At 43.8% G+C, this 122693-nt stretch overlaps 3 protein-coding genes across 5 annotated transcripts; 1 reads left to right on the forward strand and 2 right to left on the reverse strand.

Moving 5' to 3' along the window:
- Window positions 1-43549: 43549 nt before the first annotated feature.
- On the reverse strand, window positions 43550-77576 carry PDGFRA (platelet derived growth factor receptor alpha). Of its 3 annotated transcripts, none has more exons than XM_085223145.1 (23): window positions 77314-77576; window positions 70418-70478; window positions 68919-69233; window positions 66356-66619; window positions 65991-66121; window positions 64459-64630; window positions 64166-64355; window positions 63530-63645; window positions 62917-63043; window positions 61735-61928; window positions 61233-61327; window positions 60999-61131; window positions 56887-56991; window positions 56055-56165; window positions 55627-55780; window positions 54144-54310; window positions 52919-53034; window positions 52204-52326; window positions 51502-51613; window positions 49427-49526; window positions 49201-49306; window positions 48305-48540; window positions 43550-46910 (listed from the first exon to the last, which is right to left on the reverse strand). In XM_085223145.1, exons 2-23 carry the CDS (start codon window positions 70464-70466, stop codon window positions 46763-46765), a joined length of 3264 nt encoding a protein of 1087 aa, XP_085079271.1. In that variant the 5' UTR covers window positions 70467-70478; window positions 77314-77576; the 3' UTR covers window positions 43550-46762. The 3 variants fall into 3 exon arrangements, with proteins under 3 accessions (XP_085079271.1, XP_085079270.1, XP_085079269.1); XM_085223144.1 differs by having other exon boundaries at window positions 77307-77575; XM_085223143.1 differs by lacking the exon at window positions 77314-77576 and having other exon boundaries at window positions 52919-53007.
- On the forward strand, window positions 76285-88890 carry LOC146544489 (uncharacterized). Its single transcript, XM_085223424.1, has 3 exons — window positions 76285-76461; window positions 76543-77286; window positions 78673-88890. The coding sequence occupies exons 1-3, from the start codon at window positions 76285-76287 to the stop codon at window positions 78718-78720; spliced, it is 969 nt and encodes a 322-aa protein (XP_085079550.1). The 3' UTR covers window positions 78721-88890.
- Window positions 88891-107415: 18525 nt separating this feature from the next.
- Window positions 107416-108354, reverse strand: GSX2 (GS homeobox 2). Its single transcript, XM_085221918.1, has 2 exons — window positions 107874-108354; window positions 107416-107756 (listed from the first exon to the last, which is right to left on the reverse strand). Exons 1-2 carry the CDS (start codon window positions 108352-108354, stop codon window positions 107416-107418), a joined length of 822 nt encoding a protein of 273 aa, XP_085078044.1.
- Window positions 108355-122693: the final 14339 nt, after the last annotated feature.

A 122693-nucleotide genomic window follows, 5' to 3' on the forward strand; every position in this document is an offset into this window, starting at 1 on the left:
TTCCATAAGATGCTCAGAATCAGCCCTAGTTCAAGGCAAAGTCCCAAAAAGAGTTCCTGCACAGTCTCTCCTACCTTGCCTTTAAAGTGAGAGCATGAGTAACCTTTAAATAGAAGATAGCAAGGAACATAACTTTACTTGTAAGGTACTTGTGGCAGTGAGGCAATAGCTTCAAATCCCCACCTTACTTGGGATGAGAAAGAGACATGAACTCAACTCTCCCACACAAACCAGAAGTAAAGGGTTGCTGAAGCAGGCGTGGCTTATGCAACAAAACAACTATAATTTTGACACAAGCATGTGTAGCCTGTGATAAAGGTGCAACCCACAGCAAGGAAGCCGGCTCAGGTCCTAGACTTAAGAATGCAATAAAGCACCTTTCCTGCAACTGCTCAGGGCTGTGCATGCCAAGATTTGCAGCTGCAACTTACACTTTGCACATACTGCAGCACTGAGATGAGTTCTGGGAGAAGGTTTAGCAGCTCCTGGCCCTCTTGGCTGTAGCACCCACTGAAATGCATTACCAAATTTCTTGGTCCAAGAGGCTGCAGTAACAGTTTAGACTCTTGTTCTGGGTCTCAGAGAGGGCCTAGGATTTGACTAGTCATTGAAAATTGTGGAACTTCATTCTCTGTGGATTTAGCTCCCAGTTCATTCAATATTAAATTTACCACAGGAAATGTGCTTCTGGAGCAAACATAGTGCTCCTCTTGCCAAGCCAACAGCACAACACTGTAAAGAAAACAGAAATCTAACAGTCTTTTCTCAACACGTAGCATAAAATCTTACCTCACGCATGCAACAAAATTTATTATAGCAATTTAAGCAGGAACAACATTAACCCAAACACTTTCCATCCTCTCTCTTATTTATCTGCTTCCATTACATTACCCACACATGCTGCCACAATGCTCATTGCTTCATCTTTGCAAAGCGAAGATTTCCTTTTTATACAGAAAATTTTGCATTTATGGAGACTGAACTCCACCTGCATATTCAATGGGAAGCTGCTCTTGCATCAGCTGGGACTTTGCAGCTTTGTGGAATGGAAGGCAAAAAGAAAGTGATATGAATGGGACAGGCAAAAAAACAGAACCAGAAAGTCGTTGGAAAGAGCTATAGAAAGAGCTAACAAGGAATGGGGGAAAGCAGAATGCAGGAATGGTAGAGGAGATGAAGAGGATGATGAGATACAGGGATCCTATGTCCATTAGACCACATGGCCTTCCTGGCTTGGAAGTGTACAGAGGGCAGAAGCGGCATGACTTTCTTCACCTTAACATAAAAACAAAAGTGCAGATGGTAGACAAAAAGTTCCAACCCTACTACTATGAGTCAAAACAGAGTCACATCACAGAATTAATTTTTTCTGTGGTTTGTCTGGATAATTTTTTGTTTTACCTTTTTTGAAGGAAAATAGAAAATTGGTTTTTTTTCTAAATAGCGCTTTACAAGAAAGTTAAATAAAGAAATTAAGAAATGGTAAATTAAAGAGATCCTGGACAGTCTTCATTTGACTCCCTTTATACATATACTTCATATCTTCATATCTTGGTCTCTACAACACTTTCTTTTTACCCCATGGCATCCATTTCATTATTGGAGATCCTGGAAGGAGGTACTGTGGAGGAGACAGCGTTTTGCAGGAAAAAGGGGCAGACGTATCAGTAGAATGTTGCCCTAGGGGACTGGGACTTGTTCTACGAAGGATGTGAGCCTGTTTTGTGCAGCACTGCGATGTCTGGTTGAGCTGCAGCCTCCTGCCAGGCTCTCAGCTCAGTTGCTGAAGGTGGCAGGATCTGCACTGTAGCCACTGCAAATTTTAGCAAAAGAGTAAAGGCTCAGAAAAACTGTGAAGGATATGTCTTAGAGTGGACATCTCTAATAACTAACATCGCCCATTCGCTCCAGACCTGGTGTTTGTAACGACTTACTCAAGGCCTTGCAGAATATCTCCATGGCCTTGGAGGCAGTGTGAGAACATCCTTCCCTGGCAGAATCTCCTGTTCTGCCAGCACAGATCTCTACCAGCTTCACTGCATGTCATCACCACTCAGACCTCTCTCCCAGTCCCTTCTGCTGGGCTGCAAAGTGGGCTCTTCAGCTCCCTCCTTCCTGCTGATTCTCTGCTGATGAAACACTGCACTCCATCATCTCCAGCTTCCCAGAGGCTCACCTGGCTTTTTAAGTATAAGGCACACTTTGGACTTGGCTTTTAGGACTAATCACGTTAATATCAAAAACAGAGATTCCAGGATCAAATAAAATGTTAAACACGGTGTGTTCTGCGCTTCAGAAGTCTCTGTGACATTTCAGTGTGTCTCACTGACACCGCTCACTGTCCTGGCTGTGAGCAGTGAGTGTTCCCACAGCCATCCATCTCCTATTGTCCCCTCTCCTTGCCCACCTCCTCTCAGCTGAATCAATTATCTATATCCTAGCTTCCATATCATATTATTTCATCTTCCTGCTCCTAATTTGCTTACAGTGCAAATGTAAATGTAACGTCTTGAACTTCATAACCCTTTCTATTAGTATTCCTTTCTAGGATAAGGTGATGTAACACATCCTTTGAAACCTTCATTAATTTACCATAGCATACAGCATGTGGCTGTGAAGAAAATTAATATGTCAAACTTGTTAAGTGTTGATCTTGAAGGTCTTTTGCAGCCTTGGTGACTCTGTGAACTTCTCAGCATGTTAGAGGTCCTGTGCAGCACATCCACACGTGTTCTGCTCATGCTACCTGGTTCCTGTTTTCAGTTCAAGGATTTTGACATCACAGCTACTAGCCTAATTGGGAACCAAGATCTTTTTTTTGTATGGGGAGATGCTGTAAGGTTGTATTCATTAGTATTCACTAATAATTTTCTGTGAGGAAATTAATAATTTTATATTCACTGCAAAGGCTGAAAGGTATACAGTAATTAAAAGAGGGAAAAGTTTGTGTAAGTTTCCAGCCTCCAAAGACTGAATGAGAGATGGGTTTTGCAGGAAAAATTATATGCTCTCATAAGGACTGTGTCCCGATCCATGCTGCAAGAAGCTGTGTCAGACTGCCTAAGGTGACTCTTCTCAGTCATTTTCCAATCTGTATTTGATTATACAATTTTACCATTCCTGTAACTTAGCTGAATGGATTCTAAAACATTTATTTCCAAGAAAGGAACATTTAGAGAGATTCAGGTGCCTAAGAGTAAGAGCTGTCTAATGTCATTGGAGATGCTCTGAGCAGCCCATCTGGTTTGCAGCTGCTGCTCCAGCAGGGCATAGATCCTCCCATAAATCCTGTGTCAGAGCTGCCAACACAGTTAGATGGCTCCAGCAACTGCAGTCATCTACAGAAGCATTATGTTTAGGTACCTATATTTCCCCATTCAAATCATATTTTAGCACTGAAAACAGAGTCATCCAATAAACCGCTGTGTAACTACAGCCAGGGATCCCTAGCCACAGTGATGCAACTCTCATTTCTCTGTTTCAGTCATTCCTGCTTAGTTTCAAGTTTATTGTCTCTTGGGGTCTCAGTCCAATTTTGGGGAAATGGCTGACAAATCAGAAGTGTGTGATCTGAGGAAATGCTTGTGTGCATGCAGAAAGCAGCAGACGCAGCATTTCCAGGCAGCCCAGTCATCTTCGTATAGCAGGGCTTTGAAATCATAAATAGGCAATTTCTGCCTCATACTTTGTGCTGGGTTGGGGATTTTTTGTTTATTTGGGGTAGAAATTCACCCCTGAATAGGCACTTCTTGCAGTGATGGAGAAGAGGAAATATTTCTAGAAGCTTAGAGCAGGAATGGAAACACACAAAAGAGACAAAATGACGATGCCAAAGTTGTACAGGTACTTGCAATTCCATTCCCATCTGGTGAATATGCTCTGTGATGTAATCTCTGAGGGATGAGATTTACTGTCCAAAGAAGACTAGACAGATACTACAAGAATACTGAAAGCTCAAAAGCTCACAGCAGTATGTGCACAGTCAGATGATTTAAGGACTCCCAATGAAATTCCTTAGTATTCTACAATCTTGATTTTAATATTATTTTGAGGTTTTTCGGAAATATGCTTTGGCATGCCTTCCTTAGCTAACATGTGAGAATGTGCTAAGACTTTATCTGGAAAACAATGATGTTCTCATCTAACTTCACTGGACTTAGCTGGACAGCTTTGTGCATTTGGTCTCCAAACCCTGTTAAAATCTGATTATTTCTTTCACATTACTATCTGACGGCATGCTGGCAACACCTCGTAAGCATAGTATAGGCCAAAGTGAGAGGTGAATCTTGCTCAGCACAGTGAAGTGTTAATACCATCAATAGCTACTGGTATGAGAGAAGTATATCCAGTGCTGGAGATATCAGACAAGCTGGTGAGACAGGCCAAGCAATTCCAGATGCTTACCTGGAGGAATATTCACACCACTCTAACCACAGCTACCAGGTTTTCTTATGATATCTCTATGTGAGTGAGACGCCCTATATTTCCAGCCACTTTGAAAAAAAAAATGGTCAAATAAATCCATATATGAGGAAAATAATTTTTTACAATAAAGATGATTGCTCACTGGAACTCTCTGCCTAAAGAGATAGCGGAAGTTCTGTCCTTGGAGACATCCAAGGTCAGACTGGACGGGGCTCTGAGAAACTTGGTCTAGCTGTAGGTGTCCCTGCACATTACAGGAGAGTTTGGCTAGATGGCTGTTAAGGGTTCCTCCCAACTCAAACAATTTGCTGATTCTTTGATTCTATGAAATTCTGAAGCAAGAAATACCATGTTCTGAAATTCAGTGGTTTGGAAATGTGTTCTCCGGAAGCATGCTTATGTGATTTGAGTAATGACAGCACATTCATCCTCCCATGTTGTGGTTGCCTTGTGTGTTTAGACTGTGTGATCCTCAGAGTTGGGCTGGTTTTTCGTTTTATTTTTTGTGCAGTGACCTTTAACTTCAGCTGTAGATATTGCAGCCCAACATAAAGTAAACTGTGGGCAAGAATATCAGTGTAAACAAGAAAGGCAATCTCTTGCAAGTAGGCGCTGTGATCTCCCCCTCCCTATCAAAAAAGTATAGCACATACACCAGCACATACACACAATAAGGCTGAAAAGGGAAAAATATTCAGTTCCTAACCAGTTCTGTTAAAAATCCCTACTTGTGCTTGCCATGGTATTTACACACTGAACAAGGTAAGGTGTAACACGGAAAACTTTGCTGCAGATGAAAAAGGCAGCAGCCCAAAGTCACAGAACATGGAGTCCGGGGATGTCATTGTAAGGATTTAATTCTTTTTAATTTCTCTATTCTGTGATATGTTTTTGAACTACCTTTATAAACTCTCAATCGGCAGTATCATATTGTATTCACTCTCTTTCCTTCGCCTGTCTTTGCAAGGCTGCAGCAGAAGCTCAGAAACCAGGGCAATGCCTTGGGAATCTGCATTAGCCTCATTCCTGGTGAGAGGACTGCTGGAGAGCTCTGCTTTGGCTGCCCTCACAGGGCTCCTGTGACTTCTCAGAAACCCCACTCGGTTGCATAGAGCTTAGATTGTTCTGAGAAATGGTATAAAAATATTATTTTTCAGATCTGCGCATCAGATAGTGTCATTTGTATATCTGCTATCTGGCATGTTTTCCCCTGTTGCTCTGTGTGGGTCATCCACACAACAAAGAGGGGAACTGAAAAGATACCGTAAAGAACTGAAAACATAAAGTCTTGTAATTTAACAGAGGTGAGAAGACAACACACTTGACTATTTTACTTCGTTATTTCTAGCCTTCTTGACATAGGTCTTTAATTAGCTTTGAGTTCAGTTCTGTTCCAAATAAGGGCCCAGGTTTGGTGATCCTGCAGAAGCTGCAGAAACCCATGTGCCTAGTGCAAGGGGAGCAATCTTTCTCTTTGTGTGATCGTGAACTTTACATGTCCTGACCTCAGTATTTACACAATTTTGCCACATTTTCTTATCACATCAATATAGTCTTTCTTTCAAGTCCCAAATTTCAAAGACCACAGCTATATTTTCAAAAAACCCTCGAAGTGAGTACCCTTCTGGACATGCCTGAAAGTGTGGCAAAATAAAATCCTTTCAACAGTAAGTGACCTCTCTTCTGAGTCTTCAGAAGAGAAGCAGCAAGAAGAGAGGTTTGTGGCAGGGCCCACATCTATCCACATAAGATATTTTTTGCTTCGGTCACCCCTCAGTGCAGAAGAACTTGGATTTTGCTTTCTTGTAAGTGCTTGCCAACTGCGTTTCTTGTATCATAATCCTCCTTTACGAACACTGCAAGCTCTTGGGATAACTTTATATCAAATGCTTGCACAGCATCCAGCTTGAGGGCTAGCACACCAATATTGCTATGGAAAAAAATGTCAGAAAGTTAGAGGAAAAGCTTGCTGAAATAAATATGAAAGAGGAGGGAGTAGAATAGCCTCATTTTATACTGAGAACGTGGGGAAGCAAAGCATACCATATCTACATCTGACCTTTAAGTATAAAAGAAAAGAAAATCTGAGCTTGTTTGCATGATGAATCAACAGCAACCTAAAGAAAAACAACATTGAGAAACCAAGGACTGACCTCAGCCTGACATGCAGTGGAGGTATTTGCAACCCTAACAGTCATTTGACTTAAAACACAGCACACAGACAGCCCAGATAACAGAACATTCTAACTCTTCTTCCTTCTTCCCTTTAATTCTTTCCTTTCATCTTACTTTTTGCAGATGTCTCCTTTGCCATGCTTGCATGATGCACTCTAAATGCACTTCCACCTTTAATGAAATGGGAAAGGGAACTGCAAGAAATAGGGAATGACTTGAAAATGCTTTCTCTATTACTCTAATTTAGCCTTGCAGAACTGAATGGAATATTTCTGCATCAATAAACTTCTTAATCTGCATTAATTTTTTCTGTTACACTGTAATGGCTGATACATTGTAGTAATCACTGGTCAAGAGACTTGGTTGGCACAGGCAAACTGAAGCTGTAGCAGAAGAAGAAAAGAAATCTCAAATCCAAGGAAAACAAAACCATAATTCTTGTCTATGCATCAACTGGATGAGCTCTGAGCAAAAGCGTTTCTCTGAACAGGACACATTTGTAAGAATGCAGAGCTTGAGGCAGACAATGGGGAACTGGCTGAGTAATGCTGATAGAATGAAAACTTCCAGAATTCCAAAGATTTCTTAATAATTTGTCCGCAACATTTATCTGTCCAAAATCACCTGTCCACAGACAGAGCAAAGAGCCATATTTGTTGAACTGTAGTTCTCTCACCATCCCAGATCCCCTCCTTCATACAGCTTATCATACTGAAGAGAAGGAAAATTGAGAGCTAAATGAAATGGACTGTATGAAAATGTAAAACAAACAAAGCTCTCTTGTACCCATCATTGCAAATGTTTCTCTTTTGTTAGCTATTGCAGCTGGCTTTGAAAAAGTACCTGTAAAAATGACTTACCATTTTTCACATAAATAAAGCACAGAATTTCCTTAAAACCTCAGGAATCACGCCTTCCAGGTCCCATCAGACTGTCCTAAAATCATGAAGTATGCTTCAAGTAACACATTTTGGAATCTTTTTATTTGCCTTTTAGAACTTCTAGGTGAAATTGCTTCATGTTTTACATTTTAAAAAAGTTGGAAGTGTTACAGAGTCTTTATTCCAAGAGTGTAAGTTCTAAGGAATGCATCAAAAATCATGAAACTTGAAATTAAAACATGAAACTTGGCAGCAGTGGTGAACAGTAACTCACTCTTCCAAGCACTTCCTCACCCTTTCAAATAGAAATTGCTAATCACGAGAAAAAAATTCATAAACGCAAATTTGTAAAGCACAGATCCAGCCAGCAACATATAATTAGTTCCTCACTTTTTTTCTTTTTTTTCTTCTTCCATATTTAAAACCAAATGTAACATTAATTTCACTCGTCTAGCTCCAGTTCCCCAGCACTGGTCTGAAAATATATGTAGAAGAACAAGCCCAGTTTTGCACCATGATTCCCTTGTCTTGTACAAATCTTTGTAAGTGCAGCAGCAATGCATCACCTGGCTTTTTGCATACAAATTGATCCAAATCTATTGACTTCCTCTTCTGTAGTTCTCTCACATGTATTATGCAAAATTCAGAAGGCAGATATTATAATCAACACATTAGTCACTGAGTAGACACCTCCAATTTCCTTGTAGCATCCCAAAATCACACCAAGAACCTTGAGCATTTAGCGAGGTCAGCATTTCATTGCAGGAATAATGAAGCAGGACAAAATGAATGTGCTACGGTACTGCAATGTGCAACACCTGCTGATCCTCAGGTGCACAAACATATGCCAGAGTGCTTGTTTTCACCCTTCACCATTTGCAGCAAGGGTGAAGGACTATGAAATTCTGGTGAAGTTCTAAAACATCTCAATGGAGATAGTGGGAGACAAAGAGAAAGGAAACTCTGTTGTGAGCAGTTGACCAAATAATTTTTTTTAACAGAGAGACCTCCTGTCAAGGCCTGTGCAGTTTAGCCTTTCAGACTGTGCCGAGTAACATCTTTTTCTTACCCATGGACTCCCAGACTTACTGGCAATGAAAGGTCAGCCTCTACCTACAGTTTTCACTGAAGTGCTTCATTCTGACACAGCTTAGGAGCAGCAGTACCTAACGCTCCATCCATTTGCTGCTGCATGAGGAGAGCACAGCACTCTCTCATGGCTTCTCAACCACATTCTGCTTCAGTAATTTCCTAGATTAGCCAGGAGAACTGTATCTGGGGAAAAGCAATGCTACAGAGTCAGAGGTTGAGCCCTCAGAAATTTGGTGAGGTCTCTTCCTGCCTTTTGGCACTGGATGTGAATCCTTCTCCCAGATACAGCAGAAATCTTCCCATCATCTGCTTTCGGTACTCACCCAGGAAATGTCAGGCATCAGACCTACAGCTCGAGGTTTTGGCTGTCAGAAATAAAACATCACTTCAATGTTTGCCCCATTCATTCAACTGCTCTTCTCTTTAACCTCCAGATGTTATTGGAATGCTATTTCCCATCCTTGGAGATGCTCCTTCTGATCTCCAGATGTGAGTTTTCTTGACAAGGAGAGAATAGGAGCTGAGGATTCTCCTCCTGTCTGCTTTAAGAAGCTACCCGGGAAATGGTGCCATATTCCTGATTTTGATGGATTTACATGAAGGATACTAGTAATATGACTGAGACCCTAGGGGTTTCGAGAAGCACCTAGATTGCTGGCACATGGACAGCCACAGCAATATTTCACTTTTCTCATTAGCACACGAATACTATGTTCTGTTTAATCATTTAGAATAATGCATTATCTCAACATTCTTTTATGCAAAAGCAGGGAAATGCTATTAAAATAGCAATAAATGTGCCCTTCATGGTGATTAGAAAAGCTAAGTTGTTTTTCCAACAGCTATTCTCTGATCTAGAGCCCTATCCAAACTAGGTCCAAAAGCTCCATTCAGTCTTAATGGTACAGGTTAGAGAATTTAAACAAACTGAAATATTCATCTTAAGGGTAGTCACACTGATCTGAAAATTCATACTTGAGAAATCTGTCTGGAAATCTCCTACATTCTGACTTTAATTTTATCTAGATTTCTGACACTTCCCCATTTGTTCTGAATAGAAGACCATAAGACCATAAAAGCCACTTCTCTTCCCTTTGAGAATGCCCCTTTCATTGCTACTTGAAACCAGGAAGGTTAGAAATGAAAAAATTGTAGTATCAGACCAGTAAAGACAAAATTGTTCTGAGCATGCTTTGGTCAAAGGCTCAAACCAATTCCCTCATTACTCCAACCAATAGTTTTATTTTTCATAATCATTTTCAAATTTGAAGAACCTTATCCTCAAGAAAACTCAGAATAAAAAAAATGATAATAGTCTTTGTTAAAACGGTCCTTTGTCATCTTTGCTGTAAGCAAGTTGACTTCAAGCATCTTAAGAACTGTGAGCCTTTTTCCAATCTGGTTTTCACTTAGCTGTAATTACTACTAAACATTTTAGATTCTGATAAAAATGTGCATATTTCTTTTGACTTCTGCAATATTTTGATAGCATAGATGGCAAAATGTTTTGCTAGAGATAAACATGACTGTGGGTTTGTGACTTTACTAATGATCATGAGTCAATAAGTCTCATGATACCTACAGTAGCTTTCTAGATAAAGGAATATACTGATGTTCATCTCTCCAGAGACAATAGTTAGAAAAGCTTAGTAATGCTGACTGCCCCTCAGCTGTGCATTGATAAGCTCATGGTAGGTTGGTCCATAGCTAAATGAAAAACTGCCAAAATGTGCAAATTCCTTCCATATTCTCTGATAAAAATTCCTTGTTGAAATGTCCCATGCTACTGTCTCAGCAGACTAAATATTGTCTGCTAGCTTAATCCCAAAGAGGAAAAGGAATGCAAAATTATGGTTTTAAAGAATGTTCCCTTTTGATTTTCACATTTAAGAGGCATATTGTTAGCTCTGGAAATGTGTGAAGATGGACTACATAAGAACTTTGTTTTATGGATCATCTTCAGGAGAATTAGCTTTCACCTGAGATAGTTTTGGAGGAAACTGGGAGAACAAGGTATGGGTCATTAAGTGAATCTAAGCATCTTATCCCACCTTAGTTTTATGTAGACATAGACAGGATTAGTTGTGGGCTAATTAAAGGAGGCTTTTAGAGAGGGAGGCAATGGGAGAATACATGGGCTGAAGGAGAAGTTGCTGCATATCATTGCTCTGACAGAAAGACCGTGTATTTGAAGGCCTGTAGTATGGCATGGAGTTGATGGGGCATTTGAGACCTTTCAGTCACTGGGAATTGGAGTGGAGAGGTTCCTTCATGTGAGCTTCTTTGGGTGTCCCCAAACAGCGTGAGGAGCAAGGCCCTTGAAGGTGGATGGAGACTTGGTGACCTGGAGTGGTACCACCCTAAAATAGTTCACTGGCAACGTACCCCTAAAATATTACATATGTAGCAGTTGCTCAACTCCCTTGTCTGTAATTAGTTCTCAGGGCCGTTGGCTTCTTGCATTTCAGGGATTTGCATACAGTCCGTTTTTCCCACAATAACCATCTCTCCAGCTATGATGCAAATTGAATACCCTGAAGCAAAGATCTCCTCCACAACTGCTGCTTTGGGGTTACAACTACTGTTAGGAGTCGAGGAAAAAGCTGTCAGAAGGCAAGGTTAGCTGATGGCAGCTGAAGGAGAAGATACAGAAGAAAATCGGCTCAATGTGGAGATACCAATGCCCATCTGCAGAGTTAGAGCAGGACAGCTATGCTGCTGAACCAGGTCCCCAGTCTCCCAGGAAATTTGGCATGAGCGCATTGAGAATCGAGACATTTAGAGGTATTACAAGGAGAAAAATAGGATGAAAATTCTGAGCTGGACAGAAAGAAAACTAGCTGGCTCCAAGCAGAAAATTTTAATGAAATTTTACAAGTATTTCTTGGAATCTTCTTATTGTTGGTTCACTCTTGAAAAATGCTGTGTTGTTTATTTAAGCAGCTCTATCTCAACTCTATTCAAAGTGCTCAGACAAGATTGTGGCATGGATTTCTTTTTCCTAAATTGTTTCTATGTGAAGATATACAGTTGAAACATGTCAAACTGCAGAAATGTGACTGGCAGCTGAGCTCTTGCATATTTTTCAGGAATTCTGTTAGTGGCTGTCAAAGAGACATCACCTGTAAGCCAAGGAAATTGCAGAGGGGAACTACCTGCACTTCAGAAAGGATACCTTGGGGCCTGGAGAATAATTTTCTCTTGCATTTTCTCTGGGTTCTGCTATCTATAGGTCAGCCTCGCTTTGGGAAAATAGAGAAAACGGCCTTTGACTTTTTTTCTAGAAGACCAACAGGCACTTTCCTCTTAGAGATCATACCTTCGTGCATTTCTGAGCCATCTCCTACTTACAACACCTTTGGATGTGGCACAGTGCATTTCTGTTGGTGATGTTTTCCATTGGAGGCACAGATGTCTCAACAAGCAGAGCTGCCCAGGTCCATAACCACCTCATATGAGAGACCTGGTCAATTTGGAAATACTTTAGTGATACCCAAGGGTCCATAGACCAGAGCAGAACACCACTGCTCAAGGTGAGCTTCTCTAAGAGAGAAATGATGCAAGGATGGGTTTTCCCATGGCTGCCAGGCGGAACAGGACAGAAAACCAGTGGCATCTCATCTCAAGGTTGAGGGCAGGTTGCAAGGAGCGATTTCCTTCCCAGACACTAGATGGAGCTGGGTAACTGAGGTTCCTTTCCAGACTTTTTCAGGCTGAGGGTGGGTGGGTGAGCGTACATCCCCATCTTGGGAGTTAGGAGTGGCTGCCCAAACAGGGCTTGCTTTTTTTGTCGGCAACAATAGACTCATACAGCAAGGCCAACCTCACCCCGACATTGCATGAAATAGGTCAGTATTTGGATAGACAGATTTATTGTGCAGTTTGCATTTAGGCTCAACGGTTAAAATAAATAGTCCTTTTCTTCCCTTGGGAGCTGATGAGCCAGTCTCACTTTCAAACCACTGAAGACTTCTGTACTTTTTGACAAACACAGTTCTCCAATTAAGAACAGTAAATAGGATTATACAGTCTGAAAAGGCTCTTTATCACTAGAAAGTTTGTATGTGGGAAGTGGGGGTCTCTCTTTAGTGTTCATTGTAATTCTTTTAAAATACTAACTAATGATTTTGTCACATCCAGAGTTAGAAGCTTTCAAAGGCAGAAGCTGCTTAAAGGCAGGCAGCCTTCTGCAGGAAGAGATGTGCATCCATATGATTAGATCTGTATAATATATGCAGAATTAATGTATATTTTTAATCAAAGCATTTTAAATGCAATCTTCGCATTGAACCACATGAAGAAGTAAGTTGTATTTAATTTTCTTTCAGGAAAATACTTTATTATGTGAAGTTGATGTATATATACATGTTTCTCTTTAAATCAGAGTGTAATAAGCAGTGTAAGTCAGCAAAGGCCAAATAGTTTAGCAGTTCAGGAACTTGGTGTGGTGGCTGTCTGCCATCTATTTAGAAGATACTGCAGGCTCATTGCAGAGGAGATATAAAATAACCTGTTAATAACAGAAGTTTGATCCAAACTCCAGCAGTAAGTGCCTGGTTGGTGCCATATGGTGTGAGGGCTTCCATCCTATATCGCATAGCTGCAGATGTTCATGTTACGTATATAATCATCTAATCTCTCCTGACTCTAGAACATCTGTGACATAGATTAATTATGCATTGTGTAAAGACAAAGCATGGTGATTTAATTAGGTTTGTGATTACTGATTTTCAGTTCCATTGGCTCCCTCTCTTTTCCTTGTAATACAAAACAGGATTTACAAGTTTATTTTCCTTATGTTTTTTCTTCCCCTTGCCCAGCTTTCTTATCAGGGCACTTTTCCCTGTTCTCCTCTCATTTTGTCAGTTCCCTATACCCCTTCCATTTCTCCAATATTTCTTCAAGATAAAGTTGCTAGAAGTGTAAATATTCGTCTAGGTGGAGGAAATAACATCTGTTTCCATATTGTTATCCTTGTTTTTTTTTTTCATTCCAGATGCAGAATGGTGACATGAATTGTAATATGCAGAGAATACAGTGATGATGATATTGTAAAACAGACAAATGATGTCCTGAACTTGTTAAGGCATGATTTACACTGCAGTAGATTGCATTTATGTAATTCTCTTGGCATTGGATAGTAGATATTTCTTATTTTGTCTTTTTTTTTTTTTTTTTTTTTTTTAAGAATTCCTTAAAAACCTTAAGAGTGTTTGTAATTTTGTCAGCTAGCTCCAGTTTTGTGAGATTTCTTTTATTCCCCAGACAGCTCAGTTTCCTCCAGGGACAGATACAACTCTAAGAGCCTGCTATTAGTAGGGATTGCAGCCTCCCACACTTCTAATTTAGAGTCAAATTTGGATGGTTTCTTCTGTTTGCAAGGTGCCTCAGGTCTGCTGAGCACTGAGATTGCATGGGTAATTCCTTTGTGTTACTTGCAGCATGATGCTACACTGGTTCATCTGTTCTGTTTTCAATTTCTCCTCTCAGAGTGTATCAACAAGCATCACTCTAGTCAAATGATAAGAAATAAAAAGTGAAAAATAGGAAGAATTAATGTGGATTTTTAAAAATCCATTTTCAGTCTGTTTGATTTTGGTATTTGTACTTCTCTTGGCCTTCTCACCACTTCTGCATTAACTTGGAAGGATCTGATGGGAGTGCTCGTCTCAAAAGTGGGAAACCACAAGTCCTCAACACCAAGCAAAGAATCTGAATATGCTTTAAAAGAGATTACATTTTGCATTTTTACTGTTATTTCCCAATTTGCTCGTACTTGAAATGTGTCCTGTTTCTTTGATGAAGGAGAGCTGACCTGGCCAGGGCAGGAAAGTCAATGTGGAGCAAAGCATGTTGCAGCTGCATCTGTTGGAAATACTCTCATAATGTCCTGGCTTGATGCCCCTGTTTTCATGGTGCTCAAGGCAGTTTCACACATTTCCTAGCAATCCATCTGTGGAAGATGGAAATGAAGCAACAATGCTCCATGCACAAGCATCAGTAAAGGCAGAGGAAGAGCCTTTGCTCTCAATGGCTGAGTCCAGTACGACAATGAGAGATTCATTCAGTTCGGCTGCAGCAAGCTGCAGAGCAAAGGGCCTTTAGGAAAAAAAAAATCTTTACAACGCACTACAAAGCACACAGCTGCTAGTGACTGTAATTGCTAATGTACATCTGCACCAATACAGATGTGTACAAAATTAAGATTTTGAAGGAAGAAAAAGTGGTGATTGACTGCAGGACCGGTTTTTCTTTATAAGGATCTTTTGGGAATAGAAAATTTCAAAATTGAGTTTCCACACTATGGAAACCCATTGCTACTGACTAGGAAGGTGAATTTTCAATAGATATGTCCTCAGTGACTTTCAATTAGAGCATTTCAATTTCACCTAAAGTCTGTGTGGTGAAATATTTATTATCACCCTCAGGGACATGGGATCTTGCTATTTTAAATAAATAAAATATGTGGCATGTTTGCTCAGCACCCAATACTTTCATAGACATATCCTTTTCATCTATAATTAATTCTTCCAGTGCCTTTCAGTTTTTAGTAGAATCATGTGGAGAAGGATGGGATGCTTAGTTTTGCTGGAGTTTTCATGGAAGCGGGAGTTAGACTAACCACTACAGGAATTATTCGAAGCTATATGCATTGCCTACCTACATTTAGAGGACAGCCTTTTGCTTTTTTTTTTTTTTTTTTCCCAATAAATCTTTTGAAAATCTATCTCAAAACCACTCAAAGTACATCAGTCTTTTCAACAGTAGTAGTTATTCATCAAGCATTTGGTGCATTCTAGTAAATGCATACTAAGGCTAAGAAGCTGTGAATGCTTTAGTGGTTTACATCAGGCCTTTATGCCATGTGAAAGATGACACAACAATTGAAACCCATTGTCTTCTCTTGACTGGAAGGGGATTTCCTTGTAACACACCATTATTGTAAGCATCTTGATGGTAAAGCATGCCCTATGAAGTAAGCCACAAAAGAGGTGCCTTCTGGTGAAGCTCAGACAGGAGATAAAACTGAGCTGCTGAAACAACTCTCGCAGTGATTTTCAAAATTCACGAAGATCTCATTCACCTGTTTTAATTAAAACAAAAGTCTATCCGTAAGAGGCATTTTCTGATACAGATAGGAGCTTTGTGCCTAAAAGGCATGGCAAATCAGCCAGGACATTGTAGACACGTGCACAAAAATGTGACCGAGACTTTGGAGCCATAGGTGAGATGTAGTATTAATACTGGTGCATAGAATGCATTTTAATGTTGTTTCACATCAAAGAGCCTTGTTTAGATATTTGCTACTTGACCATGAAGATCCAGAAATGAGCAGAACGTATGAGATTATTAACTCCACTGAACCCTGAAATGAGAAAGTATTACCTGGTTTACAATCACTTTCTGAAACTGCTGCCCTTCTTTACCTTATAAATCTTTCCTTCTCTTTTTGAACTCGCTTTTTTTTCTTTTCCAACCTTGGTGATTCTATGATTCTATGATTCTATGATTCATCACTTTAGATTTTCTTCATTTAAACAATTCCAGCGTACCTGTAATTAAAATTGTTCTTGGCAAATGTATTTACTTACCATTGTGGTGTTACTGATTGTTTTCACTCTTTTTACATTTGTGATGACAGGATGCTATTGAGCAGAAGCAACAAAGTCATTAACATTACCACCTGAAGCTCCTGCAATGTAAATTTGTCCCCCCGTTCAAAAATCCTTCACCCTCTGGGGAAGGGGGAGAAGGGAGGAACTTCTTTTTTCTCATTTTTATTTTTAATGGGCTAGAAAAGCTCAATGGATTTATTATAAATGCAACGCATTTAGGTTTCACAGAATAATGGCTAATGCTACAAGTTGATTTAAATTAGAGCCATATGACTGGGTTTTGTACGCATTTCTGACCAGCAGTGCATGCAGGTACAGAGCACACATCAGAACTGCTAATATTAAATTGCTTCAAATTCAGAATTTATTTGACAGTGAGTAGGAATATTGAACTTTGCAGTGTTCTATGCATCCTGTGAGCCTGCTTCTTACGTCCCTCTGTTAAACATTCTCCTTAGTTTGCCTGTTCCTGGCTATCATTATAGACAAATCTGCCAATGGAGTCAGAGAAGAGTGCCAAACTAACAGCGAACACTGTCATTAACTCGAGCATTTGCTGTGATTTCTTCATTGACAAACATGTTTGTTAGAACACATAGCCGCCAGAGACATCTTAGAAGTGAAGCAAGAATGAGGAAATTAAGACAGTTTGCTTGACATGCAAATTATCATTTCAGCTCTAACTGGCTTCTGAAAAAGATACACTCTGTAAGAATGACACACAGAAGAGAATACGCAATGACTTCGTTCTCAGTCAACTGCTATTCCATTTCATTTTTTTTATTTTTATTTATTTATTTTGTATTTATGGTAAAAATCCTCCTTTGCTAAGTATATTATTCTGGATTCTCTTCAAACACGGAAGCTTTTCTCTCGGCGGCTGCAAGTTCCCATCTTATTCACCTTTCTTCCCTCACGCTTTAATTGAATCTGCAAGGCATTCTTCTTCAGGTACTGTAATCGGGTGTCATGGAAACTTTGGAGCTAGCCTAAAGGAGAGGGATTCAGGGGCTGGCAGTCATTAAACAGCAAGAAGAATATTTTTTGAAAGCGAAGCTTTATAAATTTGGAATTTACACCAAACTATAGGAACAAGTCTATTTTAATTAATTCCCTAGTACATCTATGCACATACTGATATCACCAACAACTTCCCTCCAAGTTTCCCAATGACCTGTACCAAATGTCACCAGCACTGGCAGAAGCACTCCTGTGAACAAAAATTTCTAATTATCTAACACTTAAGCAATCAGGACTATTCAGGGTTAACAAAAATTAATTTGAAAAAATATTTGTTTGGGGCTAAACTCTTCATTACTCAAGAAAAAAAAGCGTGGAAGATGAATTTCTAAAGTAAATCCGTACTTTCTGTGAAATGCAGCTGCAATAACAATGCCATACACGTGTACGAAAGCTATTGTTTCACTAAGAAAGTGATTTGATTTGCATTAATACAATGGATGAGACTATGGCAGAAGAAAAGAGTCACAAATCAATGGCTATGCTTTTCAACAAATTGAATGTTCCATAGCAGCACTTTTCATACATACGTATCGGGTACAGAGACTTTCATACCAGGAAGCAGAACTGAACACAGGCAAGGAAAAACCCTGCATTATTGCACCATAATCTTAGATTTATACTGCTGTGACTGACTTGCACAAGTAAAGCAACAAATAGGTCCCTTGAATAGTAAGAATAAGAAATACCAATTACAGGTATGAAAATTGGTGTGCATATCAAAATAATACATTTTGTGATGGAAAAAAGACACAGGCGGTTAGTGTGTCAAAGCTGTTTTTCTTCTGGGAGATTGCTTTACACTGAATAAAATTTCCATTAAAATCTTTTCTAGCTAAAAAAAGCATTCCCAATTCTTTGTTCCAGAGACCCAAACTTGGACATACCTCCTGTTCCAGTTTTCTGCTGCTGAACCCAAGGCAAGAAGACTATCATCATATCTCACTGTGGTGGCAGAGGACCTGGGGGCAACAAGTCTTATTCTGGAAAGAGCCCATTTTCACCTATGTGGTACCTGAGCCTGATAGCTCAGAACCAATTGGTTGAAGAGGGAGAAGAGGTCCTGGGAAGGAGAGGAGGGAAAGCTCCAATCTGGTCCTACCCTCCCGCATCTTCCAGGTTCTCCGCATATGTCTCTCAGCCAAAACAGAGAAGCCAAGATAAAAGGCTATTGACATTTCTGTATCCATATTTTTAATGAAAATTTAAAAAGCGTGTAGGATCCTCTATCACTTCCATTCAGAAGGATTAGTAAAGGGTAAATCTAATTATTTTGTTTTCTCACTTTGCTTTAAACAAAGACCTGGCATTGAATAACTAAAAAGACATTGCAAATAGATGGAAAGTGAATCTGAACAGCTTGGTAATGCTAAATAAAGGCAACTGGAAAGCTGACATCTACCCTTGTGGATTCTGTTTTTAAAAAATTTTTATTTTGCTCATGAGTAAAATGAAAAGTTTAATTATTCAAACTGATACCCCACTGGCACCCTCATGAAAATACAGGCAGTTCAGCAGGTGAGTAGAGGTTTACCTGGCACTCATTTAACAAGAGTAGAGCTAGCCCTGTCCAGAGCAGGGCTGCATGCCCGCTGGCACCAAGCAGCACGCTCTGCAGCACAGGACTCCAGAGATCACTCCTACAACATTCATATGGCTTTTAGTAGTCTTGAACTGCAGGTTTTGGATCCTGTCCTTTCATTAGTGATCTTGGTATGAGATTTTACTGTATCTCACTGGAAGCAGCAGGTTTTATGTGAAGCTTCTGACAGTAGGTATAGTAGAATCATAGAATGTAGGTTGGAAAGGATCTTAAAGATCACCTAGTTCCAACCCCCTGATGAGTCACTTTGAAGCTTTGGTCAATGTTTGGGTACTTCTCTTTATAGTGTCCTCCTCACAGTGATGATGGTAATGATCCATGTCTGCTGCAAGCAACAAACAGGCACTGATGCAGCATTTTTCACTTGTAACTCTGAAATAGCCATGGCATGGCTACTCACCATCCTTATCTCTACATATCCTTTGCTTTCAGCATTTTAAACACCAAATATAATTTTCACAGCCAGTGCTTATGCCCAGATACAACTGCAATAATGCAACCATCAATCATCTGGTGATACCCACAAAACAAACACTAAAGTGGCTAAATGGAATTAACTCTTCAGCATTTGGTTGCAGGCGTAACATGTATGCCTGCAATCCATTTACCTTCAAATTTTATGCAGTAGGTAGTCTTTCAGACTTGAAGGTCTGGCATTCAGGGTTTCTCTTTCTTAGTGTTTTCTTCTTTCAACTTTCATTTTTGCCATTTCCTGCTCAGATCCTGGACTGTTCTCATAAGGGCACAATGACTTTGCACTCATTACTCATGCCATAATTCCTGTGCTATGTCACATTTGTTTTTGAGTATTACTCACAGGCATAAAGCTTTGCAGGTTTGGGCTCCTTTTCAAGGAAAGAGAAGGCACCAGACGTCAGTCATCTTTTTTTCCAGTGCGTGAAAAAAACCAAGTGCTGTCAGGAAGAATGCATTTACTTTGGAATACGACAAACAACAAAATGAAATGAATAGGCATGAGGCACCCATGAGACAACAGCAGGCAAATGTTTTTTTCCCTCTTTCAAAACATTAAGTTGATGTCCAGGAGAAACAAAATCGTAAGCCAAGTGCTCTCTTAGGCAGCTGTATTTGTCTGAGGCTTTGGCCAGAATGAGGGACAACCTGCAGTAGTAATGCTCTGTTTTTCCACCGGTGTATTATTATAAGATTTTGTGTAGAAAAATTGTTAATAAAAAAAGAAGTTATCTCTCACACCTACACTATTAAAATTATCATTCTCTTTCTACTAAAGAAACAACAGTGTGCTTTATATATTTCATGTGGATTGAATGTAAATATTTTCCCCAAATTAGGACAGCTGCATCGCAGAGATATGCTCAGTGTAGTTACCTGGCTTGTCAGTGGATTCACAGCTTCTTTATTATTCCTTTTCTGCCGTGGCACCATGCAATTCAGTTCTTCCCTTCTCATTTCCCTGGCAAGCAAGGTAGAGCCTCAGGGCTCCCAGGGATAGTCACAGCCTTGCACAGCACTGGCTGCTCACCTGTCCCTGTCTGTGCCATAAAGTCACTCTCACAGTGCTACAGTGCACAGTGTGCACCAGAGCAATGTCACCCTACTACAGCACATGAAAGTAATCCTATCTGTCAAGGGAAGGTTCTGCAACACACAAACTAAAGCGTACTACACTTAATGCACTTTTTCTAATTGCCCTGTGTGTCCAAAATTCAGTCACAGGTGCTGTGAAGTCTGGGTGCGTTCCTGCAGTCCGAATGCAAACTCACTGCTCAGGTGGGAATTAACCATACAAGAGAGTTTGCTGTGTTAATTCCAGCATAAATGGATGATCAGCTTGCAGACTGCTTCCCTGCTTTTGTTGTTGGGCTCTGCACAGGTGTGGAGAAACAACAAAGCAGGACAACAGAAGCAAACTGATGGGACACCTACACATGGCCAACCACCCTCACTGAAGCAGACAGCCTGCTTTCTGGGTAATTAGAAAATCTACAGATTGCCTTCTCTACCGTCTGCCTGAATACACTGCTAAAAGAAATAGTTTCCTATCATATGAAAAGGAAAAAATTCTCAGCAGTGAATAAGGAATACCTAATACATTCGGATTTGCCTTTTGGCCACCTGTGACTTGTCCCTGAGGATAAGAAGTCGCCTGCTTTCCTTAGGCTTCATGCTGCCCACGCCAATTCAATATTATATGGAGTAAAACCCCGCAGAGATAGCTCACAGTTGTCTCTGCTGGATGTGGAAGGGATGCTGGGGACATTGGTGCAGGATTTGTTTGTGTTTTGTGTATGCTTGGAGCAACGGCTGAGAAATAAGTGATGAGCAACAAACCGCCTACTCTGGATGTCAGCCTCTCTGGATGGATCCACCTAGCTTTAAATAATGCAGCGTGGAAAAAAAAGTTTACTCACCAAATACCATTTCCAAGAGAGTCTCTCTGGTATATCTGCTATTTTACACACACGCTAAATCATTCGAGTTTTGTTAGGCAGTATTATTTTTACTAAAATGATATTTTGCTTTCCACAGCTTCCCATTTCCTGTAAAGGAAAATGATCTTAAAATATATGCCTCAACTACCTAAACCACTAATCCACAGGCAGAAAGAAATAAGTCAATTCATGGACTCCACCTATACAAATGAGATTTAAATCAAAACAAAACAACAAACAAGCAAAAAAATCACAAAGCAGGAGCAGACAGCCTCCCTTCAAAGACTTTGCATTTTTTTTCAATTCCGAACTTGAGGAGGCACACAACCTCTGCACAAGCTTTAGAGCTCAATTCTTCTGACCCTCTTACTCCTTCCTGAGATTTTCTGTTCCCAAAGTAATTTCACCTAGAAAAACTGGTGGCTGGCATGAGGGTACAGGGCTGAGGAGACCTGCAAATCACTGGCAGGGGACTGTGACTGCACAGAAATAGAAGACATGCAACAGGTGGTGGTGATGTTCCTGAGCATCTCCTCGCTGTGTCGAACGCAGCATCGCTACACCAGCATCACACTGTTCTGAGTCTGAAAAATCACCTCTCACTTCTGCCATTGCTTGGATTTCTTCACCTCAATTATGAGGTCCTTAGAAGAATGGGTTTAGAGCACCTTTGCAACAATCTGAGACAGCTGAGTACTGTGGTAGGATCTGCGGGTCGCCAGAAGGCATTTTCACTTCTAAGGGGTGGCCACAGGAGCATCCTAATGCAGAACCTATGAAGCTACAAGAAAAAGTACGAACCTGAGGACAAGAGTATTCCAGAACATTTGTGCTCAGTTTTGTCTCATGCCTTCTACTCTGCTGTGTCTTTGGCCTTCAGTGATTACAGATCAGTCTCTTGATTTTTGTGACATTTAGATGATCTTTTCTTTGTTTGCCGCTCCTTGCACATGGTTCTTAGTTCTGAATTTGTCGAACCAGGCATCTCAGAAATCCTTTGTTAACATCAGCTGCAATTCTTATTTTGCTGGCAATTCTCTTCTGGATTTTCTTACTTGAAGCTTCTGCCCATGCTCCGGGATGACAAGAATCTGAGCAGTGTCCTCATTTCCTGTCTTTCAGACATTCATTTATGAAGGCCATCTCTAGTCAGAAACAGCATTGTCCCTGCTTTATAAAAAGGAGATAAAAACATGGCCCAATGTTTTTAGAAAGCAGTGAGAGCAACAAGAATGCTGCCATGTGAGTTGAACATGCAAGTGTGCAGGCCCAGTGAGGTCTCTGGTGGAATGGCAGTCACCTTACAATGGCTGAGTTCCCTGGAAATAATTACACAGAACTCAGAAAGCGATGGGTCCCTTGTGAGCACTGCAGCTACATCTATCCAGTGATCTTCTAAATCAGTCGGAGCTTCTCAGCATCCTGGGGATCAGGCCCTGCTGCCTTCCTGACAGCAAAGGGTGGTTAGAAGCAAAATTCATGTTCGCAGATGGATTTGCGTATGAGAAACAGAGCAGCACACGTATCTGTGTGTGTGTAAGAACTGCTCTGCTGTGGGAAGTTAGCTTAAACTGGCTTTTTTTAACAGAATTTAAAACAGAAGGTTTCTCCAACTTCAAATATTTACATGAACAGGAGTACTGTACTATATCAATCAAACACTCGTGGACTTGAAGATGTGTTGAAATCTATGTACCTGATCGCTCGAAGAGCCTTGTGAGCTGCTTGGAGCTAGTTTATATTTAAAAGCTGTAACCCAAATGACAATACCAGAGCTTGTTAGTTCTGTGTTTACACTGTGTGAACTTAAGTTACCAGCACGACAGGAGAGGATGTATATTTTAGATAACAAAATCTGGTTTCTATCTTTTGTATTTTTAGATTTCACTCCTATGAATCTCTTAGCTAAGCAAATGAGTATTGAGTTTAACGATTGTTTTAAAGAGGGAAAAGCTCAGCTTATCCTAAAAAAAAAAAAAAAAACCAAACCTATTGGTTTGAGTAGAAAAAAATAGTTAAACCTAGTAATTGCACTTAGAAACTGAGTTGCCTTTCTTAAACTCCTTTTTTCAGTTCGTGAACCACGTGACGATATAGTAAAAGGAAATGGATTTGCAGAATTTTTTATTCTATTGCCTGCCTTTTCATCACAGATGAACAGAAATAGACTCTGAGAACTGACTTCTGCAGGCATTATTTCTCAAACTTTTTCATAACATTTCAAGTGAAACATCCACTTTTCCTCTGCCTGCCCTGTAAACACCAACCTGAGAGTCAAGCCAGACTCCTTCAGTGAGCTCTCCAGCTCAGGGGACTGTGGGATCTTCTGGGACAACCTGTGCTAACCAGCACACCTCTGTCATTTGCCACCTCACCTGCTTGCCCTCACCCTTCTACTCTCTAAAATGACATTTTGAACTAAGATGTTGCAAGATCCAAGTTGGGGGTTCTGCAAACGGGTTCTTGCTCTTTGCATGCAGGAGACACATGTTATGGTGATAATTACTTGCGGAAAACCATTTGCACCACATGGCAGTAATTAAACCCTGAAACACCTTGATACTAAGCATGTGGATAATAAGGTATCAATGTGTCAACGGTTTACGGGCTGGTTCGGCCCGGTTCCGTGACTAGAAGGGCGGAGGGATCCGCGGATCCGCGCCCCCGGAAAAAAAAGAAAATAAGGGACCCCGAAATAATTGAAAACAGTGGCAACAATCTGAGGTAAAACAAAGTAATTTACTAAATATGGTATCAACAGAATTTTATAAGGAGAGAGAATGTGAAATTGATGGTGGATCGGCCTTACCACAACGCTGAGATGAGAAGCGCAGGCAGAGAAGCGCAGGCGAGAAGCGCAGGCAGAGAAGCGCAGGCAGAGAAGCGCAAGCGAAGCAGCGCAGGCAAAGAAGAGAGCATCAGGTGACCTTGCCGGGAGTTATATCTCCTCGCTGACCGCAAAGCCCCCTGGGGAAACGTAGCTGCTCTTCTCCTCTGGACAGGCACCCGGAACTTGAGCATCAGCAGTCAAACCCCCAGTGCATTGCATGATGTTATGATGTGGAATATCGATAATGAAAAATCATGAAACCATGACATTCCACCCCTTATTCCACATCACTACATCATGCTTAATATATACAAACAAAATATAAACACACGCACTAGGAATTACTGACTGCACTCCCTCAACATCAAGTTCCCTTGCGGTACACATTGAACATCCCCGTTTTCCTGCATCACCCACCAAGTGGACCCAGGTCCCTGGGCAAAAACAGTTCCACGAAGAGGTTTGTCCTTCTCAGAGGCTGGAATAACCCAAACTGCCTTTCCCAACATATTCTTTACATGTACAACAGGGACTTTATCTCCCTCTACGGTGTGTAGGGAGCTGGACTGGGTTGGACCACCACGATTGATAGATCCTCTGGTATTGACTAACCAGGTGGCTTCTGCCAAATGCTTCTCCCAGTGCTTAAATGTACCGCTTCCCATTGCTTTCAGCATAGTTTTTAACAACCCATTGTATCGTTCAATCTTACCTGAGGCTGGTGCATGGTAGGGAATATGGTAAATCCACTCAATACCATGACCTTTAGCCCAGGTACCTACAAGAGAATTTTTAAAATGAGTCCCATTATCTGACTCAATTCTTTCTGGGGTACCATGTCGCCACAGGACTTGTGTCTCAAGACCTAGTATGGTATTTCGGGCGGTAGCGTGGGGTACTGCATAGGTTTCAAGCCACCCAGTTGTTGCCTCCACCATGGTGAGCACATAACGCTTACCATTACGAGATCGTGGCAAGGTGATATAATCAACCTGCCATGCCTCCCCATATTTGTACTTTTGCCATCGCCCTTCCTCCCAGAGAGGTTTCATTCTCTTGGCTTGTTTAATTGTGGCACACGTGTCACAGTCGTGAATGATTTGCGCAATAGCATCCATAGTTAAATCCACCCCTCGGTCTCTAGCCCACTTATATGTCGCATCTCTCCCTTGATGGCCTGAGGTCTCATGGGCCCATCGGGCTAGAAATAATTCACCCTTGTTCTGCCAGTCCAGATCTATTTGGGCCACCTCAATTCTGGCAGCTCTGTCTACCTGATGGTTATTTTGCTGCTCTTCAGTAGCCCTATTCTTGGGCACATGGGCATCTACGTGACGCACCTTTATAACCATATTCTTTATTCGGGCAGCAATATCTTTCCACAGGTCAGCAGCCCAAATAGGCTTACCCTTTCTTTGCCAGTTGTTTTGCTCCCACTGCTGTAACCACCCCCATAGAGCATTTGCCACCATCCACGAGTCAGTGTAAACATAAAGCATTGGCCACCTCTCCCGTTCAGCAACATCCAAGGCCAGTTGGACAGCCTTTACCTCTGCAAATTGGCTTGATTCTCCTTTTCCTTCAGTGGCCTCTGCAACTTGTTGTGTGGGGCTCCACACAGCGGCTTTCCATCTGCGGTGTTTCCCCACAATACAACACGATCCATCTGTGAATAGGGCGTATGTCTTCTCATTTTCTGGTAGTTCATTATATGGTGGGGCCTCTTTAGCACGTGATATCTCTTCTGCTGCCGGTGTTCCAAACTTTTTGCCTTCAGGCCAGTCCATGATCACCTCTAGGATTCCTGGACGGTTGAGATTCCCCATCCGCGCTCGCTGCGTAATCAGCGCAATCCACTTACTCCAAGTGGCATCAGTAGCATGATGGGTGGAGGGACCCTTTCCCTTGAACATCCAGTTCAGCACTGGCAGTCGAGGTGCCAGAAGGAGCTGTGTTTCTGTACCGATTACTTCGGAAGCAGCCCGAACCCCCTCATACGCGGCTAAGATCTCCTTCTCAGTTGGAGTGTAGCACTCTTCAGACCCTCTGTATGCCCGACTCCAGAATCCCAGGGGTCGGCCTCGGGTCTCTCCTGAGGCTCTCTGCCACAAACTCCAAGTGGGACCTTTCTCTCCAGCAGCAGTGTAGAGGATGTTCTTCGCATCCTGTTCCATCCGTACTGGCCCCAGGGCCATGGCACGGGCTATCTCTTGTTTAATCTGCTCAAAAGCCTGCTGCTGCTCAGGACCCCACATAAAATCATTCTTCTTCCGTGCCCCCTGATAAAGGGGGCTTACAATGAGGCTGTAGTTTGGAACATGCATTCTCCAAAAACGCACTACACCCAGGAACGATTGTGTCTCTTTCTTATTAGTGGGTGGAGACATGGCGCTGATTTTGTTGATCACATCTGTTGGGATGTGACGACGGCCATCTTGCCACTTTATACCTAGGAACTGAATTTCCTGGGCAGGCCCTTTCACTTTGCTTCGCTTAATAGCGAAACCAGCACGCAGAAGGATCTGGATTATTTGCTCTCCTTTCTCAAAAACTTCCTTTGCTGTGTTGCCCCACATGATGATGTCATCAGTATACTGTAAATGCTCAGGAGCACCTCCCTGTTCCAGTGCAGCTTGGATCAACCCATGGCAAATGGTTGGGCTATGTTTCCACCCCTGGGGCAAACGATTCCAGGTATACTGAATGCCCCTCCAGGTGAAAGCAAACTGTGGCCTAGATTCTTTGGTCAAAGGAATGGAGAAAAAGGCATTAGCAATATCAGTGGTGGCGTACCATTTGGCTGCCTTTGACTCCAATTCATATTGGAGTTCTAACATATCTGGCACAGCAGCACTCAATGGGGGTGTGACTTCATTCAGGCCACGGTAGTCCACCGTCAGCCTCCATTCTCCACTGGCTTTACGCACTGGCCATATGGGGCTGTTAAAAGGTGAGTGAGTCTTGCTAATCACTCCCTGATTCTCTAGTTGGTGAATCAGCTTCTGAATGGGGAGCAAGGAATCCCTGTTGGTGCGGTACTGCCGTCTGTGCACCGTTTTTGTAGCAATCGGTACTTGTTGCTCTTTCACTCGTAGCAACCCCACGGCAGATGGATCTTCTGACAGGCCAGGCAAAATAGACAACTGCTGAACACCTTCTGTGTCTACAGCAGCTATTCCAAAGGCCCATCGATACCCTTTGGGATCCTTAAAATACCCCCTTCTGAGGTAATCAATACCAAGCATGCATGGAGCCCCTGGGCCAGTCACAATAGGGTGCTTTTGCCAGTCTTTACCAGTGAGGCTGATTTTGGCCTCCAACATAGTCAGCTCTTGGGAACCTCCAGTCACCCCATGAACATAAATTGATTTTGTCCCTTGGTGACTCGAGGGCATTAGAGTGCACTGTGCACCAGTATCCACCAGGGCCTTATATTTTCGTGATTCTGATGTGCCAGGCCATCTAATCCACACAGTCCAATAAACTCTATTATCCCTTTCCCCCCCCTGGCTGGGGGCAGGGCCCCTCTATTTGTTACCTTCATTGTCTGCAGCAACTGGAGCAATCACCTTTTTGGAGAAGTTCACCTTGGTGGTTGATTTGTCTTGTAACTCTCTTACCCGTGCTTGAAGTACAGGAGTAGGTTGTTTATGCCACTCCTTCATATCTTCTCCATGGTCACGTAAGTAATGCCACAAGGCAAAACGTGATGTGGTCTCACTGTTGTCACTTGCTCGAGCAGGAGAACGTCTTCTTTTGATAGCTGAGACATTAGATGCCACTGGCTGGGAGGAAATCAAGTTGATCAGCCCCTCCAATAGGCTGTTTTGGGAATTCTGGTCCCCATTTGATGTATCCGTTACCACCACGGATTTATCAGCTTCAGGCACGGTTGATAGTTTGTCTATTATATCTTCTTGTTTGTTCTCCATTCTGTCCAGCTTTTCAGCTACTTTTGTAATGGCTGAAACACAAGCTCGCAGAGGGCTTAAATGTAACTCAAAGTCTTGAAGTTTATTAACCAATTCACTTATAAGGGGTCTTCTTTCCCCTCTGCCATACATTGCTGCAAATGTGCTGGCGTACCTTTCTGGTGCGGTCTTTGTGAATGTACGCCACATGTTTGGTGTACACCTGACTCTCTCGGGATCATGCTCTTGGTCTGGCTCGTCAAGAATGAAATCGGGGCTATGTAGCATTTCCACCACAGCATGTTCTCTTAAATAACAGATGCCTTCTTCCATATCAGCCCATTTCTTTTTCTCAGGCATCAGATCATCTTTGAAGGGGTATCTTTCTTTTACAGCTAACAACATCTGCTTCCAGAGGGTAAAGGCCTGGTTCTGGCATGTACTAATACCTCTGTCAATGGCTGAGTCCCTAGCAATGCCACCCAGTTGGCGAGCTTCTCTACTATCCAGCCACACACTGTTGGCCCCATTGTCCCAACATCGAAGTAACCAAGTGGCAATAGGCTCATTTGGGTGACATGAAAAGTCTTTTCTCAGACTTCGAATTTCATTCATTTTCAGAGATCGATCAACAATGGTAACGATATCTTGCTCACCTCTTACTCTTTCGGGACTTCTTGTTGCCCTCATTGGCGTCGGTGACCGTGGTCTTACTGAGGGCCCCTCCCCTGGACTTAGGGGTGCTTCTTGTGGATCTTGGAGCCACCCCTCTGGACCTCTGTCCTCTTCTTTCTTCTCTTCTAATTGAGTCGAGATTCGTTTCATTTTCCGTCCTCTTACAGGGGCAACTGACATCAATTGTGGTGCTTCCTGTAGTTGATCAGGTTGGTCAGTTCCAATGCTCTCATCCTCCAGTTCAGCTTGGAGCCTGTCTCGTTCGATGATGAGAGTATCTAGCTCAGATTGGAGGGTGTCTTGTTGAGATTGAAGACTGTTGAGTTTGGATTGCAGGGAGTCTCTCTCAATTCGGAGGGCATCTCTCTCAGATTGGAGGCTGTTTCTCTCGACCAGGATACTCTCTCGCTCATTTTGCACTGTTTCCCTGAGACTCTCCTTTTCAATTTCACAAACTCTCTCCCTCTCCAGGATAGTATTGAATAAGGCCCGGTAAGCATTAGCCAGGCCCCAAATAATTTGGGCCTCCTCAGATCTTCCCGAGCCGCGACATTCCTGTCTCAAATATCTGTTTAAATTTTCAGGGTCTTTCAGGTGTTCTGGAGTAAAGTTCCATGACACCGAAGATTTCCATCTCTCTAAAGTCTCACCCAGGCCTCTCCACATTCCCTGCCACTCAGTATTTACTGGTTTTGGGGCAGACTTCCTCAAAATATAATAAATACTAATAATAAGTGAAATGGTGAGCAGTACATTCACGGAGATTAATAACGTGATCAGGTGAGCATTGAAAATCCGCATAAAGAATTCAAAGGAGAGGCTGGAAACCTGCTTAAAAATCCCCAACCCTGTAAAATTAGCAGCTCCCTCTGGAATGGTATGCCACGTAATATGCAGATGCCACATAGTTATTTCCATCCATGTTTTCAATTGGCTATATATACCTATTGCTCCATAGAGCAAAGTGGTGAACTTAATTAAGGCCCAGTATGTTTTTAGCATTAAGAAAGAAGAGACAGTGGCATACAGCCCCTTAAAAGGCAGTTTCAGTAGAGAAAGCATTTTTTCTCTTTTTTTTTTTTCTTTTACAGAAACAAGATAGCAAGGCTCAAAGTTTACAAATATCCTAGAGTATTGGCCGTCCGCCTGGACTTTTCAAGGTCACGCTTTCAGACAGTACTGGTGAAACAGATAAACTTTCCCAATGAAGCTGTCTGAGAGCGGAGAGAGAGATTTGTTCAAAAAGCTAAAAAGCAACTGTTGCCCGCATTCTCCACCAAGAATGTCAACGGTTTACGGGCTGGTTCGGCCCGGTTCCGTGACTAGAAGGGCGGAGGGATCCGCGGATCCGCGCCCCCGGAAAAAAAAGAAAATAAGGGACCCCGAAATAATTGAAAACAGTGGCAACAATCTGAGGTAAAACAAAGTAATTTACTAAATATGGTATCAACAGAATTTTATAAGGAGAGAGAATGTGAAATTGATGGTGGATCGGCCTTACCACAACGCTGAGATGAGAAGCGCAGGCAGAGAAGCGCAGGCGAGAAGCGCAGGCAGAGAAGCGCAGGCAGAGAAGCGCAAGCGAAGCAGCGCAGGCAAAGAAGAGAGCATCAGGTGACCTTGCCGGGAGTTATATCTCCTCGCTGACCGCAAAGCCCCCTGGGGAAACGTAGCTGCTCTTCTCCTCTGGACAGGCACCCGGAACTTGAGCATCAGCAGTCAAACCCCCAGTGCATTGCATGATGTTATGATGTGGAATATCGATAATGAAAAATCATGAAACCATGACACAATGAAGTGCAATCAAACTGGCACAAAATGTTTTCCTTGGAAAAGACATATTGCTACATGGTATTATGGCCACTTGAAATCCACCCTGATGTCCCAAGAGAAGAGGAAGTCCCTCAGATGTCTTTACCTGATTGCACCTGAGCTTGTCAGAGTCCTTCCTTCCTGTTGCTACCACATCTGCTGTAATATCAGCTGCCTGGAATGGGTGAGTGAGGATTACTTGTTTAAAGAAGGTTAGTGTTGTACTATAGGTGCACGTTAGGACATTGTGCAAGTTGATTTCCACTGAAGCAAGCAAAACCAGGAAGTGATGGGAGCCAAACTGAAGGAGTGTCTGATTAAAATAAATAGGAATAAGGCTTGTAGCTCAAGCCTTTCGTGCAACCCAAGACTAGAAAATACTTTTGATTTAGCACTAAGCAAGCTATTTTAAAAACGATGTATCTGACCTTGAAGAAATTTGTTATTTATGGTACCATCAGCCAAAAAGGTTTGAATTCCTATGAAGGCTTTGCAGGGTGGTTTCCTGGGAAATTTATAGCAATGGAAGCAAAAAAAAAAAAGCAAAAGCTATTCAGATAAGGAAATAAGTAGATCCAGACCTACATTTTTTTTAAAATGTGTGTCTTTCCCCTCCTCTCCTTCTTCTGTGACTCCACTTCTGCCTGATAGACTGATAGGCAGTTCAGGAAGCTGTGATGAAGGCCAGTTTGTATGGCCCTGGGACTCCTGGCCATGTCAAATAATGTCACCAGATGTCTGAGCCAAATTTAGTTGTGGTGCTGGCAGTGTTTTTCTGCGCATAGTCTGGCTGCATTCATCCCTGTTACTGTGTCTGTGGGGTGATTCATGACCACTGCTCCATTCAACCTGATAAGCATGTCTGATAAAAGGGTAAGGGGAAGGAGTTTTTAAAGAGATTGGTGACTACAGCCAGAGCCCTCTGACAAAAGCCTGAAGAATTTGATGACCACTCTGAGGGCAGTAGTGGGACAGATGTCATACTAGGAACATATTGACCTGGTCAGTTAAAGTTTTGCTGTGAGACAAAATAAGTACCTGACACTTTTCCTCATATAACACTATGAATGTTCATATTCATGTTTCCACAGTTTCATGTATGCCTGTAACCACATATACCTCCTTGGCAATAATAAATACTGTTCTTGTTACATCCACAGTTATGAAGCCTAGGTCTATTTTCCAAGACTGACATCTTGGTTGACCTTCAAACTCCTCCAGGCACTGAGCTGCCTGTGGCTTGCTTCATTTTAGCGTGTCAAATGTAAAGAGAAATCAAGTAGTAGAAGCTAGAAATATCTGAGTGCCTGATTTTCTCCTTTTGGCACTTAAACACTTCCTAGTTTCTGTAGGAGTTTAGTCCTCTCTTTTTGAGACATGAAGATGGCCACCCACAGGGCTGGGAGAGGGCCATGTCCTCAGGAATTGCAGCTCCCCTTTAATGGGGAGCCAAGGAGCTCCTCTTTCGTACTGTTATGAAAAGTTTTTTTTCAGACAGTATTGTGAGGCCTTGGAACAGGCTGCTATGGGAGATGGTGGAGTTGCAGTCCCTGGAGATGTTCAAAACTGTGTGGATGTAGCACTGAGGGGCATGGTGAGAATAGGTCAGTGATGATCATAGTAATCTTTTCCAAACTTAATGATAGAGTACCTGCCAGTTTTTGTGCTCAGCACACACACACACACACACACACACACACCCCAAAATGGGTGCTTCAACCTTTCCATTAAAGACAACGTGGCCCAAAAGCCAGCACAGTCCTGACATGGTGCTCAGGGAAGTGCCCAAAGCCAGCCTGGATGAATTTGAGTGCAGGTGTACCAAGGCACAGCAGGTTGAAATAGGGAAAAAGGAAAGGTTTAGAATAAGAGGAAAGCAAGGGGGATGAATCTTTAGATGAACAGCAATGCACACTCTCTCTTTTCATACCCTGCTTATAAAAGTAGTGATTTTCTGGTGGGAGATCATGGGACAGATCAGAGGCTAGCCAATGAGTGAATTTCATAATAAGCTTGTTCAAGTCTGCAGTGCCAAAACTCCCTGCAATAAGGATACTGCAGAACAGTTTTAACAATATATCCCAAACTTCCTGAGGTTGTTTATATCATACCTCAGACTGATGAAAAGCTTTTTCTTACTTGTAGACTAGTGCAAAATGCCTTGTAGCTAGTGCTAAAAAGAACTGGGGGTAGCACATAGCACATGGTTTCTAAGCTAAGAACAGAAGAATTGGTTATATATCTCAAGAAAAAAAAGCCACTCACATAATTACAAGATTTGAGGCTTTTTCCAAAGCCTTTCCTTCTATAAATTAACATCTCAAACAGGAGATTAACTGATATTTTTAGAGCAGTGTTATGGTGTAGATGTGTTTCTGCAGCTTTTTCTCAGACATTGGAATGGCTCAGAGGATTGACGAAGAGATGTGAAACATCACATGAGAATCATTAGTCTGACCAGAAACAGGGCCACATTCACTTCTGCACCTCAGATGTATGTTCACGCAAGCCCCACTGACGGTACAACACTCACAGAAGTTACAAGGATGAATCACACCCAAAGTCATTACAGATTGAAACTAGTTACTAATGAATGGCTTGTTTGGTGAGCCATATGAAAAAATATGGTGTTTTCAGTACAAATCCCAGAAGACAGATGTCCACATTTCAGAAATTACTTCCAAACTGGCACTACTTGGCACTCGCATAAGGGGGGGGAATGGGGGGGGGGGGGGGGGGGAGGATTTAAAAGAAAACTCTTAATCTAAAAACATATTTGTGTCTGAACTGTACTTACCACTGTGGCCTGTGAACTTTTGAAGGAAGGACCCAATTCTGCAGTTGTTTTGTTGATTGTGGCTATCTCTAGACTTCAGAATTCTTTAGCACTTCTCACCTGAACAGATAAAAGCCACAAAGGCATCTGTTTCTAGATCATCCCTTTCTATTGGGTGTTGCACCCCCTCTACAAAATCATTTCCTTTATTTGTTTCCAGCTTTTTTGATCTACTGAAATCCCCCAAATTTGCCATGTTAGAAACTTGCTACAGAGCTTTTAAGATCTCTGCTGCAGGTGTAGGCTTCTTTTCACCACCCTTTACGTAGCTCAGGGATGGAGAAATCTCTATGCCCAAAGGACAACCTCATAGTGCTGTGGGCTTGGCATGTCTTAAGACCAAAGGAAATGCCAGTTCTGGCCTGCTTTACCCTGTACAAATAGATTTATGCCTGCATCCCTTCCCCGGAAGATTGGCCATAGCCTTGTAAAATATGCGGTACAGGAAGGCTTCTCTAGGCTTTCCTCTTGATCCAGCTTCACTCTGTGTTGCTTTCAAACACAGATTGCTCTAGGGAGAGCATTGCAGCAATCAGGGCTCCCAGGTGGGAGCTGGGACACAGGGGACCATCAGCTGTCATAAGTATTTAATATTTGCATGGAGAGTGTAACAGCTTCAGCACAGGAGGCTCTGCACCTGCCAGAAAATGTGGCTTCAAGCAGACGGCGGTATTCAACATGCCTCTCCCAGACCTTCAGCACATGCTTTAGTCAGTCTGCACATTCAGCCCAATTAATGAGCAGGACCAAACCAGCCACCGCCACTGTGTTCTCACACTACACAACTGATTGAAGCAAAGGCAGCAGTCTCACCAGGCATCACCAGTCTGTCCTGTTGCTCACAGCCCCACAGGCAGCGCCCATGTTTCACAACAGCCGCTGTCTTCTGCTGTCAGCGTGCATCCTTTAGACACCAGCAGGAAATAAAGCACAAAGCTGGAGACAGGAAATTGTCTAATGACAGATATTGGCAAAGACAGGTGTAATCCTCAAGCTACTTTTAACTCATTTCAGGAAATAAGCAGGTATCATTTTGACAGCATCCCTCTAGCATGCAAAGCTGCAGAGCCTCATGGCAAGACGTGGTCTTCCTGGAGGGAGCAAGGAGACCCCATCCCATGCTGTTGCAAAATGGAGAGTTCCAGCTTTATCACAGCTCAGGTGACTATTTTTTGTAAAATCAGTCTAGAAAAGTATGTTTTGAATTCAATTTTCAATGTCATTTAACGTTACTGTTAAATGGCAGTTATGGTGTGGTACAAACTGAAGCAAGTCTATTAGTATCTGCTCTTGGTTTGGCAGCTGATGTTTGGCATCAATTTTGCCATTTCCTTACCTTCAGCTGCTCCTTTACTGCAGACTTTGGGTCAGGCTTGACTTTAGTTCATCTCCAGCATCTTCTCCACCTAGAGATTCATCCCCACTCTTTTCCTACCTCTTCTAATTAGCTTGAGACAGTTCTCTATTTCTCTTTTTATTATTATTTTTTTTTCCAAGAGACAAAGAGTGAAAGCAATCAGAAAAGTGTTATTCCTGGAAGCACCAAATTTAAACCTGGGAGGATCTGTGTCCTGGAAAGAACTTGAGGTCCCACTCAAATGCTGCTTCTCATCCTCTCCCCAGATGTGTGCTCACATACACAGGCATATCCCACTGGGAAATGACAAGGAGCAGCCAGGGGAAATGGACTTCAGAGATACAAAATGCTCCATTCTGCCTCCCAAGGAATGGATAAGGTGGAAGAGGAAGTGCCAAATCCCAAACAAACCCCGCATGTACACCTGTGATTGTGTACACACAGCTCTTTGAACCCGCAGGAGACAAAAAGCAGATGAGAAGCTCAACTCGATGAGGCAGCCTGGGTATTTACATTATTGCATGCTAATGACGGCACATGAGCCAGAGTATAAACCTGGCCTCTGTGAAAATGGGGGAGACCAGTAGGAGTTGTTTCCCTGTTTTATGGATGTGAATGCTTGAAACTGAAGGCAGTGCCTGGATCTCTTTTGCGTATAGCCCTTGGACTTTCCTTCAGTTTTAGTCTAATTATTGATAATTATTGAAGATGATTATCCAGGAATCATAAAATATATGATTGTTTAGCAACATATCTTAAAGAGTTACTTCCAGACTGAAAAAGATGAGAGAAAGGAAATTTTATTCCTGCCAAAGCACATAGCTGCGCACACAATGATACCAAATCATCTGATTGCTGGTATTTTTCCCAGAGAATGAAGTCTTAAAGAAGGAGTTCCTAATCTTCTATGAACTCCTGTGGAACTGCTGTGCTGGCAGAAGAGTTGGACTGCCAGGGCAATGTGCTGCATCACTCTGCTCTGCCACGGTTTTGCAGTGGGTGATACAGCCCACAGCATTTTCATTTCTGTTCAGTGTGTTTCTCACTCTCTTGATTGCAATCGTAACATGAAGCAAACACAACACAAAAAATGACCATGCAGAACTGAAAGAATCCAGCTTGTTCTGTGTTGTTGTTTAGATTATGCCTTGGAGGATCAGTCTATACTGGAAGCTAAGAAGGAAATGGACCCTCGTTTACAAAGAACTGCAGAGTGATGGATTCGGGATCTGAAGATGGTATCAGGGTGCAAGTACATATTGTTTTTATTACGCTGTTTTTTCTGTTTTTTTTTATTTCTCTTCTCCAGTGGGTAGCCTTTATATCAAACACTTCTATTTTAAAGAGGAGACCTACCTGTGTTTCTGCACAATCACTCACTTTGTGTCAATTCAGAATCTGTAGGTTCCAAACCCAAGACCAAACTGTGATTCAAAACATTACAGTGAGCACAGAGCAAAGCCTTGATGTCTTTCAGAGCAATGTGAATGAGTTACAGCACCTGCAGGGGCGGAAGAGGAGTCAGACTGATTTTCCAAAGTACTGACCACTGACATACCATAGGGGTGATGCAGCCTTCAGTGAGGGGAAGGACAAGAGAGGAGAAAGGCACAGCTTTTCATGTCTTCCCTAATTATATGTTTGCAGAGTTAAAAGGGAAGGAAGTAGGGAACATAATTATTTATCAGCTGCCACTTTCAGTTTGTTGCACGCTAGAGGACATTTCTGCCACTCTCTTTACAAAAAAAAAGAAGTGAGCTTGTTGAATCCTAACCTGGAGCGTTATCCTGGGACAGGACACACTGATGGGAGAACACAGACATCACAACCACTGCACAGATAGATCCTGCTCCTCTTGCTCCCCTAGGGCCCTTGTATTACCTCACATCCTTTGCTTTTGCTGCTCCATCCAATGCAATAGCTTCAAATTCCACAAAAATAGAATCGTTTCTCAAGAGAGAAACTGCCCCTTTTGAAAAGACACGAATGGATGTATAGTTACACATATAAGTATTTATCAGAATCTGTCCTACAGAATGACTTACAAAAAAAAAACACATACAAAGGTTGGTATGCTGACACCATATGTCTTTCAGAAATATAAACAATCTAATCTCAGGGCATTGAGAATATAAGAATATAAGAAATAAATATAAGAATGAAATAAAATCATAATTTGTTAGTATTTTAGCTACTGCATGTCTTCTTGACATAAAATTAGCCAAATGGGAGAAGTGTTTTTTTGGGTGTTGATAGGAAGGTAAGTTGTCAGCTGCTCAAATCCAGCCCAGGTTGCCAACAGAAATAATGATAGTAATAGAGTCTCCATTGCCATTGCCACCTGACAGCTATTTGGTTTATGTGTAATGGGGCAGTGGACTAATTTGATATTTTTAGACTATTCATCACTCTTATTTCCAGACAGGACCATAAAATCCCTCAGAGTGCTTCCTAGAAGAGAGATATCAATGCACAAATCCCAACAAGAGTGTCTTTAGACATATCTAGAACTGAGCAACATCAAGACAGAACCTTCTGAGTCCTGTAAGAGCCCCCCTAAGAGCAGGGCTGGGACAAAGTGGGTGCTTTTACAGTTTTCTGAAGTTCTGCTGGTTTCCTCAAGACAAAATGCTCATTTGTCCCTTTGTCCCTCTATGTGTTCCAGGAGTGTCCCTGTTCTGGCAGCCTCTGGGAGCTGTTCCTACCACCAGTCCCTGCAGTGGTATGGGCTCAGTCCTGGCATGAGGTGTCAAAGCAGGCAAGCAGCTCCCAGCAGGAGAAGGGAAAGAGAGATCTGTTCTGGAAAGAGGGGCAAAGAGTAGATTTCTTTGGGAAAAAAAAAAAATCTTTCTGCTTACGTTTTCCATAGTGAGCATGGCATTTTCAGGAGAAAATTTGAATACCAAAGTATTCAAGCCAAAATATGAAGTTTTTAATTTTGGCAGCTTAGGACAGGTTTGGGCTGCTCAGTTTTTGACAGTAAAGCAACATATATTCGCACTATTTTTTTTCTTCTTCTTTTACAGAATGCTGACATTTTCAGACTCATTTTCTTTCAAATACTGTTTCACATTTTCAATAACGCTTTTCATGGTATTTAATTCTGAGTGCTTCTCACTGTGAGAGGAATAGCCAAGGAGCCAGGAAAGGGCTGTGGGAATGCATTAGCTCTGCTGATTCTTGGGAGTGACTTCAAGCAGTGCTTGGAGCCCTGTGCACCCTGCAGAAGAAGTGGAATAAGCCATACCACAGCATCTCCTCAGCCATCTTGCAGCCAGAGAGAGCCTCTCCCAGCCAGTCCAGGGGATGAGAATAGGGGTTTGGTGTAATGAACATCCTCCATCCATTACTCATGCTGGCACAAGCTGCCCAGAGGGGTTGTGGGTGCCCCATCCCTGCAGGTGCTCAAGGTGAGTTGGATGTGACTCTGGGCAGCCTGATCTGGTGGGTGGCAGTCCTATTCATGGCAGGGGATTGGAACTAGTTGGGTTTTGATGTCATTCCAACCCAAGCCATTCTATGATTTTATTATTACTGCATTTGCACATATGAAAGACAAACACCAAGCAGAATCCCTCCTGCTCTGCTCAGTGCAAATGGATGGCACAGCTCAGAAAAGACTCAGGAGCTCTTAAGAAAAAAAGGGAAAACCTTCATGTTTCGCTGAGTTCACTCAGGGTCAAAATGTCATACCATTTTTTTGGCTACAGGCACCTTTCCTCCTCCGCTAACTTTCAACTAGAGGAGCTCCTGTTGTGTATACAGAGCATCAGAGTATTATACACATGTAGCCAAAACTGCCAAAGATAGCAATGAGGAGCTAAACTGAAAGTGATGGCAATGTGTTGATGAAATCCCACTCCCCCGTGCATCCAGCCAGACGCTGAAGGATGGCTAACAGGTTTCTGAGCTCCTCCGAGCAAACAGCATGGAAATGTAAGTCGTGGTTTGGTTTATGCCCAGAGTGTTGAACTAATAGCACTTGTCTCACATGTAAGCAGCTGCAAAACCTGATATTTACACAAGGATTCACAGAGATGAGAAAAGACTGCTTTTATTTTCTAGATGACAGCCTCTGGTTCAAACGGGAATTAATTTGGGAAAACCCTCTGGTCTGTGTCGTAGAGCATGCTAGGTTAAATGATGACAGCAGACTCTTTTTTTATCATGGAAGATTGGCTTTAAATTATCACCATCATTCCCACATCAAGACAGGAGCAATCTTACCTACCAAGGCACCCTTCATTTTGCATGCCAAATAGACTGTGAGCAAAATAAAATTCTACCTTTTAAAGTCATCAATCAAAGAGCTCACCAATGCACTTTGTATAAATACAAACACACCCAAATACACTTACTAGTAGTTGCCACTTTTTCACAGAGCCATTGGCTTACCTTCAGCAAGGTGGCTCTGACTTCAAAGCTTAAAACTTGCTTTCAATTGGCATTTCTGAGATTCAAGCATCAGCTGACACATGCTGTTGCTGGCAACATGATGGCTCTTGTCTCAGACACCCAGAAGTAAGTGTATAGTGTGGTCTTTCAACTCAAAATGTGAAGAGAGAATGTTCTGATGGTCCAGTGATGTCTTTTATTAGATCATGTAGTGTAGCTGGAAAGTACAGTCCAGCTTTAGATACCAAATCTGACCTCAAGTCTCAACGTGAATTACTTCTGACTTTTTTTCAGCTACATCAGCTGGTCTAACAAACCACATCCCTGTTCTTACAAACTTACATCCCTTTCATGGAGAAATGATGGAGCAGGTGAAGCTCCTGCTGGCAGAATGTAGCACTGCTATTGGCAGGCAGGATACTGAAATGTGTGATACATGAGATTGTTGCTGGATTTGGAATAGTTTGTAAACTCAATATGAATTTGAACCTGGACTCCTGTTGGGAGTTTGGAGGCTCTGGCTCCACGCATTAGAATGGTTCCACTAGTGTTTTGGGGTTTTTTTGTTGTTGTTGTTGGGGTTTTTTTGTTTTTTTTTTTTTTTGAGACAAAAGTGAGAGTGCACCACAGAGCCATCAGGGCAATGAGATAGCATGGCTATCTCATTCCATGCTTCCAGCTTTGCTGAGGTTTTTTTGTTGTAACGTGAAATGGATAACTATGGCCAAATATATACCTGGCAATTTCCTTGTCTTCCATGGTGCAGTTCCAGTTTTTCTTGGTACAAATAAACTTGAGCACCTATTTTATTCTTAGACATGAGCATCTTCCACAGGTCTTACGTTATGATTATTGTACACAAATTCAAAGTACTTCCAAGTCAAACATTTGGAGCTGATGGGCAACATATGTATTTCTTTATTGTATTTCTTTACCCCTTATTTCGCTAAAGGCTCCAATTACTCCGTCTCTGCAGCGGAAGCATATCTGTGCTTCTGCTGAAATCAAAAGAGGAAAAAAAGATGAAGAAAATAGGAACTATTAAACAGATTTTTGTCTGATGCTTCCATCTTGTGGCCAACTCAGAAAAGAAAACTGCCTGCTTTTTCAGCTAAGGTGTTAACTAATACAAGCAAACATTAAAGCTTGTAAAGGTGTCCCAAACATTTCCTCTAGTTACATGAAAGGGGATGAACTACAATTGTGTTTTGCATTTTGAAGGAACCAAATGCTGTCAGAGGAAGGTCTGGGTTCCTTCTCCATCACCCGCTGTGTTTTGAACTCAGGAGAGCTGGCAGTGCCAAAGGGCAAAGGGCAGAGTCAGGGCTGGGATGATGAGGCCATGGGTGCCAAGTCTGGCTCTTTTCCTTGCTGTGAAATCGATGCCAGAACTCGCATGATATATAGATTCTCATTCAGCTATCAGCTTCACTAGACAGCCCAGGTCTGCAAGATAGCTTTCCTTCTCCATCATTCTTGAACATATGAAATGCTTGCCTTCCATTTTCTCTGATCTTTCCTAGGGGTTATCCCAACACACAGCTCCCATACCAGAAGGTGATGGGACATAGGCCTCTCACTGGGACAGGTGCAAGGTCCCCATGCCGTAGGAGCCATCAGAAACTTCTCAGAGTAGCTGGATAGCTTAGTTCCACCGGAAAAATTATTCCCTTTGGCATGGCTCATGGCAGGCAAGAATGTTAGCCAAAGGTCTGCTTACCTGTATACACTGAAGTGTCCTGCCTAAGGCCCACATATAACACAATTCATTAATTTTTCCCTTCCCAGCCTAGCCAGAAGCCCACCCCTGTCTGTTGCACAGGGCACAATGCTGCCCTCACCACAGCTCCAGCCTCCTGGGCAAATGCCTCTTCCACAAACCTGCAGGCTCCCTTAGTAGCCAAATATTTGCTGAGGCCTTGAGGAAGGGAGCAGGGTCATAAGCATCTTGGTTGATGTCTCCAATGCAGTGAGGAATGGGGCTATTGTGCAGGATGTGTCTGCTTCAACTCAGGAGGGTACCCTGAGTGGACACACTCACACACATGCAGTCACACCCTATGCAGTGGAGAATGTATTCCTGTTCTGCAAAAAGGAAGAGTGAGAGCTGAACCTGAGCTCTGCATCCAGCTGCAGGTTCTTGTGTAGGGAGGGATTTTGATATTACCCCCTTAATCATGGCTTGAGGATTAATGAATCTGTCACTCCCTTCATGGGTGCTGGCCCTCCAGAAAGCAAGGCTGAGAGGGACAAACATAAGGGCACAACAATGCCGTGATTGCCTCCACAGCGCCTGAAGTGGTGGGAAGGGTTGTATGTCCACATAGCTTTGTGGGAGAAGGAATCCTCTTTGGCAAGAGTGCAAAGGAGAGGAAACCTGCCATAATTCCTTACCTAAGGCAAGAGCCCAGGCTGCTGTACGGTAATTGATGCAAGGAGGAGTACTGCTTTTTGAAGAAGCCATGAAGAAGGAGATGTTAGTTGGAGGTTTCACCCCAAAAATGTTAAAATGGAAGTGACTACTCTCTGGACAGGAGTTCACTAACTTGACCATTCAAAGGATTTTCCCACAGCAAGGATTTCTCATCTTCCTGCTGGCAAAAAGGGACAGTTTTCAGAGCAGAAAATCCATCTGACAACATTTATAGTTTTCAGACTGATACTATTTAATTCTTCTCAAGTTCACATTCAGTTATATAAACTACTGTGGGAGTACAGCATCATAGAGCAAAATCTGGTTTGGTTCATAGAGAAGCTCAGTTCATCTTAAAAAAAAATACCTGCATCTATGACCAGAAGAATCATAGAATCATAGAATCGCAAGGTTGGAAACGACCTACAAGATCATCTAGTCCAACTGTCCTCCCATTACCATTGCTACCTGTCATGGTTTCATGATTTTTGGTTATCAGTATTCCACATCATAACATCATGTAATGCACTGGGGGTTTGACTGCTGATGCTCAAGTTCTGGGTACCTGTCCGGAGGAGAAGAAGAGCTACATTTCCCCAGGGGGCTTTGCGGTCAGCGAGGAGATATAACTCCCGGCAAGGTCACCTGATGTTCTCTTCTTTGCCTGCGCTGCTTCACTTGCGCTTCTCCATCTGCGCTTCTCCATCTGCGCTTCTCTGCCTGCGCTTCTCTGCCTGCACTTCTTCATCGGCTCAACTGGACTGCACTTCTCATCTCAGCGTTGTGGTGAGGCCGATCCACCTTCCAGACACACACTTTCTCTCTCTCATTATATTCTGTTGATACTATATTTAGTAAATTAGTTTGTTTCACCTCAGATTGTTGCCGCTGTTTTCAATTATTTCGGAGTCCCTATTTTCCTTTTCCAGGGGCGCGGATCCGCAGATCCCTCCGCCCTTCTAGTCACGGAACCGGACCGAACCAGCCCGTAAACCGTTGACACTACCACAAGCCTCCAAACCATATCTTGTAACTCCTCATCCAGACACCTCTTGAACACTGCCAGGGACAGAGACTCCACCACCTCCCTAGGCAAGCCATTCCAGTGCCTGACAACTCTCTGAGAGAAAAAATTCTTCCTTATATCTAACCTAAACTTGCAGTCCTGTTTGTTGCCTGGGAGAAGAGGCCAAACCCCTGCTCATCACAACCTCCCTTCAGGAAGTTGTAGAGTGCAATAAGGTCTCCTCTGAGCCTCCTCTTCTCCAGACTAAACATTCCCAGCTCCCTCAGCCGCTCCTCATAAGACCTGTCCTCCAGACCTCTCACCAGTTTTGTTGCCCTACCCTGGACACATTCCAGGGCCTCAATGTCTTTTTTGTAGTGAGGGGCCCAAAACTGAAAACAGTACTCAAGGTGCGGCCTCATGAGTGCTAAGTACAGAAGGATGATTACCTCCCTGTTCCCGCTGGCCACACTATTTCTAATGCAGGCCAGGATGCTGTTGGCCCTCTTGGCCACCTGGGTACACAAGAAGAGAAATCATGGCGATTTGAAGTTGAATTAATCCATTCTCTATGTTCATCAAGAGCTTTAGACTAAAGGCTGACATAAGGCAGCTTTAGTCCCTTGTTAAAAACAACCTTTGCATAAAACTTTTATATACCTGTATCAGAAGAAGCAGAGCATATACAGGAGATACATGACACATGTTGTCTTTTGCATCCCATGAACTCCTTTCCCCAGCACGTGCAGACAGGCAGCACTGAACCTACCAGCACACCTACCAGTGCTGAAACCAGAAGGATTTTATCTTTTGTGGAGAGCTCAGACATCAGTCACCAGAGTACTAAACCTACCACAGTTTGGGGTCAAAGGGGTTTCACATGGACAGAATTCACTGATTAAGTTACCTGCTCACTGGCAGTTCCTCAATGTGCACACCAGAAGGGGTCAGGGAACTGTCCTTGCTGCCTCATGACTTGGCAGAGCACTCTACTAACCCAAAATCTCAGGCAGGAAAAAAAAAAAAAAAAGCAAGCAAGACTGATCTCTTATAACAATCTTTCAATAAGTGAGTATAGACCCCTCACATATCCTTAAATTATATATCATTTATTGAAATATAGAGATCTTAATTTACAGGATTTGATTTTTCAAAGACAAAATATCAACAGGGGCATTTTGTAATACATTTTTTGCCTACCATCACTCAGGCTAGTTTGCCCTTCTTCAAATATTTCACAACAGCCACCATTTTGGAAACACTTCCTTTTTTATTATTCTAAAATATAACTTTTGGACGTTCAAAGTGCAACAGTTAACGTGCCTGTGGAATATATCACAGTAAAAAAAAATATAAACAAAGGCAGTGATATAGCTGTCATAAATGTTTTGGCAGTATTCTAAAAGTCTATATAAAAATACTTATATACATATTGATGTATAACATCACCATATCTCACGTCCTTCTCCATGTATTAGGACCATTTTGTACAAGCTGCAGACCACACTGTAAGGAATTGGTTGGCCATTCCAAATCAAACGCTGTGATAGGCTAACACTGATTGTCATTATACAATTACCCTAGAGTAAGATTTGGGAATATGTTTTCCAGTGGCTTCTCAAAAATTAAGCCGTAAACTAAAATGTTGGTAATACTGAAAATATTGTAAAACTAAAGGAATCATATCCTCCCACTTCTCCCTCTCTAATAAACCCCAATCTGCCTCTGTCTCTCATTCCAGTTTATAGGCAAGTTTATTGGATTCCACCCTGACATGAACTGGGTTTGGCTAGACTCTTGCCACAGGTACACAAACACTCATGAGTGTATAGAAAATTAACTCTACCATTCATCATAAAGTGAGAAGGCTCTGGTTCACATCCACCATTTGGGTCTAACCCCAGTGTATGTTGTGCAATACAGAATGAAATCAGTGAGAGGAAGGGGAGACCATGGGAAAATGTCCTTGTATTCCAGTAACTGGTATGATAAAACATGCCAAGCCTGATTTTCAAACCCCAAAGAACACTGGGCCATGTGCAAAAATGCAGGTGAAATCGCTTGCCTAATTTGAGCATGCAGTTGTAATGACTACACATGCAAATTAAGGCATGTGTGGTCTCAAATGGCCATTCAGATATCTGGGATATCCAATAGACAATTTGTGTTTCCTCAATTTATAGTTCATAACTGGAAGGGGACTTCACACCATCTTGTGTGTCCAGACTATATCAGGAGTCTTTATATTTCACAGTTGTCCCTATACGGAGCTCAGAAAGACACTCGGTATTGGTCTGTTGACTGCAGAGAAAGGAGGACATGTCATTCTCATGGTTTGTTATGATTGTCAAACATCACCAGGGCTGAAAATGCAGGTGCCTCACTTCGGGTCACGTTTCCACATCTGCAGGACATTTGTATGTGGCCACAGCCAGGTGACATTTTTGAAACTCAGAGCCAAAATTAGTTGCCTGTAGAAATGACAATATTGCATTTATTTTTCTTCAATCCACAACCATCCACAAATGAAGTGATGAGGAGTTGTGTAGCTTTCCTTAGCGACATTTCAAGGTAAAGTTTAGTTTGTTATTCAGATCCAGATAGCGTGTGTTGTCAATTGCTGCTGGTCCATCTTTCATACTTCCTTGGAAAAATACTGCAACGCAGGGAGGAGTTTGTACCACATTTGCATTGGTTCTGCAATGCCAGATGCTGAGAGTGTCCTGCTAGGCACTCATCGCACTGAATTAGAGTTAAGTTCGAAAGATGAGCACCAGAAAGGATGGAGCCCTTTGCAGTGATGTACCTTTCTTTCACTTGTAAGTCTTCCAAAACATAAAATATCAATAACTGTGATAGCAGTAATCATAATACTTTGCTCTTGTAAGTGGTGTCAAAAAATAACTATTGCAAGCTGAGAGCAGGTTTGTTTTTGTGCACCTTCATCCAGAAAGCACATTTGAAGGCAATTATTATTTGTAGTTAGAGTTTGCAAAGATAACAGTCAGTTTTCTGCTCCTGTTTAAACTTCAAAACTAAGACAAGGATACTTGTTGCAGAACTGTTTCTGCTTTTTATAATCTGGAGTTCAAGACTGGGAGAGATGTCTTTTTTCCTTGAGCTGTTCAAAAATAAAATAATTTTTCATACCTAATTGTGGAATAAGATTTCTTTTGAGAAACTTTGGAACACTAACAGTGGGATGTTGCTGGCAGTTTATCATAATCTTCCACTCTCCAAAATCCTGGAAATCTGGCATAAGTTTAAATTTAAAAAAAAATTTTGAATGCTTAGAAGTTCATTTAATTGGAGGACAATAATTGCTTCTAGTACATCTGATTAGAAAAGCTGCTCTATTCAAAATAGAAAACTAAACCTTAGTGTATTACAGGATGTAATTTCTTCTCCATATTAAAGTTGTTTTAGCTAGTCAGAGTAATTATCATACTCTATAGGGCCTGATAAAGGTTGTTTCATCAAATTTTCAGGTTGTAATTTTTCTCCTTGTACTTAATAATGTTTCTTGTGACTGTGCTTTTACTGAAGGACAATGAATTATAAAATATAGGCTTAGTGTTACGGAAAACAGTAGTAGTATTATCATGAAAACAGCTATCTTCTATAGTTAATAAAGACTTACTAGGTTTCTAACACCTATTATAGACTGGTTTTTATTATTATTATTATTATTATTATTATTCCCCTTGCATTAATGTTAAAAAGTAACATGTTTTATAGTACCGGTCAGTTTTTTGTGGTTTCAGACCTTTTTGGTCCAAAAGTGGTTTTTGCATGTTCTTCAATTCACATGATAGTTCAACAGCAGCTGACACTGAGATTGAGGGAAGAAGTGCCCAAAATTCATGGGTGATCTCTTCTAAAATCCATGAGTGTGTTCAATGTGCACCTCAAAAGATCCTTGAGCTGATAGTTATTTACATAATTACAATGATGAAGTATTGCTGCAGTAGAAGTTCTATCCATCAAAGTCATAGGAATGCCCTTGAAACACAAAACTAGTCTGTTTATGGCCTTTCCGTTGTCCTCTACCAGTTGGAATGGCAAACAACGCTGAGATGCTCATAAGTACTGCAAGAAGCAACACTAAAAAAATCCATCTTTGACAGTTCTCTCTCTCTCATTCTCAGGCTGATTCCTTTGCCCACTACTGGGCATCTCTCCATACAAATCCATCTTCTCTTCACATCCTTGACATTGCAATGAAGTGGTTTTCTCTGTGTAGCAGAAGTCTGTAGACAGCACGGTAAGCTTCCCCATGTGCAGTTAGAAGGTGTCTGGGATTACAGGAAGCTGTCCTCTACCAGATCCGAGGAGTCAATCCCGATGTCATCCATCATGTCAATGTCCTCAATGGTCTCATCCTCTCTCTTGATAAAAGTAGAGCTACTGGAACCAGTTTCAATGGCACTTTCTTCAGATGTCTGTGAACTGGAAGAGAAAAAGATCTCAGAGCTAAAGTACACATTAAAAGGCACCAGGTAAGTTTCCCAATTTATGAACTGAACTGAACACCACATCTACACTTGCTTTCTGATGCATGACATAATCTTACTCTGACCATGTTTCTTAGGATGCAGTACATCTTGTATCTCAAGGGTAATGAACCACCTTGAAATTCAAAGGAGGAAGTTGTTCATATGTACCTCCAAGCACTTTCTGACTCATTAGAAGAATATCATTATGACAATGCTGGGACAGTGGATTAAGTTGGGTGACAACAGATAACAATAAAAGCAGTAGACAGTAAGATAATGTGAAGAATTACAGATAGAGGTAATAAATCTTAATCTGGTTAGTGTTCCTTAGAAACGTCATTTGTCCCACTATTCAAAATAGTGCAAAAATTTCCAATGTGTGACATGCAAGCTCTAGTTCATTGCTGACAAAAATGCATGCTAATGGTGATAACTATGTTGAAAAACAGTGCTTTGTAGCTGAGAATGTGCTGTATCAAATAGTGATATTTTTCTCTTTGTATCTATTGTAGTTTCTATGGAAATAAATAGGAGGCATTACTTTTGGAGTGACCTATGTATAATGCTGCTGAAAAGGAAGTACTGAATTAAGCCACTGCCATTTACAGTGGAGTTATATGCAGTTATGCTTTGGTGAAATCATTCATATAAGCTGATAAGGAAACAATAAAAATTTCTGGATATACTGTTACGAAAAAAATATTACAGATGATAATGAAAAAAAACTTATCCTGAATTTTAAAGCTGGTGAACTTCAGTCCCTTGAAACTTGAATCATAGAATCACAGAATTGCTCAGATTGGAAAAGACCTTAAAGATCATCAAATCCAGCCGCAACCAAACCATACTACCCTAACTAACAATCCTTTGCTAAATCATGTCCCTGAGCACCACATCCAAACGGTTTTTAAACACATCCAGGGATGGCCACTCAACCACCTCCCCGGGTAGCCTATTTCAGTGCTTAACAACTCTTTCTGTAAATAAGCTTTTCCTGATATCCAACCTAAACTTCTCCCAGTTCAAAGTCATTGAGCTGTAGAGGCAAATGTGATGTAAAATGTGATGTAAAAAGTGCCAACTGAGCCATCAGACAGTCGCTGTGACTTGGCCAAGTTAGCAGTTACCTTCCTCTGGCAGTCACAGAAGAGCCAAAATTAGGTATTTCACATCGGAAACATTATGGCCAGTAACACTGCCATACTGTACAGAACCTTTCTAATGCATAACTCCAACAGAGCCTAGGAAATGAACTGTGCAGTAGGATTCTAAAAAGTATTAATGCATGTCACCAAATGCAACCCAGAAAGGTGACCATGGGCTACCTGATTTGCAAACTGTACTCACCTGTGCCTGTTCCTTTTGCCAAGCTCATCTTCAGAAACAGGGTCAATGTCAGGCAGGGGGATGATGTACCCACTGTCAGCGCTCAGCCTCTGCTCATCAAATCCGCTCTCTCTATCCTTTAACTTGTCTTCATTCTTGTAGGTGACACCAATGTAAGCATTGTCACAGTCCCCTCTCATTCGAGTGACAGCTGGGTGATCACTTTTCAGGAAGTCCAGGTGAATCTTCTCGTAGCTCTGAAAATATTCATTTCAACAACCTCATTAGATGTTATTCACTAAGACCACCTTTCTTCAGCTGAGTAGCTATGGTTCATTAACCTCCCAAACATCTGCTCAATGAGTCTACAACACTGAATGTAAAAGCCCAGCACCACCAAGTTACTGAGAGTTCTAAGTGACAAGTTGGTTTTAGAAGACACAGGAATGAGTGAGGCAGCACAGAGCAGACAAGTAGATGTGACACAGGGGTAGAGAAAGAAGGAAGGGCAGACTGGGAAATGGAATACCAAATGATGTAGCAGGCAATGCTTTTCCAGAAGCAGTAGAAATTTGAATCCAAACTCAAACTTCTGTCGGAAGAGGGAGAGGGAGTAATTCTATATATGGGCAATATATAATCCCTTTTCTGGAATACTTTCAATGCCTAGAAAATTCTGTGAAAATATATTAAAAAAAACATACTTTGCTAGAAACCTGGAGTTGGTAGGATATCACTGAATAAAACTGCAAAACTGTTTTTCTCAATAACCTCAGCTCCCTTTCCCCAGAACATGTAATGCCTCTGTCTGCATCATGTAACTCATACAGGTTAGGATGTGTCAGTCCAGTGTTCACAGCTCTGATGGCTGGAGCAACAGTCACATTTCCCTCTAAAAACATGCACAAAATACAGACCTTTTTGTACTCTCCAGGCAACAAGCTCTCCACGATTTCACTCAAATGGTAAAATGAAGGTCTTTTCTCTGGTTCACTGTTCCAGCACTTTACCATGATCTCATACCTACAGATAAGATGGAAAACAATTTAATCAACTGGGAAGGAAAACAAGCTATCAGGCAAAAACAAAAGGCAAAATTGTCCAGAGGCTGGCCAGACATGGGAAAGCCAAGCACGCACGTACACTTCATTGGTTGCATGATCAGGTTTTGCCATTCGGTAGCCACTCTTTATCTTATTGTAGAAAGTGGAGTCAACCATCATGCCAGGATATGGTGTGCCACCTGCAGATAAAACAGAAGAAAAAAATGCTATATAAAACTAAATTTAAAAATATTATTTTACATTGTGTTAATACTTGCAGCCTTGAAATAAACCACAGCTCATGATAATAAAAATGTTTGCAAATCCACAAATACCAACTAGCTAGTGTTTGCTGAACTATATAAAGATGCTGAGTTGGAGAAAACAGACAATTCAATTGTCTGGTTAATACTCCGCTGGGATATATTTTAAATTTCAGAGAGTTTTGAGGATGCCTATGAGCCTAGAAGGGTAAGATGCAATGGTTTTTAAAATCTTCTTGAGAACTGTTCAGAGGCTCATATAGTTATTCCAGTTATTGATCATTTTATGTTTTGTGGTGTGAGATAAGAACTTTAAAAGCAGTATTAAACAAGCCTGGAAGCAGTTGGCAGGCATGTGTGACTTCATGTATGAAATATTCTTTTCTCTCAGTGAGGGGCTACTTGTACAGAACTGGAGCTTTGCAATTCACTGCTTGCAACGTCAAGTGGCTCTAAAGTGGAACCTGATCATAAAATTGAAATATTGACATTTCACTGGGGAAACTGAATGGTCCCCAGATAGTGTCCCCAAATACTAGCTGCTCAGACCAAAGTTTGACATGACATCAAAATTAATGAAACTAAACCGAAGCTGACAAAAATAACTGAAGTACGTTGTATTGCATCAGCTGCAAGGTATTTCTGGTATGCTCTGAGGTGAAACATTGTCTAGAAAAGGCTGAGGCTGGTACCACTTAAAAAAAAATCCCTTTGCAGTGGTTCTGAAGAGTATTGACTGAGCACAGAGGTTGCATGATACCCAGATCGAGTGGTCAGCCTGCATCTGGCAGACTTGAGGTCATGCTCTGCCACTGTCTTCCCATGCTACTTTGAGCAAGTCACTTGCTTGTATATGTTTCACTTTTCAAGAAAGAGTGGGCTTTCTCAGGTGCAGGCATACATGCTGTAATGTTTACTCCAAAGACCTCCTTTTCAAAAGCAAGGTTTTCACCTAAAAATAGGCTTCAGACCCTACCTTTCAAGTAAGACAATAAGCACAGACTTAGTTGTGCTTCTATTCCCCATCTAAATAGCACTTCTGTGACTCCAGTGATGCTTGTGAATGGATATTTATAGGGTCCTGTGATGCCCAGAGACTGCAGTTATCAATACTATAAATAGCAGTGCAAATGCTGTTTTTGAGAAGCAGCTCTATAACAACTTATTCTAGAAAACAATGTTAGGCTTGGGGTTGCCATGGGGCAGTAGCAGATACATAGAGGCATGATTAATTCTGCTCAAAGTAAATCTGGGCAAAGCACACTTACTGAAGCGGGCCAGCCACCCGCCCAGGAGGCTAATTAATCAGCCTGAGTCGAGAGTCAGGCTGCTCCCAGCTGGGAAATGTATATTGTCTGTAACTGCTAAACACTGTCATAACCACTTTACGCTGCCATAAACCAACTGTGAGAATGGTGCTGACCTGGAAATGAGAAATCAGTGTCCCAGAAGATTGACATTTTGTTTTCATTCTGTAATGGGGCTTAGATGGGATCTTTTAAAACATATACAAAGAGATTGCTTCTAAATAGCCACTCGGCTGAGATGCAGCCAAGGCACCCTGATGCATGAGGAAGTTCATTCCTCCATAGTTTGGCCAGAAATTCCATCCTGGCACCAGTGCTTTTCCACAGAAGCTTTTCATTCTCTGCTTTCAATTTTCTGTCACCAAAAATAAAAAAAAATAAAAAAAAACATACCCTTGCAAAATAAATAAATAAATAAAACCAAATCTTTTGGTGAATAGGGACTTCTTCAAAGTTAATGCTGGGACTTGAAACCTCATGTAGAATAAACTAAAAGTTGATTTTACATCTATATTCCTACTGTAGGATTTGAAACGCTGTATGTAGAATAGCTTGGACTGAAAAAAATTAATTACAACATGTAAGAAAGTGTTCACAGTACATACCAAGAGAAAATATTTCCCACAGCAGAATACCATAAGACCAGACATCACTTAATGTTGTGTACAGATTGTCAAAAATGCTTTCAGGTGCCATCCATTTTACTGGAAGGAAAGTCTGTAGCAGAAAGAAATAAACCCCAAACCACATAGATTAGTCATTAAAGAAATGCTTCCTGTTACAACCATTGTTTGACAGTTGGGATTAGCTTCTCTTTAATAAAAAAAACTTGTGAATGTGGCTAGTACATATTTTTAATTCCATTTCACAAGGAGATATCAGGATTAGAAGCAACGCTACCCTGCTCCCCACAAGAGTTTATTAAACTACAACTGTATTCATTTTCTCACTAGCAAATGAGTAGGCTGATTGGAGGTATAGTGCAAAGGGTGGCACTGATGATCTAGATCTGATATGTCATTGATGGACGTGTTGCTACTCTACATAGTGACAGATCCTTAATTTATCTACTCACAAAACTTGCCAGTTAAAATGTAAGTCTGCGAAGCACTAAGTGAGGGCAAAGAGCTTTCCAGCTTTCAAGCAATCTTAGGAAAGTCACAAGAATTAATGAACTGAAGATAGATTGTTCTCGAGAGTGCTCATCTCAGCAGTTAATTAGTGTAACCAATACTGCTAACCGGCATTTAAGGCTGACACTTCTCATTGCGGTTAAAGCAAAGCTCAGGAGATTAAGAAATACATACGCTGCCCTTGGAGACGTAGTTGGAATCATGCATGATGTCTCTAGCCAACCCAAAGTCACAGATCTTCACGATTTTGCCTTGAGCCAGAAGGACATTACGAGCTGCCAAGTCACGGTGTACACACTGCATGGAGAGACATTAAGTCTTTCAAGGAAGAGCTAATTCCTAGAGGGCTGTTTCACTTCCAAAGCTCTCTGAAAACACCCAGATCATGTTGGCTTTCTGGGCACACTCTAAACTTCTTATACAGTTCTTAACCTTCTTTTACTGCACAGGCACTGATACTGTCCTCTAACAGAATCATGGAGGCATGAGTCCTCCAGAGGGGGGACAAAAAAAAACCAGAAGGGGCTCATGTGCATTTACAACAGTGGGAAGGATGCAAAAGTGATGCCTGTCCCCTCCACCCATGGTGTGCTAATGATAGACTGTGCTTGCACCACACTGGCCTGTGTTTGGATGGATCCTCCACCTAGACCTTGCTGAGATCCACCACTGACCTATGACCCTGACTTTACCAATGACACAGGCTGAAAACGAGGATGTTGCTTTGATTTCTCAAATCATGACAGACTCAGCCTCCAGGTAAGTTAAAAAGCTGGCTAGAACCCCAAAACACGATTATATTGTATTTGTTTTCAGAATCTAAACTGAAACCCATAGTTGAGACATTTGGACACTTCTTGCATTTTTACTTACTGTTTTATTTACTTACATTTTTAGAAGCCAAGAATTCCATTCCCCGTGCAACCTGGTAGGTGAAGCTTAGCAAATCCAGTAGGCTCAGACCCTCTGAACTGTCATCTGAAAGAAGGTTTTTTACTTCTGATTCTATTGAAAAACAGAGAAAAGTATATGTACATTTGTGCTGCAAAGTGTGAAAGCAGCATCCATTTCCTCTACCTGTCATGATTCTGAGCTGATGACTTTAACAGGCTGCCATGACCAAAACAGTCTTCACAATAACTAACCAATGCTGATGTCTGCATCAGTTGCTGACATATACTGCTTTTAGTGTTAAATATAACTTTTGTTTTTTCTCCTGTCTGTATTATTTCCACACAAAATTGCAGGAAAAAAAGAAATTTAAAAGGTCCACTGAAGTGTTACACAGGTTGTTTATAATACTCAGTGTGTGGTTCAAAAACATTTACCAGGTTTTTTTGCATACACATACATTCCTATCCACTTACGCTTTCTGAACACTGCTGTTTCCCAAAGAGTGTTCATTGGAACAGATCCAGTACCAGCAAAAACGATCAGGAATTCTATGGCAAATAATCTTATATTTTTTATGAAAGATGTTGGCAAAAAAACAGTCATGATTCTGTGATTCATTTATCCCTACTGTCCTAGAGCACAATATGAGTACTTTAGTCTGCCATGTAAATCTGGGGCTGGCTATGCTTCAGTTCCTGGGGCCTAGAGCCAGAAGTGACTGTGCCTATTTTTAAGTAAAGCATATTTAGATTCTAAGAAAAGGAACAGGGAATAGGATGTATTCATTATCCTCATTACATAATCCAGGAAAGTATTTGGAATTGTTGTGCATTTGGTGTCAGTTAATGTGAAATGTAAGTGGAAACAGAGCAATATAAATTACCGTTATTGTTGTTCATTCCTACTGCTCAAAATCTTGCAGACTACAAGACTAGTGAAACCACTGCCTCCAAAGAATGTCTGCAGCACCACTGCAGAATATGGCCCCTAAGCACTTCAGTACAGAAGCAAACAAATTGCCCCAGCAGCACGCGGTGCCACCAGAGCACGCTGACAGTCACAGAATCACAGAATCATAAGGCACCAGCTTTCAGCTTATAGTTGATACTGATACGCAGATACAACACAGTTGAGTAGTTTACAGCCGTATCATAAGTGGCAAAAATCAGACACGTTTATTTGTGTTAGGGATGCATGCAAATAGGACAACTCTATGTTACCTGACAAAGATTTCTTCTTATATGAAGCAGGTCGATCATATACAGATCTCTGAATGTCAGAGTATTTAGATCCCTCTTTCCTTTCCAGCATTGGCACGTACTGAGTTGTATCAGCTTGTTTCATGTCCATGTATTCTCCAGTGTTTTCAAATGATAAAATCACATAGCTGAAATTAAAAAAAAAAAAAAAAAAAGCAGCAGTTGTATCAGTTATCAAGGAAGGTGGCTACCCTGCCATCCTATGATCTGACAGTTCTTAGGACACACATTTGCACTGCTAAGAAATACAAGGTTTTAAGAGCTGATTTACTGATAGAGAACACACATAATTGCATTACAACACAGCAATGTACTATCACACACACGTTACCACAGACTACAGTAGTTGAACCTATACAAGTGCTTCAAACTTGTCCTTTTGTCATCAGTCAGGTATATAGACACATCTTATCTAACTTCCAGCAATCTCACTGAACTCAACCATTACTACATAGGGCGTTTAGTTCAATGAGTTAAAAAAGACAGATCAATTTATTCACTCACACAGTTTGCATCAAACCCAGTCAAGCTGAGCAAACCCATGCTTAGAAGAATAGTCCCAGATGGACTTGGCTACTGTCAGTTGGTCTATTTGCCAGTGTGGTTTTTTGAAAGAATTTCTGACCTCTTCTTAATCCTGCCTGATGTTACGACATTGCTTGATTGTTTAATGCATAATGACAAGCTTCCTCCACCGTCATCTGGCAAAAGCTGCTCGAAACAATACACTGAGACTAGCTAGACCATTGGTAGATAAAGGAGAATGCTTGAACACAGATAGCAAGCTCTGCTGCATTATTTGAAGGAAAGGAGTTTTAAACAGGAAAAATTCCCAAATAGGAAACAAGGAAATCAGATAGCTGTGCTCTATCTGTAATACTTGGATGGACAGAGACAACAGAAACAGGACAGAAACAGGAGCAACACTAGGCTGTGCTTTCTTATTGGAAACATGTTTTGGGACCTCAGAGTCAGATAGGGAAGAGGGAATGGAGACAACATTGACCGTGTGCTCCAGAGATGCTGGAACAAGGCAGGTGCAGGGCTACTGTTGTCCGGTAAAGATAATAGTTTTTCCTCTAAATCCATATATCTCTCACACTACTTTGGGCAGAGTGAAATTTGTATAATAGGTCTGCAAATCTGTGTGTTTGTTCTCCCGTGTATCTTATTTAAAAGGAAGGTTGTAAGCAGCTGTGTCTATGGGGAACATAGTCCTGAGGCTGTGGGCATCTGCACAGAGGAAACATGGATCTAGGATGCATGTCAGGCATATTGAACAGAAGCCACTGAAATCTTTTTAGATCTAACAGTACTCGTAAACAAAAGCCCATTGAGATGAATTAGGGAGAGCTCCAAATCAAGGAATGAAAGGAAAGGAATAAGAGTTAGTAATGCTATTCCTTACGTTGTAGGTCATACATTTTTTTCCCCTCTTTCCCACCTTCTTGTGCTTTCATCAGCTGGGTTCATCCCAAAAATATCCAGATCTTTCTTTGGTTTCTCTGGATGTCGGCTGAGGAAGTTGTCCCTGTTCTTGTGCAGATAGTTCACCAAATCACCATAAAAGCAGTATTCAGTGATTATGTAAATAGGACCTGATGAAATAAGGCAAAATAATGCATCTTTCAAAAATGACAGCTCCCAAAGACAACAGAAAATCAAATATAAAACATGAAGATTACTAGGAGTTAATACATTTCAATTTATTAAGTTATGACTGTAACTACTGCCAAATAACAAGTAGGCTTGAGAAATCTTATATTTATCTACATTTAATGTTGAGGTCAAGGTCACACTGGATATTTGTGTGATTGTTAAACAGTGAATGACAGCTCCACAACAAGCTTCCACTTAATCAGCCAAACCCACCTGATTTTGTACAAGCTCCAAGCAGGTTCACAATATTCAGATGGGGCCCAAGATGTGTCATTATCTTCAGTTCAGACATGAGTGCCTGTTTTTCACTGGATCTAGCCGTAGCTGTTGAAAAATTATACCCGCCGCTGAGTAAAAGCAATCACCATCTTCACAATAACAATTGATCTCTCTTTGCTTGCCTCAGAAGAGCATTTCTAAAATGATTTCTAGAAGAAGACTGTGTCCTTTTCTTAACAATAAGACTTCTTAAGACTTGAAGAAGAGTCGTAAGTCATAGAATCATAGAATCATAAAGATTGAAAAAGACCTCTAAGATCATCTAGTCCAACCATACACTAACCATCAATTTTGCCCACTAAACCATATCCCTAAGTACCACACCTCCATGATTCTTGAACACCTAATGAATGACCATCAGCTCTGCTGATGGAGACCTCTTCTATGGAGCAGAAGATACAAAAGGTAGGAGGAGGAAAATAAAATGTCCTGGTTGAGAAGCATTGTAAGTAACAAAAGGGCTCCAGATATCCATCAGGAAAGAGGACTTGTTTGATCTATCTCTAGAGCTGACCCAGTCTGTTTGCCCTTTTCCAGGGGTACATTAGATTGCCTGTGTAGCACAGAGGCACTTTGCAAGCTGCTTTTTTCAGCGCTAGAAAGTTCCTCACGGTTCTTGAGCAACTGGTACAAACCAGCTCCCTCCACACTGCAGGTAGAGTTGAAAATTCAGATATGGAGAAGCTATTTATACACAAGCAGTGCTCAAATAACATAATGGGAACATGCACTAACTAGAATAGAAAATGGAATGTTGATAACTTACGTTTCAGCATTTTCACAGCTACTTTCATCACTGGTTGAGAACGACTCAGTCCATATGCTGTCCCTTCCACCACTTTTCCGAATGCACCAGAACCAAGGATTCGACCTGGACGTGAGAAAGATCATTATTGACTCCAGTGTGTAACAGCAATTAGCCTCGTTTTCTGCTGCTGTTCCTCTTCGGGCTATGAGTTCACTCACTTAGACAGAACACTGATGTTAATAATAATAATAATAATAATAATAATAATAATAGTAATAATAATATGTGATGTTGTTAAACAGAAAACGCAAATATATTTTAAAGAAATTAAGTACAGTTCCTAAATGAAAGCAAGCAAGCAAGCATTAGAAGCACATCTATATGTGGGATCTTATAGGAGAAGAGCTCTGAGAAACAGTGCAGTTCATAGAGATTTGTCCCTTATTCTGCCATTCCACCCTCACCCTCCCTAAGCACTGAACTTCCTATGCCTAAACTTGCCTCAGTCGGTATCTGACTACAGCACAGTTGTGGCCTTCACTTCAGATCTGAACTAGGGTCTCCAGCTGTGGTTTTAGGTTGCTATATTGATGCTGATACAGCTAGCAACAAGACAGGCTGAAGAGAATCAGTAGAACATTTAGAAATAGACAAGCAAGACCATCAGTAATCTGAAGGAAGCTGAAATACATATTGATCACATATGAGGGAAACTCCTCTGAAGTTTAATATACAAGTGTGTTTCATCTGGTCGAATAAATTTTATTGCAAATTTCCAAGTGCTATGATGAAACAGCTAATGTTTATACATATTTATTCTTCCCACAAATCAATTTAGACAAAAAGTTTTGATTATTATATCCTGTCTTCTATTATGGATGCAGCATGGAGAAAAATTGTGTATAGATTGATTAGAATTCTAGAGAAGTATGAAGTGCACAAACATAATCTAAAATACTATAATTCATTCATTCCATATTGGACAGCAAGTTCATTAAGGCAGCGTTTATTCAGTGAACAAACCCCTATATGAGCTCCAGATGCCAGGACGTTTTCATATTCCCAATGAGCAATTTCATTTCTTTTTCTTTTTTTTTTTTTTTAACTTCCAACATGAGGAGACTATATAGGGCTTTTTACAATGGAGATAAATGGCATTTTGTCTATGATGTTCACTTGCAGTTTGAACTTTCTGCCTTTTACACATCTGAAGGTGTTATATGGCATGCAATACCACATGTTTCTGTTATCCTAAGGCTACAGCCCATACTTTTATTGTATACACTCTTTAGGGAATAAGTTTCCATCCAAAAATAAATATCTACATCATTAGCAAGCACAAGAAATGGTGTGCACTTAGATGAGTTACAACTAAGAACTTCTCCAAGATCATGACAGTGTAGTTTGTCATGCACACGAAAACCATGCTGTTTCTTCTCAAGATTCCTGTGCTCCAAGTTATTCTTTCCAGTCAGTCAGGATGTGAGAAATCTTCCCACTAAATTTCAGACTAATTCAAACAACCTGAAATTTGGCCCCTGAAATTTTTCAGCCTGAAAATCTGGGAGCCACATGGCAGGATGCAGCCCTTCAGAAAGTGATCGCGTTTGCTGATGCTTCTTGATCTTCTTGTCTTCACGAGCCAATTCCTCCCCAAACCATGAGACACACATCTCCCTCCCGTCCCTCAGCCCAGCCTGAGCGCATTCAGAGGCAGGGGGAGTACTTCCGGAGTGGCAGGGAGCTATTGCTGCTATTCCCCTTTTCACCCCTCTCAACGCACATCCCATCTGTTCTGCACTTGAAATTCAGAGCCAGGTGGGAGCTGACTGCTTACAAGTTGGAGGCATTTGTAATGCAACCAGCTCCATCACGTTCTGGATGTCAAGGCCTTCAGCAGAGACCAAAATTAAATTGTGCATTTATTATTAGTAGTATAAAGGCATGACTGGGATCTGCCTGCTGGAGGAACAGGACTGCTTCTCTGTGACAGAAGGACTGTGCAGACAGCATCACTTCCAAGCTCCTGAAGCTTCTAGAGGAACTGTACTCAGGGTGAGAGCTAACTTCAGTCCAACCTCTGCCCAGGTCTGTAACGTCTGCTGAGACCAGCACAGAGGTGCCATATTTCTGATCTAGAGGACATGTCCACAAAGATGAAGTCCCAAACACGGTTTTCTTGACCAGACTGTTCTTTGGCTAAAGTTAAACTTGGATTCACCCCATACTGAACCATAACTTTCTTGACTAATACCAAAAGCCAAACAAGCTTTATAATCTATACCCAGCTTCCAGACTCATGAGAAATTAGGTACCACATCCCTAAATGCAATAAACCTTGAACCTTAACTTGCCTTTTGCAAGCTGCAAATGGAGATGGGTCTGATTCTATTAGACCAGCATTTCATGTGACAAAAGGGGGGGTTATTAGGAAGTGATGGGAGCAACTCTGCAGCCTCTACTGACATCCCAAAGCCCTAAGATCCCACAGCACACAGGTCCCTCTCCTCAAAGGGCCCTGGCCCCTGCCTCCCCAGCTGAAGGAGGATGTCCTGCAGGGACCTCACTGCTTCTCAGCAGTGCCAGGGAGAATGGCACACAAGCAGCTCACTGCATTATCCAATTTCTTGTTGTTGTACATCCCCTAGTCCTGTGCTGGCTACTGGGTGTTTTAAATAGCAAAGTATTACACGCATAGTGGAGAGGAGATAGCAAAGGGAAATGTGCCATGTAACTCTAATTTATTAATGGTAACTCCAGCCAGCCAACGTTCAGAGTTGGCATTTAATGCTGCTCTACACTCCAGGCACTACTAGCTGGAAAAAAAAAGAAAGAAGAAAAACCATATACACAAATAGACACCAGCTGGCTTACTCAGCTAGAGTGAGAAGCACTCATATGAATGAGCCAAAATGTTTTTTCATCCTCCTTCAGAGCCTCCTTGAGTTAAAGGTGTGATTCCTTTGCTGCCATCTTCCACCTCAATAAGGGAAAACCCACATAGACCAGAATTACCAGATTTAGAAACAAAACAGGTTCCCATCAGCCTGATAGGAAACATTTAAAAAGGCAAAACTGCCAGCAGAGAAATCTTAACCACGTCAAGAAGAATGTTTGAGCAGTCCTGTTTGCTAGCACGACAAGTAGCAACCAAGTTTAAAGCTCTGACTGTCGTGAATGTACTTGAAAACGGAAAAGCACTGAAGGAGACTGGTGCTCATGAGTCAGAGGTAGACAAAGTCACAGCGGTGGTCTGTTAACTCAGATCTGACAAATCCTATTTAGGCAGATAATTAAAGTCTGAATTGTAATAAAATAATTCCATTAAATATTCACCCTTTCCTAGTTTTCAATTAGCAACATGAATTTAATCAAAGGAAGTCATTCCTGAACCAGAAAAAATTGTGTCTCTTCTTTTGAGAATTAGCATCAATTCTTTCTGTATGGTGGGGCAAGGAGAACGACGCAGGGGAATGCATTCTGTAAACAGCATCGAACAAAAACTCTCCCTTCAGTTCTCTTCTGCATTTTTTTGTATGCAGCTTGATGCACAGGCACCTCTAAGGGAGGGCTGATTTATGCACTTAAAGCACTCTCTGGATAAAACATCAAAATTGTTTATAATCTCTACAGTTTCAACTGATATAAATGACATATCAGGCCAGTTAGCTGAATTCTGTATGAACTCTAATGCAGGGACAACAAAACAAGAAAGCAAAGGCGGAAGGATGAAAGGCACTAACCTCAAAAACACATTATGCAGTTACTCAGCAATTATTCATGCACATCATGGATTAATAATCTAAAAAATATTTCTAATAAAATTATATAACTACTTGCAGGTTTCCCTTGGCTTCTCCACATAAACATAAATGTCTTGCAAATTAAAAATACTGATTCACTTCTTGTGGGTGTCTGTTGGAGCTGGAATTTAACCCTGGCAAGGACCACTTAAGTCATGTTGAGATGGGCACTGCACATCTGGAGCATTGCAGTGCTGGAATGAAGGTGTAGAAAACACTAACATGAGTTGCTCGAGGCTGACACCAGTGCAGAAGGGGATGTGGAAGGAGAACCATGGAAAACAGATAAAGAGAGACTCTGGCCTTCGTGACCATGAGGAAACTTACCAAGCACTAACCCATCTCGAGGAAACTCCCATCTGGAGTCATACGGTAGCTGCATTGGGTCCACATAAATGTATTCATGCCCATCAGGGCTGATAGACTCAATGACTCTCCATCTTATCTCATACCTTGGCTTCTGCAAAGCATATTGAATGTAATCATTAGCCTTATGTCTGACTTGAGATCAAAACCCAACTGGGCTCAGCGTCCAAACTGAAATATTTCTTTTTAGTTTACCTGTTTCCAGATGATGACCAGGACAATCAGTGAAATTATCACAATCACCAACAGTACTAAGACGGCAGCAGCCACCGTCAGTTCTGATCGCAAGGCTGTGGAGTAAAAAGACAGGCCATATTTTCCTCCTGAGCCATGAAAGCATGACACGTATACAAGACACCCATCTCCTACACCTCTGTAGTTCCCATGTCCTACAGATGTGGAAATAGCTCCTGGGCTGGTGACTGTTAAGCCTCTCTGAACCTCTCAGAGCTACAGTCTTCTTTGTTTAGAACAGCCACTCATAATAAAATGATAAAATCAATCAGATATCCCATAAAGACCTGTAAAATGCCTCATTCTCAGATGTTCCTGGGTAGATAAAATCCATTTTCATTTATTTTTATTTGCAGCAGTTTATGTTTTTATCTACTAAACTTTCTTATAGACTAAAATGAGGTGTGTTAATGAGAGGTCAAGCTGGCTGCTGTAATCTTACAGAAGGACAAAGCAAACTCACTGGGAGCCACAAGTTTCAGTTCCCGAGTAACAGCACCAAGGTCGTTTCTTGCTACACATCTCACAGCCAGGGTTTCCTCTACCTTCTGGAAGGTCACCTGGCTTTCTACCATATTCTTCTCATCCAGGTGGGCTTCCATGTGTATATCAGAGATATTGTTAGTCAGAAGAGTCCAGGAAGAGTCATTGCTGCATCTGCAGAGAGTAACAGTGGAAACACGTGTTGGGTGTAGGTGTGGATAAAGAGTCACCACAATAGGAATAATCTTTTCCTATGCCTTTCTTCTATCAATTATAATTTTAAAAACCAGGAGTGCTTAAAACCACCTCTGTGAAAAGCCTGCATCGTTCTCCCATTGGAATTATCAGCCTTCTGGTCCTAGCTATTGCTGACACTTTGAAAATTTGAAAATGTAGCCCAGTGGGTCCAGTAAAGATAGATCTTGGTGATACTAGGTATCCTGTAGAGTTGCAGCAGTAGATGCTTCTCTACTTCTACCTGAATCCTTCATGCCATACAAGGCTTCCTGGGGCAGGGCTAAGAGGACGATTGTCCCAGGTGGCAGGAGGAGATTTTAGTACAGTGGGAGTGCAGCACAGATGGGAGGTCCCAGGGCTCCTAGACTCCTTCCATGTTTAGTCTCCTTCTCCTTGGCATACACAACCTCCCAGAGAGAGCTCAACAGCTCCCAGCAGCTACAGAAGGAAACAGTCCAGACCAGCAAAGCCAGGAATGATTACTACGTATGTCTAGAACACTTAGAAAGTGACAATTATAATCTGGGGGGAAATTGTTCAAGTGAAAATTTAGAAGCATGCAAGAATGTTAATGAGGCATCTGAGCTACCTGTGAAGTAGCAGGAGCCCTCAGAATGGAGGGACGGGTACCTTTAAGATCTACTACATTCAATTAATGAACACAAAGCTTTTATCAAAGTTAAATGGGTGCATTATGTATTCTTCTATTGCACACAATCACTAGGTGGGGTACTGAAAACCTATCGAAATATAAGCAATGTGTCTCTGAAAAGACATTAGAATTATGGCTTACTTTCCTTGATGAGGAAAACTATCACTATGTGATACTGATAACACATTAGTTATCACTATGGTACGATAACTAATAATGTTAAGCTAGCCAAGAACAAAGCAGTCATGTTTTAGATAGAGCTCCTCTTCTTACTTTTTAATGTCCTTGCAAACCAGCCATTCCACATCAGGAAGCGGGGTCCCTTCAGCCAAGCACCTCACTGTCTGCCTGCCAGCAGAGCCTTGGTGGTCATCCATGAGGTCTAAAATCAAGGCTGGAACTGGAAAGGAGTCAGGAATTTGTTAAAACATTCAAAAGAGTCTAAAAAAGCAGCCTGGAATCTCAAACAAAGCAGGGCAGGTATGGTTTGTCTGACAGCTTAGTGGCAGCTAGAGCCACTTGGCCAGGAGGTCCCTGTCTGCTGAGGAACATGGGCTATCCCAGGCTAGAGCCATGAAAAGAAAGTGCTGTGTGTATGCCACGTCCTCATGTCATGCTAAATGAGTTATCGTTCCCGCTGTCAGCTGGAATAACTTAGACGGGAGGATAAAGTTTCTTTCTGGCACAAGGCCAGCGCAGAAGTCAAAGCCAGGATTAGAGTACAAGAGCAGTGAGGACTCAGCACACATGCACTGCTCCAGAAAGCCCAGTTCACACTTCTCTTATCTCCATAGCTCAGGCAATCCAGTACTCATTGTTGAGTAAGTGGATCAAGTTTGTGCTGTGGCCCATCAGTTCTGGTGAGCAAGGCTTTGGGAGACCTTACCTTGAATTAGTAACGAGAAGGTGTATCTCTTAATCTCATCTTCATTTTCAGCAACCAAAGTATAGTACCCACTGTCTTCTTCCTTGGCCCGGATCAATTTTAGTACACTTTGAAACCTGCAGAAATGGGAGTTCTGGTTTGTATTTTTGTATGCTTATATTTTGTTTGTATGTTTAAAGCAGGCATAAAAAATCTACTTCAATGCAACATATAATCTGGATACGTGGATATTATAATGTGCTGACACTCAGCATTTCTGGCATGCCTTCGCACTAAAATCATTGTTCAAACAGTAAATAGTTACCAAAACACAACCAAGAAAGAAGTGGGCATTATTATATTCTGCTTGGCTCCAACGAAGACTGTGATTTTTCTGGAAATAGCAAAAGATTATTGGAGTGAAGATTTTTTGGAGGGACTGAAGAGGGTTAGTACCCAGAATTCAAGATTTGTATGGTTTGGAGATGTTAATGCTATTAAGCATTACCCTTTAGAGCAGAAAACACAGGATTTTTAAATGTTATTGAGGAAGAAGCAACAAACTGCAGTGGAAAGAGAAAGCAGAAGTTCTCAGGTTTCTAGGGGAGAAACTCTCAAGCCAACGTGGCAAAGTAAGATTCATAAGAGAATTTTTACCGTGTTTCCTGGACCCTGTTTGAACTAGTAACAATCTCAGTAAGATTTTCAATCAGAGTCACATTATCCTTCAACCAGTACATTTTTGGAGCGGGGTACGCCTGCACATCGACGACAAAATTTTTGACTTCATGTAGATTGACAGCTTCCAAAGGGCTAAACTGAGGCTCTAGATGAATGAACCCTTTGTCTGTAAATGAAAAAGCCATGCATGAACAATGCTGTGCAGCATTTTTCAAGAAGAGTGTTTTCTAACACATTAATAATTTTTGGACACTGAAATCAGACTATACCATGAACTGTAATGACTACTTTCTTATTTTCCTTAACCTCCTTGGTTGCATGTCGAGCAGTACATTCATAATCCCCTGTGTCTTTCACTGATGCGTCAGGAATGGTCAACGTGTAAACCAACTTCTGCGATGGGACTTTGATATCATCAAGTTTTATCAGACCTTTTTCTTTCTGTAGTTTGGAGAAGGAAAAAAAAAAACCTTACTTAAGTAAATAAGCTGAAAATTGAGGATTTATGATGCCACTGGAGCAAGAGCAACCATCTAAACCTTGTAGGTCAGAAGAATTGTTTATTCAATCAGGGATATATCTTGAAGCCACAGACATAAAAGGTCTGTCTATAAAAACAGTGTCCTTCTGGGGGCAGCCACAGACCAGTGAGGAGATTTAGAGCTCGTATTTTGTTAATATGAAACAAAATGTCATGCAAACTTTGGGTGAGCAGCCTGAAAGTGCATTTCACTGATTCTGCTGCCTTCTCCTCAGATAGAAAAGCTGAAGGACACTTTTTGAATTTTCTTTCTTTTGTTCCCCTAAAGAAGGGTGAAGCTTTATCCCCTCCACCAGACAAAAAGTAACCATTTATTAGATGCTTTGTCCTCCCTGTTCTCAAAACAAGAATAATTTATTGGTAAGAGAAGAATCCTGCAAGAGTAAGGATGGGGAGAATGATCAACCACAAGAAGCTAGAATAAAAAACATTTTGCAGATAGTTTTGAAAGATGGTATATCGCAGAGGCTTTAATGTTTAACATAGAAAACAGAACAAAATCTAAAATCACTTTTTCTTTTGGCATCTTAATTTACTCAAATAAAAGCTGTCATTTGGGATCACGAGTCATTTCTACTGCTCTATGCCCTGAGTTACCAGATTTTTATATGGGATGCTGTGGAATTCTCCACTGACAGGGACACTAACCAAATTTCACTGAATAAAGATGTTAAGCAGGTTTGAAGAGCTCTGAGGTTGTCTCAAAGTTTTAAGACTTTCTTACAACATTTTTCTCATATGCTCTTTTTTTGTTTGAAAGTTCCTGTAGTGAGTAATTGCAGTGACTGTAAGAGTCATTTAATTTACGCTGGCACAAGATGCAACTAAGGCTCTGAACTTGATTCCCCATCGTTCTATATTATGCTGAAGAATCCAGGATTTAAGACAGCTATTTTAGAGATTCACACCCTCAGCAGTAGCACTATGTGCAGATGTCTGACACATTCCTAGATCTTTCTATTTCCACAACATTTCTTTTTCTGAGCCAGCACAAGACCTGAGAGGCAGCATTCCTCCCTCTGCACATGGGCTCCCAGTCACACCTCACCTTCCTCTCGTGCTTTGCATACTTGCTAACAACACTCTAACTTTTGATACTGCTTTCTTCTATGGTACCCTGAAAGTAAAATAAATTACTTTGTTTTTCTTTCCTCAGCTGTCCTCATTCAGAGCAGAGATTATTTCCAACCACACCTTCTTCCTAATAAGTAACTATAAACATCCAAACAAACAAACAAAAAAAATTAGAGAGAGATTTACCACTTTCCCGGGATAATTCCACTGTAAATTAACCACCTCATTGTCAAAGACCACACAAGTTACTACGATGGTCTCGCCTGTTTTGTAGACAGTCTTCAGAGCTTCAATTTCAACCGGCAGCTGTGAAGTAGCTAAGAGAAGAGAGAGAGTGCAAATTTAGTTTAAAGTTATGCAATTGCTGAGCGAGCTACGAACTAAAAGTGACTATCAATATACCTGCAGGAGCAAGGAGTATCAGAGAAGTATATCATATAACCCCATGATGCTAGTGCTAATATAGCTCTTATATATGAGAAAGGAACTGGCCTACGTATTATTTCTCAGGTTCTTATTTCTTTTTTTTCCAAATGAAAATAAATAAATACCTCTTAAAATATAGATGAGGAACTCATCGGACTTGAACTCCATGCCTTTAACCATTGTTTTGCATGTATATGGTCCTGCAAGGAAATTCCCTACGAAGCCCTGTTTGCTGTCATAGAAAGCATAGACAGGCTTGTCTAAACTGTTAACTAAAGTCACTTCAGCGCTTGGGTCACTTGTCCGACAAGGGATAACGGTGGGATCACCTTCTTCTACTAGGATGAACTGGTCTTCTGGTAAGGAAGGAACAAAAGGCATGTCTGGGTCTGTAAGAAATAAGAAGTAAGTTTACATCGCCTTGTTTTTTTAAAGTCCATGTAGAGGAATTGGATGTCAATGACTATGTATAGGACCTAACTGAAATTAGTACAGTAGAAATCAGTGTTGGCGTTGCTTATATGGCTAACACCATTAAAGTCACAACTTCATCAAAAATACTTCAGGGTGCATCTCTTCATGCTTTCCTAACATATCTAACATTGCAGTTATGAGACATAGTTAATTATGGTCACTGCATGTGGTTTTCAGACGCTGGTATCCAACCATAAAAAAGCAAACAAACACCTGGTAATTTTAGTTCTTTTAAAGTCAACAAAATACATGCCAGCTTTCCTATCCGGCCAGTCCAAAGACTGAGTTCAAAACAGAATTGCATAACATATCAAACATAAAAAGCAGAGCCCTCATATTATCTGCGCTTGGCCATTTGGAATAAACAAATAATCCCCACTAGCCTGAAGCTTCTGTGCGAAGCTTTATAATGAAATTTAATAAACAGCAATACAAATCCCTCCAACAATAGTATTTATGCTGCACTGGCAGGCTTTTTGTAACAATAGTCCAAACACAGCCCTCTATCCCAAACACCCTGCCAAATCCATGTATTCATTTTCCCGACTTAATTTGAAACAGAAACAAGATTCACCTAGTTTAGTTTTCTCTGTGCTTTTAGTGAAACTAGGATATTGTGTGAAGTCTCAAAGTAATCTTCCTTGGCCAAAGTGGGTTGCTGCCACCCATTGCCCTCCTAATTCATTGCAGGAAAAACAATTGTAAAGACAGTTTATAGTGGAAACAGAATCATTCTCTGTAATTTGGAGAAAAGGATATGTTTCTGCATTTATGACATCTTCATGTTTGGTGAGTGGAAAAAATTACAGGGCGTCTCTGCCTTGCATATGTGGTAGGCTGAAATCTACACGCTCTTCAAAATCAAACCAAAAAACCTCTTCTTGAGGAAATCTTCCGTCTCTTGCCTCTGTATCCTTTTACTAGGTGAATTACAAGCCCACTTAACAACAAAATCTTTTGATGATATAGGTAGACCTGGTTGGAAATTGAAATGCACGTGCCAAAGCCTGAAACCTCTTACTACCTCAAAAATGAATACAAACGTTTTAAGTTTATTGTGGGAAATGTAGAGAAAGTCTTGGAAGAATCACTGCATTCAAATCACACATCATGAACTGCAAAAACTTCAAAATAGCCTTAAAAAAGCTTCATTATACTTTCCTGCCCTTTTCCCCTTCCACAATTCCCCTTACAGTTTCAGACATCATCTCCTCTAAAACTTAAATAAGTTTTGCAGGATTATCTACAATCCCTTCTTTTCTCCTTCATTTCCTGCTCAAACTATTTACTGCAAACATCATAGCTTGGACTCCTCTGGCCCTGCTCTTCTGCCACTCATCCTCTGCACACCGGGGAAATACTCAGTGCTTTGCCAGGCAGCCAGCTGCAGCTGTCTGCAGTGCCTATCATAATCAATTTAAAAAAATAAAAAAAAATAAAGTAAAAAAATAAAAAATCCTATCATTTTTATTTGGTGGATAGCGTGGAAATCCTTCAAAGGAATTTCTAGCCAGTAGAAGGGAGTGTAAGGACATAGCTGATGACAGGAAATTCGGAAAAGAAAGGATGCCATATCTTCTGTTTCCAACAGATTTTCCACCACTACAGAGAATGGTGGCACAGGGACTAGGAAGGCTGTGGTTGCCATGAAAATTACCAGGTACTGCATGAAATGCTGTGTGGAAATACCATATTTTAATCTTGCCTCAGCTAGATTGCTGGCCAGCAGCAGCATTTCTTGCTTCTACCTCTCTTGAAACAGCCACCGCTAGACAGCTCTGCTGCTTTACGCTTCCTGGGTCCTGTGCATGTGTGAGCTTCTCCTTATTCTCAATTTTAATTAAGTGAAGAACAAGAAATGGCACTCCCCAGCTAGTGACTGCTTCAGTGTCTGGCATGGCACTAATTTGGCCAGCACAAATCCCAAACATCCACCAAAGTCACCCATGAATGGACCAATTATGCTGTATGACTCCAAATTCATCCTTCTTGAGAACTGAAGCTTCAACCAAAAACGTGAAAACCAGTATAAAGAAGGAAGAATGTGTCTTTAGACTCAGAGGTGCTGGTCCCAATTTACATGTTAGAAAGCAGCTCAGAGGTCATTTCCTTTCCCTCACTGGGCAAGCTGCCCCCAGCAATATGCCTCCCACGAATACCTACAGAGCAGCCCTCCCACCCACCCCTGAAGAGGGCTGTGGCACCCCCACTTACCAGGCACATAGATGTAGATGTCCTTCCCCTCAACTTCCCCATCCTCCACTTGCGTGTGGTTATAATAGCAAACGTACATGCCCGTGTGAGCGGCTGAGGCATTTCCGACTTCGAGCACTGTCACGAAGAGGCCACTGTTGTTCTCCTCGTGCCTGATGTCTATCCTGTGGCTTCCCTCAGTCACCGGGTACTGCCAGCTCACTTCGCTGTCTCCAGAGCATTTGAGTGTGAAATTGGAATTCAGCTGTACAACCATCTCATTTCTGTTGGGAACAATAGTCGGCAGAGGAAGCTGGCAAAGTGTTAGGATCGGTCCTGGAAAAAGACACAAATAAAGAACACATGAGCACACAGCCCATCCTCAGCACGAGGATGGGAGAGGAGGCAGTGCGGACCCAGAGCAGGCACCTTTATGGCCATTTCAGACGTACTGACACCCCAGGAAGTATGCCCTTGTTAAAAGCCAGAGCTGTTCCCAGCGCAGGGCAAATGGCCTCCCTTTGAAATGCTAAGCAAGGAGTGTTTGCTTGCAGCGTTCTGTTTGGCACATCCAGAGGTGAAAGACAGAGGGCGAGGTTAGAGAAGGCTCCCAATCCACACCTCGGCTTCCTGCCCAGATGTGGGCGCTGCTTTTTTGCCCTGGCTGCTGGTTCGTGGGCATTGCAGGGCTGGGCTGCAGGGCCGCTCCGTGCAACGCGGTCAGGAAGTCAGCAGTCAGACAATTTTCGAGTAAGCTCGCAACTGAAAGTTAGAAACCGCTTCCCAAAGCCAACACCTGTGTTTTACATCTGGCATCTATTTCTGCAGAGGGCTGGAGCGGGAGCTTGGATCCAAAGTTTGTGCATCAGGTCTACCTCTAGCGAAAGCGTACAGAGGGTTTACAGCCAAATAAAACTGTATTTCGCTGAACTAGATGTTGTAGATGGCACCTCTTTTCAGATGCAATCTATGTTTATGTGATCAGATTTGCAAGCATAGGTAATTTGTAGGTGGGCTGGTGCAGGGCCAAGTCCCAGAAGGAAAATGAGGTCTACACCCACAGTTCCTGAAGGAAAAGAAAGGGGAATTCACCGGGGAAGCAGTGTGAAAGTGAGCTCTGCACAACAAACCAGCGCTGGGAGCCCAGACGTTCTTTGAAACCAGTTTCCCACATCTGCATGTGTTATCTGAGCCTGCAGGGCCCGTTCTATATTTGGCAGCCCTGTGGCAAGCCTTGCCCTCCCCTCCCAGCGCCATGCGTCCTGCAGATGTGGGCAGCTCTGTGGTGGGGACGGGGGTGCCGGGCCCACACAGGCAGCCTGGCCTGTGCCAAGGTACTCCAGCATGGCAGGACTGGCAGCTGGAGCTCTGCTTTCTCTTGGCCTACCAACGGAAAGAGCAGAGAAATAGAAGCTGGAGGCGGCTGGCCAGCCATTTGGTGTGGGTTAATGTAGTGAAGGGGAACTTAAACATGGATTTATGAAGGGGCAGGGATGGCTTAGAGGAGTGAGCAATATTACCTGTGAGAAAACATCCCAGGATCAGGAACGTCCTTGGGGGAGTACCCATAGCTAGCGACAACTGAAACAGAAAGAAGGCAACAGGGAGCCAGTTAATAGCTACAGCAGCTTGCAGGATCCCTCGCTGCTAAAGGCAGGCACGTCCCTGGGACCCCACTTGCACACACAGCTTGGTGTGGTGCATGGGGCTACGTGGAGATGGTGATATGGCCAAGGAACCATGACTGCTGCTCCTCACCCATTCTGGCCCACCCCACTCCTGAATTCTGGAAACGGAGCCCAGAGCTGGCACTCGCAGCAAACAGCCTGCACACAGCCTGCTGCCTGCCACGGCATCCAGCACAGAGCCCAAAGAAACACCCTGCCCTGATGCGGGGTCGAAGCTGGTGAGAGTACGACGGCTGTATGCTGTATGCATCTGAATTTTTGCTGCTTGCAGCTTTTTAGGGGGGAGAAAATGTATATTTAAAACCTACTTTTATTATAAATCTCGCAATTGTAAGTGATATTTTTGTTTTACCATTGTACACATGTATATATATAGCTTACTGAATACAATACAAGACAATAGTGTTTATTGCTTATTTAGCAAGAATTCCCTTGATTGAGAGACATGCTATTTAAAACATATGCCAACATTTCCTGATGGAATAAATACCCAATGGACTGCAGGCCTGCACTGCCATCACTGAGCGGCTCTTCTCCTCAGCAGTGTGAAGAGCCATACATCATACGTGATAATTTCAGCTTTCAAACAAATAGTCATAAAGCATCAGTGGTGAGGAGGCAACAACGACAACAAGCACCACTGTAATTTTTGTGTAGTCTGAACCTATTTCTACTCAAAGCCCTCAAGCAGACTGCTGGATGTTTTGCAAAGAAGCAGCTCCAACTACCCCTGCTCCCATTGAGATCAATGGAGACTTCTGTCGATTTTAATAGTAACTGTATTTGGCCCAAATCCAACATACACTTAAAAAAGACTATACAGAAGAACCCCTAACTTGAAACATGGACCAAGGAGTAAAATAAAGGATGATGAGTCAAAATAGAGGCGACTTTTCAAAGGTCCCAGAGAATTTTAATTCATCCTCTGGTTTTCTGCTCCACAGTTCTGAGACAGGAAAGCACATAGGTGCATTCAGTCATTAAAGCAATGCCAACACCATATGGGAGCAAAATGATTGCAGCATGCCAAGGAGTGTTTCTGAATGAGCCCTTCTTTCCTCCTGTGACGTGTGGTGCAGGCGGTGCTCCTTTGCAAAGCAAAAAGTATCTGACACTGATCAAACTGAAAGGTCTCAGGAGCAGAATTAGAAGACTTACAAAATACCAGTCCCCTAAACACGTAGAAACAACCTCGGAAATTCAGCTGACAACATTCCAACAGAGACAAGCCGTTTTGCCCCATTCTTCAATTAGTAATAATTGCCATGTGCTTATGTATCTGTCTCCCATTGATAGCAGATTCTCCGACATCAAAGAAGTTCCTTCATTCCAGCCTCTTTACTTATTTTTTTATCACATTTACGTCTTGCAGTATTTTTTCTGATAAAGTAACCCACTGTAAATCTTTAAAGAACTCCCATAGTCGGCCTTATTGATATGATTTCTAGGCTCCCAAGCAAGATCCACAAGACAATGTTACCCCACTGTCTGCCAGTTCTCCTTCTGCCCTTTCTGTCAGAAAAGAGCAGATCTCTCTCCCCAAGTTGTAATGTTTTTCCAGGCTATTCGATGCAGAGGAAGTAGTACAGGGAGAGAAAACACAAAGCTAACTCATCTTTGACACACAAACCTGCAGAAGCTCTGCTGAAGCGGACTTACACTGCTGAAAAGCTGTACAAGGACTGCAGCTCTGTGACTAACCCAGTTTAAGCTCAGGTGATGGCATTTCCAATGTGCTACTTGGTATCTAAGGTCTTAGCTGGACTGCCATAGTGTTCAGTAAGAGCTGAGTGCCTCAGTCTACCCTTGCAGCTTAAAATAACACAAGAATTTACTGAATTTGCATTTCTCAGCAGGCTATTCTTTCTGAATCCATAGTTTTGATCTTGCCCCAATGAACCGTTAATCTCAGCAAAACCCAGTGCAATACTTATTCACTGTGAAAGACAGAATAGCCTATTAAGGACTCATCGTCCATACTCAACATTTGTTTTGACCTGGATTAAATTACCTTGTGCATCAGACTCACGCCAAAATCACGGTTTAGCATAGGCACGATTAACACCTCTGTTTTGAGCAAAAGAGAGTTTCCTCATTCCCACTCCAGGCAGAGATGCTTAGCATTTGTTGATATCTACCAATACCTTTTTTATTTTTTTCTGCACTTATTTGGCTTTTTTACCTTCTTCATGGCAGGGAAATCCTCCTTGTTCCAAACTACTCACATCTCAGCTCTGAATAACACACCAGGTTCCGTTTCTAGCATCACCACATCAAACCGCGAGTTGCTGTAATCTTGGTGAAGCCATAGATTTATGGAAGTATTGTCAGTGCCCGTGCAATATAAGTTTGAGCCAACCTTGATTCTGTGCATAGCTTGAGCATGTTAAAATAGAAAACATGGAAGCACACAGTGAAAGCGCGATGATGCCAGAGGGGTTTGCCATGCTCACAGGAGTGGAGGCTGATTGCCCAGGGTAAAGCAATCATCACATCTGCCCTAATCACTGGGCTTCAGAAGGAACTGGCTGTAAAGCTGGTATCTTTGTTGTACGCTTTAACGATAAAAGAAAGTCAGGAAAAGAACATCAGAAGAACTTTTATCAGCAAGGAGTCAATCTTCCGAATTCTCACTGCCAAGTGCTGGCTTTCTGCCAGAAAGGATTTCGCTGACTGCCAAGCAGAAGACAAAGTAAAATCAATATCCAGAAAGCTGATGGAAATATGTGTTTAAAAGATGATGATACTCCTAGGCGATTCTTCTGCATGACCTAGAGGGAAAGCATAATGGTGAAAGAAAAAGACCCAGCAGTGTATATATATATATTTTTTTATACTGCAGTAAATCAAACGAAGAGCTCATTCAGGTCAGAAAGCCATCCCATCTACCAGGAGCCTGGAGACGACAAAACTCATTTCCCGTCCGCTACCGAATCGCTGCAGTTCATCCTCTTCGCCACACGATGGCAATGTTGATCCACGTTGACAAACCAAATCCCCGTCCAGCAGAAGGAGACGCTGGTCTCCAGCTCAGCAGCTGGAACCCAAACCAGGTCTCCTACATCAACTGAAAATAAAATTTCTTTTATCTTAATTTCATGCGAATTTGACGATTTTTCTTCTTTGGGAAAAAAAAAAGTCTCTATTGCTCGTATTTACGTAAATTATACGATGGTAAGTTAGTTTCATGTCTTGGCACATAATGATGTGATTATCCTTGTTGTGAGATGGCCGGATAATTTCAGGGGAGATTTTGTCTGAGTGGCAATCTGTCCTTCTGGGAAATCTTTTCCAGCAGGAGCCACAGCCAGCCCAGGATAAGAGGTGAATGTTTCCTCCCTGTGGCATATACCACTGATTGAATGTAAATATTCAGTCAGGACCTCCTGAAAGTTTTCTTGGTTTGCAGTTCCCAAATTACAAAGTCAGTTCTCTGCAAGAACAGAGAAGCCCTGCAGAGCAAACAGGAGGATCTGAAGGTTTCGCTGGGGAAAGACACAAGCAATGCAAGAACATTTCTTATTTGAAAAATCTGGCATAAATGTTCTCCTCAAACGAGGTTCATTTCACAACCCTCTGCAAATGTTTGCCTCTAGCGTAGCCTGCGCATCTCTTCTGAGCTACTTGGGAACAACCACACACCAAGCTGAACCCCTGTTGGGCTCCTACAGCATCTTAGCGCTCTGCAGGATACCTAGAGAGTGCTGGAACCCTCTGAGCCTCCTGGTCAGCCCCAATCCTTCAGCCTAACCCATGGGCACAGACCCCACTGTATTAGGAAATGACAGTAGAGAGCAATTCACAACATCTGAATTTACAGAAAGGACTTTCTAGTTGGTCCCAGCAGACAGACATGACAGGCACTTCCAAGGAATGCATCTCACTTAGGTTTTCAGGTTCAGAAACTTCAGAGAACCCCTCAGATCACAATGTAGTTGCTCAGAAGCACTGCATGGAAAAGCCAATCGATTTCTGTCCACTGCAGAAGCTGGGAAGACTCACCATTGCAAGCTTTTCCCCTGGGCGTCCATGCAAAGCTTTATTGACATGCAAAAGATGAGTCAAGCAGGAGAGCAAGGCAAGAGGGAGAGACAGGACAGCTTGCTTGCTTGCTTGCTTCTTTGAAATTACCAACAATTTTTGCCAGCACCAGAAAAATGACCTCTCAGAAACTATACTTTAGTCTTTAAAATGGGGGGAACAAACATGTCCAAACAAAATTTGCAGTGTTGATATACAAAAGTGATGCCATGATGACTTCAGGATACAAGAGAGGGAAGGTTACTATAAGGTTATCCATTTCACCCATTTTTAGACCAATTGGTACCACTGAAAATAAGCAATGAGGTCTGAGCTACACAAGCCTTTTTCTATCTACATAAATGGTACTCAAATCCTAGCTTGATGCTGCGGTACCATGGAGATGTATTCGTTTAAAATATTCATTGCTTTCTGCTTTCCTGAAACCTAATATCTACATATTCCTCTCACAGCCACATGAAGGTTTCCAATACACCAACAAATGGCAAAGATGGCCCCGGTGCCACACCACCGGGTGGTGCCTTGGGGCAGCGCTGGGACAAGAGGCTCATTCTGCAACAGGGGAGCCCGCCTGCAGGCTGGGAGAGCCGCTTTGCTTGCCGACTCCTACTTCCCACTGCTTTGTGCAGTCTTGTTTTTTTCAAACTTTTTTTTTTTTTTTTTTTTTTTCATGCGTTGAGGTTGACTAAACTGCTCTTTAGCTGAGGGCTCTACAATGGTCTTTGTTAACTGGAAACAAGAATAGAAGAGTCTTGCTGGGAGATCTTGCTCTATCACTGCTAGATCCGGAGTTAAAAATCAGATCTCCACAGTTGGGGTTTTGATTCACCAATGAGAGAGGGACCACTGATGCTCATCTGCTTGTTTTGATCCCGTCTCCGGCCCCATCCAGGCCATTGCTGGGCTCCACACCAGCACAGAGAGATGCTGAGGGTATCCTCCTTTTTCCGGGGTGCCGCATGGTGTCCCCACTCCCCTGAGCCATATCAGTTGAGGGAGCTATAGCGAGAGGAGGCAACACCAGCGAGACGTGGAATAACTGACCGCCCACCGTCCCCCAGTGGGGAGGCAGCGGGGACACTCAGCCGGCCAGAACGGCGTGGGTTCATACTTTCCAGCCCCCATTCTCGGGGCTTTCCCTCCCTCTGCCCGCAGGAAGCTCGAGTGGTCCCCGAGGGGGCGGGTAGCAGGGTGCCCCCGAGCTTCCTGAGCTCCCCGCTCTCTGCTGAAGAATCAAAGTCTGCCGGGACACCGAGCGGACCTTGCAAATATGGTAACTCCCAGCCACTGTGCTGTTTATGCAGGAAACAATAGGAAAGCCTTTGCCAAGCCGGAGCATTTTTTTTTTTTTCTTTTTCTTTTTCTTTTTAACACGAGGTAACCAGAAAAAAGCAAAGCAGGACGGGAGGGTAAGGAGAGGGGCAAACAGAGCCGTGTTTTCCTGCCCCGAGGTGTGCTGCGCTCCTTCTCCGGCGCGCTCTGTAAGGAGAAGCACGGACCCCCAAGTGCCCCGGGGGACGGGCGTTATACCGTGGCCCGGAGGGACGCGCCCGCGGTCCCGGGACGGCTCCGCCTGTCCCCGCCCGTCCCGAAGATGTGCTCGGGCCGTGCAGCGGCGGGCTCCTGACGCCGGAGCGTTTGCGAGAGTAGCGCCGAAAATGCCGTCGAGGGGCGCTGGAAGGGGGCTGGGGCAGAGGGAACCCCCCGCGGCGGGTGCTATTGCCGCCTCGCTGGGTCTGTCGCTGCTCGCTCCAGAAAAAGCAGTCCGAGTCCTGTTCTCTGGAACGGCTCCTGGGCTCCTGGGTATCCGTCCAAAAATGTTGAGCAACGCCTCAGCCAGCCAAAAAGCCATTTCCTACTCGCTCCCAGGACTTTTCCAGGGGACTCCAGCCTGGCAGCGGCTGGCAGCTCCGTAGCTCCGCGCTCCAAAAATCCAAACGGTGGCCGCAAAGACTTCGAACCCTGGGGTTAGGGGCGATGGGCTCCGGCCGTCCAGCGGGGCGGCGGCGGTTCCGTTGCGAGCGCGGAATGGAAGCTGGAAGGGCTCCAGGTACCCGTCCTGCCCGAATTCAGCATCTTCCCTTCCGCTGAGACGTGTAAAAAAGACGGGGCGCGCGGGAACGGGGCGGCTGGAGCCGTGCGCGTCCCGTCGGGGGAATCGGGGGAACGGGCCGAGGGGTGAGGTGGGGAAAGGGAGATCCGAGGTGGTGAAAAACAAAGGGTGGGGGAAGGGAGCGGGTGAAGGAAGCGAGAGCAGAGGTGCGGATGCGAGAAGCGGGAGAACTCCAGGCGCGCCCCCGCCTCACTTCGAGACGCGTCCCCCTGACCCCCCGAGGCTCGCACGGCCGCTGCCCGCGGAGCCGCGGCGGCAGGAATGCGGCACGGTGGCCCCGCCGCGTGTCCCAATGTGTTTGTCATTAATGCTGCCCGCGCCGATCGCCCCGCCGCAGCCGCCGCCGCGCCCCGACGGCCCGCGGTCCCGGAGCCGGCAGCGCCCGCAGATCCGCGGAAAGCGCCCGGCTCAGCGTCGCTTGGACAAAGCGTCGGGGAAAAATGAAGCACCAACAAATAAATGCGTGGGGAGAAAAAAAAAGAGAGAAGAAAAAAAATATATGTATACCGGAGAAAGGAAAACAAAACAAAACAAGACAAAACAAAAGGTGAGAAAACTGCTCCTCACCTCCTACCTCTTCCTTTATAACGCGCAGATTCCGTCCTGCAGATTGTAAAATATCCAAAATATGTCCACGGCTTTTGTGACTCTCCCCGCTCAGGCGCGCTCCCTCCCGCTCGCCCTCCCTCCGGCTCCGACTGCAATGGTCTCACAACCCGCGTCCCGTAATTGATTCAATGTTATAGTCCATCCTTCCAAAACTAATCATTTGCTTTAAGTAAATAGCTGTCAGGAAATGAAGCCCCCTCCGGCCCCTTCACAATAAGAGCCGCCCCGGCTCGGCCCGCGCCCCCGGCCCCGCGGGCGGGGGCTCTTACGCAGGCAGGGGGACAGCCTCAGCCTCCAGCCTTCCCCGGCCTCGCAGGGGAGGGGGCGGCCGCCATATGGCAGAGGCGAGGGGGAGGGAGGGGGGAATCTGAGCGTTTTGCACTGCGGGGGGAAAAAAAAATCTATAAGAAAAAAAAAAAAATAGTTACATGTAAACTCCGAGTGCTCCCCATGTCATGAATGAGCCTTCCTCCTCGCACCCTCCGGGACGGCGGGGAGGGCCCGGTGGCCGCGGGCACAGTGTGAGGCTGCGGCCGGGCGGTTTGAGCTGGAAACGAATTGGCGGCTTCCTCGTGTCCTTTGTACACGGCAGAGCGAGGGTTCGGGACGGAGCGGGCGGACGGTGCGAGACACGGGAGCATGAGGCACTGACACACGGGGGGCGAGACGGAGCCCTCGTGGGTATGAGTGAGAGCCGCAACGAGAGGTAACCGCCGCCGGGTCGTCCCGAGCCCTGCTGTTCCGACGGGACCGGGACAGCTCTTCTCCTCTCCGTCTTTGGTTCGCTCCTCGCCAACAGAGCCCGTCCCGTCTGCGGCCGCTCGGGGCGAGCTTTGATCCCCGCCGGGTACCGCCGAACCGCTATCTGCGGGCGATAAGCGGGAGCCGCTCCTCCCGCGGGCACCGAGCGCGGCGATGCGGCGGCCGCGGGCAGAGGGCAGTGCTGCCCCGAGCACGGCGCTTCCCGGCCTCCCCGGGGACGGAGGGCATCGGAGCTGAGCCCGGGTCTTCGCCCGCCTCTTGCTCTCCGTCTGACATTTCTTTTTTCCCGTTTAACATAAAACAAAATTTGGTCCTCAATTTCCAGCAACAGGATGCTAGACGGATTTTCTCCGTCCTATCCTAAGGCTCAGCCTCCGAAGCGAAGATGCCCCGAATGTAGCGAGAACAAAACCGAAGCCGCCATCCCCGACGTGTGCGCGGGGCTGGGGCTGAGCACCCTGGTGCGGCTCAAGGGGTGCCGGCCTCGGGCATGCTCCGCTCCGGGGCTTCCCCGGCTTGGGGGAGCTCACGTCCCCACTATTGGTTCCACATGTTTCTGCAGGAAATCATCGGAGTCGGATCTGCGAGCGGCTTCTGCTCGGAATGCTAACAGGATACCGGAATGCTTGTGAATAAACAACGCTGCGATTGAATCAAAAGCATAGGGGGAAAATAAGGAGAAAAACACACCAGTACACCCGGAGATTCTCTGCCTGGGGGCGAACACACGCAGCAGCCCGACCCTGGAATTTGAGTTGGAAAAGTCCCATCTGTGGAGCCGAGGGCTTCGAGCACTGCGAGGATGCGGCCGTGGGCAGCGCCTGGGAGCCCCGCGGAGACCCCGCGGCCGTGCGGGTGGGGCGATCCCCGATAGAGCATCGACGGGATCGGATGCGATGCGAAGGGTGCTCTTGGTAAAGGAAAGAGCAAAAGGAAGGGGAGAAGGCGCCTTCTGGTTGCAATTACCTGCCTCATTTGAATAATACCTTTGTCGTGATCATTATCGAGCATTCGTTAACGGCTTCCATGTGGGATCTCACAAGAGCGAGAAAAAAGAAAAAAAAAAAAAAAGGAATTTGGGTCGGGCAAAGTGGTTCGCGGGGCCGGGCCGGCCCTTTCCCCCGACGGGGCTCCCCCACGTCCACCACCGCAGCGAAAAGGGCGAGGGCCCTGACCGCGAGAGAGACCCTCCACCGCTCGCCTCGGTCCCGTCCGTCTGGCGGCGGTGCCTACGGGTTGGTCCCGCGCAGGAGGGCTATGGCATTATTTAACACAAACCCCCGAGGAAGGCTCCCGAGCGCTGCCTCCCGCCCCGTGAGGCGCAGGGGGGTCCCGTCCAGGAGGCGCGGGGTTACCGAGAGGACAGGCTGGGGGCGGGGGGATTCTCAGCACGGCAGCCCCCTCTGCTTTCCCCTCCTCCCCCGACGTGCTGCCGCATCAGGCATCCCGGAGCGTGTGTTTATGTGGCAACAGATGGGAGCCGCACGTTCCGAACAGCACCGCGGCGCCCGCGCTGGGGCCGCTCCCTTCTGTCTGCGTCCCCGCCCCGCACCCAGGGGCTCGCTCCGGCCTTGCAGCGCCGATGAGCCCCGACGGAGCGGCCCGCTCCGGTCCCGCCCTAACAAAACATTCACCAAAGCGAGAACCCCAGTACTGTGTAGGGCAGCTCCAACCTGGCGCAGAGAGCCGTCAAACCTCCAGAGAGGGAGAAAGCCGAGCGGCCTCTCTTCGCTTGTCACTACCAATCTGTGCTCACATCTATCACGGAGAAAGGAAAACGCAGCCGCCAGGGCTGCCTGGGGCAAACGGGAGCAAGACGCAGGGATGCGCCGGCCCCACGGGGGCTGCTCAGTCCACGGGAGTTTATCGGGAGGTTATTTTTTCACTTTTTCCACAGCTCCCCCATTCTGTTTGTTCGAGCATCATCTGGATCTACATAGTGGAGATTCGGTATCTCCAGGCGGGCAGGAGCCGGAGAAAAGGAGCTGAAGGCAGCTACCCGGCCCCAACCTCCCCTCCCCACCTTTATTTTGATTCACTCCATGGTGTTTAAGGTAGCTCCCTGCGCCCACCGTGCTCCCACTAAGGCCGCTGCTGCCGCCGCGACGTCGAGTTGTTTTGTTTTCGGTGTTACATTTGGCTTTTGACATTAGAAGTTGCCAAAACAACCGGCAAGGCTTTATTCATTGTGGTGAAGAAAAAAAAAAAAAAAAAAAAAAAAAAAAGGAGGAAAAAAAAAAAAAGAAGAGAGAAAGAGAAAAGAAACAGGCTTTGTTTTTCCTTCTGCTCCCGCCCTGGCGTTCAGTCTGGGGCAGAATAAACAGGCTGCTCCGGTCCCAGCCCGGCTCAGGGTGAGGCAATGCGGCGGAGGGGTGCAGCAGGACGCTAGGGGGCACCGCAGCCCGCGAGAGGAGCGGCCCGACCCGGCCGGGAGAGCGGGCACGGGCCGCCCCCCGCCCCCCGCACTGGGGAGGGGGCAGCGCTGGGTGCGCGCCTGTGGCTCGCAGCTGGGGCTGATTATCTCATCTCTTAAATAGCACCCGCTTAGGCGAGTTTAGAGGGGTGGTGTTTGCTTGGTGAGTGCTTGGTTTTGCTGATCTTAGTTACAGGACTAGTGGGTTCGGAAAGCAGCGCGAGGGGTTCATCCCTGCGGGTTCGGCTCTGCGCAGCTCCCAGGCTATTGGGATGCGGCAAGCAAAGCTACAAGAGCGGTCTCTGCCCCACCTCAAATGAGATGTTTTCCCTCAGAAATCAAAGGACATCCTCTGCTCTTTCAGCCCAGGTTTGGTTTTGATCCATAGGTCCCCAGACCATTATTTTTGTCTTTGTTCTTTGGATCTATAGCAATTAAAGGTTTGCAGTAGGACACAGGTACAGCTGGGTCAGGCTGCTCTGTTTCTGGGTCTGGCTCCTATTGGTGTGGGCTTTATGCCTCCGGGGTCCTGTGCTCAGGGCCTTCAGGTGTGCCCAGAGGAGCTGCCTGCTGCAGGGCTGCCTGAGGCAACACTGCCCTTATGCTGGGCACAGCCAGCCTGGGTTTGGGCCCTTGAACGTGCCTGGACTGCCCATATCTACAACGTCTCTCTTGCATGGGCAAGGAAGGACTGAGGCAAATGAGCACTGCCAGGTACCCAGCTCTGGAGGGCACCATTCCATGGTAACTTTTCCTCTGGTACACATCTCTTTGGAACAATCTGCAGTAGCGTAACTGAAGCTAAAGCCACAGTTTCTGAGTAGCAAGAGACTTTCAGAAAGGATCTTTCTGTTCCCTGGACGTTTTCTGCTCTCGAGTACTATGGCAAACAAAGTACCGTGCTTCCTTTTATGTGATATGGAGAAATTCTGAGTATGGGTCTCACCCCTCCTATGGGTGAAGAGGAGGGAAAGCCCTCAGTGCCTCCTAAAAGCTTGCAAAACTGGGATTCCTAAGCTGCAAGTTTCACCCAGTGCTCTTCAAAAATAGTTCAGCCATTTGGGATTGGAATAATAAACATCTGTGCTGACACATGCGGCAAAAGTTCCAGACAGGGAAATGAATTGAGCTGCTCCTTTGCTGCAGCACTGAGTCTGTGCTGGAGGTGCGTCAGCAGGAGAGGCCATTCTTGCAATGCTGTGCTTTTCCTGCTCTCAGACATGACACGGAGGTTATTCTTATAACCCTGATCTGAGACAGAGGAAATCAAGAATTTGTATCTAGAGCAGTTCCAGGAGGTGGTCGGAGGCTTTCTTTAGGTAGGAGGGACCGACGCACTGAAAAGTAGAGGAAAATCCTTTCTCTCTTTACTGTCACTTCGATAAATGAGTAATGAGGCTTTTCCTTTTGTTTGAGGTCAACAGGTTTTAGTCTGTCCCTCATCTCATTCTCCAGGGAGTACTTGCTGCTCCAGTTACGTGTTTATTTGCCTGTCCATTGTTGAGAGTCCTTTAGGGCGCTTAGTTGTTTGCACTTCACTTGAGTGGGGCGGTTGCAGAGGGAGAAATGAGAAAGTGAGATGAGGAAAAGGCAGGCACAGCCCCGCTCCCCCCACCACGGATGGGAAGCGATGGCTCAGGGGGCACTCAAGAATGAGGCAGTGGGAGCATCTAGGTAAGCTTTGACCCTCAAACTGGTGGCTGTTCTGGTCACGTATCTCTGGTTTTAGTCTCAAATATCTTTTGGAAACAAACACAAAGTGTCTAATGGGGAAACTGGGATAGATTCTGCATTGTGTAAATCTGGTGTAACTCCAACTTCAAGGAAAATATTCCAGATTGAATCTGGTATAATTAAGATTAAAAACTGGCTCTGGAAGTCTTTTCTTTGGCAATAAAGTTAGAGAAGTACTGTGAAGAAAAATAATTCAAACCAGAACATTGTTTCAGTGCTCTTTCAAATAACATACGCTATAGGCTCTTTGAAGGCATTTGTTCTCCATGGCAGTAGTATTTTAAAACTTTCACTTTGGTTCCACAATCTGGGTTAACCCTTGAAAACCAAGTGTGACTAAAATGCCTTATGTACACAGACATCATTTTGCAGGACTTTCTCCAAATTATTTCAAAAAATCACTGGAAATGTTGAAATTGTTGCCGTACCAAGCCTCTCTCTGAGGATAAAGCCATGCATTTCACTATCCTACCCAAAGAAATTCAGGCATTGCAATGGCTCTAAATTTATACTTGCTTGTCAATGGGGTTTGTTTTTGTTTTTTTTTCATGGTGAAGACTTTATCTGAATGTTAAACTCCCTACTGAGGTGGAGCAACTTTCAGAAGGCAGTTGTTGAGTATTTCTGGGAAACAAACTCTGAATGAAGTCCCTAAGGGAATGCTGAAAAACTGAAGACCCATAAATTAGTGAGTATTTTTCTAGCTCTCATGAACCACATGGCAAGATGTCCTTTAGTGGTCATTGTGTCCACTGCCACCTCATTTTTAGACCTGTGTCCCCAGTCGAAATGACTTCACTATCATTTTATTGCAATTGCTGAGAGGGCGCTGCTGCTTTGTGTAGCTGGATGAGTGTCCCAGGTCTCCCGTTCAGCCCTAATGAAATTGCAAGGTTTGATGGTTCTTTTAGTGGTCCTGGATAATCACCAGAGATTAATAAGAACATTCTTCAAGTTGTGGAAGAAAAGAGTGGAAAATTGCATCAGCTGTGCCTGACTTGGGTTCTTTGTGGCATCTAAAGAACACAGTGTGGTGGTTTTTTAGCTTTTTAAGTCAGATGGAGAAGTATGGGGAGTTAAATCTTATTTATTTCAAAAGCACAGGAATATGGAGACTTGTGCACCCTGTTCTGGCCAGAGAAATTCTCTCTGAATCTATGAGCTGGGACACTGGGATGACATGGACTCTGTGGTGGTGACTGTGTTGAAAAATAGTGTTTTGTAGCTGAGAATTTGCTCTATCAAATAGTGTTATTGTGCTCCTTGTGTTTGTTGTAGTTTCCATTGAAATAAATAGAAGGCATTACTTTTTTGGAATGACCTACATAGTAAGGATACAAAAAATGTCTAAATCAGAGCAATGTTCTTTGCTGGCTCTCTTTGTCAGCCAAGGGCACTGCAGAAAAAGAGTTGGGTAGGAACAGGTCGCTTCATCCCTATTTTCTATTTTTACAGTCAGGGGGAATAGAAATGTGTTTTCCTCAGTGTCAAGAGAATTCAGAATTTCCATTTCTTCTCTTTTTGTGACAAAACATTTGTGGTGCCAAAGCAAATCCAAATAAATTCTTGAAATTCCTATCCATCACCAAACCCACGTTTCCTATTCTTAGCTAATTTTCTCTTCATTTTTGTTATATTTCTATTACAAAAACTGTTTTTTAAATCCATACCTCTACAAAACTTTGTTGGGAACATCTCATTAAGAAGGCAGGAGATCCAAATGAATCTAGGATGCCTGCGAGATTATTCTTTTCCAAAGCAGTAGGATTTAGTCAAGATGACAACAGGAAGGCTTTGAGGAAATGCTTTCCTCCAGAACATCAGCAGCTGTGCAGCCGGGGGCTGGTTGGATCAGTGCTGGAAAGCATGGCCAGGTCCTCTGCCATGAACGAGAAGTCAGCAGCATGTGGCCCTGCTCATAGGAGGTTAAAATATATGAGCGGTGAGACAGCTCGGGTGGACAGAAGCCATTGTAAATAGCTAAGGAGTTGAGTGCCTTTTTTTCTAGGAGACAAATGGCCTCACAGCCCACTTAGCACCTGCCGGTGCCCCTGCTGCCCTCTGCCCTGTGGGGCTGCTTGTTCCAGTGGCTTCTGAAGCTCTCCCAGCTGACATATGGAGAAGGCATTTGAAGCCTTTTTCATTGCTGCTTGTCCCAATACTGACTTAGGGAAGGAGGAGAGTTAGAAGCAGCCAGCTCTACGCTGCCTACAGACCTTCTGCCTCACTTTGCTTTAGGCCCCAAATCACAAACATTGGCTTAAACTCCATTAGCATCTGAATGGTGGTAGGGTTGCAAGGAGCCAGGAGGTGTAAGTGTAAGATTAAGTGTGTACATACACTTACTTGTGCCAGTAGCCCCTCAATTATTTGGAGTTGGAAAGGATTGGAATCACAGCTTAGAATGTTTAACTCTCATCTCAACAGCAGGGATTACTTGGCATTAAAGAAGTAACAATGCTGCCTTCAAAAATGTTGTTGGATCCTTTGAGGGGACTACTAGAGTCTGAGCAAAGCCCATTGCCATGGACAGGTTGCTTCACGTCCTCACACCACCTCAAGTGCCACTCTCTGCCCCGTGCTGCTCTGCCCAGCACAGGGATCCCCGGGTGCCTGTCTGGGAGGAGGCCGTGGGGCTGGCTGCTAGGGGGATATGCCTTTAGGAAGGGCAATAAGCTCCATCGGGCCACCAGGGAGAGTGGATTTCCCAGCTGGGATCACTCAAACATGTGAGCCTGCATGGAAAAACACCCTTACTCTAGCCTCTGGGAATGCAGCTCTGCCATGGTTTGTAAGAGTGTCCCGGAATATCTCTGTACTGACAAAGACAGCCAGACTCAGAGAGATGCCTTCAAAGCAGGATTAAAACCAACTGCTGGATTCCCACCCAGAAGCAAAAATAAAGCAGCAGAGGCTGAGTATGGCCCTGCAGGCTGCCTGGGCTTCACTTTGCCTCTGCCTGCAGCATCGCCAGGAGCTGTGGCAGCACAGAGGCACCACAAAACTAGGCCCAAATGGCCCACAGCAAGGTGTCCTCCATAGCAATGCCTTTCTAGAGCTTCGCAAAAGTTAAAGCACACCAAGAATGACTGCTTCAACCTTGATTTGGTTCTGAAAGCAGGTGGTGGAGCCAAAAGCATCCTGGCTTTGTAGATCTTTTTGGCAAGCAGTCAGCACTGGGATAGATCTGATGTCACCCTGATGTCAGAGCTTGAATGCAATACATGGGTATGTCCACATAATGAGCAACAGAAACTCTAAAATGGCCAAGAATGCTTTGTTTCCTTCTTACATCTTTTGCTGAAGTGGGACTGAGTGTTCTCTACATGAGGGGAGGGGGATGTGCTGGTGATGAAATGAAAAGCATCTCTCTCCCTTTTTGCTGTGCTTGTTGCTATTTAGAGCTTTGCCTGCTTCCAGAACTTGGCAGAGTACCCTCAGTGCTAAAAATCAGGTCAGCTCTGTTGGAGAGATCTGGTCTCAGTCTGGCCTCCTGACTTACATAGGTACCTGGAATCTGGTCAGGAACACAGTATGAGAGATGCCCCATGAGGGGGCACAGGCCGAACTTGCACTCACGCACTCTTTACAGCAGAGGTGATGGGTCTCAAGGCTGACTGTTATGTCTTGTCAGTCCTCAAACTTTTTGGACGGATGAAGAGTACTCTTGCTGACAATTAGAGCAGATAGTGATTATCAGTGTTAGGAGGATGAATTTGTCGAGAAAATTCAGGGTAGAAGGAAGAGCTAGTTGTGTTGAGAAAGCATAGCCAGAGGTTTATGTCCTCTCTCTGGGATTAAAGTTAATTGTGCACTCAGAAGTTTTCCAGAAGAGCTACAGAGGTGCAGGTTTAAACTACTTGCCATTTGTGGAAAATCTTTGGGCTGTCTTAGAGACTCTGTTCAAGATACTGGGTTAGGCTGAATGAATCACAGAATTGCAGGAGTTGGAAGGAACCTCAAGAGATCATCAAGTCCAATCCCCCACTAAAGCAGGTTCCCTACAATAGGCTGCACAGGTATGCATCCAGATGGGTCTTGGATATCTCCGTAGAAGAAGAGTCCACAACCTCTCTGGGCAACCTGTTCCAGTGCTCTGTCACCCTTACCAGAAGGAAGTTCCTTCACATGTTAGTATGGAACTTCCTATGTTCAAGTTTTAGGCCATTACTCCTTGTCCTGTTCCTGTACACCACTAAGGAGAGCCTCATCCATTTGCTTCCCATCTCCCTTTAGATATTTATAAACATTAATCAGACGAATGAAACAAGTCAGCTGGTGTTTGGTGCTAGCTGTATTGGGAAAGAAAACTGAAGGCTTTACAGTGCAGTGAATTTACTGATGTAAAGGAAGGGGAACTGTTGAAATCCTTAAAGTTACAGCACCACATTAGTGTGGAAAGAAGGGGATCAAGAAGATGGGGATGTTTTCCTTGAGGTCACAGTGATCAGCCACCATGTTTTTCACATTTGGAAAGCTGAAGTAGGGAAATGGAGAATCCATAAGGATGTTATGCATAACAAGCTGTTATCTACAAGGGTCTGCTAGATGCCTCTGAGAAAAATCCATGTCCGAAAAGTGGGGCTCAAAGAAAAGTTTCTTTTGTTTTCATTTCACTCATTTGGTCTATGTTAAGAATACTACCAACAAGGCTTTGCTTTGGAAACACACAAAAAACAGAGCCAACTTTCCACTTCCAGCATCTCCTATTCACAAGGAATGTGCAGAAAACCTTGATATGATGCAAATTAAAATGATTATGTCTTTGCCAGCCCTAAATTCCAAGAAGTGAAGCACACCATCCTCATCTGCCATTCCAGCAACATTTGCTTCTGCTCTAGCCTAAGTACCAGACTGTTTCCTTCATCTCCAGGAGCTGACCACCCGCTCAGATACCTTGGCCTCTCGCAGCAGAGTAGAGTGCTCTCCCCAGACATTTTGTGCATCCTCGTGTGCCATCCAAACCCCTGCCGATGGAGACATAAAGGTGATTCTGGGAGGAAAGTATCTGAATCCCACGGCATAGGCTGGTGGCACAACACCCGCATAGGGCCATCTCCCAGTGGGGACAGGAAATCCTATTGGAACTCATGCCAACGCTCTAGGTCACAATTCTACAGGGCAGTGGGCTTATAAAGAAGACTCAGAGCCTTGTGAAATCCTTCTATAGTGCTATCGGTTATTGCTTTTTTTCATTCCTCTTGATAGCATCTTCTGTAGCGCTACTTTCAAAGCACAGGCAGTGAGCATCCCACCCCTCTAGCATGCATCCTCCCGGAAACATGTAGAAGCTCTCTTGTCTGGAGCAGATGTCTCCTGTGTAGATCTGAGTGCCCTGTGACACAGTGAATGCCTTGCTATCAAATCCTGCTAGGTTTGCTTCTTGGTCCAGGGCACCTGTAGGGAAGATAATGTTAAGTGATGCCAAGTGAGCAACTCTATAACCCACTCTGCCTACAGAGACAGAGCAGCTCTATGCCTTATCCCTAGTGCTGGGCAGTGGTATGAAGCTCCCATGCCCTGACACAGACTGAACAACGCATTCAGCGCGATGATCCATTTTGATGTTTCCTCCTGCTCAACACATGAGGGTGTTGCAGAGGAGAGACTGGCCGGGCAGAATAACAGGGATGATGCTCTCCCAGCATGCAGCACCAGCGACATCTGATGCTCTTCAAAGAGGTTATAGGCTGCATCTGGTGGAGATGTTGTCACGTAGAGGAAGGATGTGAATTGAGGGACTTGTGCAGAAGCCAGACAGCTATTAAAGTGTAGAGATTCTGAGCCAGAGGAAAATAAGGTCAATTGAAACCTCACATTTATGGGATCCCTATGCCTGCTGTACGCTACCCGTGCTGCTTTACCCTCATGTCACCAAATTCTGTTGATAGTGATGTCCCAGAGTACAGGACTGTAGCGTAACAAGGAGTAAAGTCTGTGGGGTTCCTCTAAGTTTCTACTGATGTCAGATTTAAAAGAAAATCACCAAAAAAAGCTGTAATATACTAAATATTATACTAAATAATTTACTGAATATTTTCTGAAGTTGCTGAGATATTTATGTAGTGAACAACCAATACCAGTACTCAGAGGTAGGGTAGTAGCTTTTAATCTTGAAAAAACAATTACACACAATAGCGTATCTTGGCACATGAGAGTAAATTGAGGATTTTATAAGTGTTTTGTCTAGAACTGTGCCTAGTACATAAAAGCCTTTCTGCTTGGCCATACCACTTGTGACTGGGTTAATATCCATGTTCCCAAACACTCTACAAGGTGAGTAAAGAACTTCAGCACAGCACATGTGTGCATACATCACCTGGTGTTAGAGGTCCCCTTTCTGCACCGCTCTGGAAGGAGCTGAGGCAGTGAGTGCAGTTCGGTAGGAGGATCCCATCCAACATCCCTCTGTGGCTAAATGCTACAAAATCACTGCTCACATCGGGCCCCTTGGAGCTGCTCACAGAAATGGAAAAACTTCAACTAGCCAAAACAGATCACTCCTGGAAATTTTAAAAAGGCCTTAGTGGAACTTTTAAGTTTTTTCCAAGAAATCTCTTTTTTTTTTTTTTTTTTTGGTCAAAAATATGAAAACTCAAATCCTTAAAATAGAAAAACCTATTTTAAACACCCTCATCTTCTGCAATTCTTAATGAATTTCCTTTTCTCCATTTTTACCCAGGACATGCAGAAGAAAAAAAGAAAAAGGAAAAAAGAAAGGAGAATAGTAGAAGTTCCCTTTAAAGGTTGCCTGTCCCGCTAGCACTAGCTATGTGCTTGAGCTGTCCCTGTTTACTCCTTTATGCAATAATGCAGCCTGCTGGCTTGCCATCAAGCTGTTGCAACAGCTGCCTTTTGTCATGCTCCCTCTGCATTCTCTTGGGCTGAAGCATGTTCCCACTTGTTGGAGTAGGAACAGAGGGAAATTAGGTCCAGAGAAAGCGCCAAGTCTTCAAGCTGTTCTGGGGACACAGGTGGGCCACATACTGGATGCTACACTGAGACAGGTGTTCACATCTGTGACAGCAGGAGGTGGGTTTGGTCATTTTGAAAACAGAAAATGGTGAAATGCAGAAACAGATATAGAGAAACGCGAGCAGATCCTTTCTTGTTCCTCCCTCCTCTGTCACCTCCTCATCTGGTTAAAGCTGAGGTGTAGGACAAGGGCTCAACAAGTAGGGACTGTTATCCCAAGTGATCCAAAGGATATCAAAAGAGAGGAAACTCTGGAAAAAGAAAAATGAACAACAACAACAGCAACAAAGTATCTTAACTTCCTTACAGTACTGAAAGGTGTACAGCATGCTGCCTCAAGAAAATGAGATATGCAGTATTTCCAGTAAATCAGATTACAGTCACACAAGAAAAACTTAGAAGAATGTGACTATACCAGAAACTTAGGTTGATTTTTATTTTATTTGACAGCCACTTTGAACAGAAACCAGCATTTTGGAAAGATCTTTCATTTCCTTTGCTTGTATCAAAGGGATTTTGAGGTGCAGAGGTTAGTGAATGAAGGGTGTGGGTGTGGTGCTATAGATAAAAAAAAATTATATCATGGCATCAGATTTGCTTCATTACAAACTTTAATCACTATCAGCCTGTTATGATTCCTATCACAGAAAAACTTTAAAAAGAAAACCAAGTCCCAACAGCACAGTTTTGAAACATTATCTCTGGGATTTATTTTGAAATCTCTTTGAAATATTTTTGTCACACTATTTGCTTTTACTAGTTTGTTTTCCTAATCTGTGAGCTACATATTCTAATAAGGGTCATTTTAGCAAAGAAAAATCTGAGTAGCAACCTCAGAGAAAAAATGTATGTACCCAGTCTGTGCAGTGTACTATTCACTACCTGCCCCTCTGATGATGACATATTTTGGAGGAACGGGTATAATTTCCAGTTAGCGGTGTAACCTTAGACTTTGATTTCAAGATCGCTGCTGAATTAACATGACCTGCCAGATTCCCATGAACTAGAGATGTTGTGCAATTCTTCTGCACTGCCATCCCTTAGCACAGATCTTTTTCAGAACAGAAGGGCATTGCATCATTTCTGGGGCAATGTAGGTAACTTTGCAAGGCATCTCTTCTAGACAAAGACTATCATCATCCATTATTTCCTCCTCTAATCCAAGAAGTGTCAAAAGCCAATTGATTGGCTGCAGAATAAATGAATGAGAAAAAAAAAAAACAAAACATAGAGAACTGTGTGAGTCAGCTTCATTCAGAAGTCTGTTATTATACCACTTTTCTGTACATGATGTCCAAGCATACTTTTTTCAGCAACTGTCTTAATTTCTCTAGGTTTTCATTTAGATTTGTCCTGCATTTATTTGTTTGTTTCCAACAATTGCTTGTTTACCACTAATATTTTGTCATTTAGTTTTTATCACAGTAAGATACCAAGGCTGGGGCTCTATAGTGATGGATGCTTTGCACACACACACACACACACACACAGATGGATGGATTGTTGAATGGGTGGATTGCTGGATTGATTGATAGATGGTTGGATGGATAGATAGAGCCCGCAGATAGAGACCCAGAGCCTGCAGACACATGCTCCCCTTGCTTCTGTCTCAGCCCTCATTCCCAGAAGAATGTAGTGGAGTTCAGGTGTGGTTCAGTCACCATGCAGAAATGAAGCTGCTCTGGCCCTTGTTTTGGATAAGGGTTGAGTGCTACCGAACAGACACACTCTGGAGAAAGGATTACCGCTGACAGCAAAGCTGTTACCAGCAAGGTTGGAGAGGCTCAAATACAAAGTCAAAATGGGGAAATAAAGCTTTAGGGATGCCACTAAAGAGAAGCATAAATCACAGCAGGCAATAAATAAGGAAACTAATAGGAAGGTTAATTATAAATTTTATAAAGAAATGTACAAAATTTTTAATACGGTAAGAGATTCTTCACTTATATCAGAAAGAGGCTCTCACTGAAAGATCTGAGAGCCCACTGGATCATGAGGGACAGAAGGGAATACTCAAAATAAATAAATTGCTGAGGAACTAAATAGTTTCCCTTCATCCACGTCTATCATCAGAAATGTGAAAATATGCCTGCCCTGGACTTGCTTACTTCCTTTAAGAAATATGAGATCTTCTTGAAGATGAAAATGTCAGAAGAAATTAGAGTTTACAGGCAGTTAAGTTGCCAGTTCCAGATGTTGCCTAAAAGCTGTGACCAAACTCAATATTAGAAGAGCTGAGCAGCCAGCAACAACACACAGTCTAAAAGTCTCTCAAAGACTTGGGTGATAAAGTGTATTAACACTGATTGAAAGGCATGAGGACTGGGGCAGCAGCAAAAAGAGGAACTTAATGACAGGAGTTAGAGAAATTAGATAAAATCCATGATAAGAATGTGCAAGGTCATATCACAGTGGACTGTTAAAAGTTTTTGCTGTGGAAGAAGAGAGATTGTAGATTCACAGCATAACTTTGAGCTCCGAGATGTGTGAAGGCCAGAAGAGAAGGCAAATAGATAATAGGATTTCTTGGGACAGGAATTTACAGCAGAGAAAGGAAAGAATAAAAGTCACTGTGCAGAGAGAAAGTAATTTCTTCATCCTGATGTTTAATTGTCCTAAATAAAGAGAAAGAAGCAGTGGTGCTGCTGCTTCATCAGTTGTCTTGTTGAAGCTCAGCATTTGGTCAAGATTTCCTCATTTACTGAGTAGGTCATCAGAAAGTCTGGAGAAGGAAACAATAAAACAATAGGATTGAAACCAAGGCTCAACCTGGTAACTCCACTGTGAGCTGGCACGCTTCTCTGAGAGCAGCTCAGCAGTATCAGGGTATCAGCTTGTGAATCCTCCCTTCTCACCCACAGCCTTTCAGAAGTTGGCTGGAGATGACAGAGTATCACAGAATACCTTGGCTGTGTGCTGAATTGCCTTATTGCACTGCCAGGAGTAAAGGGAAAATATTAAAGCAGGTGTAGCTGGAAGCTGTATTCTCGGGGTGATCTGGACCTCGTGTTGTTTATATCTGTAAAGCAATTAACCGTTGCACTCTTCTTTCAACACATCAGCCCTGTTTTATTCTAAAAATAATACAGTGAAACTACATCTGTGAGTATTTCATAGGTAATTCTGTATGTAGCTGCCATCATTACTTGCTCTTGGGGCTTTCTCACTCTTCAGCACTCACATCTACGTTTCTCCAAATAAGAGTATCTAGGGGCTGGTACTGTGCCAGTCTCCTCTCATGTGTACTTGTTGCCTCTTGGTTGCTGAGAGACACAAAACCCAGATTTCTCCAAGGTGCTGGTAAGTATTTCCCTATGTTTGCTCAGACTCAGACTCCCAGAGCAAATGCCACCTCCTCTCTGTGCATTTACTTTCTTGTCTCTCCAATCTCCTCTTTCTCTGCTGCATCCAGAAATCAAAACGTTTTGTCTTGGCCTGGGCTTTCTCCACTGTTATTTTTCTAATGCTGCAATGGAAGAGTCCACTTTTCTCTGCTCTAGCAATCAGGCAGCTAAGTTTTTGTAAAGCTTTGGTGCCTGCAGAGGGATGCTGGTTGACATCTGTGGGTGTGTGACTCTCCCCCCACAGGTGGCTCATGGGGGTTCATGTTCTTTGAAGTTCAAGGATGATATTCCTATTTCCAACCTCACAGTTCTGTGAGGGTTAGAAATAATTTATGTCAACTGTGCCCTCAGTCTGCATTGCACAGCTCTACTAACACCTCCCAAAGTCCATTAGAAAAGTACGCTGGCTGGCTGCAGCAATTTAAAGTGTTGCATGTTTCCTGTGGAGTGACAAATTCTAGTGTGGACCAATGGAAAATGAGGTCTCTGTATCAGCACACTTGGAGGCAGGAGGGAATTAGAGTCTTTTCAATAATCAAAAATGTATAAAGTTAAGGCTCAATTCAAAGCCTGAATCAGAACCCATTGAATCGGCTGGAACACTTCCAAGCGCTTCAGTCGGCTTTGGGCCAGTTCCAGGCTGTAGAAAATAAAAAGGTGAAATTTAGTATCCTGAGATATATGAGAGCACACTTTGGATGAAGTAATGATTTCATTTCAGACTTCAGCTCTGTATATCTTGTCAGCTCTGAGGCTTTTTAGCCTCTTAAAAACAGTTCTAGCACGAGGTGTGAAGAAAACAAAGTAGACGCAGACACCAAGTGGTGGGGCACGATACAGGTCTCCCAGGGGCACTGTGGCCTGCACACTGTTCTTCAGCTGCATGGCACTGTGCCCAGGCTAATAAGACCTGCTGAGCAGCAGAGCTTGTTAGCATCAGAGCTGCTTGGCCTTTATAGTTTCTCATCTCTTATGTTCCATTTCCATATGAAGACCTCACCAGTTTCTGTCCTATATGCTGAGATGTTTGTAGGGTTCTGATGTTTTCCACAAAATAGATCAGCTTAGATCTATCTTAGATCTATGTTCTTTGAAGTTATTAAGTTAACCTGATCCATCTCTGGTCATCTCTGCTGACTATGTAATGTGAAGGGCTGACTATGTAAAGTGAAGTAGGAGCAACTTCAGGTAAGATAGAAGAGCTGCACCAAATCCTGAATATCTTATTCTAGCACGTTGTTGCAGCTCAGTCTAACTCAGACATACTTTGAGTTACATGGACATGGTTTAATGGGCACGGTGGTTGTGGGCTGACAGTTGGACTAGATGATCGTAGGAATCTTTTCCATCCTTGATGACTCCATGAGTCTATGAAACTCTCAGGCAGAGGCACTACGCTTCTGCTCTGGAGAGGAGCTGCAGCTCAGGCTGACATCAGGAACCTGAGATTCAGCCTGAAATCAATAAGCAGGTATCAAGTGCAAATGAAACAAAGAAAAATTGAAGAATCCTTTACTGTCTTCTTTTGTTATTTGTTAATTTTTACAGAAGAGATAGCAAATGTAGAAGAGTCAATTGTTCCACCTGTTTCTGGCTTTAAAATTAAAATTTTCCTTCATCATGAACAGAGACAACAACACATTTTTCCAGACTTTAGTTTATCATTCCCTGTCGAGACAGTTGATTATGCAAAAATAAAGGCTATGACTGCATCATTTCTAGTGTTGTGCTTTCAAAATATTAAAAGACAGCAATGGCAATTTCTCCAAAAGGAGATGTAGTATGTGACATTTTCCCATCGTACATTAAAACTGCTTTTAAAGTGAAGCGAATTGACACAATTTTCCAAATTATGCCAGGAGACTATAATTCTTCAGTACTCTGGAGGAATGGAAATAACAGTTGGTCTTTTTATTGCAGAAAGCAGTATCACTCCAATAATGAATCATTTGAAACATTCACGCGGCCTATTATAACAGTATTTTAAATCAAACTGTAAGGGAGTTAACCCCATAAATCTGAAAATGGGGTAAGCCATCTGGGAACTACACTGATGTCTTGATAGGCCAGATTCTGCACCACTGAAATCAAGGAATAGTTTTACTTTCCTGGGGAAAAAAGGTATGAGGAATTTATGTTCTATACGTTTATCCTATTGTGTATCTATAGGCATGTGTATGTGTTCAGCATATTAAAATACAGTTTCCTTTCTGTTTAAAAAGTCATCAATCTCTCTTTACCATTCCAAGTTCTCCCATCATTCCAGCCCTGATTTTTCATGCACAGTGTGGGTTTCCCAAGCCTGGTTGGATTCTGCTACAACAGAAGTGCTACATGAATTAGTAGTGTTTAGAAAAAGGAAGCAAAGAACGCTAAGAAATCTGCCTGGTCTGGAAAACACACCAGTGGAGTAACTCTGGGGCACAATACAGAAACTTATAGAGGTGACCTTACCCTAGGGTCAACATGGATATAAAAAAGTAATGTCCTCAATAAAACTACATTTAGCATTTTATGCCGTGTGCCCTACTTCTGTCTAGAAATGCTGTCTATCACATGGGAAGGTTCTTCCAGATTAAACCACACAGAAGTTAGTGTGCAGTTAAAATATTATATTATTACAGTACTACCCCCTCTTTTTTTTTCTCCTTATAAAGCTGTCAAAGTAATATGGTAGTTACAAATCAAATCTCTTTGGTCTCAGCCCAGTCCTGGCCCCGTTGCCAAGGCTGCTCTTGATTCCTTGACAGAGAAAGTATAAAATCCCACCTACTCCTCTTCCATCACACCTGCAGCCAAGCATGAGCTGCTCTATGTGCTTGCTCCAAAGCATGTCTGTTAGACCCCCTTATTCAAAATAAACCTCCTTAGAGAGGATACCATTCACTCTAAGGAATAATCTTTCCCAAGAAGAACCATAAAAGTTCTTGAGCTGAGGTGGAGGAAACACTTCACTACACACTTAACCTTTGAAGTGTGTATTGAATTTTCTAATTAAAAGCCTGAGTGCTTATCCAGCATACAGCCACAGTGATGAGAGACAAATCAACGAACACGAAGTGCTACGAGCATCAATTTAGTCTTCCCTTATGATGTAAATTCTCTGCAAGATTTCTTGAGAGCATTTGCACGCAGTGCCTTCTGCTAAGCACAGCCTGCATCTGGACTACTGCATCTGGACTACTGCAGAAGTGGCAGGAGGGCATCTCACTGAGGGGAGGCAGAATTGGGTCTGGAAAGGCAAATCAGAAAGTCTTCTGGTTCAAAGTCGTGTTGGATTTGTTCCCAAGAGGAAATCCTTGTAGACTGATGAGGGAAGTTAGCAACAGCAGCACCGAGTCTACTAATGTTTCACTTGAAACACTACAGAAAAATGTTTGTTTATAGTGGTGTGTGTGTACGGTGTTTCCCTCTCTCTTTTTTCAGTACTTCAAGGAGAAATCTCTGTGTAGCATAATGATCATGTTTCTCAAAGAGTTTAACTACACTTCTGGGTATTCCAGGTGTTCTAGGCACCAAAATAAATAAATAAATAAAAAATCTTCATTTTTATACACACACACACACACATATATATACATATATATATATATATATATATATACACATATATATACATTTGTAAGATAGGTGCAAATACCTAGGCATACTTACAACATTTTACGATCATTCTTTAGGGCAGACGGGTCTTTCACGAGTCTCACATTTCTGTAGTCTGAGTAAATGTGAAAAAACAGGAAGCTCTGACACCTTGTAAAATATATAGCATAGCCAATTCTTGAACTTTTGTTTTCTTCTGGCCAGGGAGGGATCCATATTGCCTTATTTCAGGCACGCAGTGTGGGCTATTTGTGTATACAGGCTGGGATATAGTCCATGGAAGAAGTGAGCAGAAGTGACCTCAAACTATATTTTGTATATGTTATTTCACTGTCCTTGAGTGGCCATGCTTTCAACAAAATTGTTTTCAAAAGTGTATTTTAATTTTTACTGTTTAATATATATTAAAAAAAAAAAAATCCATGTACATATTTCCACTGAAAAACAAACAGACAAGACAAAATAGATAGGAATGAAACTTTTGCCTTACAATGTAAAGCTTTGTTAGTGCTTCCTATATTTATAATTGTTTTTCACTGGTCATAGTGCCTCATCATCTTCAGAACAAAGGCTGCAAGATTTCATCACAAATACCAGAAAAGTGGTGATCTGCTGAATGTGCATTAAGGCTTTGTAGTGTTCCTGGATTCCAAACGCAATGATCTACTGGTCACATGGGACAACCTGTGTGCACAGCAATTTGAAATAAAAATTTTCTCACTGAGAGAATTTAGTAGAGTACATTCACTTCATTGTTTGAAGAGCAGAAAAAAATCTTCAGTCTGAAGAGGTTAAGCATTCGTGGAAAAATACGTGTTTGCATGCACTGAAGAGGATCACAAGAATAGCTGACTTCTGTGCAACTGCAGTCCAGACTGTATATGTCAAATGTTCTTACATCAGTCCATGTTGCCTTAGGATGTGAGCCTGCAGCAAATGAAACCAGAAGAGATCTTGCCACTGGTTTCAGATAACCATATTCATTTAGGTAACTTAGAGGAAGATGTGGAAGACTGGAAGACAATCTGTTAAACCTGGCAGTGGCAATCTGTTAAATGCAGAAATGGAAACAGATCAAGGATACAGATAAATGCACAGCACGACTTAAGAACTGGGATGATCTTGAGCAGAGAGTAACACATCCAACAGCAGTTCCAAAATGTGGCCTTTGCTCATCAGCCTGTACTGGTGCTCCTCCATTCCCCATCACCCAACATAAGAACTAAGCATGCTGATAGCTCTTCTCCAAGCATTGGGCCAGTGAAAGCTCTGACAAACACTTAATATTGGCTTAAGAAAAACTTGGAATAACAAAAACAGGAAAGTGGTGTAAAATCTCATGCATTGTTTTTATTGTTGGGTTGCCCACAACAGTACTGAGGACATGATCTGATAGCACTGATCCCTATGTCCTGCAGGTATCTAAAAGCAGTGCAAACATCAGCCTCTTCAAATTTGCATTCAAATATAGACCTCACAGAGAAGCCATTTTGGTTAGGCAAGAACTTGACACGTCCAGACATTTTATAATCTGTGTATGGAAAACTATTTTTCCCTAATGTTGTTGAAATGTGTGAGTGCATTACGATTTGTTCAAATGAACAGATGCATTTTCTTCCTTTTATTCCAAATCTATTTTTTTTCCTCAGAATACTGATAATAGATTTAAGATGAGATCACTGACTGTACGTACGTGGTGGGTGGTTTCCTAACACCACACCAGGAGAACAACAATAGCATTCTAAAAAAAGGAACATTTTTTGTTTATGAACCAACAAGAAATATTGAAAAATGCAAATGAAGGAAAATAGCTAACGCCTTTGGCATGGAATAATTAAAACACATTTATAAAAGTATCTTTTGTGTTAGATGGAAAGCCTAATTCAACCTTAAATATGACGCCATCACCCACCCTGTTTTCTTATTTATAGTATTAATATTTTATTAAAACAATATGTGATACTTTATAAATTTAACCTGGGCATACTTCCCCCATAATTACCTCTGAAATTTGTCGTGTTTTTGCTAAATGGCACTTCATGCTAGGATTCCCAACCTGTTTGGATTAGGTGCCAAGCACACCTACAGGAATCACGTAGATTTTAATTCTAACAAGTTTGCCTTACAAATTTGGACGTGATACAGAAATACACCACAAAGAATTAGAGCATCACCTAATTTGAGAGCCTTGGCTCTCATCCTGCTCCTGCTCTTCCCCAGTACTGCTCCAGCACCGCTCCACCCTTGGCTTGGAGGCTCAGCAGCCCCCAAGCAGTCCCTGGGAGCCTTTCTGCACAGACCCGTCTGACTCTTGCTGTCACTCATGCCTGGATCTGCGTCCTACTTCTCTTCCAGCTGGATGCAAAACAAGTGAGCTCTATCTGCAGCCCAACAAACCCTTCCCAGCTCTTTCCCAGGAGAGTGGGAAGTGGATAACAGCATGAAATGTTCCAGGCAAATATTACCATCCTGTTTCGCTTTCTAAAACAATTAAAGCAACGTTTTCCCACTGTTTTCTGCTGTGGCTAATCAGTGTGTGTAAGCAGACTCCTGTTTACACACACGTATCCCATTTTGTATGTGCAAATGCACGCCTGCATGCAGACTGCATGGGTTGTTTGCTCATGGGTACAGTTGTTTGTCTGTGCCCTAGCCAAGGCACGCAGTTTGAAATATTTGTCTCTTGACTTTTTCTACTGAAAATAAGCACAGCACATTTTAGACAGGAATCTGCTTTTTGGAGCACTCAAAGTGACCAGTATAGGCTGCTACGGCAAATGTGCTCTTAACCACCGTGACATCACTTTTGTGATGCTATAGAACAGTATGAAGATGTTAATTGATCGGCATCAATGTAATTAAAGTGGAAGCTCCTGCTCCTCAAAGGTAAATACCTATTTGTTAATGCAGTGTTCCAGAGCTGTGAGCATACAGTCAGTCCAGCAAAGAAACCAGCAAATTCCACAACATAAAGAGCCAAAGAGTGTTGGGACCACACAAGGGCACCTTGTTAAGGCTGCAAGGGGTTACCTTTGTGCCAGTCCCTTTCTCATTTACAATCATTGCGAATAGAATGGATTCACGTTGTGCCATTTTCTGTCCTGACTACAATCAGAATGAAGTTTTCAAATCCCTGTCTGCTCTTTAATTTGACTGTCACTCCCTTTCCCCCTTTATAGCTTGGCAGCAGAACAGTAAATTCGACAGAGAATCAGAATATCCCTTTTGGCGGGCAAGCTTTTGTTCTCCATTTGCCCTTACAAATCTTGCCTTTTGCCTTCCCCACACCTTCCAGAGAGGCTTTACAGGGACTGGCTGCAGCTTCTCTGCCTGATCCTGAGTGCTGACCTCCTGGCTGGCCGCGGTTGGATCTCTCCATTAGGTGGCATTCGCTCCGGTTCCCTCTTGCACAGCACACAGCCCACAGCAGCCCCCCAGCGCTCTCCTTGCCCCGCTCCTGCATGGCTCCCACCCCCAGCGCTGCGAGCTCTGCAGGCCTGCCAGCATTCCCTGCCAAAACCTTGCAACAATTTGCAAATATGTACGGGTTTTTTTGGGTGTGAATAATCTTTTAAAGCACAAAATTTTCTGCGATATTCAAGAACTGCTTTCAGTGCATAGAAAGAACAGTGCATGTACTTCTGAAAACGTGTACAAAGCCAACCAATTAACTATAAACCAGTGTCCAGCATTATTCTGCTTGCTTCAAAGGGGAAAGGTGTCAGAAAGTAAGAGGGAAGCAAGTCTTTTCTTATCTCCTTCCTTAATGAATCCTGAAACAGCAAGGGGAAAAAAGGAAATCATTCAAAACTTTTTTTTTTTTTTTCCCCCCAAAAATGCAGTTTGGTTCTTTACAGTAAAAAGATGTAGCAGAAAGTCCAGGGTATAATGCAGTCAGCTTCCTTCTGAGAGAAAAGGGAAGGGGAAGGGGAAAAAGGAAAAGGAAAAGGAGAAGGAGAAGGAGAAGGAGAAGGAGAAGGAGAAGGAGAAGGAGAAGGAGAAGGAGAAGGGAGAAGGAAAAGGAAAAGGAAAAGGAAAAGGAAAAGGAAAAGGAAAAGGAAAAGGAAAAGGAAAAGGAAAAGGAAAAGGAAAAGGAAAAGGAAAAGGAAAAGGAAAAGGAAAAGGAAAAGGAAGAGAAATTTAAAAGCATATTAAAAAAAAATATCATAGATACACCTATATTTTTCCTTCCTGCAAAAGATGATCCAGGAGATTCCCAGGTCCCTGCATGATAAATAGAAATGGGAGATGTGAGTTGTACAGACTGCCCTGGTGAGGACTGTTTTCTGCCCCAGCGCTGGGGAGGATGAATCTGAATGCTGCAAATGAATGTAAAACAGAAATAACTTTCAAATATTTGTTTCTCATGTTGACTTTTGAAACAGAAATTACTCCCTAATTTTGAGGATCAGATTTCTTCATACACCCTTGGGTTCGCCTGGGGGGAGAAATGCAGACACAAGGAAAAAGCAGTAGAACACTTCTACTTCCATTCAGAGTTATAGGAAGAACTCAGCACAAAGTTAAGAGGGGAAAAAACAATTATGAAAACAACATGTCTGTGCTGCCCTTTGCTCTGAATACACACTGTTCACTTTCTCCTCTTCCTGAGGCTTTGTGGAAGATTTTCTCTGCAGATCAGACCCCCAGCTGTAAGGACCCCAGATCTGTCATTCTGGGCACAGCATGGTGCTGTTGATACTACTGTACCCCAACATCTGCAGCACTCTTCCTGCAAGAAATGCCTCCTACAAAGGCTGCAATTGCACTGACGATTTTTAAAACTACTTCAACTTTGATCCAGCAACTCTGCGAGTGCAGCTTCTGCCAGCAGCTATAATACTGCATTTTCCAGGGAGATGAAATGGATGAGAGCAGTCTGTCAGTCCCTCCCTATCTGTCTCTCAGACTTGTCCCATCCACTCAGCTCGGCAGTTCTGGGGTCCATGAACCAGTGTCAGTCAGGAGAGGAGCAGAGGTCTGAAGGATATACTCACATCCTATCGTCCCTGCAGAGGCAGAGCTGTAAACAGGATGCACCCTGGTTGCACCCTCTGCTTTCTTGTGCTTCTCGGGAAATGGGATGAAGGCAAGGGCACAAGTTTTGGTATGAAATAAAGAGGAGTAAAGGACCCCTCCTTTACTCCAGGCCAGAGAACAAGAGATGGGCAATGGCAGGAGGCAAATGCCACCTTTTTAACCAGATGATCTTTGAGATCCCTTCCAACCCAAGCTGTTCTGTATGATTCTATCTTTTCCAGCAACTCTGCTGTCTTCTTTCATGACCCTCCATCACAAACAAGACTGATACACACCAGCCTGGCAGCCCATTTTTCTCGCAATTCACTTTCACAGGATTTCCCTCAAAATGAAAAGCAACACATGCTCCTCTGTTTGCCTGGCAGTGCCCTTAGGATGAGGAGTTCCAATGCTGCTGTTCTCAGCCCAGCAGCATCCGTGCAAACACCAAGCTCAACTCCTGGTAGGGCCATATTGGGACGCATCTGCTCCCCTGTGCATTCTGATGGCATTTGCCACACAGGCACACTCCAAGCATAGAACTGACTTCCTCAGTCTTGGTCTGAGTATTCAGAGAACTTGAAGCCACAAATCAAGGCTCTCAAAGAACTCGAAGAATCCAGAACTTAAGAGCTACTTTCTGTGCACGCAGTCACTCACTCACATTTAACAGCAATTGTGAAAGGGAAAAAAATGCTCTGACAACTTCACTGCAATTCGACAACTCTCGCTGAAAACCCAGTGGGCTGAACTGCCACAGTCTATTACATCACACATTGCCTAAGTTCACTCAGTCTTGCAGTAATTACAGAAGATAAATCTGGCTGTGAAAATGGCTTTTTATCAGGAGGAAACTTGATGATAGACATAACAAAATGCCTCCTGTCTTATGACCTTCCCTTAATGGCATGTTAATACAATGATTTTTGAGATCTTATCTTTTACCTGTGAAAGACCAGTAGGTACTGATACCTGGAAAAAAATAGGAACTTCTGATTGCTCCCCATTATCTCATTACATTCCCCTTAGAGGTACTGAGGTTTCTGCACAAGCAGAATCAACTTATGATCAGAGTTCCCCTGTACTCACTGAAGTCACTCATGTGTCTAAAAATTTCATGGTGTCTTTACTATGATTGTTAGCTTAATGAAAGCCAGTGCAGAATCCTTGTCTATTCATTCCAGAATATGTACTATAGGCTAGGCTGAGTCTTCAAGGGAGCTGAACTACAGAACACCCCCCTTGCAGTACCGGGACTGAAGGTGAGGTTTTCTGTACGCACTGAGAGCCTGAAGCTGTGACTGCTCCAATACTGCTCTGTAGAATGGAATAAAAGTGATAGGTTAGTTAAAAGCTGACTATACTGGTGAATAATAGCTAGAATGACAAACTTTAGTTCAAAGGTTTCTTAGCTCAAAGCAACCAACTGCATGTGTGGTTGGCCAATCCTGGCCTATGGTTCACACTATTTGAGAAGGTCAGGAGCACTTCTAGTTTTCAACATCTTTGATTTTTCTCCGTTGCTGCCTCCTTCTACTGACTGCTCCTGCCTTTGTAGACCTGTTGCTGGTAAAATACACGACTTTTGGCTGGTGGATGTCAGTTACCTATAGCCGAGTAGGGCTGGGGCTGTGCCATCAGATATTCAGCAAATAACAGAAGCCGGCACACACGCATCAGCCGACCCACCCAAACCTATACCTACGTTTGTTGTTGGTTTTGTTGTTCTTGTTGCGTTGTCGTTGGCTTTTTTTTTTTTTTTCCACCTCCCCTTCGCATAATTAATATATTCGCGTTTCCTCCCACTCTCCCAATGGGCTACCAGCTGCAGCGCTCTGAATAGCGAGCTTAATTGTGCTTTGTCATGCAGAGTACCTCCCTTTTCTATAGCAGGTTCCAAAGAGGCCCCAGCGGAGGTGGCGGCGGGCGGGCGGCCCCGCACCGCTCAGGTAGCGCCCGCGGGGGGACCGATCCCAGCCCAGGAGCCCCTCCGCTGTCCCCCACGGGGTGATATAAGTGGGACCCCGCGGGCGGGTTTCGTAGCAAAGAGAGGCGATGGGAGCTAATGGCAGAGCCCGGGCTCGGAAGAGATTGGCCGTTATAGGCTAATCATACGTCCTATGGGCGGTATAAACAGAGTGGAGCGTGGGCTGTGGATATTCACTGCGAATTACGGCTAATTATTATTTGGATAGCAGGATTTGGATACCGCTGCCTCTGCTTGCTGACCGGCACATCTGTCTTCACAGTACCTCTCCCCCTCTTGTCTCTTGTTTTGACAGTTTGAATCCAAGTCTATGAGACATAGAAAGCCAATAAAATTCTCATTTCATCCTTAATCTGATTCCGTTGTGGGTTGTTACCCTCACACCTGCGTGGGAGGGTGTAATTCCATTAATAATAATAATAATAAAATCAACATATTCATTGCATGTCTTTTCCCCGATGATATATTGTGAGCAGTGTGAGTTAAAAAGAGCCATTTATTCTCACCGTGAATAAGTCTGCCGGGAGCCGAAGATTTCACCTGCCTCCTCCGTCAATTAGGAATGTATCGAAAATTCTACCAGAAAACGAGTTAAATTAACCGTTGGCTAATTTCCTTGTGTCCCTCCTCCGTAATCCCCCCTTTTCAGCTTGCCCCAGAAATTACCACATGTTGCAAGGTTCAAATAGCGCCTAATGAAACAGTGACTAAATGGTTCGCTCAAACTCACAGCGAAGCCCTTTCGCTGTGCCTTCAAAGCCTGTGGGGCTGCAGCGGTCGGGGGTCCCTGTCTTAGGAAAGAGGAGGGGGGAAAAAAAAAAAAAAAAAAGAATGAAAGAAAGAAAGAAAAAAGAAGAAATGCTCGGTTTTGGCAGAGAACCCTGCCCGGCCGCACAGCCCTCCCGCCCCGCCGCACACGGACGGGAGATTGGGACCGGCGGGGGCGTCTCGGGAGGCGCCCTGGGGACACGGGGACATTGGGACGTGGGGAGCCGGGGGCTCGAGGACAGGAGGACACGGGGACAAACGCACACGAGGGACGGGGAGCGCCGGGGGCCTCCCGGAGCCGCGAGGGCTGCGCGCACGCGGTTTGCACCGAAGGTCCTCATATATTGCAAACCGTCTGGGGACGGAAAGCAAAGCGAGCCCCGGAGCGAGAAAATAAGTCCCGGGCGGAGTTTTGCCCCGCGGCGAGGGGCTGCGGTCACTGCCTGAAGCTGTCGCACCGACGTGTCATCTGCTGAAAGTCGGTGAATTCCCTGAAGGGAGCGGAGTCACTTCTGTGAAGCGGTAAGGCTAATACAAAGTCATCAAAGCACTATGGTTCTTGTCTTTAAGTGACAACTCCCTTTATGGGACTGCTTGAAATACGCCTCCCGCTTTTCAATGTCCCTCTATCCATCTTTGTCTGCTCTTCAGAAAAGCAGACAATATACAGCAAAGCCTGGCGAGCTCCCCACGCTCTGGCTTGGGCAGTGCCAACGTTAGCCTTGAAATTGTCACTCCTTCATTAATCTGCAAGCAGTCTTTTTGCCAGAGCACGCAGCACACGCTGCCGGTCCTCTTGGGTTCGCCTGCAGCAGCCTAAGCCCGGAGGGCTGCTTCGGGCCGTATCATAATACGGGGCTGTCACCCGCGGCGGGAGCGCTCTGTCCGCCCCTTCGAGCCCCGGAGAAGGGCGGTGCAGTGTTTCCTCCCCCGGGCGAAGCGCACGCTTTCCCCCCGCGGCGCTCCGCTCCGCCCGGTGCCCGTCGGGTCACCGCCCGACTCGGGGCGCCGGGACGCGGCCGGCGGCTGTCCCCGGCGGTGCTGCTGAGCCGCGCGGTGCCGGTGCCGCTGCGACAGCGGCCGTGTGCGTGTCGCTGAGCCTTCCTTCCGTCGCGGGCTCCTAAAGAGCGGTTGATGGATTGCTCCCGCGGGAGCGCTAAATCCGACCGCGTTTGCAGCTCCTCCAAACACCGCCGTGACAAGTGCCAAAGTAAGAGGGCAGAGTTTGCTGTTCGTTCACCGCGGTTGCAACGAGGATGGAATAGCATGGAATCAAGGAAGGGAAAACCTGCTGTCTGAGTTCTGTCCGACGGCCCTTCAGCCACCCCCACAGCTCCTGCATCCCCTCTGCTGCTGTCCCTGCCTTCGGGCTGCCCTGGCAACGCTGTTTCCCTTTGTAACAGCCTTTCAGGATGCGTCAGGGCACACCTACAGCTCTGTTCCTGTATGGGAATGGGGAGACCTCTTCTCACATCCGATGCTCACTTTGAAATCAAACAAGTCTGGTGATGGCAGCAGCTGCCTCGGTGGCACAGCTTGCACACTGAGTGTAGGTCACTGTTTCCTTTCAGTCCTTGAACAGTACACATTACCATTCACACTGCAGGTAAGAGAAGCTCGTTTCCTTTCCCTCTCATTTTTAAGAAATTGTTAATTACTTCAAGGAAGTATTCCCACATCTCTAGTGCTGAACTTTAGAAGGAGACAGAAATACCCACTTGTTCCCTGAGTTACTTCCACAGAGCTGCACTAAGGACAAACACACAAGCAGCACCCCTGCAGTTCCAATGACAGCATCATCCTGATGCAGAAGGGTGCAACGACCCTCAGGCCTGGAGCTCCTTCTGCTTTGGAACACTGGTGACACTACTGTGATACCCACGGTGTCGGTTTCTCCTCCCACAGCTTCCAGGTGGGAAAGGCTCAGTGTGACTTTAGGAGCCAGGAGGTTCTCTGTGAGGAAATCATAAGGGCTATGAGAGGACACAGTTGGACTAGATGGTCTAAAAAGGTTTTTTCCAGAGTTAATGATGTTACAGTTCTATGACATAAGGGAATGGCCTGGGCAGTGAAGGGAAAGCCTCTGGGGAAACAATGTACTCCCCATTCAGCTGGGTGCCGACCTCTGAGCAGGCCCTCGTCTGTGAAACACTGGATTGAGGTTCTGCACTTACTTCCCAATCCCAGGCTGGTTGCCACCCCTTCCAGGCAGGATCGCAGTGCTATCCCAGAACCCGCAGCTGGCACAGGCTGTGAGCAGTCCATCCTGGGTCCTCTCCTCCTGCCCTCAGCAGCTACACTCTGCACTGGGCAGTTCCTGCTGAGCTGCATGAGGCCTTGTTCCTCATTTTCTGATTAAAAGCAAGGCAAGCGTTTGGAATTGGAGCTTTGAGCTGAACTTTTGAGGTTATGGATCAAGCACAGAAAGTTTTTGGGGTATTATTTTCCTAAAGGCTCTACACTGGATTCAGGGGCTGAAGTGGAAAACCCACACTGGGAAAGGTGTGAGTGGGGAACAGGAGAGAGGCACACCCATCCTCCGGGACAAGAGGAACCAAGAAAAAGTTATAAAGGGGCATGGTTGGGACCGAGCAGCTCCCCCTCCATAGAAAAAGAAGTAAAAAAAAAAAGTTCTTTTAAATAATCTGATCTCTGATTGTCACCACCCAGCTGAGCACGGGATAAAAGTAGTGAGGTCGCTGCGTGCATGCAGCCCCTTCGAGAGGGCAGAAACTGAGTGTCCCGGCGCACAGCTCCGCCCCGGCACCGGCGGACTCGGGACAGCGGCAGCTGTCTGCCCCCGTGCCCGTTTCCCTTCCCCGAAGGCAGAGCGCCGTGGCCGGTCTCGGGCCGTGCTTTCCCGAGTTCGTATACTCGGCTCCACCCTGCTGCCGGAGCACCCACCCCGCCCCGCCCGAGCCGTGGGTAGCGAAGAGCCGCTGGCGGCGGAGCTCAGCTGGGTTATAGCGGAGTTGGGGCACACGGAGCCGCGCTGTCTCCGCGCCCAGCAGCGCGCACTGCCCCGGCCGCTACTGTGCTTTCGCCAGGGCAAAAGAAATAAAGAAGAGGAAGAAGAAATTCTCATCTGATCTCATTTATTTAAATAAATATAAATAGAACTTTTATATAAAACTATTCACAAACAAACCGACGGCCCGAACCCAAGCGACAGACGCTTTACTGCCTTCCTTATTCACTTTCAGAAAGTTCGTCCAGGAAGTTCTCAGCCTACGAGTTCTTGTAAGGTTTTAAAGTCTCGGCTTTCTGTCCGAAATAATTCGGGAGGCTTTTTCTTCCTTCAAACCGCTCTGGGGAGAGGCGAGGAGGACCCCCTGGCCGGGTCCGCGCTTCGAGCTGGGCGAGACAGGTGCCCGTCCCAGGGTCCGCACACAGCGCCGTGGCTGAGCGCACCGACAGCCTCTGCCCGCGGGCTCCGACGGCGGTGCTCGAGGTGCCCCCAACGGTTCAAAGCGGGGAGATCTCCTTCTCCTCGGTGGCCGAGGATGGGGACAGGGACTCCTCGTCCTCTGACCTGGGGAAGTGGCCCTGGCCCGTGCTGCACTTGCAGCCGCCGTGAGAGCTCCGCGGGGCGCTTTTGCCCTCCTTCTTGTGCTTGACGCGGCGGTTCTGGAACCAGATCTTCACCTGCTTCTCGGAGAGATTCAGGTACGTGGCTATCTCGATGCGGCGCAGCCGGGACAGGTACATGTTGGACGAGAACTCCCGCTCTAGCTCCAGGAGCTGCGTGCTGGTGAACGCCGTCCGCATCCTCTTCCCGTTCTGAATCTGGCTGGAATCGGACCCTCCTTGGGAGGCAAGCGACAAGTTAAGCGGGGTGAGGGAAAGGAAAAAAAGAGAGAAGAAGGACATCCGAGGAAGGAAACCCGCCTCAGCCTCCCCGTCCCCCGGCCGCGGGCTCCTACCCATGCCGAGGCAGTGGAACCTCCGCGGGTCGCTGACGCTGTAGGCGGTGGCCGCACAGGCGGGGGGGTGATGCGGCGGGTGCCCCAGGGCGGCGGCGGGCACGGCGGGCGGCGGGGGCTGCGGAGGAGGGGCGGCGGGGCTGCCCCGCGGGCAGCACTGGGCCTCGCCGGCGGCGGCGGCTGCAGCGGGGGGAAACTGGCCCTTAAGCAGCGGGATGGCCCCGCCGCCGCCGCCGCCGCCGCCGCCGCCCCCCCCGCGGGAGGAGTGCAGGTGCGAGGTGACACAGAGCGGGCAGACGCAGAAGGCCCCGCTCTTGCGAGACGGGCATCCCGGGCCCGCCACCGACATGACGAGGGGGGACGGCACGCCGAGGGGGATGAAGAAGTCCTGGCCGTGGTGGTGGTGGTGCTCGGGCAGGGCCGGCAGCGACCTCGAGGAGTCCTTGATGATTAAGGAGTCCACATAGAAGGAGCGCGACATCGCGGCGGGCTGCGCTGCTGCCGACCGGGCTGCCACTGAAGTCCTGGCGAGGCGAGAAGGTGCTTATGTTGGAGAGGCGAACAAAAGGGTCCCCGGAGAGGGCTGGTCTTAAAGTCCCCCCGCCTGGATCCCCTGCGCTAGGGGTTTTATATCAACTATTTAAACACGTGATGGCTGAAAGCCTCTCGGACCTAAATCTGCCCAGCTTCTCAGGCCGGCGGGAGAGGCGGCGAGGGGAGGGGGAGGGGAAGGGAACGGGGAGCGGGGAGGGGGGCACCAAGTGTGCGCGCGTGCTTTTTCGCTGCCCGATGGCTTCAGTCTTCGCCTTCGTCCCAGACAAATTGTGAGAGCGTGGGAGCCGGGGGAGGGGAAGGGGGGAGCGGTGACCTCGCATCCGTCCAGCAGCAGAGCCGGAGAGGAGATAAACTTGCGTGAAACATTGTGCGTGAAACATCCGCCCGGGAGCATCTCCGCATCCCGCAGGGAGGGAGCGAGAGCAGAGCCGGGGGTGCGTAGGGAGAAACGGCAGCGCTGCCCTCGCTGCCGGACCGGGGCTCCCCCGGGGTACCGGGAGGCCGCTTCCGAGCGGAGGAGCTCGGGTCGCTGCTGTGGATATAGGTAGGGAATTCGGGATGGGGTGCACATATATGTGTCCATAAACACTTCCGCTCACAGGGTTTGGCGTTGGCTGTTATTGTTGTTGTTATTATTATTTTCACCCTTCTCGCCCCATCCGAAGCTTTCTCCAAATTGGCACTGAGCGCGGAGGTCAAAGCCTCCCCCACCGGTACGAATCTCGGCCCAGTGCTACCGCAACACCACTGCCCCGCAAAGTGCCCGGCTGCTCCGGGACCGGCGCGCAGCGCTGCTGAAAGGCGGCCGTGCCGGGGCCGCTTTGATGTGCACCGAATGTGCTGAAGCAATCATTCAAAGTAAAATTGGATAAACAGCTAAATATGGTCGGTGGCTCCAGAGCATTTCAGATTGCATTAAAGGGCCGAGGTATTTGCGGCATATTACGCGATTTTCCAATGACCTGTTTTATGGGAGTTTAAGAAGAGTTCTCGGCGGAGGAAGGGCGATCGCACTCCTGTTGGGCAGATACGACGCGGCATTTGGAAGCGGCCGCGCATCCCGCGCCGCTCGGCTGGCGCAGGGGAGCGACAATTGTGCTCTAAGGCAGAAAATGCAGAGCACGGCTGATTGCCGGAGTGCGGCCCGGGAGAAATCGGCAGCCTTCACGCCTTTAGAGGCGCTTGGCGCGCACAGAGCAGGGACGCGGACATCCCCCGTACCCCTTCACTCTTTAAATCCAGAAAAACCCCACCAGAGGCACCGATACCGCTGCCCACCCTCCGATCGGGGTGATTCTTCCTCGGTCCGGGGCTCAGCGCTTTGCCCCAGCCCCGTCAGAGGGGACACGGGCGGCCCTGGCTCCCCTCGACGGCCGCGATGCCGCGGAGTTTTAGGGACGCTCCGCAGCCGCGAACTGAGGATTTATGGATGGCAATTAAAGTTTTATGAATTGCAGCTGAGGCTGGTTATGGAGCTATTTGAATGTGATTAGAATTCAATTAGAAAGTGTTTACCGGCCGGCGGGGCTCCGGAGTGTAAACAGACAGCTATTCCAGCAATGCGCTAATCCCGCGTCTTGTGACAACAATTAGGGACCGGCGGCTTTCGGCGGGTCAACTCCGACCTCACCTAGCTCTCCCCAAACCACTGCCGAGGCTTTGGGGCGGCCGGAGCCCTTCCCGAGGCTCTGTAGTTATTGTCCCAGGGTGAACGTAGTAGGCTTGCTCGGCTTTCTCCGGTTAAAATGCAGCTTTGTCTTTTCTTTTTTCTTTCTTTTTTTTCCTTTCTTTTTTTCTTTTTTCTTTCTTTCTTTCTTTTTTTTTTTTTTTAGGAGAAGCTACTTAGAAAGAAAGGCGTCCGGTGTGCGTGGAAAACCTCAGTGTGCAGTGATGAAGCGGGGTTGGGAGGGGGGGCTGCTGTAAGTGGGGCGGACAGCGAGAGTCGGATCAAAGTTGCGATTTCTAATTGTTATAATAAACCAAGCGCGGTGATAAAAGAAAGGAGGAAAAAAAATAGCACAAAGCAAATCTCAGCCCTGAAAGCAGGAGCAAGAAAAGAAGTCATTTGAGAGCAGAGATATCCCAAACCAGGCGGAATGATGTAAGGCGTGCGCCCACATCACATCGGCCTCGTTACGATTTTATTTTTCAATAATTCTGTCCGATAAAATTTCATTGTCCATTAAGTAATCCCCGAAATGAGAGCTCTTATGAGCCTATAATGAGCTCTAATTGCTACGACTGGGAGAGCCACGTGGAAGGATTTAGAAGGTATTAAGCGGTTGGGTACAGAGCACAGGCTGTTACCTAGCCATTACTTTCATAATTCAAGGAGAAAATTAGTCCTTTTAAGGGAAAATCCTTTGATTCCCTTCATTCTGCTCGGGGTGACAGAGTATAGCTTTGTCTGCCTTTAGTTCAAGGCAGTGTAACAAATGAGAATGTAACGAAATTGCCCCCTTTTGAAAGTGGAGCAGTTCAAAAAGAACATCAGAGCCGCTCCCCGGCCCGCGGAGCGCAGCGCTGGGCGCAGGTCCCTCCTTTCTCCCAGATGTCTCCAACACCTTTATGTCGGGGAGATTCACGGCTTATGCGACAAAAGCGGCTCTCTCCTCTCCCTCCCCCAGCCCCGGCTACAGAGAGGCTCTGCCCGCCCGGTGCAAACTCGGCAGAGAGAGCCGCACCTCGGGGCCGCGTTTTGAGGAGGAAAAAAAGGGGAAAAAATAAGTTTGCGGGGCGACCGTGACCCGAAGAGGGATCTGGGCCGGCGCGGCACCCGTCCCAAAAAAACCCCGTGGGGCCGCGGGACCGCCGGCCCTTGAGCCGGGAGAGCGCTTCTTCCCCGGTCTAACATCGATTTGGGATCGGCTCCCAAAGACACTGGCCATCCCGGAGCCGGGCTGTGTGAAGGGAGCGCAGGCAAAAAAAGACAGGACTTGCCCACAGCTCCCATTAATGAGGTCATTATAAAAGCGTGAACAAGTCTATTAATGTTTTGTTGAAAGCGCATCGTTAACTTGTATCCATCCTTTTCTGAGAGTGGCATTGTGATATTGCTGTCTGTGGCACATCTTACCCAATATAGCCCGAGATTTCTCCATTATCTGTAACCAAGCAACACTTTCTGAATACCAAAAATTGAAAAGAACCGCTTAGTCTTCAAGAAAGTCCTCAATAATAGTGGAAAAGAACAAAGATCCAGGAGACAACAAAATGCCACAGGGGTGACTTTTCATGAGCAATTATCTCTCATTAATCAGAAGAACAGCTGCAATATTAATTTTCCTTCTTTCTTCCTCTCTTTTCACACTCCCCAACATTTGAATAATCATAAATTTTGATTTCATGGAGCGGCAGCATTGCCAGCGGCTTCGAGACACAAGCCACCTACACGGGGAGGACGCTTTGCAAACGGCCTCTTTTTTAAGGCTGCCAAAGAATAAAGTGGAGAAAAGAAAAGAGAGAAAAACTCGGGGCCGGGCCGCTTTCCCCTTTTCCCGGAGCCGGCCGAGGCCCGGCCCCACCGCCGCCCCGCAGCCCCACGGCCCCGGCGGCGGGCGGGGACGGAGCGGCCGGAGCGCCGCGCAGCTCCAGACGTGGGAGTTTCGACAACTTCTCTGGCCATTTAACTTCCAAACATGAAGCCAAGCGTTGTAGATCTGTCCAAAGAGACAATCTTGGGGCGTAACACGCATTGTGAGACATCAAAAGGCCCTGGCGTTATACGCACTAAGGAGTGCATTCAGCAAGAAGGGTGCAATGCCTCTCCTTTCAGGGCTCGGGAGCTGATTGTTTAACGAGGGATGTCGCCGCGGCCAGAAAACCGCACTCCTTCCAAAGAGAGGGGTGTAACATTGAAAACTCCCCCCCCGCCCCCCTTTATTTTTGAGGGTTTCAAAGGATCTCAGGCACAGGAGGGGCTGACTGGGAGAAACTGCACTTGGGGTCGGGAGCTCACCGGGCTGAGACCCTCAAACTCTGCCCCACCTCCAGGCGCTCGCATGTTCCCGCCCGGCCCCGGGGAGCTGCCCATGGAGCAAAGGAAGCCCGTTATCCCCATTGGCCTACAGATGCGGCCCTGGCTTGCTCTTCTAGCGCCCTTCCCTTCTCTGCCTGCACGGCTTACTGCAGATAACTTTCTTTAACTCAATGACCTTATTCTCCCGCTGTTTATTATTATTATTGTTGTTATTATTAGTGGTAACTTTCATTAAGTACTTAAAAGGAGCTTATAAAGAGGATGAAGACCAACTTTTTACATTGTCTGGTAGTGATAAGACAAGATGGTTTTAAACTAAAAGAGGGAAAATTTAGATTAGATATTAGGAGGAAATTCTTTACTTAGGGCATGAGGCAGTGGCACAGCTGTCCAGAGAAGCTGTGGCTGTCCCTCCCTGGAGGCATTCAAGACGAGGTTGGATGGGGCAATCTGACCTGATGGGGTAGCAGCGCCGTCCTCAGCAGGGAGATGGAATTGGGTGAGTTCAAGTCCCTTCCAACCCTGGCCATTCTATGATTCTACAGTTCTGTGATTTTTGTCTTGGACTTGAGAGGCTTTGCCATGTCCCTAAGTACATGGGACAACATCAGGCCAGACTTCAGTCCTGAGTCCTTATTTAGAGCTCTTGCAGCTAAAATTGTTACCTACCACAGATGACTGAACACACCAACCATGATAGAATTGGTTTTTACACTGATGTATCACAGAGTAACACAGGAGTGCTACACTTCATAGTAACAGGGACAAAGAATATAAGCTTCTGTGTAATGTTAATTATCCTATTTCATTTCTGCTCTTGAAATTACACCCTCAAGCATTTCAACCCTTGGAAGTCATGCTTAGATTGAAGCGTTCTGCTTGAGAGTGATGAAAAAGTGGTCTTCTGAATTTTCTATGAGAGGTAATGTCACTTTTCTTAGATGTATTGGCAGGGATAGGCATTAAGTGTGGACTGTGTGATTGTGAGAAATATTGAGGTCATAAAACTTATTATGATAGTGTGGGATATGCCTTTCCACAGGCTAAACGTTGAGTTCAACTCACCACACTGAACAAATAAAAAGGTGTTTTTTTTTTTTTTTTTTTTTTTTTTTCATTCCTCTGGAATGAAAGTGTGGATGAGGGGTAGTCCAAGAACTGCAAAGCAACGGAAGAACTTCCTAAAGGAGATATGGTGCTACCCCTACAGGCACAGGATGTGGAGGGGAACACAAAAAACAATGGAGGTTCTTGAATGCTACTCTCATAGGCAGTTGAATTAGTTCTAATTCTTGCTGTGACCAGTAGGACTACTGTATTCACAACAAAAAATAGAACTAGTCATACTCACAGTCTTGGCTATACTCTTTGCTTTACATTACTCGTAAGGAGAAGTCAGCATCTGTGGAGGATGGTACATTGTATTGGAATGAAGGAGTGATGTGATAGAGAAGTGATAGAAGTGCAATTACAAAGTGAATACAACTACTGGCACGTTAATCCAAGGTTATGAAACATCATTGTGGCATGGTTAAATGATGCGTGAATGCAATTGCGTAACATAAGCACAAGATCATTCCATTAAAGTCACTGTGTGGGAAAACCTCGTCTGTCAGAGGGTACAGCTTTGGATGTCCATGCTCAGAAAGGACTAAATGAGAACAAGTCTAGAGAATAGCATGAGGAGTATGAGTGGAATGTGAACCCTCAAGAAGCACAGAGAGTGGATTATTTAGGAAAATGAAGGCTTGGAGGAGGTGTGCTTTTTGCTTACTTCAGTGAAGAATGTACTCACGAGGGAGAAGAACTGTTCCGTCTGAAGAAAGGTATCACCACAAGAATGTACTCTGGATGTACATGAATTTAGCCTGGAAATTAAAAAAAAAAAAAAAAAAAAAAGCTTTTAAGTATGAGGGAAGTGTACTTCTGAAACTTCTTGTGATATTACTGGTGGTAATATTAAATAGTAGGTTTAAGAGAACATCTGACACATTTCTGATCAGAGTTACATAAAAGTACCTGAAAATGTCCTCTGCAGGGAAGACAAACATGCCTAAGAGCCATTTTGACATAGTCAGTATTGATGTACAGCCGAGGAAGCTGTGGATTATTTGAGGGAATGTATTTTCTAAGAGTTTTTTCTGGATTGTATTCCCAGAAACTAAGGTTCACTGAGCAGCTAGAGCAGAGGTGCACTTACAGCATCTTCCCTTTCTCTGTTCTCTCCCATGTATGTTCATTTACTTGATTAGTATTCTGGATACTGCCTCTAGTCCAATATGAAGTGATGTTTTGGTTTCCTTCCTTCCTTCCTTCCTTCCTTCTTTTCTTCCTTCTTTCCTTCTTTCCTTCTTTCCTTCTTTCCTTCCTTCCTTCCTTCCTTCCTTCCTTCCTTCCTTCCTTCCTTCCTTCCTTCCTTCCTTCCTTCCTTCCTTCCTTCCTTCCTTCCTCTTTTTACATTTTCGTTAAGACAATGAAAGACAGAACTGTGTGCTAAAATGGTGTGTTTTTTTTCAGGTGTTGGATTAAACAGTGGTCTGAATTTTGACGTGAACTAGATACCCTTATGAGAAGAAACCTACCATCTCATTTCTTCAGCTCACTTTTCACAATAGAACTTTGCCCAGGACGCTTCAATGTGAAAACAAATCTGTATTGGTAGCAGCTGGAGGCAACCCTTTTACACTTTCATCCTTTTAGATGTATTTGTATTCTCAGTTTGAAAAAGGAACAAAAACATGTGTTACATGAAGCAGAGTCTTAGTGAACTACAGGCCAGAGTACTTTACTGCAAGGAAAATAGGGACATCTTACAGAAGCGCACAATATGAATGTGTGGAAATGGAACCCGAATTCAGATTTTTATTAAAACAACATGGGAAAGTTTTGCACAGCTTGCCTCTTTTTATTTATAACAAATATATTTTCTGAGCTTGTATTCAAAATCCTCTCTTTAAAAAAACCCCTAGTAATAAAGGATTTAAAAAAAAATGTAAGATTTTCTGTAAGTATACTAGCTCAAAAATTGTTTATTCTGCTATAGTATTGAGGTGGTAACAAAACCTAATGGAAAAAGAGTGGCAGAAGTTTATGAGATCCAAAGCTCTGCCTTAGTGATAAGAAAAGAAACTGAAATGGAAAAATATACAGTGTGAAGCTTCTAAGAAAGGAAGAAATAGAAGAAATACTGGAACCTAAACCATAGGAAGATGTAACTAGGAGGGTATAAGCCATGATTTTAAAATGCAAACAAATATAATTACCATTATAGATTGACCAGATGAAAAAAAAAAAAAATCAGCCAAGAATATGTCTAAAGCTTGAAGAACATCTCAGCCTCAAACATTTCCATGTCTTCTGTGCTTCACTGCAGCTTAGCCAAAGAGCAAACATTCCTATTAGATACCTGTACGTACAGCATACAGCTAATGCTATCTTATGTAAGAGGTATGGTTGTATGTATCCTCAAGCACACAGAGACATAGATTTGTAATGAATCAGAAGGTGGAAAGATTTGGGCAAAATAATACTCTCAGTTATGTAGCTGTAAGACAGAGCTACTCAGCAGCTATGCTGAATAGTGCAGCAGGAGTAGAATTTGGCCCGGTGTTTTCAAAGATTAGTTAAAATACAACCTTTTTCAGGTGAAGAGAATGAAAGAGGTCAACTCGTTCTCCAGAGCTACAAAAGGTCTTTCAAGGGTACCAAATAAATAAAATTAAAAGCCATAATCATATTTCCTAGATACATGCATAGAAACAACACTTGTACATTAAGGTGTTGTCCGATGAGGAAAAGCCTGGGAGCACTCTGGTCAGTGAGAGCTCGGCCAGAAATTCACTCAGCGCAACCAACTTGTACAGATTCAAACAATTGATTTTGTCCAAGGTCCCAAAATAAGATCACTGCAGCACTGCGATTAGACCCGGTGTCTCTTACCTTTCAGGATCTTGCAGTAAGTAACAGCGCCTCACAAGTGATCTTTTCAGAACTGCAAAATCTGTTGAACCTGATTGACTGCACTTTAAAAACTGTTAACTTAAAGGAAAACTAATGCAGCTTCCCCCCTTCCTTTGTGGGTAAGATTTTCTACAGGCTATTCTGCTCTCAGATATATTCTGGTACAAGTTGTCCATTGAGTACAAAGTGATCAGGACCCAAACTTACCGCTTTTTTTTATTCTTTACTGCAGGCAGGAATTGTTACTCTCCTCTCTTCAAGGAGAGAAAACAACTCTGTTTCAGTGTCATACCAATCTGCAACAAGATTTACAAATCTGATTACAAACTGCTTCTGAATCACATGGACAATTATTCACTCTTCTATTTTTCACACATTCATCAAGAAAGTATGACTGCTACATCAGGCCTGATGGACAGTGCAAGGCTGCCAGCAGCCAAAAATGAACTGGATCCAAAAAAAGAACAAGATCTCAAAGACAGGCAATTATGTTTCCAATATCTCTCTTGCTCTGAAAGGAAAATAGTTTTCTTTTCGAGTTGCAAGTTATCCCATCTCTTATGCTTTACCATAGAGGTTGGGTAATTCTTCCAATTTCCCTTGAGGACCTCATACTCTAGGAATATAATGTGTTCCACTCTAAGTACTTTTGCCATATTTTAAATAAAGAACAAGAGCATCTTTTTTTTTTTTTTTTTTTTTTTTTCCCCATGGTTTTAGAAAGGATAGTATTCAAAGATGATCAGAAATAACGTTGTCCTATCTGAAACAGACATGCTAGGAATATGTCTTTACTTGTATGCAGAAGGTGTGTACATGTTAGTATATCCAAATACCAGTGAACATTAAAGTGCTTACAGAAAATCTTCATTGCTCATGTTTTAAGGACTTTACACGAAAGCCATCCTTCCTTATTCTCTCTAGATCAACATTCATCACTGTAATTAATGAGAAAGTAATTATAGTGTAATTTGTCAGAATAATCTGACAGGCAAAGAATTATGTTCTCAATCCTAAAAGAATATGTAGTTCTAGTTTTCCGACTGATTGGGTAGATGTGGGTGGCATAGCAGAAGGTATTTGCCCTTAAGCAGGATAAAAATGTTGGCACTTTGTATTTTGAAGCAAAAGTAGGCAGAGTCATTATCTAACTCTCTTAAATATGTTATAATAAAGCATTTCATCTTAACAACAATTAGTATATCTGATTTTTGAATCTCCATGACGTTGTAGTGAAGATATACAGCTCACTTGCTGTAGTTAGGTACTCATCACTATTCATCCCAGCCAGACACTGACTCTTCGAGATGGTGAGTAAACATCTTAGGCATTCAGTCATGTGTACTAAGAGAAAAATACAGTCCTTGAAAAAAATACAAGCTGTCAGGTGAGGCTTTAAAGGAGGTAAAGCCAGTAATACAAGGTAAAATAAAAATGATATTCAAGAGGATATGAGTAATCACATCATTAACAGCTAGAAAATCCTCAACTTTGTCTTTGCCTTTTCTGGATTTTTATTTTTTTTTATTTATTTTTAACTTAGAAGTTAACTGCACCTTTACTCAAATAACAGCATCTGTATCTCTTACAGTGCAGAGAATGTGGCCCTCAGTAATCCTTGGAACTTGTTTTCAACAGTGCCAACAATATTGTTCTTAAAGACGATCTTCAGAAGAAAAGTTAAGTGCTGCACATTTGCCATTTGTACATCTTAAAAACCTTCATCTTATTGGACTGTTTGTACTTCTAAATGGATTTGCTCTGTTTGTATTTAGTGCACTTCACACTTTAGTACCTGCAGTGTGAAAATATGCCATCAATTTCAAGGCTACATCCATCTCACCAAGTGAAAGATGAAGACTTTGTGTGTTTCCGCTTAACTGATGTGATTATTATCAATGGATGCATAAATAAATAAATAACCAATAAGGATAGTGCTCCATTAGATTTTCCTATTGATTCCTATTTCTATAGATTTCCTATTTCCTACTGATGATGAAACGTGACCACACACATTTCCTACATCAGCAAGTTCTACTGAAGATTAAAAAAAATAAACTCATGTCTAAAAATATTCAAGAACCTATCTTGGCTGCAGATTATGTGAACATAAGAAAGTCTTTAACTTCAGAATATTCCAAATTCTTCTTGGGTTAGGGAATTCTGCCTTCGATAATGTGCTGTCGTATTTCTTGAAGGAGCAGAAGCATTCAGCCGCTCTCCATAGTTTTAGCTGACTTGAAATTGCAAGAACCCTATTATTCACTTTGTTATACGTAGGTTGCTCCAAAAGCAATGCTTCCATAATGTAACAGAAATCTGATACTCATTTTGTTGAAACTCCAGGGGTCAAGGTGACTGATACCATAAGCATACATTATCAGTCAGGTTTGTGGATAGCAAAGGGATGCTTATGCAGGACAGAGGAGTCAACTCAGAGATGAAAGGCTGTGTGGCAAGGGAAAGGCTGGTGTGAGAGGTGGTCTACATGAAAAAAAGTAGAGCACAAAGTGAAGTGAGTATCCTCAGAAGTCTGCTATAGTCCTGTAGCTTTTCTCAACTCCCTTTGCAGCATTAAGTGTTGTTAATTATAGTCTACTATTTCTATCTTCTTATCTCTGACTTCATGCCCTGTCCTCCCCTGCTTGCTCTCTTCCCTTGCTATCACTGTCCACTCTTGTTTTCCCTCTTACTACCTCTCTTCTCTTAATTAATCAGGGAAAGAAAAAGAGAAGCTGCTCCTGTCAGCTTTGCTTTGCTGTTTAGTGGTAAGAGTTCAAAGAACAAGGTTACCACTGCACCCGCTGCTCTTTCTTTGATTTTTCACTGTTTGAGTGAAAGAGTTTCCTTCAGGAGCTGAACACTGCACTAATTAACAAAGGAAAAGACAGGGAGAAACAAGCCAACGTGTTTGGCAGGAATGAGGCAAGTGAAACAGAGATGTTAGAGGGAAACGGAGGGAAGGAAAAATGACAAAGGGGGAACTGGGAAAGAAGCACAGAGTCAGGAAAGGAAGAAGCAGTAAAGCAAGGTGAGGGAAATAAATATATCAGGCAGAAAAAGACTAAGAGAGGGAGCTGGTATAATGAGCTACAAAAAAAAAAAAAAAAAAAAAAAAAAGTGGCAATAGTTTAGAGTCCCCTTAGGTTGCAGTACACGGTTCTTACAGGGTAGCTCTTGAGAGCAGTTAGTACTTTGGTCAAAGGCAGTTGTGTGTGGCACCAGTTCTATTCCACTGAACAAGCAGGTACAGAAAACAAACTAATTGGGCAGGGAAATCCTGCTTGAAACAACAAGCAAAACACTTTTTGAGTTGAACTTTAAACCCACCATCTTTTATTTAGATATAAAGAGAATAAGTGGCTTAAAAATACAATCAGTACAAGACTGGCATTATTCATATTGTTCCTGGTGAAAGGACAATGCACTGTTGATAGGAGAGGTGTCCCACCATTTTGGGCAAGCAAATGTGGTGATATGAAGGCACAGACAGGCTCTGTTCTGGCTGAGCAAGTCTCACAGCTGACAGCAAGTGGTTGCCAGGGGCCCAGGTGACAGCAGTGAAGGTGTAACTACTTGTGTGATATCCACTGAAAGACTCCTGTCTTTCAGGGCCTCCTCAGAGAGGCCCAAGGTAAGTCCTTCTGCAGCATGTGGTGGACACCAAGAGCACAAACCATGGAATTTGCTGCCTCTGAAGGCAGTACATAAGGTAGCTGGGAAAGATTTTTGGCAAATGAGACAAAGAAACATAGCAACCTTGTGGTTAAGGCATATAATTTCTGCTTAACTGCCTAAACTTAGGCTAACTGTTCCAATGTGAGATGATGAAAAAGTTCCTTAAACTGAACTTTTCAGAGGTGGTTGCTAGCTGTATGTACTTTGTGAGATGCTGAAGTAACTGGTACTCACTACACCTCTCACTACATCTCAGCCTAGGAACTTGATACTTCAGTTCAATATTTGTCACAGCTCTCTCTCTGTTAAGGTAATCATAGAAAACAGGGAATGTATACCTCATACGATAATCAAGAATCCTGGGACTATTTTTTTCCTGGTCTTATCTCAAACCCATCAAGACAGCAAACCAAGCTTGCCACAACATGCAATACAGGGATTGCAGATCTCAAACAGGATAGCTGGTTTGTGCAGCTCTGCTATAAGAACTCATATATAGTGTTGGTAAATCCACTCCTGCAAAACCATTTCCAGCATGATGCTGCACAGCATTGTCTCCAGTTATCTGGCTGGTACAGTGAAACAGCCATTTGAAAAAAAATTGGTTGCCAAATTTATTTGTGGAATGAGCTTGCATAAGAAACCTCACTGAAACCAGTGGGTTTTTACTAGCTTTTGCCAATATTAAGTTTGGTCAATTTTCCCAATTTTAGGACTGTTAGGTAGGAGCAATTAGTCATCAGTATCACAAATTACAGTTTCTACGCGCGACACACATGCAAGAACATTCACTAGGTAAAAAACATAAAACACTAACAACAAAACAACACATACATAAGTATACTATTATGAAAGCAAGATATTACTCAGTGGGAATTTGTGTAGTTCTGCAGAATCTTGTTATTTGGTAAGTGAAACCTGTCACAAGTAGGTCATGACATAGAAATACAGTTTTCCAGTGTGATAGTGACAGATAATGTTTTTTTTTCCCTCTATGGCAAAGATAGCGTCATAGAATACTTCACAAGTATATTGCTTCTACCAGCAGTAGGCACCATTACATATTTTTATAGACTTCATTCTTGAGAAATACACCATGAACATCTTTATGAGTAATGGAAATCAAGTTTCAACATAGTCTTTCAGAAAATAAGCTGATTGGTACATATATGCTGTAAGAGAAAAGGAAAAAGAACAGTAGGTTTTAGAGGTTATCAAACAGTGAAGACTTTTAATATGAGGAAGAGGTTAATGTGATTAAGATAAATGCAGCTGGAAAAAAAAAAAGGAAAAAAAGAGGGAATGTGGAGTTCTCTCTTCACTTAAAACAAACAAACAAACAAACAAAGAAAACAAAACAAAACCAAACCAGGTTCATCTCCAGAAAGTTTCTGGAGAAGTTTTCCATGTCCCCATAACTGTACTATCTACACATGATCCATGAGTTCCCTGCCTAATAAAAATATTTTTCTCTCTTTTAAAACATCACCTAGCTGAATACTACTCAGTGCTGCCTTCCTCTGCCTTCACAGCAGCCAAAAGCTCACCTGCTGCTTGGGCTGTTACACTCTCACTGGCATTTTCTAACCTTTACTTTAGGTTCTGGAGTCAGTATAAGGCCTGGTCCTATTTAATATCTTTAATCATGATCTGGATGAGGGGATTGAGTGCACCCTCAGTAGTTCGCAGACGACACCAAGTTGGGAGGAAGTGAGGATCCACTTGAGGGTAGGAAGGCTCTACAAAGGGATGTGTGCAGGCTGGATCAATGGGCTGAGGCCAATTGTATGAGGTTCAGCAAGCCCCCAGGCCAAGTCCCTCACTTGGATCACAACAGTGCCATGCACTGTTTCAGGCTTGGGGCAGAGTGGCTGGAAAGCAGCATGGAGGAAAAGGATCCAGGGGTGTTAGCTGACAGCTGGCTGAGCATGAGCCAGCAGTATGCTCAGATACCCAAGGAGGCTAGTGGCATCCTGGCTTGTATCAGAAGTAGTGCAGCCAGCAGGAGAAGAGGGGTGATCGTCTTTTTGTACTTGGCACTGGTGAGGCCAGACCTTGAGTACTGTGTCCAATTTTGATCCCCTCACTACAGGAAAGACAGGCTCTGGAGTGTGTCCAGAGAATGGCCACAAAGCTGTGGAGGGTCTGGAGCACAAGGGAAAGTTCAGGTTGGACACTAGGAAAGAATAATTCTCAGAAAGAGTGGTGATGTATTGGCACAGGCTGCCCAGGGAGGTGGTGAAGTCACTGCCCATGGAGGTGCTGAGGGAACATGCAGATGTGGCATTTACAGATACGGTTAGTGGGCACGGTGATGATGGGCTGAGAGTCGGACCAGATGCTTTTAGTGGTCATTTCCAACCTTAATGATTCTACAAACTGTGGAAAGAATGAGAATTTCACTCACTTTCAGGGCTCCATGATTTATTTTAACACGCATAAGGACCATTCTCCTGCAATTTCTCTGTTTGCCCTCCACGCACAGAGGACTGGGCAGGCTGCCAGAAGGCTGCAGTACTGACACACTGAGCACACCAATGGACAGACACACATTCCGCACAGCCCCCATCCGAGCGGCAGAACAGCCGTGCTGGATGGAAACCGCTTCCTTCCCAGAGCCCTCAGCTAAGCCAGAAGGCCTAACAGAC

Source organism: Meleagris gallopavo, chromosome 4 (assembly GCF_905368555.1).
Source record: "Meleagris gallopavo chromosome 4, MGAL_WU_HG_1.1, whole genome shotgun sequence".
Taxonomy (NCBI): domain Eukaryota; kingdom Metazoa; phylum Chordata; class Aves; order Galliformes; family Phasianidae; genus Meleagris; species Meleagris gallopavo.

Coding starts and splice junctions, on each gene's coding strand:
- PDGFRA (XM_085223145.1), bottom strand. CDS start 70,466: ATGGGTACTCCCCCAAGGACGTTCCTGATCCTGGGATGTTTTCTCACA. Junction 61,929..62,916: donor GTTTGCAAGGACATTAAAAA/GTAAGAAGAGGA, acceptor TACTCTCTGCAG/ATGCAGCAATGACTCTTCCT. Junction 52,327..52,918: donor AATTCTTGGCTTCTAAAAAT/GTAAGTAAATAA, acceptor CTCTCCATGCAG/TGTGTACACCGTGACTTGGC.
- LOC146544489 (XM_085223424.1), top strand. CDS start 76,285: ATGCCGTCGAGGGGCGCTGGAAGGGGGCTGGGGCAGAGGGAACCCCCC. Junction 76,462..76,542: donor AAATGTTGAGCAACGCCTCA/GCCAGCCAAAAA, acceptor GCAGCTCCGTAG/CTCCGCGCTCCAAAAATCCA. Junction 77,287..78,672: donor AAAACAAGACAAAACAAAAG/GTGAGAAAACTG, acceptor ATGTTTCTGCAG/GAAATCATCGGAGTCGGATC.
- GSX2 (XM_085221918.1), bottom strand. CDS start 108,354: ATGTCGCGCTCCTTCTATGTGGACTCCTTAATCATCAAGGACTCCTCG. Junction 107,757..107,873: donor GTTCCACTGCCTCGGCATGG/GTAGGAGCCCGC, acceptor TTGCCTCCCAAG/GAGGGTCCGATTCCAGCCAG.